Source organism: Capra hircus, chromosome 20, assembly GCF_001704415.2.
Source record: "Capra hircus breed San Clemente chromosome 20, ASM170441v1, whole genome shotgun sequence".
NCBI classification, from domain to species: Eukaryota; Metazoa; Chordata; class Mammalia; order Artiodactyla; family Bovidae; genus Capra; species Capra hircus.
In genome coordinates, this window is record NC_030827.1 from 37,503,682 (window position 1) to 37,647,860 (window position 144,179).

The following is a 144,179-nucleotide window of genomic DNA, read 5'->3' on the forward strand; positions in this document are numbered from 1 at the left end:
GCGACGAAGAGTAGCCCCCGCTCGCCGTAGCTAGAGATAGCCTGTGCTCAGCAGCAAAGACTCACTGCAGCCAAGAAATTGATTAATTGGTTGAAAAATAAATTAGATAATAATTTGAGATTGTTTAGTCTTGCCGCTTTCCTCTTATTGGTAAATTTATGTTTATTATGTTTCAATGATTTCAAACTTCTTTGCAGTCCCCTGAATGCCTGGCTAAAGATAATGGGAAAATTTGTTGTTATGCAGTCGCTAAGTCATGTCTGACTCTTTTTGCAACCCCATTGGCTATAGCCCACCAGGCTTCTCTGTCCATGGGGTTTTCTAGGCAAGAATACTGGAGTGGTTGTCATTTCCTCCTATAGGGGATCTTCCCAGATCGGGGATTAAGCCCGAGTCTCTTGCATTAGCAAGCAGATTCCTTACCACTGAGTCCCAAGAGAAGCCCCTAATGGGAGAATACAAACAGGCAAAGCTTATGGTTTGCTGACCTCTGCTTAGGAACCAAGGGGCTTATCATAAACAGGTGGTCCTGATAGCTAATTTTTTTCCCCTCTTCAAGAGCTATTCTATAGTAACCATTCTAAAATGAAAATTATGCTTTTGGCAGATGTCCTTCAAGATTTATTGCTTCATATCTGGCAACCGCTGCGGCAGGCGAATTCATCTGGTTCCTCCAGGGGCACATTTTGCAGCTAATTCATCCAGGCAGGTTCACTGGGAAGCTGACAGCGTTTCTGAGATGGCTTTTTTTTTTTTTTTTTTAATTTTTGACCTTGCTGAATGATTGCACACACCTGCTTTAAGCATAGTCCATGCCAAGAGCATCAGAGCCTTGATCTGTGATATAGAATGCCACAACCTTCACCTTCATGCTAGCATAGACCCTGGATCTCAGGGGAATTCCTGGCTGTGTCCTTGGTACCCTGCAGATGCTGATTTAACCACTTGCTCATCTGACCTCACAGAGAAGGCAATGGCAATCCACTCCAGTACTCTTGCCTGGAAAATCCCATGGACGGAGGAGCCTGGTAGGCTGCAGTCCATGGGGTCGCGCAGACTCAGACACGACTGAGCGACTTCACATTCACTTTTCACTTTCATGCATTGGAGAAGGAAATGGCAACTCACTCCACTGTTCTTGCCTGGAGAATCCCAGGGATGGCAGAGCCTGGTGGGCTGCTGTCTATGGGGTCACACAGAGTCGGACACGACTGAAGCAACTTAGCAGCAGCAGCAGCATCTGACCTCAAAAACTTCTGGATCTACTTTAAAAATTATTATTATTTTTTGGACCACACAGCATGAGGGATCTTAGTTCCCTGACCAGGGATTGAACTCATACCCCCTGCAGCGGAAGGGCAGATCTCAACCACTGGACCGCCAGGGAAGTCCCATCTGGATCTACTTTTAACCAGCATCTTGGATTATTTACCAGGTCCTTCCTTGACTGAGAACTTGTAATCTGTGCTTCTCTGGGGTCACACTAAATGGGAATGGGGGCGCGGTGTGGTTGCAAAAATGGGAACAAGCTGGATATCTCTGGCTCACTGGCTGTCCCCAGTCCAGACTGGCAGGCTGGTCAGCCTCGGCCTGGCCTACAGTTTCTCTTTGTGATTCCAGTGGCCCCTGCCCTTCCCTCCTCTCTAGGTCTGACCCAGGCTCCTAGGTTGCTGGAAACTTTTCTCTCAAGCTAAATTAGAAGCACAATTATAGGCTCTATATAAGCCATCATGGGCTTTCCTCGGTCTCAACTTTGTATTTTTATTTACATTGTCCCTGCTGCTGATTCTTTATTCTAACCTATATTACATCACAATATTATTGTATGTGTTTTTGTTGAAAAGCTTTTCAATGCCTCCATGAACTAATACAGAACACAAATAAGTATGCAGAATAGTAACCCTGAGGCTTCTGCCCCCAGGAGACTGCTGATGGTGTCAGCTGTGTATCTTTTGTTTCTACATTGAAAGGAGAGAAGGATGGTGCCAGTGTCCCTTGTTCCACTGTGTGGATCATGGGAGGTCTTGAACTTTAGCCAACCAGGCACTTTTTCCAGATATTCCATATAGACAAATGGTCTACAAAACTATAACCCACCAGGATTTTGTCTCAGAACTAAGTAGGAAAAATTATCACCTGGGTCTTTCATTTTTGTAAAACATGCAAACCATCCTCAACCAAAAAAAAAAAAAAAAAAACCACCAAAACACAAAAAACCAAGGATCACCTAAATATAGCGAAGTGAATCTTCTATCTTGGAAAAACACTTTTCATAAATAAAATCATACAGTTTAACTCAGTTGACAGCATCTAATAATCAAATTTAGAAAAAGATCATTTTGGATGGTGCATCTAGGGTAGAAGTTGTCCTCAGGAAAATTTGGAAAACTTGTCTGATTCTTGGTTTCTCCTGGTCTCCTTCCTTTCTCTCCCTCTCCACCTCGTAATGCACATTCCTGTTTCACGTCTCCTCCCTTAGCCTGACACCGAATGGAGTTTCCAGGCGAGCCCCACTGTGGTGCTAATAATAGCGATAGCTGCTATTTATCAAGCCTTTACCACTTGCCAGGCTCTGTGTGAAGCGCCCTGGATACATTACCTCACTCATTCCTCCTGCAGCCCTCCCAGAGGATGGGCATATGTGTGTAATGAGCCCGGACAGACATGGTGCCTAAAGCCCCATTAGATCCTTTGTCAGCCCTCCAAACAACAAAGTTATTGGTATTCTTGACCTTTTCATGCTTGGTTTTAAATACATTGGTGAATATGTTGCTGGTTACAGAAAGGAATGAGCAGCGGGCTATAGGGAATTGGAGTTAGGCTTTGTATGTTTTTTTAATCCTTTTCCTGAGCAGTAATTACTGGTGGTAAATGAAAATACTGGGGACCATTTTTTCATATTGACATTTAACTTCTTGCTTCCATGCAGTAAAAAAACAAAACAAAACAAAACAAAACAAACAAACCAGTAAGAATGATTAAGAGCCTAAGATGTAGGAAAGTGTTAAGGGTTGAATTCAGCCTCTCCTGTCAGGCTCAGGATTAACCAGTATGTTTGAATGCTTTGTCCTGTGAGAACAAAAAGTGCCAGGTCTCCGTGCTGTATATTTTGCAGGCAAGATATTCCAGGCTGTCTCTGGAGGGTCTGACATTTTGAGTAGGAGCAAATGAGTCTGCAGAGGATGGCAGGTCAGTGGAGGCTGAGACTTCTGTTTTTGTTTCCTCCTAGACCTTACACCTCCTAGACCTTACCTTCCTTACTCTCCTGGTGATCCCATCAGAGGACAGTTTTCCAGAGTTCCTCTGCTTCACAGGTAAAGCCCTACAGATTGCTCTTAAAGTCAGGACTTCAGGGACTGGCAAATGTTCCCCAATCAGTCAGCAAGGTTCTCATACGGGGGCACAGAGCCAACATGTTGGGGCACAAGGGCACCGAGGGAGCACAATCTTGCATCAGACGCTGAAACTCTTTCATCACATGCTCTGACAATGAGACTAGAAAACCACAGCTGAACACTGATGCAACAGGATAGAAGGAGCTGGTGGCCCTGGGACTTAACCTACCCTTGCAAAAGGGAAGATGGAAAGAAAAATAAAAGACCAGCTACATTTTCTGTGAGACCGTCCCATTTCCTTTTGGAGGACCTAAGGGAATATAATTGGGAGAAGGCAATGGCAACCCACTCCAGTACTCTTGCCTGGAAAATCCCATGGGAGGAGCTTAGTAGGCCGCAGTCCATGGGGTCGCTAAGAGTCTAACATAACTGAGCGGCTTCACTTTCACTTTTCACTTTCATGCATTGGAGAAGGAAATGGCAACCCACTCCAGTGTTCTTGCCTGGAGAATCCCAGAGATGGGGGAGCCTGGTGGGCTGCCGTCTCTGGGGTCGCACAGAGTCGGACACGACTGAAGCGACTTAGCAGCAGCAGCAGCAAGGGAATATAATTATGTCACTTAGAGGGAAAGAGATGAGGTATGCTAGAGACTCATCAGAATTTTATCATTTCTTAGTTTTATTAACATGAACAACGTGTCTGCAGCAGTTTTGTTCTTGAACTTGTCTTTAACTTGTGAATGAAATCTTTCATTATAAAAACTAAATTACTATAGTGGGCTAAATAATAGCTCCCAAAGATATCAGGTTCTTGTCCTTGAAACCTGTAAATGGTTCCTTATTTCAAAAAATTCTTTGCAGGTGTGATTGAGTTAAAACACTTGAATTGGAAGGATTATCCAGAATTATCCAATAGGCCCTACATAATCACAGTATACTATTTAAAAATTTTTTTTATTTTTATTTTATTTTTTTAAGATTTCTTTGATGTGGACCACTTTTAAAGTCTTTATTGGATTTGTTACCATAGTACTTCAGTTTTACGTTTTGTTCTTTTGGCCACGAGGCATGTAGGACCTTAGCTCCCCTACCTGGGATTTAAACGGTATCCTCTGCATTGGAAGGCAAAGTCTTAACCACTGGACTACCAGGGAAGTCCCCACAGTATAATCCTTTTAAGAGAGAAATAAAAGGAGAAGACATACAAGGAAGAAGCTGCTGCTGCTAAATCGCTTCTGTCACGTCCCACTCTGTGCGATCCCATAGACGTCAGCCCATCAGGCTTCCCTATCCCTGGGATTCTCCAGACAAGAACACTGGAGTGGGTTGCCAGTTCAAGGAGGAAGAGGAGAAGGCAATATGAACGTGGAGGTAGAGATCAGAGGCATATAGTCACAAGCCAAGGAATGCTGGCAGCTCCCTGAAGCTGGAAGAGTCAAGGGACAGAATCTCCCCAGAGCCTCTGCTGACCGCTTGGTATTGGCCCAGTCCACTTGTTATTGGCCCAGTCGTGCTGATTTTGGATATCTCACCTCCAGAACTGTGAGGAAATAAATCTCATTGTTTTGAGCCCTCGTTTGTGGTAATTTGTTACACCTGTCATAGAAAACTGATATAAGTACTTAACTTGAACCTAGCGAATTAAATTCTTAAGTCATGAACATAGGTCTCTCTACTGAAAAATAGGTCAGTACATTATGTGCTTGTAGAGAAGGAGACGTGAAAAATGGGCCGCAAGGTTTGCCTCTTGGAAGGGGAACCAAGAAAATAAGAGTCTAAGCTGAGAGGCAGACTTACTGCTCATTTTATATATTCTGATTGTTCGAATATTTTCAAATGTGCATAATCCTTTAAAAAACACTTTTAACTTTGGGATAGCTTTAAATTTACAGAAAAATTGCAAAGATCATATAGAGAGTTCCCATATACATAAACCCAGTTTCCTCTATGATTAGCATCTTATGAGTATGTTTCATTATTCACAGTTTGTCGCAGTGAACTCATATTGATACATTACTATTAAGTAAAATCCATACCTTGTTCCAATTTCCCTAGTTTTTTACCTATTGTTCTTTTTCTTTGCCAAGATCCCACCTAGAACACCACATTTCATTTAATTGTCATGTCCTGTTGGGTTCCTCTTGGCTGAAACAGTTTCTCAGACTTCTCAGATGACCTTTAGAGGAGTCAATACTGGCTACTAGTCAATAGGATGTTTCAGTTGAGATTTGTCTGATGTTTTGTCATGATTAGACTGGGGCATGTATTTCTTTTTCATTAAAAAAAATATATAAATGTATTTATTTTAATTGGAGGCTAATTACTTTACAATATTGTATTGGTTTTGCCATACATCAACATGAATCCGCCACGGGTGTAGGGGTGTTCCCCAACCTGAACCTCCCTCCCACCTCTCTCCCCATCCCATCCCTCTGGGTCATCCCAGTGCACCAGCCCTGAGCATCCTGTATCCTGCATCGAACCTGGACTGGTAATTCATTTCTTATATGATATTATACATGTTTCAATGCCATTCTCCCAAATCATCCCACCCTTGCCCTCTCCCACAGAGTCCAAAAGACTGTTCTATACATCTGTGTCTCTTGCTGTCTCGCATACAGGGTCATCATTACCATCTTTCTAAATTCCATATATATGTGCTAGTATACTGTATTGGTGTTTTTCTTTCCGGCTTACATCACTCTGTATAATAGGCTCCAGTTTTATCCACCTTTTTCAATTAAAAACTCCTAGGTGGCAAAGTGGTAAAGAATCTGCCTGCCAATGCAGGAGACGCAAGAGATGTGGGTTCGATCCCTGGGTTGGGAAGTTCTCCTGGAGTAGGAAATGGCAACCTGCTCCAATATTCTTGCCTGGAAAATTCCATGGACAGAAGGGGCCTGATGGACTACAGTTCACAGGGCTGCAAAGAGTTGGACATGACTGAGTGACTGAATACACAATAAAAAAAGAAATATATTATTAGCACACTAAAAATATTTATGTAGATTATTGAGAGGATTAAAATAGTGTGTGTGTGTATGTGTGTTAGGTAGGACTGATATTCTATACATATTGAGTATATATACAGGATACTGGTATACTGGTATACTGTATATATCGAAGGGCTTCCCTGATGGTCCAGTGGTAAAGAATCTGTCTGCCAGTGCGGGAGACACAGGAGATGAGGGTCTGATCCCTGGGTCAGACCAGAAGATGCATGCATGCATGCTAGATTTTATATATGTCTATACCTATATATGAAGTAGGATAAAGTGGTAAAGGAGATCTAGGTTACAATCTCAACCCTACCGCTTACTAGTTCTGTGATCTAGGGTGAATAACCTCTCTTTGCCTCAGTTTTGAAATCTGTAAAATGGTGATAATAATATGTGCTTAATAGACTGGTGATGAATATTTTAAAATATATGTAAAACTAAAATGTAGAGATAATAAATTTTCTATTGTTCTTAAGTATAATATTGGAAGGAATTGTGACTAGTGCAAGGAATTGTGACTAGTTTGCTTGTTTTAAGGGTCTGTTCAAATAAAGTGACCAAGTGATTGCTTTAGCTATATTCATAAACATCTCTGCCTTGTGACGAATTATCCATGAAATACTTATTTAGTGTCTGCTGCTGCTGCTGCTAAGTTGCTTCAGTCGTGTCCGACTCTGTGCGACCCCATAGACGGCAGCCCCCCAGGCTCCCCCATCCCTGGGATTCTCTAGGCAAGAATACTGGAGTGGGTTGCCATTTCCTACTCCAATGCATGAAAGTGAAAAGTCAAAGTGAAGTCGCTCAGTTGGGTCTGACTCTTGGCGACCCCATGGACTGCAGCCTACCAGGCTCCTCTGTCCATGGGATTTTCCAGGCAAGAGTACTGGAGTGGGGTGCCATTTAGTGTCTACTAGAGATGAAATTTTGTGCAACACAGAATTATACAAGACACAGTGCTTGGTTACAATCTAACGAGGCAGAACCAAAGTGACCCATGAGTGCAGAAGGAGAAGGGGTATTTGGAAACTGGAGCAGCTTTGTCTTGAAATATAGGTGGCTAGATGGCAACCCACTCCAGCACTCTTGCCTGGAAAAATCCCATGGACGGAGGAGCCTGGTAGGCTGCAGTCCATGAGGTCGCTAAGAGTCAGACACGACTGAGCGACTTCACTTTCACTTTTCACTTTCATGCAACCCACTCCAGTGTTCTTGCCTGGAGAATCCCAGGGACGGAGGAGCCTGGTGAGCTGCCGTCTATAGGGTCGCACAGAGTCGAACACGACTGAAGCGACTTAGCAGCAGCAGCAGAATTTTTGCACTTTATCTTCTCTTGATTATCAGCATATTGGAATAACACTGCAGAAAATTTGAAAGAGTATAGTCAAGTAGAAGAAAAATATCCGAACATAAGTCTATTTTGGCATAGTTCCCTCTAGTGTTTTAAATAGATTTTATATATGTCTCCCGCATTGCGGTAAAGCGTCTGCCCGCAATGCGGAAGACCCGGGTTCGATCCCAGGGTTGGGAAGATCTGGAGAAGGAACAGGCAACCCACTCCAGTACTCTGGCCTGGAGAATCCCACAGACGGAGGAGCCTAGTAGGCTACAGTCCATGGGGTCGCAAAGAGTCAGACACGACTGAGCGACTTCACTTTCCTCTAGTGTTTTTTAACTATGAATTTTAAAAACTACTGAGATCATATAGTAATATAGTATTCGGGTCTTTTTCCCCACCTACTAAGTAATAATCATTCTTTCATGAAATTCAAACTGCTTCTTAAAGCCTCATTTTGAGTAGCTGCATACTGTTTCCTTGTACTAATAGGAAACAGGTCTGGGCATTGTGAAAGAGACAGAACAGTGGCTTAACCAAGATAGAAATGTGTTTCTCTGTTGTGGCAGCTTGAGCTGTCATGAAGCTCTGAGAAGCTGCCAGAGGCACAGGCTCTTTTACTGCATTGCTTTGCCATCTCCAGGTGTGGTCCTGTTCTGCATGGTCCAAGATGTCTCACCACCATGCTTATGTGAAAATAAAAAAGTTGGGGGGGGGGTAAAAGGGGGGAAGGCACACCCCTAATGTCCATCACTTCTGCTCATATTACATTGGCCATATCTAGTCATATGGCCATAATCAGTTGCAAGGAAGGATGGGAATCATAGTATTTATTCTGGGCGGTTATATGCCCAACTAAAATCCAGGGTTTCTACTACTTTAGAAGGGTAAGACAGATACTGAGGCTCAGCTAGCAGTTTCTGCCACACTTTGCTTGGCTGTGTAGTCTTCTGCTAATGTAAACCAGGTATTTTTGCTAGAGATATTTAGTGTCTCCATTTTCTTTTGCTTTAATGATAAATCTTTATATTTTTGCGCTTGTGTGTGTGCTTAGCTGCTCAGTCATGTCCGACTCTTTGCGACCCCATAGACTGCAGCCCACCAGGGGATTCTCTGCCCATGGGAATTCTCCAGACAAGAATACTGGAGCGGGTAGCCTATCCCTTCTCCCGGAGATCTTCCCAACTCAGGGATCAAACCAGGGTCTCCTGCTTTGCAGGCAGATTCTTTACTGTCTGAGCTACCAGGGAACCTCATTGTTTTTTGCTTGCCAAGTTTCAAATGTTTGACATATCAATTCATTTAAAGCCTCGCAATAATCTTATAAATACTATTATCCCTGTTTTAAACTGAAGAGAGTAGAATTAAGGTATTTGTTCAAGGGAACGTAACTAGTTAGTAGAGTGGCCAGATTTGAGCCTAGAATCCAAATTCTGTAACTACCACTGTGCTTCTCATTTTTGCCAAGAACTGATTATTTCCTTAGGAAGATTTCTCGAAGAGGAATTAGTGGGTTAAAGAGTATGGGCATTTTTTTTAGTGGGGGAGGGATGTTGAGCTGAAAAAAAAAAAAGAAAAGGTGGGGATTCTAATTCTCTGACAAGGAATTGAACCTGGGCTCTCAGCAATGAGAGTGTATAAAGTTCTAACCACTGAATGGCCACAGAATTCCCAAAGTGCATGGACATTTTAAAGGCTAGTGATACATTTTCCTCAATTACTTTATAGAAAATTTATACTAAGTGGCCAAAGTCTAAGTCTTCCAAAACTGCTCCAAAATAAATCTTCCTGCCTGGTCGCATATGTCATCCTCTTAGCATCTTCCTGGAACTGGAACTGACCCCATTCTGGAATGGGGAACTGATCCCATTCTCACACTAGGCTTGATTTTCTCTGCACTTTTGCTTCAAATGTGGTAGTGGTGCTTGTAAATGAGCAGTGGTTATTTTACACACATTTATACACCCCCACGGCGTCCAGCCAAATGTGAAGGAGCTCACTGTATGCTTTTCGAGTTAACACGGGAGACACATATTCCTGTGGAAGTAACCCCAGTGCCTGGCCTTTGTAGGTGTTCAAAAATACCTTCTTACATGAAGTTATAGGTTCTTCCTGTGTTGGAACAGATCTTTCCTTGTCCCAGCTAGTATACTTCCATAAGCTACCACCCCACCACAAGTCTTTCTTACACAGCCAAATTTCACTAAACCGCAACAGCACAGCTTTCAGTCTTCCTTCCCCGCCACACCTCAACTTCCTGACATCTAGCTTCAAGTCAGTTTTGTTGTTGTTGTTTAGTTGCTCAGTTGTGTCCAACTCTTTGCAACCTCGTGGGCTATAACTTGCCACTTCACACGTCCATGGGATTTCCTAGGCAAAAATACTGAACTGGGTTGTCATTTCCTTCTCCAGGGGATCTTCCCAACCCAGGGATCTAACTCACGTCTCCTACACAGGAGGAGGTGGATTCTTAACCACTGAGCCACCAGTTTCATCCCAATGTCCCCTCCCAAATGCCCTTTTGAATTTTGCTTTTCTTTCAGGTGGAGAGCCAGTTATTCATAAACTATTCAATACCATTTATTTATAATACTGGAGTGGGTAGCCATCTCCTTTTCCAGGGGATCTTCCCAACCCAGGGATCAAACCCAGGTCTCCTACATTGCAGGCAGATTTTTTTTACCATCTGAACCAGTAGGGAAGCCCTGAAAATGTCTTCTTGAAAGAGAGTTCTTGGAATCCTGATGTCAATAGCAAGAGAAGACAGCATGGTATGTTAAATCCACCACCATATTTCCCTAGGGCTTCCCAGGTGGTGCTACAGTAGATTTCCAGTAAATATTTATTGGATGAATGAATATATCTAATGATCCCTTCTTAATTATAAAATCATGAAATCTCTCATCTAGAAGGATTCCAACAACCCAAAACATGGTACAGGCATAAAATATAAATTGCTTCAGGGAAACAGGCAGACAGTTATCAGTGCTGTCAATGAGGTGGAGAGAGAGATAAGGAGGTGAAGGCAACTTCAATGGTGTCTTGTGTGTTTCCCTGTCATTCATTACAAGGGAATAAATTCATGTTTCATTTTTTAAAAACATAAAATGCAAGCAAAATAATTTAATATATATCTTAAAATAATTTAAAACAGGTAATTATGACTGTAGAGCCTTAAAGGTTTTTCTAGTGTATTTCTAGGATAAAATCTTGATTATTTAAAACTGACAAGAAGAAGGACCAGAGTCTTCTACCGTACAGCACTTGGTGTCATGATATCATGATTACACATCCAACATTAGGCTTACCCTGTATGGCCATTTTATTGTCAGTTCAGTTCAGTTCAGTCACTCAGTTGTGTCTGACTCTCTGCAACCCCATGGACTGCAGCACGCCAGGCCTCCCTGTCCATCACCAGTTCCGAGTTTACCCAAACTCATGTTCATTGAGTCAGTGATACCATCCAATCATCTCATCCTCTGTCATCCCCTTCTCCCACCATCAATCTTTCCCAGCATCAGGGTCTTTTCAAAGGAGTCGGCTCTTTGCATCAGATGGCAAAAGTATTGGAGTTTCAGCTTCAACATCAGTCCTTCCAAAGAACACCCAGGACTGGTCTCCTTTAGGATGGACTGGTAGGATCTCCTTGCAGTCCAAGGGACTCTCAAGAGTCTTCTCCAACACCACAGTTCAAAAGCATCAATTCTTTGGTGCTCAGCTTTCTGTATAGTCCAGCTCCCACATCCATACATGACTACTGGAGAAACTATAACCTTGACTAGATGGACCTTTGTTGGCAAAGTAATGTCTCTGCTTTTTAATATGCTGTCTAGGTTGGTCATAACTTTCATTCCAAGGAGTAAGCGTCTCTTAATTTCATGGTGGCAGTCACCGTCTGCAGTGATTTTGGAGCCCAAGAAAATAAAGTCTGACACTGTTTCCACTGTTTCCCCCTCTATTTCCCATGAAGTGATGGGACCGGATGCCATGATCTTCGTTTTCTGAATGTTGAGCTTTAAGCCAACTTTTTCGCTCTCTCTTTCACTTTCATCAAGAGGCTCTTTAGTTCTTCTTCACTTTATGCCATAACCAGATACATGTTTATTTCAGATTTCTAACACAAACACAAGCGGCTCCCGTTTTTCCTTTCTCCCCACACCCCCCTTTTCTTCTGCAACAAGTGCAAGACTGTGCTAGGAACCATGTGAGATATAAAGAACATATACTTGGCTCCTTCTTTCAAAAACATTGCGTATTGGCTTGGGAGATAAAATAAATGAAAAGGAAACAGATGATCTGTTATAGAAGAGATAACACCACAGGCCTGAAATGTATGTGATTAAGTTCAAAAAGTGTAAACCCATAGGAAATGGTATGAGGTGTCACTGTTGTGCAGATTAAAACAGAGCTGACCATACAGGTGTAAACAAACCATAACCCTGCTTAACTTGTTTCATTCCCTAATTGAGTGATAACTTCAGTACTAGTTTCCACTACTCTCAAATTGTTACTGTATTATTAACTAACAAGTGTTTATCCTTAACATAAGCAGTGAAAATGGAGTCCTACAAAGTGATTTTTGCCAATAGGGTCCCATTTCTGCTAAAAAAAAAAAGTGGTATGCTCAGACTTAAATGAGTCCACACTTCCTGTCACTTGGGAAGATGTCTCTCAGACTGTACCCAATATCACACAGCCAGTAAGAGACAGAGTATGACTTGAACCAAGCAGTCTACCCCCAAAGCTGTAGGCTTAGCCCTCATCTTCCAGAAAGGGAAGGGAAAACATAACCCCAGTTGTGTATTTACCATGAGTTGGGCACTCTGGTTAAACACTTTTTTTACACTATTTCATTTAACCTTCGTGACAATACTTAGGAATAGCTGTTATAATCCACAGTTCTGTAAATGAGGAAGAAGATAGGCTCCGAGAGGTTAGGTTAGGAAAGTTAACTAACATTACATAGCTGGTAAGTAGTAGAGCTGGGATTCAAGTCCAAGTCTTTCTTACTCTAAAGCACGTGCATGTTTTATTATTTCAGGTAATAATGATAAACATCTTTCAAAACATAGTAGTGGAAGACTAATAAAAAAAAACCCCAGTGTTTGGTGATGTTGAGAATCTATACCCTCTGCTAGTCTTGCTCCATACCGGGCTCGTGTTTGTTAGCAAGTTCACTTTGACATTTCTCTCCAATCCCTCCCATCTCCCTCCGGCAGCCTCTCCTACCCTGCGGTCTCCTTTTTCTTTCACCTTTCAGTTCCTGATTGTTCTCATCTTTAATTTCCATTAATAACTGTCTGAATGCCCCCATAGCTCTCTCATGATATGTCCTTTTGGCATAAGAACTTGTATGAAAGTAGTTTTGTAATGTGTCTTTGTTATTTTTGTCCTACCCTGAATATCCTGAGGGCAGGAGCTGCATCTCGTTTATTCATCTCTGTTTCTCTCAGCGTTGGTGCTCACAGAGTAGTCAATCAGCAATTCTTTTATGACTCGACTCCCCCTCTGGTTGCCCACAAACGTCTATTGTAACTCCTCCTGCCCATCCTTGTGTTCCCACCTCTCACTCTCCCACCCGACTCTCAACCTCTCCCAGTTCCCACCCTTCACTCTCAACCTACAGTGTCCTGAGCTCAGAGATAACTCAATAAATAAGGCCTTCTGCCATGATGGCCATGTCCTCCATCTGTGCTGTCCAAGATGGCAGCCACTAGCCACTTGGGCCATTGAGCACCTGCAATGTGGTTCGTGCAGGTGAAGAACTGAAATTTTACATTTCATTTCATTTTAAATAAAATTGACTAAGAATTGACTAAAATGACATTTAAATTAATGTGAAGAAGGCTGAGCGCTGAAAAATTGATGCTTTTGAACTGTGGTGTTGGAGAAGACGCTTGAGAGTCCCTTGGACTGCAAGGAGATCCAACCAGTCCATTCTGAAGGAGATCAGCCCTGGGATTTCTTTGGAAGGAATGATGCTAAAGCTGAAACTCCAGTACTTTGGCCACCTCATGTGAAGAGTTGACTCATTGGAGAAGACTCTGATGCTGGGAGGGATTGGGGGCAGGAGGAGAAGGGGACAACAGAGGATGAGATGGCTGGATGGCATCACTGACTCAATGGACGTGAGTCTGAGTGAACTCCAGGAGTTGGAGATGGACAGGGAGGCCTGGTGTGCTGTGATTCATGGGGTAGCAAAGAGTCGGACACGACTGAGTGACTGAACTGAACTGAACTGAAATAACCACTACCACATTGAATAGTTTCCAAACACGGAACGAACAAGATCCTCAGTTTAAAGCTCAGATTGAAGAACAGGATTTTGCAATAATTCCATGGAAGGGTATTTTGGAAATATAGAAGTGAGAGCTGTACGATTCATTTCTGGACAGGTAGTTGCTCATGGTTATTCTCAAGTTGTCTGGAATGAGTTATCATGCAAACTAAACAAGTCATCTGTGGACTAAACATGTAGACACCATCTATTCTCTATAGGGTGGCAGCTCCATTAAAATAACACTCATGGAACTTTTCCAGTGGCTCAGTGGTAAAGAATCTGCGTGCCAGTGCAAGGAACACAGATCCAATCCCTGTTCTGAGAAGATCCCACATGCCACAGAGCAACTAAGACCCTGCACCACAATGACTATGTCATGTCTCAAAATTTTTTTGAGCCCACGCTCTAGAGCCCATGAGGCACAACTAATAAGCCTGTGTGCCTCAGCTACTGAAACCCACATGCCCTGGAGCCCGCGCTCTGCAACAAGAGACACCCCCTCAATGAGAAGCCTGAGCACCACAACGAAGAGTATCTCCACTCTCTGCAACCAGAGAAAGTCCTTGCAAAGCAACAAAGACCCAGTGCAGCCAAAAACACTACTAATAAAATAATTTTAAAAATAACATTCATATCTGTAGGGTAAAATGGGGAGATGCCAAAGTGGTCTTTTACTGAATGGACTTTGAGATGCTAACTGGAAAAAATTCCTTCTTTCTTCACCCTCTGCATTTCTGTCAAATTTAATTTTCTTGTTTTCTTTTCCTGGAAATCTAGTGACAGTCAAGAATGTATTGCTGGGAGCCAAATGTGTCATTTTATCTTTGGCAGTTGAAGAACTTTGATATTTCTTTCTAGGGGTAATGCATCGCCACTTAGAGAATAGCTAAGTGGAAACACACTCTTGAAAGTAGATTTGTTCTACGAGCTTCCTTCGATTTGTCAAAAAGACAAAAATCTCACCAGCCTCACTTTGTAATCATGCTCTGAAATTACTTGGAATCATCTTTCACCTACTTTTCTTGTCACTGTTACCTAATATGTGTGGCAGGGAAAAAGAAAAGGAACACATTTACAGTTTAATGTTCTGCTTATTACATGTACTGTCAACGCTAATTGTTTTAGGCAAGGTGTCTTATCTTCGATTAAAGTGATCAGTGCCTCTGAGTATAAAAGAAACAGCAGTAGAGTTTCACAACTCTTATTCATAACAGAGTCCTATTAACACTTTCCTGTGCTGACATCAATAACTAAGACACAAACCCTGACTTAAGCTATGATTATCTTCAAAATAGATAAATGGCATGCTCATTAATGAAAATCTTTGAGGTTCCTCTGTGCTCTACCCAGTTAGAAAGAGACACATTAAAAAAAATACAAAACACCTCTCATTTGCAGAGAAGGAAGATGAGACCACCAATCAACTAAGGGTTTTTACTTTCTCAGTTTAACTGGGTATCAGCAATGCTGAATATTCAACATAGCTTTCAAATCTCAAAATCTCAGCACCATTTTCAAAGCACATCAGGCGTCTCATGAAGCTAGCCTTTTGCTCTCGACACAGATCCAACATCTATCGCTTGTATATTTGAGGTTAACAATGGATAATGAGAAAGCAGAAGAGATTTTTATAGTTTTCACAAAATAGGTCAAATAGCAGAAGGCAATGGTACCCCACTCCAGTATTCTTGCCTGGAAAATCCCATGGATGGAGGAGCCTGGAAGACTGCAGTCCATGGGGTCACCAAGAGTCGGACACGACTGAGAGACTTCACTTTCACTTTTCACTTTCATGCATTGGAGAAGAAAATGGCAACCCACTCCAGTGTTCTTGCCTGGAGAATCCCAGGGATGGGGGAGCCTGGTGGGCTGCCGTCCATGGGGTCACACAGAGTTGGACATGACTGAAGCGACTTAGCAGCAGTAGCAGCAGCAGCAGAAGACTACTTCATTCTTGTCCTGGCCACATGAGCAACTTTTTTTTTTTCTGTATTCCTCCTCTCTCTTCACCCTTCATCTCTACGTGGGCAGACCCATCACATCAATGTTATTGCTGGGCAGCTCGAGTTCACAGTCACCCAAGAGGGTCTCAGGGAGAACCTGCCATGCACTAGGCCCTTTCTGGAATGGATCTTCAGTCTTCACATCAACCCTGGGGGCAGGTGATGTTTCCATTTCACAGACAAGACACTGAAGCTTAATCAAGTGATGTGAATGGTCTTTGATCTACCTGATGAAAGGGAATGCAAGCTGGACTCAGAAGTCCTGCTTTCCTATGCTTCTAAAGCACCACACCATGCTGCTTTCCTGTCCAGAATAAAGGTTCACCTCATACGTCTGGAGCCCAGGCCTCGAAGAGCTTCCAAATACCATCTTGTTGGAGAAGCAGAGCCCTGACCTGTGAAATTCCCTGTGGGAGGAAACCTGGCCTGGGCTTGTGTGGTAGGCTGCATTGTGGTCATCCAGTGCTGTTTGGGTCTGATGCCTGGAACCTGTGAGGATGTTCCCTGACACGGTTAAAGGGACTTTATTAACAATCTTTTTAAAAACATTTATTTATTTTCATGTCTGTGCTGGGTCTTTGTTGCTGCGCTTGGGCTTTCTCTAATTGCTGCGAGCAGGGGCGTTTCATTGCAATGACTTCTCTGTTTCAGGGCACGGGCTCTAGGGCCTGAGGTCTTCAGTGGTTGTGGTGCGTGGGCTCAGTAGTTGGGGCACATGGGTTTAGTTGCCTGGCAGTGTGTGGAATCTTCCCAGTCAGGGATCAAACCCATGTCTTCTGTATTCAGGAGAGGGAGGCAGGAGGACCAAAGTTACTAGTAGGAGATGTGACAGTGGAAGGAAGAGGTTGGCGTGATGCAAGGAAGGGGCCATGGGCCAAGGAATGTGGATGATGTCTAAAAACTGGAAAAGGCAAATAAATAGATTCTTGCAGAAAACTCCCAGAAGGAATTCAGCCCAGCCAACATCTTGGTTTGAGACTTCTGATCTCCGGAACTGTTGTTGTTGTTCAGTCACTCATTCGTGTCCAACTCTTTGCGAACCCATGACTGCAGCACGACAATCTTCCCTGTCCTTCACCACCTCCTGCAGCTTGCTCAAACTCATGTCTATTGAGTCAGTGATGCCATCCAACCATCTCATCCTCTGCCATCCTCTTCTCCTCCTGCCTTCAGTCTTTCCCAGCATCAGGGTCTTTTCTAATCAGTCAGCTGTTTGCATCAGGTGGCCAAAGTATTGGAGCTTCAGCTTCAGCATGAATCCTTCCAATGAATATTTAGGACTGATTTCCATTAGGATTGACTGGTTTAATTTCCTAGGAGGCCAAGAGACTCTTAAGAGGCTTCTCCAACACCACAGTTCAAAAGCATCAATTCTTTGGCATTTGCCTTCTTTATGGTCCAACTCTCTCATCCATACATGACTACTGGAAAAAACATAGCTTTGACTAGATGGACCTTTCTGTCTAGATTTGAAATAGTTTTTCTTCCAAGGAGTAAGCATCTTTTAATTTCATGGCTGCAGTCACCATCTGCAGTGATTTTGGAGAAAATCACTGAAAATAAAATCTGTCACTGTTTCCATTGTTTCCCCATCTATTTGCCATGAAGTGATGGGACCAGATACCATGATCTTAGTTTTCTGAAGGTTGAGTTTTAAGCCTGCTTTTTCACTCTCCTTTTTCACCTTCATCAAGAGGCTCTTTAGATCCTCTTCACTTTCTGCCATAAGGGTGGTGTCATCTGCATATTTAAGGTTATTGATATTTCTCCTGGCAATCTTGATTCCAGCTTGTGCTTCATCCAGCCTGGCATTTGGAATTCTAAGAGAATAAAAAGTGCAAAAGCAGAAGTTTACATTGTCTTGCTGCTGCTGCTAAGTCGCTTCAGTCGTGTCCGATTCTGTGCGACCCCATAGACGCCAGCCCATCAGGCTACCCAGTCCCTGGGATTCTCCAGGCAAGAACACTGGAGTGGGTTGCCATTTCCTTCTCCAATGCACAAAAGTAAGAAGTGAAAGTGAAGTCACTCAGTCGTGTCCGACTCTTGGCGACCCCATGGACTGCAGCCTTCCAGGCTCCTCTGTCCATGGGATTTTCCAGGCAAGAGTACTGGAGTGGGGTGCCATTGCCTTCTCCGTTACATTGTCTTAAGCTACTAAATTTGTAAAAATTTGCCATTTCCTATTGTAGCAACAGCAATAAGAAACTAAGGTAGCTTATTAACAAAAAGCAAACAGTCACCCAGGATTGGGTTGGCTGATTGCAGTCCCCATGTATTGGCCCCGGTGATTCCTGACTTTGTTTTTGTTTTTGTACACCACCACAAGAGGGCCTCTTATATCAAGAGTGTCATGAAGTCCTCAATTTTTAAAAAGTTGCTGAAATTGTTTTTGTGTTAAATATATCACGTGGTGAGGGAAAGCCTTTTTCAGGTCGATTGCTCTGCCTTTGAGATCATGGGCTAGTTGGGAGACTGGAACCATGTGAAAGTCTTAAGGAGAAGGGTGGTGAAGACCTAAGTCTTTGGAATGAAACTTGGTTGGAATTCCAACTTCAGTGTTTTTTTGTTAGCTTTGGGACCTCAGCCTAGTTATTTAACCTCAGCTTTCTCATCTGTAGAATAGGGATAATGACAATAACTATCTTATAGGGTTTTAATAGCAATTAGATGAGACAATTGTATAAAATGGGAGGCGACAGGAACTTCCCTGGTGGTTCAATGGTTAAGACTCCATGCTCCCAATGCAGGGGGCCTGGATTTGACCCCTAGTCAGGGAACTAGATCCCCCATGTTGCACCTAAAGAACTCACGCACTTCAGCTAAGACCCGGCACAGCCAAATAAATAAAAATAAACAAATTAAAAAAAATAGAAGGCAATAATAGTTCCTTTTCAGAGGGCTAATGTAACTTGATTTTTTTAACAAAATAATTTTATTTATTTAATTATGTTTGGCGGTGTTGGCTCTTCGTTGTTGCAGGAACTTGTCTCTAGTTGCAGTGAGCAGGGGCTAAACTCTAGTTGCGGTGCTCAGGCTTCTCAATGTGGTGTCTGCTCTTGTTGCAGAGCGCAGGATCTAGGGTTCACGGGCTCAGCAGTTGTGGCTCCCAGACTCTACAGCACAGGCTTAATAGCTGTGACACAGGGGCTTAGCTGATTTGCGGCATGTGGGATCTTCCTGGATCAGGGATCGTACCTGCGTCTCCTGCATCGGCAGGCAAATTCTTTACCACTGAGCCATCAGGGAAGCCTGTGACTTGATTTTAACCATGTACATCTCTTAGAATACTTTTAGATATCTTGTAGATAGTAAGCACTCCCATAAATCTTTGTTACTATTTTAATTGAGTAAAGCAGGCAAGCCATGACGGGAACAAAGTAGGACTCTAGACTTTGAAAGACAACTGGTGAATGCCTTACATAAAATGACAGGAGGAGGAAGAAAACCAGTATTTTCTGAGTGCTCAGTAGGTATCTGGAACTTAATATCAAAGGAAATATTTTGAGGGTTAAATAAAATAAGATACCCCATGCCCAGTGTAGGTTGTTGTTTTCGTATCCTGATAATGCAATGGAGTCTTCCAGAATTTAAGTAGTTTACCCAGGATCCCCTGACATTGGCATGTTCGAAGTCCCTGTCCTCTCCCTCCACCTTGCTGCGTCTAGCTACAAGTAGAATGGAGGTGAGCCCGGAAGGGTGTGAGGACATGAGGAGTCTGCAGGAGGGTTTCCCTGGTGGCTCAGACGATGAAGAATCTGCCTGTGGGAGACCTGGGTTTGATCTCTGGGTTGGGAAGATCCCCTGGAGGAGGGGATGATTATTCACTCCAGTATTCTTGCCTGGAGAATCCCCATGGACAGAGGAGCCTGGCAAGCTACAGTCCATGGGGTCACAAAGACTCAGACACGACTGAGCGACTAAGCACAGAACAGGGTTGGTACCTGGCTCCTGTTCTGGTCCCTGGCACAGAGTAAACCCTATACATACAAACATGCACGCATATATGCATTCACATTTATATTTTTGTATGTAAATGATGAATTCGAAACGGCCCAGACACTGTGATGCCGGCCTCTTGGTGACCACCAGATGTCAGTGCTAACAAGGAGTTCCTCCTCTTTGTTTTGCTTCCAGAGCTGAAGTGTCTTCGTTTGGGAAATCCCATGGACACAGGAGCCTAACGAGCTACAGTCTATGGGGTCGAAAGAGTTGGACACAACTCAGTGACTAAACCACTACCTCCACCGCTGGCAGACACAGCTAAGAGAAATTTAACCTCGTCATGGAGTTCATCTTCTAGTTCATGGGAGCATGGAGGGATTTTGAAAGGTTGGGTTATAAATATATATTTTAGCGGAGCCTAGAACCGAATTTGGAAAATATATATTGGTAGAACACTTAGATCTTTAAGATAAAAGTCTAAATCACTGGACTTTTATTGGTAGCTCAGTGGTAATAAACTCACCTGCTATTGCAGAAGATGTGGGTTTGATCCCTGGGTAGAGATGATCTCCTGGAGAAGGAAATGGCAACCCACCCAGTATTCTTGTGTGGGAAATCCCATGGATAAAGGAGCCTGGCAGGCTACAGTCCATAGGGTAGCAAAAGAGTCTGCAGGGCTTAGTGATTAAGCAACAGCAAAGACAGATCAAATCATCACATCCTAAAAAGTATTTGTATTTGGAAGATGAACTTTCCTTGAGGGTAGGCAATTGTGAAAACCAAAGGCACTCAGACCCTTAAATTCAAGAGGTGAAAAAGTTATTGATTGGTTATTGGTTATTGATCAGCAAAGGCTTGGAACTGTAGATTTAAAATTTTAAATCATGAAATGTAATTTACTCACTATGCAAGCCTATACCTATACATATATAATTGAAATAAAAATTTCCTAAAACAATATTTTACTACACGTTGGGCTCTCTTGTATTTTCTTTTCTATTCTATTCTTTCATTAAAAAATGCTGGTTGGGACCCACCAAAATGATGACCCACAGTTTGAAAAATACTGACCTATAAGATTATGCCTTAGTATGTTTTAGATGAGGTCCTGGATTTTCAATGCTTGGTCAGAGTTAAATTCTAGGGTTAGAGTAGTCTAAGGGGGAAACCCATGCTTCAGGTATAGACCTGGACTCAGATGGAAAATTTGCCTTAAGTTACTTATCCCCTGAACGTCAACTTTCTTGCATGTAAAATGGATATAACAATGCCTCCTCACAGGACTGTTGTGAGGCACCTGGTATATAACAAGACTTTCAACATATGCCTTTCCCTTCTCTACTTGAAGAGGGTCTTCTTTTTTGTCTTATTTAAAAAATTTAAATTATGTTTAATTGATTGATGACTGCTTTACAACATTGGTTTGATTTTTGCCACACATCAACATGAATTAGCCGTAGATGTACAGATCTCCCCTCCCTCTTTCCCACTCCTCTAGGTTGTTATAGAGCCCTGGTTTGAGTTCCCTGAGTCATACAGCAAATTTCCATTGGCTATCTGTCTCACATCTGGCAGAGTGTATATGCTTCCATGCTATTCTCTCCACTCATCTCACCCTCTCCTCCCTCCCTCCACCCTTGTCCTTAAGTCTGTTCTCTATGTCTGTGTTTCCACTGCTGCCCTGCAAACAGATTCATCTATAACATCTTTCTAGATTCCATGTATATTGTATTTGATGGGTTTTATATTATATGTGGCTAGAGAAATTACAGTTTAACTAAACCAGAGCATTTCATGTGGAGGGGCCATTAGATCCTAAAACCAGTGCCTGGAAATCCTTAAAAATAGAATAATCTTGTACGAGTAGTTCAGGCATAATCACGCTCAGAGGCAGAGAGCTGGAATAATGCTTCTTAGAGGTTTGCGGAGAGGAAGACATACCCAGTTTACAGTGACAGTTTCACTGGAATTCCCCTGTCTAACTCTAGTACTAATCACACAAATGTGAAGTGATTGTAAAGTGAAAGTTGCTCAGTCATGTCCGACTCTTTGCCACCCATGGACTGGAGCCCACCAGGCTCTTCTGTCCATGGAATTCTCCAGGCAAGAATACTGGAATGGGTAGCCTTTCCTTTCTCCAGGGCATCTTCCCAACCCAGGGATCAAACCTAGGTCTCCCCCAATGCAGGTGGATTCTTTACCATCTGAGCCACCAAGGAAGCCTAAGAATGCTGGGGTGGGTAGCCTATCACTTCTCCAGGGGATCTTCCTGACCCAGGAATTGACCTGGGGTCTCCTGAATTACAGGCAGACTCTTTACCAACTGAGCTACCAGGGAAGCCCAATCACACAAATACTATTGCTCATTTAATGATTTTTTCCCTGCTAGGATCTGAGCTTGGCTGGTAAACAGTAGGTGCTCAAATTTAATGATTTTTTCCCTGCTAGGATCTGAGCTTGGCTGGTAAACAGTAGGTGCTCAAAATATTGTTGATATTAAGGCAGAATTATGAATGGGCACATGACTATGGGTCAGACATCCCATTTGGAGAATTCTAGCTGAGGAGCCCTGTGACATGCTGAGGGAGAGCTGGGAAAACTGACTTTTTAATTTGCAGGGTAATAAATACTTATTACCAGGGTAATGTGATTTGTTTTATAATTAACTGCCTGGATTTTTTCAGTCTGCAAGAGCCTCTGAATTATGTCACCCGAGGAAGAGACTGATTTCTTAGCACTTCAACTCTTCTGAATCCTTGACATAAGAATCCATGTGAACGTTGGCAGTGTTTTCTTTTTTAAAAATATTTTATTTACTTACGGTGGGCTGCCGTCTCTGGGATCGCACAGAGTCGGACATGACTGAAGCGACTTAGCCGCAGCAGCAGCAAGCTGGGTCTTCGTTGCTGCAAGCGGGCTTTCTCTAGCTGTGGATAGCAGGGGCTTCTCTATTTGCGGGGCATGGGCTTCTCAGTGCAGTGGCTTCTCTTGTTTTGGAGCATGGTCTCTACATACATGGGCTTCAGTAGTTGTGGCTGTCAGCCTCCAGAGCACAGGTCAATAGCTGTGGCTCCTAGGCTTAGTTGCCCCGTGGACCAGGGATCGAACCTGTGTCCCCCGCATTGCAAGGCAGATTCTTAACCACTGGACCACCAGGAAAGCCTGGCAGTATTTTCTTGTGTTGTAACTGTATCTCTGCTCCCCATTAGGTTATAAATTCCTTGCATCTGTTTTGTGACAGTAAAGCCTCTTGTTTTGTGATTACCTGCTCTACATGTACACGATCACTATCCTCACAGCTACCATAGCAAGGCAGATGTTGTTATATCTCCATCTGACAGATGAAGGCACCGAGGCTCAGAGAAGGTGTAAACCTTCCCCAAGTCACACAATTAGCAGACAGCAGAGTCCGGATTCAAACTTACCTCTCTAAAGCCAGAGTTGGGGTACATGATAAATACGTGTTGACCTTGCACAGTTTTGGTGGGAGTGTAAATTGGTTCATCCACTGTGAAAAACAGTGTGAAGTTTTCTCAAAAATTAAGATATAACTACCAAATGAGCTAGCAATTCCACTCTTGGGTATATACTCAAAGGAAACAAAAATACTAATTTGAAAAGATACATGCACCTCAATGTTCATAGCAGCATTATTTACAGTAACCAAGATATAGAAGCAACATGTGTCTATCAATAGATGAATGGATAAAGAAAATGTGGTGTATATATATACATATATATATATATATATACATTTGGATCCTGGACCATGTCAGTGGGGGCAAGCTTCAGAACACAGAGCCAAAGGAATTATTATGAGAGAGATAATGCCTTAGGGGGAATAGAAATGAAAAACTCGTAAGCTGTCTGAGTCCTCAGTCTGAGGGCCAGAGAGAATGAGAGAGAGAGATTATACACAATCAAGGGAGAGCGAAGGATTAAAGAGAAGGAAGGCAGGGAGGTGGAGAAACGCTCTGAGCTCTAGGAACATCCATAGACTCTCTAAGCAGCCCCTGAAGATTCTTGCCTGGATGGGAATGAGCAGAGAAGGATGCTCCTCATGGCTCTAGCAACTTGCTGGAGTTACAGTTGTTACAGTTCAGCCCTCTTTTTGTTGTTTTTCAGTCGCTCAGTCCTGTCCGACTCTTTGAGACTCCATGGACTGCAGCACACCAGGCTTCTTTGTCCTTCACCACCTCCCACAGCTTTGACATGAGTTCTCTTTGGCCTTGCTCAGTTCTAGCTATAGATCATTTTTGGAGACTCATGGAATTTTAGAGTTGGGAAGGACTTTGAAGATTATTTGCTGCCATCCTATGGTAAGATCTCTCTCTTTCTCCCTCTCTCTCTCTCTCGATAAAGCCACCAGGGATACACAGTACGAAAACAAGAAGAATACTAACATTAATGATAAAGTACCTGGAGGTGATAGTGAACATACTTTGCAATCACTGATGCATGGATGCTGACCAGTCAGAAATGACACAGCAGCAAATACCTGGTGTGGCTGGACTAGACATGGATTTTCAGCTGTGCTCAGCTCTAGCACGTGTGTGTGCTGGCCATGAGATACATGTATGCTGTGTGTGCTCAGTCATGTCCGATTCTTTGTGACCCTTCGGAATGTAGCTCTCCAGGCTCCTCTGTCCGTGGGATGCTTCAGGCAAGAATACTGGAGTGGGTTGCCATTTCCTTCTCCAGGGGATCTTCCCAACCCAGGGATTGAACCTGCGTCTCCTGCATTGCAGGCAGTTTCTTTACCTGGTAAGCTAAGCATTGCCTAATTAAATCCCCAGAAAACCACCAGATGAGAAAACATTAAGTTCAGAGAAAAAACATTAGTGTCCCAGGACACATATTGAGTAACTGGAAGTGTCTGATTTGAACTTGAGGCTCCTGACTGTAAGACCCTGACTGCTTAACTACTCTGGGGTAACCTGCATCTCAGAAAGGCATAGCTGGGCCAAGGTGGGAACAAGGGAGCATCTGTTTGGCGTTTGAGACATGTAGGTGAGGGAGTCCTTTCCATGCTACTTAGAGAGAGTTCTTGATTTCATCCAATAATGGCCCCCGAGAGTGTCACTCTAGTTTCTTATTTCCCTTAAGGCAGGAAATGAGTAGAAAATGGTGACCTCTTTCCTATGTCAAAGGTTTCCTGTCCTTTTGGGGAGTGGATTTGAAAAACATGTCCATTATTTTTACTTCAAGCCTCCTCTCCACTTCAAGAGGACTCTTAATCAAGAAAAATGGCTGGGGTTGGTTCAAGCATGACCCTGCAGGGGCTGGGGTCCTTGACAGGGTCTGAGCTCTAAGACTCTTCAGCTTTTTCCCCAGCACATTGTTTGTTGCTGTTTGGTTGCTAAGTCCTGTCTGACTCGTTGTAACCCCATCATCTGTAACTTGCCAGGTTTTCCCAGCATGGATCCATAGTCTTTCCTTCCAGCAAAGGACCCAGGTGACTGGCAACCTGACCCAAGGCAAGTCACAACCTCATGGAGGGGACAACTGGAGGACACTGACGGGGGAGAAACCTATTCCAGACATAAAAGCCTAACGTAGCTTGAATTTTATAAATGAATACATCTTAAAGTGACTTCTTAGTGAAAGTGAAGTCGCTCAGTCATGTCCAACTCTTTGCGACCCTATGGACGCCAGGCTCCTCTGTCCATGGGATTTTCTAGGCAAGAGTACTTGAGTGGGTTGCCATTTCCTTCTCCAGGAGATCTTCCTGACCCAGGGATTGAACCCAGGTCTTCCGTATTGTAGACAGTTGCTTTACTCTCTGAGCCACCAGGGAAGTCCAAAAGGGATTTCTTAGATAGAAGTGAAAATTGTCTTTGAAAAGACACTGGAAAAATCACCTGAATGAAAAAGAACCCCAGTGAAATTTCCCTAATCACTAAAGCCTCATTTTTCTATAATAATAATTGGTATTATAATCATTACATAATATTTTGGCAGGAAAAAGTTGACAAGATTTCCTCTTTTGCTTTTCGGAATATATTTTCTGCCAAGCCTGGCTAAGGACACTTATCTGCCTCAAGAAATTAGGATAATTACCGCAGAAAGAAATCAATGGTATTCGTGTTCTGATTCTCAACATAAGATCTTATTTCGAGGCAACAGACCTGAGAGCAGGCATTGTGAATTGTCTCAGTTTCCTCATGTCCTTCCTTAGCTTATCAAAACCCAGGCCTGGTGAACTAGACAGTCGGGGTTTCACTGGGAGATTGATGGAGGGAGTACAGTGGGTGGCAGAATCCCATCCCTTCCGGTTATGGGGGTAGCTATTAAAAGAGATGCAGCCAGGACAGAAGTACCTTCTTTAAGAAGCTGATGTTACCCAAGCTGAGGAGAACTCCATGGGCAGAGACCTCTGTGCTGGGCTGCCCTGTGCCAGCAGAGGGTATTATGGTATGGTTTGCTCACTCAGACTTCTCTCATGTCCTGTGCAGTGTGGATATCAGGCCGACAGCCAGCAGGTCTGAACAGTAACCTTGTGTATGTGGGAGTGAGTCCCAGGGCTGGAGGAAGAAGGTGGAGAAGAGAAGAGGGAGCAGGAAGTCTAGGGAATGGCACTGAAAGATGCCAAGTTACCACAGAAGACTATTTAGCTGGGCAAGGACTGGGTTTGTCAACCTGAAGGACCAGCAGAGAAGTGAGAGATAAAACAGAGGATCCATGGTGGTTCAGATGGTTAAGAACCCACTTGCAGTGCAGGAGACCTGGGTTCGATCCCTGGGTTGGGAAGATCCCCTGGAGAAGGGCATGGCAACCCACTCAGTATTCTGGCCTGGAGAATTCCATGGACTGTATAGTCCATGGGGTCACAAAGAGATGGACACGACTGAGTGACTTTGACTTCACTTCACTTGTGGGAAAGATCCCAGCTAAGAAGCTGCAGCATGTGGGAGCTAGTTTCCTGCCCAGGGATTGAGCCCAAGCCCCTTGCATTGGGAGCGTGGAGTCTTAGCCACCGGGCCATCGGGGAAGTTCCCATCCTGTTTAAATAGTTCTCCAGTCCCTCTCCAGGCTCTTACACAGCTTTATTATCCCTCACAATGATTACAATTTGAGCCTATGTCTTAACAAAATATCACAGACTGGGTGGCTTAAACAACAGAGATTTCATTTTTTCATAGCCTGAAGGCCGGGAATCCAAGATTAGAGTGTCAGCATGGTCAGGTTCTGGTGAGGCCTCTCCTCCAAGCTTGAAGATAGCAGCCTTCTTGCTGTGTGCTCACATGACCTTTCCTTGGCATATGTGTGTGTGTGTGTGTGTGTGTGTGTGTGTGTGTGTGGAGAGAGAGGGAGAAGATCACAAATTCTGTCAAATTAGATCCCTATACTTGTGGCTTCATTTAACCCTGCTGCTGCTGCTGCTGCTGCTAAGTTGCTTCAGTTGTGTCCAACTCTGTGCGACCTCATAAATGGCAGCCCACCAGGCTCCCCCATCCCTGGGATTCTCCAGGCAAGAACACTGGAGTGGGTTGCCATTTCCTTCTCCAATGCATGAAAGTGAAAAGTGAAAGTGAAGTTGCTCAGTCGTGTCCGACCCTCAGCGACCCCATGGACTGCAGCCTTCCAGGCTCCTCCGTCCATGGGATTTTCCAGGCAAGAGTACTAGAGTGAGGTGCCATTGCCTTCTCTGCATTTAACCTTATTACCTCCTAAAAGCCCTCAGATGCAATCACATTGGAGCTTAGGGCTTCAACCTATTGGAGGGACTAGTATTCAGTCCAAGGCATCCTTATAAGTCCATGTTTATTCGAATGCATTTCCACATTTCTTAGAATTGTCTGTGCATTGCTATTCCTAAATTGCCCATGACTGTGCCTGCACATGGCAGGCACTCAATCAATATCTGTACAGTAAACAGATGAAGGGCAGCATCTTCTCTGTTTATCCTTGTGAGACTGTAAACAAGTTTATGACTCCATTATGACAACACCTCAAACATGTCCCACTGATCAGGCAGGTGCATGTACTAGCTTTTTACCTGTGTTTCCGATAGAATCTTCAACAAGATCCTAGAAAATAGGAATGATTATGACCCTGATAGGGATGAGCCGATTGAGGTATGCTGAAGTGAATTAACTGGCCCAGGGTCACACAGTTAACAGGCAAGGTCGGGATTAGGACCCTGGTCTGTCAATTCCAAAGTCCATTTCTCTTTAGATTCTAGACCAGCAGTTCTCAAACTCTGATGTGCTTCAGAATCGCTTGGAGGACTTGTAAAAACAGACTGCTGGGCTTTTCTGGTTCTGTAGATCCAGGGTGGAATCGGCGAATCTGCATTTCTAGTTAGTTCCCAGGCGATACTGATAGTGCTGGTCCAGGGACCACACTTGGGGAATCCCTGTCAGACATACACTACTTTGGGTTCCCTTTTCTTTCAGACTCCTGAACCATCGTCTGTCTCTCTAGCGTTTGCTCCAGTCTCAGTCACGAGCTTCCAGCAAGCGCCCGGTGTTTCCGCCTCGTCTGGTCTGGAGGGGCCCTCCCGAGAGCCTAGAGAAAGACCTCTGCCACAGGGTGGCAGCAGTATTCCAGGTGCCGAGAGTCTGGCCTGGAGCTGGGGGCAGCTCATTAGCGCACCCGCCCGTGGGTTCCCACAGAGTGTGGGCCTGACTGCCTCTCCGTTTCCCCTTGGCAGGGAGCAGGGCGGCTGGAGGGGGCCTGGCAGAGGGGGAGGTCGCTGGCACAGAGAGAGGCGGTTTTGTTCTCTGGGAGACCCGGGAGGAAGCTGGGTGGTCCCCTCAGAGTGTCGAATTGTGCCCTTGACAAAACCGCCATGCAGCGCGGGGCTGCTGGGAGAGCCGGGCCTGACAAAAGCCTCGGAGGAGACTGGCAGGGATTGCCTGTACCCCGGGTGCACGCAGAGGCCTGGGCCCCTCCGGCCTGGCAGTTTCTCAGGATACTTGTTTCTAGGGGTGATGGGCCTCCGCGAAACCTCCCTCCCAGAGGAGGTTGGTCTGTGGCATCCTCGGGGAGTTCCTTCCTGCTCTGTGGACTCAGATGGAGTCAGGATCCACCTTCCCCTCCTCCAGCATCATCCGTGCGCCTCCTTTTTCTACTAAGCTGGTTTTATTCTAGACACCTTAAGAATCTTCCTAAGTGCCATGAGCTGTGCTGAGAATTTTAGAATTTTCATTTATTTAATTCTCATTATATGTTACAGAGGTCTTATTATACCTGTTGATGATAAGGAAAGCTGAAGCCATGTGTGGTTGACCATAGAGCCCCATTCAACCTCCTCTGGTATACGGAAACCTGAGAGGAAAATTGGTGTGGAGAATCTGGGTTTCATTTAACCTCCACGTGTACAGGTGAGGACTTACAGGGGAGACTGAAGGTTTAGGTAAAGGTACCACAGTTGGCTAAAAACAGGTCAGGGATTTTCCTGATGGTCCAATGGCTAAGGCTTCAAGTTCCCATTGCAGGGGTGGCCCAGGTTTGATCCCTCGTCAGGGAACAAGATTCCATATGCCGCAAATAAGAATTTGCGTACCACAACTAAAGATCCTGCACACCTCGACTAAGACCCAGCACAGCCAAATAAAAAATACATAGAAAAAAGGAAAAAAAGCAAGCCAGGGACTTGAACTCACATTTCCTTGTCCAGGTAACTACTATCACCATGAAGCCAATAGATTATGTTCCAGGGTTAAGCAAGATAGTTCAGGGACCTTGAAGAAACTGCCCAAGAACTTAGGGTTAATAGTGTGGATTCAGCCAGCACATGTACAGGTTTGGATTCAACCATCACTCTGAAGGCAGCCAAAGGCCTTTAAGGTTGAGGAAGCATGAAGGTATTGATACTTTTAGCCTAGATATGTTAGTTTCCTAACACATGTGTAGACGTTCTACTTCTTCAGCTAATGGCTCATCATCAGCTTACATGGAATAATTCTTTATTGAAGCCCTGTAGTGCCAAGGCCATGGAATTTGGTGATAGTTTTCAGACTTGTGCTGTTGACAGAACTTTGAGTGCTAAGTTCTCCCCAGATGGATCGTCAGTTCCTTTGGGGGCTGAGATGACTCTTGGATGGTCTTCTTTATTTTTTCCTGCTATGTCTGCAAGCTCCTGGCTGGCTGCCTTCAGCCTTTTTTTTTTTTTTTTTTTTCTGATCTCCTGAACCTACAGATTTGGAAGGGAAACCCAAAAGTTGTCATCTGACACCATCTTCTGCAAGACCACCGTAAGCTGGCTGTGTGTATGTGATTATTGGGAAAGACTTTATGATTTTTAAGGGGCATATTTTGTGCTCCTTCTGCAGCACCAGTTGGGCCCTGCTTTTTAATATCCTTCAGCCTCGGCTGAAAGAAGGGGCTTTTGTGGGAATGATGCCCAACCACAGAGGCTACAGTTTCCTCAGAAGACTTTGAAAAATGCCTCCTTTCCAACTTTACAATAGCTGGAAAATGACGGTCTTTGGATAGTGCAATATGAAAAGAATATGGGTGCGTTTCTAAAAAAGAGCACCCCAAATGAAAAAAATATGTTCACATTGGAAAACAATATGTGAATGCCAAATTGCTCAGCTCTGTAACAGATTACAGAAAATATCTTATGTTTGGAGTTGGGTAGGGGCAGGGGAGGACAGGAGGAAGGGGTAAGAGAAGGAAAGGGGGAAAAATGAAAAGAGAAGAAAAACAGATGTGAGTCTAAAATATTTCAAGCATGGATAACTGAAACACTATTTAATTTATTTAAGACCATGCAGTGATTTACAAGCACATAATAAGTGATGAAGTCCCCAAAGTAAATAAATAAGAAGAAATGTCCCAGATTTGGGCTGCCTTTCACACATGTTTTTGTCTACAAAGAGAAATTAAAAATTAGGATAATTATTTTAACAATCACACGAACTCTGTCACCTATAATATCATTTCACTGAAGCAAGCATAGTCTTGAATTATTCATTTCACTTGTATGTAGGGTAGCCAAGTTAACAAAAAATACAGGTTGCCCTTATATTTTGGGACACACTTACACCAGATCATTATTTGCTATTTAATACTCAAACTAAAACATTATTTGTTAGTATTCAGATTTATCTGCTCTCTTGTATTTTATCTAACAATCCTACTTGAATGTGTATGTTCAATAAAATGAGACTGTTTCCAAGCTGAAGGTTGGGACACTGGTTTTGCAGGGATAAAGAGGGAAGTTTTGCAGGCATAAAGGAAGATGAGCTGAAAAAAAAAAAAAAATTCCCATGCCACTTTCTGAGTACCTGTTTTGTGCTTAGGAAACATAAGTGATAGGATGTGAAGATAATAATCTAGAACAAGGTGGTACCAAAAAAGGAAGTGGGAGGAGAGAAAGGCAGGTCCAACAGGGAGACTAAACAGAGAATATCCAGAAAGGAAGAGGCTCCTGGGAGAGAGGACTGGAGAAGTAGGATGACCAGAGGGAAAAGGGAAGTGGGGCGGGGCAGAATTTTAAACCCCTTGATGGCTTTCACATATTGATCTTCCCCCTGCATTGCAGACCTTGGAATTTCATATCGAGCTAATTCAAGCGAGTTCTCCAAGAGGAAGTGCAGTTCCTTCCTGCGAAGAGCTCCGGGCTCCCCCCGGTGGCTATTATGGGTATCGCTCCCCCAGACCCTGCTTCATTTATCCCCGAGTTTTTCAATGTCCCGCTTTCTCTCTTAGAACTCGGCCTTCCTCGAACTTAGCTTTCTCGGCTCTTGCTTCTCGGCTTTTTCTGACGGTTTATTCATTCGGAGTCTGCTTTCGGCTTGACGCCTACCAACGGCTCTGGGCCCCGGTACAGGCCACACAGAGCTGGTCATTGTTGCCCCAGTTCTGGGACCACCCGGGTGGGAGAAGGGGCAGCGCGCCGCCGCGGAGGCCGGGTGACTGACAGCAGCCTCGGGTCAAGGGCCTCGCGGGCCACCCGGAAGGAGCGCGCCTGCCCCCTCCACGCCCCGCTTTGCCCCTTCCAGCGCGAAATGAACCCTTCCTTTCAAACCACGCAATTAACAGCAGTAAAATCTCTATTTTCAACACTCTGTATATGAATAAAGACTTACCAAAAAAAGAAAAAGAAGGGATTTTACTGGGAACGTGAGATTTTTCAGCCTAGGAGAGAAAAATCCTGCTTGGAGAGGGGCAGTGGTGTTGAAGGGGTAAATCTGGGAAGCACGAATAGACGCTCAACTTCTCACAGTGCTGGATGGTAAGAAAAAATTGTTAGGAGTGTGTTTACTCATCAGAAACATTAAAAAAAAAAAGTTGTGAATCTGAAAATTTTCCAAAGTTCCATTTGTGAACAGGTCTGTGACACAGAGGGATCTATGCCGGCTTCCCCATCCCCGCCGTAGGCGCACACCGACAGGGCTGCCATGTCCCTCCACCCTAATGGCATCTCCAGGTCTCCCACAGGCCGATGACCAGCTTCAGGCGTGGCTGTGGAGGTTGGGGGCGGAGGCAAAATCCAGCTTGGACTTCGACGGGAAGGAAACTGGTGACTGCAGGAAGAAGCACTTCCTAGGGGGGAATTTTTTGTGGCACTTTCCTGATTGCTTCTTTATCCAGAGAGTCCCATAGATGCGGATTCCCTTAGGGTGGCCAGAGCTGGTTTGATTCCCTCAGGCTGTGGGCATTTCCCCACCCAACCATTCAAATATCATAGATGCCTTGTAAAAAGACTGGTCAAACAGTGATTTGTAAATGTTTCGGTCAAAAGACCCTTTAGAGAAATTGATGGAAATTAAAGATTGCTCCCATGCAGAAAGGCAAATGCCCAGGACTTTTCCTACAATTTCAAGGGCTGTATGAGCTCGCTGGTCTTCACATGGATGATCTAGGACAGTGGTCCCTAACCTCTCAGGAACCAGGGCTAGGGTTTCGCGGAAGACAGCTTTTCCACGGATAGGGTGGTGGTGGTGGGATGGTTTGGGATGATTTAAGCGCGTTGCATTTGCTGTGCACTTTATTTCTAATCTGATGCTGCTGCTGATCTGACAGGAGATACCGTTACTGTGGCCCAGAGGTTGGGGACCCCTGATCTAGGGGTTTTGCGGACCATACTTAAGAGACCCTCCTCTAGGTGGCTGCCACCTGCTAAAGAGGGTTAGATTAGAAGGTCTCCAGACACAACTTTAATCTGGGCATTCCATGGTACTGCCTTTCAGTTCTTTATTAAAAAGCATGACGGAAAAAAAAAAAAAGGCAGTTACTCATAATTCATACTTTATGAATAGAACGGTTCACTGGCACATTGGCTGTTTCTGAAATATCCTTTGAGATCTTATTCAGCTCTTTTCACAAATGGCAGCAGTCATCACATAGATAAATCTACCTAATTTGAAGGTCAGACAGGAAATTACTTTTTTTTGGAAGAACCACTGGTGGCATTGCACTTTTCTAATTAATCCCAACATGGAAATGATTCACTCTATTGCAGAAATCTGAATCTGAAATGAACAAGTAAATGCAGGCTGTTAAAGCAAAACGCTTCCCTCACCTCCTCCTGTTTCCAGCTTCAGTTTTAGGAGTTGGGCAGGAAGAGTATGTCCTTTCTCATTTTCTTCTGTTTGGGTTCCCTAGCTGGGCCTTCCAAGATTTTACCTAGTAAAATCTAAAAAAAGAAAAAAAAGCAAACAAACCAAAAAACTGCAAGGCATCCTTCCCAGCATTATCCTGACCTCACTGAAATACTTCCTTGAATGAAAAGTTTATTTTCCTTCAGGGAGAAGAATAATAACAACATGCAAAGATATCATGTAAAACTAATTTTTTTCTTTATTGAAAATACATCTACAAAGTAACGCTTCTCAGTCCACACTGGGTACAAGTGATATGCAGAGCCTGTGATGGGCTGGCGAGAGGGTCATCTCAGAGGATCTGCTTTCCGTAAGAGATGGTTAGTATTAAAAAAGATCACACTGTGTAACAGAGTTAATTTGACATGATTAATTTTTGCTCTACTGGTGTCAGGACAGCCATGGATAATACATTAAGTTTTGTAGTGTATTTCCCAAATAGAGTCTTGACATTAAACAGTTATTCCACCACAGCCTAATGTTACCTTTTGTACACATGTAATGCTTGTGATCTATAGAAAAATATCTCTAATTGTGTATCAGAGGATGTATGTCTAGATTTCAATCTGTTAGCATAATTAAGTCCATTCTTCACCATTTTCAGTCAGAAACTCAAACACAGTTGGTATTGTCTGACAGCTCCCACTTCACATCTTTGACTGCATATTCCTTACAGGGTAAAAAAAAAAAAAAAAAAATCTCCTCTAAACCTGGTAGCTGCCTTGCCTGAAACTAATGCCCCAAAGTCTTTTTTTTTTCCTCTTGGAACCATGCTGACATGGCTTCATACCGATTCATCTTCTAACATTTCTCTCATGGACACAAATACAATCAAATCAAACACCACTCCAGCTTAAGATTTTTGTTCCAACACAAAGAAATATCTTGTTTTACTCATTCTGAGAACTTTTGATGAGTCAAAAACCTTTTCAAATAAGAGACCACCCACCTGACTCTGGGACCTCTAGTAGAGACAGAGCTCATTCATTTGACTTGTTTAAAATAATATAAGAAGTGACCTTATATTTTAATCTGCAGACTTCCTTAGGGAATGATTTTTGAACTGAAGAGAAAACATTTCAGGTGTTTTTTTTTTTTAAAAAAACACCTTTTCCTTAAAGATGACTTATAATCTTGGTGTTTTAAAATCCTCTGTTTATAATGTCAACCATGCTCCATTCTTTCCTGGCTGGCTCTTTAGTGTTCCAAAGTAAGACGGGTAAGCACCCTTGCTAATTGATAGTCTTACTTTTTATTTTCTAAAAGTCTATGGTCAGTTGAGGAGTGGTGGGAGACATCCTTCCCAGAAGAGTTCCTTAAATTTGGGAAGAAAGAAAGGAATACGTCCCCTCTTGGGAAGAACTAAGCAGAGTTTCATGAACAACTCCACTCCTGGAATGCCTCCAGTCTGGTGACGTGTAACCGACATTTTGGATACAGGACCTCGTAAACCACACCGCCATCCCCCTACTATTTAGAAACGTTCATTCGCAATGAATGTCTGCTTTGAAAGTCCCATGCTCCGTGGAATGATCCTTGCTACAGAACATTCTGAGGGGAACTGGAGATGTTCTTTCATGGTGCCACCTGATGTTTGGACTGGAATCAATCATAAAGGCATCTAAGGAACTTGCTCATTTTATAGATGGGAACACTGAGGCCTAGAGATAAGACTTCATAACTTCCCATGGCCACATGGACATTTCTCTATACATGCCTCCTTACAGCTGTGCTAGGTGTGTATTAATACTGCTACTAATAAAATAAGGACACAAATCATAAGAGAAAGGGGGGAAAAAAACAACCCTCTTAATATCCAACTAATAACCCATTGCTGATCAATTTGTTTTGTTTTGATCCTAAAACTGAATTGTATTCTGAAGGATTTTTCCATTCTGAATGTTGATTTAAAAACCATGATTTCAGCCGAGTATTTGAGTCTTTAAATTATAAGATCTATCACATTTACAGGATTGTATGCCACAGAAACTTGTAAGATCTGATCAGGACTATTTTTGATCTCAGGACCTTATTAGATAAGACTAACACAAAATGACTTAAAAATTTCAAGGGTGGGATGAAAACTATACATTTTGGCCACTGCAGAATCCTCCCTTGATTTTGGATGAATAGGTCCCAATCCTGTCAGGGCAGGGAGGAGAAGGGAGGGAAGGGGCTTACTGGCGAGAATGAGTTGTAATGAGATGGAAACATTGAATAATGGTTTTCAAACACCTGGAGCTCAAGGAAGTATTTCTTTGTGTTAGTCTACATCTTGGTCTCACTGTCCATGGATTTTTCAATTTCGCTTTCCTGGGAAATCAGCTGATATGGTTTCTTCATTTCATTCTCTTCAATCACTGAGTTACCCATTTCGACGTCCCGGTTCTTCAGTTCGTGTCGTGACAAGTGTTCAACAATGCCGGCTCCCAGAGAGTCTCCCAACACGTTGGTGGTGGTGCGAAGGCGGTCCCTGGGGAAGAGCACGGAGGAGTGAAAAGCGAGGCTCCAGTAAACGTCAAGAGGTTTCAGCTCATGTTCTGAACTAGCCAGCTAAGTCACTGGGGGCATCTCTTAAGTTCTGCTTCCCTGTCTCCTTCTATTTAAAATTAATCTCTGGTTCTCTTTCCTTCCTTTTACCAGAAGGTCTCAAATTGAACTCTAGAGACCCCTGGGGGTCCCTAAGGCAAAAACAATTTTCATAATAATGCCAAGATATTATTTGGCCCTTTCTGTCTCACTTTCTCATGAATGTCTACCTAGTGGAGTTTCTAGAATACTACAACATAACACAAAATATAACAAAAGAGATTGAAGGCAGAAGCAGTTAGTCTTGTATTAAACTAGATTTTAAGGAGATTTTCAAAGATGTAAAATGGTGTCATTCTTTTCCCTAAATTTTTGGTTTGGAAGATGGTATTTTTTCAGAAAAACATTATATATGTTAACATGTAATGAATTTATTATTGTAATCTTTAAAAGTATTTAACATTTAAAAAATGCCCAAGTTTTTCTAACATGATGGATATTGATAGATATGACCCATACAGATAAAAAAGTTTTGGGAGTCCTCAAATTTTTAAATGTAAAGGGGTTGAGACTAAAACCTTTGAGAACCACTGGTTTACGCTATAAAAGTCTTCACATCAATCGAGTAGGACTGTGGGGCAGATAGTGGGCCGAATGCTTCCTACGTACCACTGTATTTAATCCTCATTAGCACCACTGAAGACATTCCTGTCTTCATTTTACAGAGGAGGAAACTAGGGTGGCTGGGTAACCTCCCAGGATCATACAGGGGCAGGGCACAAGCGCAGATCCAAGTGACTGTGGATCTCATGCTTCCGTTAATCACCCCCCCTCCCCCACCTTATAGTGCCTTGAGCACACTGAGCTTCTGAGGTCATTGGATCTAGCTCACAGCGTCTATGTAGACTCTAGCATCTACTGCGGACTTCTAGGCTTTCAACCTGGGCATCCTGGGGAGAGATTCTGTAAGTGGAAGGGAAAGAAGAGGAGTGGAACGTGTCGGTCGGAAGGGTGAGGGGAAAAGGGCAGAGGGATGGGCCCTGGAGGTTAGGGTCTAGGGTACTGTTCTTGGAATTTTCCCCAGAGCCAAAAATCAATTCCACTTAATGACGCCAGCTCTCTTTCCATTGTCTTTGGGGACGCCCCGCTCCCTGCGGGGATCAGATGGGAACATCTGCCCTGTATTACGCCATTGGAATGGGAAGCACAAGGAGAAAGTCTGAGCCAGCCTGGGAGGCCCACACTTCTGTCCCGGCCGCCATGGGGACGTGTTGTGCAATTCAGAACTGACTTCGCTGATTTATGTTGACTTTGCAGACAGTGGGTTTCCCAATCCCCAAATGGCTTTATGGAGTGAGAAGTGTAACAGCCAGATGTGCCCTGTGGGCTGATAAGGGGGTGAGTGTGCGTCGAGTCTGGGACTCAGGCTCCGGATAGCTGCCGGGATCAGGCAGGGAGCACAATAATTACAAGCCAAGCTGAGCCTCTTCCTGGAGCCCTTTGGCAGGGGTGCCAGGCTGCCTGGCGTCCTAAGATGACAGAGGGGCCCCCACGACGGCAAGCCGGATGATGCAGTCCGAGTGTACTCACAGGAACCAGTCCACTGCAATGATGAGTGTGATGTCGTCGGTGGGCAGGCCCACAGATGTCAGCACGATGACCATGGTGACCAGGCCTGCCTGAGGAATCCCAGCTGCCCCGATACTGGCAGCCGTGGCTGTGATGCTGTTAGAGGAAGTCCCCAAACAGAAAACCTTTGTTTAAATCTCCCCAAATAGAGAGCAGACCCTATAAAACATGCACAGTGGTGCTGTCTGACTTGCCAAATTAAGGACACACTTTAGAAAAATGTAAATGAGATTGTTAAAAAAAAACCCCACTGAGTTAATAAGCATATTAACTAATACTTATCAAATGCCTATTATGTGCCTCCTGATATGTGAAGCATGGCTTACCTCATTTGCTTCTTGCAACAACCCTTCGAGAGTTGGCCCTACTATTACAGCCTTTTCTAAATAAAGAACCTGTACCTAGATATTGGGTTGGCCAAAAAGTTCTTTTGGCCTTTCCCCTATGATGTTATAGAATACTGCCTCATGTACCTGAAAGTATTCTGTAAGGTCTAAAATACTGTATAGTTACAATAACAACTTATTTCTAATAATTCCTCTATCCAAGCAGAGGATTGTAAGGGATACTGAACTTGTATGGCTACTGTGGTCAGGAAAAAAAAATCAAATTTATGAATTCAAAAGCAAAATGATTTATGAACAAAGTTCTGTAGCACTATCAATATTTTTTACAGAGGTGATGTGAATTTCATTTGTAAGGCACATAACCCGTCTGGAACTCAGTTTGTTAAATATCTATTTGATAGGCTTATGTGACAATGTGAAAATGTTTTATGAGTAGATATAAAGTGGTATTCATAAAGTAATAAGTCTGTGGAAGAGACTGTTCATGGTTCCCTTACATTGTCCCCCTTGTATAGTACCAAGTGTTCTATAGAGTAAGGGACCAGAGCTTGTGTCATCCTGGGTGTTACCCTCATCCGGGTGGCCCTGATCACTAGCTCATCACTTAAAGGCATTCTTAAGGAAATGTCATGTAGAATATTCCTTGTACCTGATTGTAATAATCTGTCCAAAGTTCAGTTCTAAGTTGTTAACTTGAGCAATGAAAATGGCAGCCAAGGCCTCATAGAGGGCGGTCCCATCCATGTTGATGGTGGCCCCTACCGGGAGCACGAATCTGGTAACGCGTTTGTCCACGCCATTGTTCTCTTCCAGGCACTTGAAGGTGATGGGTAGGGTGGCGGAGCTGAGCACAGTAAAACGGGACATGTCAGTTGACCATCCTGACATGTGAAGCATGGCTTACCTCATTTGCTTCTTGCAACGACCCTTAGGGAGTTGGTCCCACTGTTGTGCCTGTCTGTTTTAGTACTTTGGACACAGAGTTCCTTCCTCTCCCATATTCTAAATTAAAGGGAACCAAGTCAGCACTACTATAAATAGGGGAGCAGGATTAGGAACAGTGGGTCCCTTCACTGCATCATTTGACAGCTCTTCTGCTTCTAGGTTCCTCCATGAGGCATCGCTTGTGATTACTCTCCAACTCCCGCAAGAAGAGCCTGTGCCGACGCTCTGCCATCTCAGGTAAATGGCAACTGGACAAGGGAGATGAGAGTGGGCAGGAAAGGATAGTTGATTTCTATCTTTCCCCGAAAAGTGTGTATATATCCAGCCATTCCCTAAATCCCAAATCAGTCTGATTAGCATCAGAGTCAAAAAAGTCAATTCATGCGTCTAGACATTTAAAACCTGGAAAAAAATGTACCCTGCCACTCCAATCTGAAGGTTCTGGTTCAAAGTAAGGTTTGAAATATATTTTCTGATAGGAATAAGCCATGGATATATCTATACCTGGAGGAAGTTCCCAGAGCCGTGATGAGCGCTTGCAGCAACCCTCCGATAAAAACCCAGGGGTTTTTCCGAGTTACCAGGAAGTAGAGGAGGGGTAGGACGATGACGGCATGGATGAGCAAGCCCACGATGACTGTCACTGTGTACATGGCCAGCTGTCCCCCGATCACTCCCATGTCTTCCATCTCAACAATTTTCCCTGCAATCAGGAAGAGTATGCCCAGAGGGGCGTACCTATGTAGAAGCAACACACGCACAGTTGGAAGTCTGATTTCCAACAAACTATTCCACAGAAATTACCAAGTGATAAGAAAAAGTAATTGAGAGTTGGTGTCCAAACTTTTCTGCCCAGGATACTATGAGGGCTTGCAGAAATTATGAACTTCCTTCTTTCCTTTTTTAAAATATACATTTAAATATAAACAGTACTTTAGGCTTTCCTCTCACTCAGAATTTCTTTAGGTCACAGTTTTTTTTTTTTTCTTCTTCTCCAAAGCCAAGAAAAACGGTAGGTTCAGAGGTTTTGTTACTTACCTCTTTTTTCCCCTAAATACCTCAGTCGCTTTGGGAGTCCTCAGATGCCATCCACTCTCCGAGCACTCCCTACCACCTCCTGTTCCCCTGCTAAATACCCTGAACAGTCAGAATCTACTGAACCAATTTCCAGACTTCTGGGCAGGGCAGAGGGGGTAGCATTTTCCTCATCAGAGACTGATTCTCAAGTTAAAGCAAGATGTATACCATGCCATTTCAGTGTTTTAGATTTGCAGTCAACTCTCTTTATCAAGGACCACTTTTATCGGTTTTTCCTATATTACAGCCTTGTTATAATATTACATACATGGTATTTATTTATTTTTTACTTAAATAAATGTACTATAAGAGGAAATTATATGTTATAGTGCAAATGAAAAACTAACACCATTTGTGATGAGTAGAAGCCAATGGTAAAATAAATTCACAGCTATCAAAGTTAACAACATGCATGTATGTACCTCCACAATCAGGTTATAAGTGCTCTAGTTAAGCAATTATTGTCCACAGGCTGCTACTGCTATTTGCAATCCTTCTTCTAGGTCTTGCTCTACATCTGAGCAAGAATTAACATTGGAGACATGAAATGGATTGTATACACCGAATCAAGGCTGTGCTGCCTGGCTTTCAACTCTCTTTGTCCGACACATGCTGTAAACTACAACCCAACTCCTATTAGCATAAACACAGAAGTCGATCACCCTTCAGGAGAAGGGTCTGTTGGGGACTGTGGAGGACTTCTTTCATATTGAAAAATACAATAGTTCTTTTAAAAGCCCTTTAAAAACACAGGCCAGAAAAGTATAAGAGTACCTGTTTTCAGAAATGTAATAACTCAATGTTGAATGTGCAGGCGAAATGTACAGCTAGAAAAGCTACATGTGAGGTTCATTCAGCAGCCTTTGAATAGACTTCTTTCATAAAAGAGGTGAAAGGTAGAGGCATTTTAATAATATGAAGATAAATGTCCACTTTCAGCCCTGCCAAGGTTTCCAAGGAGGGCCCCCAGCATTTCAACGGGGATGCCTGTGGAGACCGCACTCTGATCATCTTTGTGTTTCTGACTTCATATCCATCTTGTACAAACTCCTGAAAAATGGATTCTCTGGGATTCGGTGGCAATAAAACCTAAGGATATTTTTAATCACGTTGGTGAGTGCTTTTCTTAGAAATGGATGCCTTCCTGCCTCAGGTGCCAAGAGGGAGTCTGGATTTAAAATAAAGGATAAAAGGAAAGCAACCCGCACAGGAGGTTTAAACCGATCACTGGGTTCTTCCCTGCTGGGGAGAGTTTACTTTTCCAAGGTCAATGTTCCTCTGTGGATTTAGTCTTTTCCTTTGTTTCCCGCTCTCAGCTTTCTTTGAAGGAAGTTTTGTTACAAATTGTGGCTTGGCTTTCTATAACACTTCCCATGAGTCCCTCACACTAGCTGCAGAAGGGCCATTTACACTTCCTTCTTAGGACTGAAGTGGAGGAGAGGAGAGCTCAGTTTTTCTGATGGTTCAGGGGCCTCGGCCTTTGCTTTTCCCTCCCCTGGGAATGTGATTCTCACCACTTTGTATAGCTAGCTTCTCCTGGTCATTCAGAGCTCAGCAGAAAATGTCATCCATCTTTTCAGAGGCCTTTCTGTCCCAACCAAGGCAAATTTTAAGCCTCCTCCTCAGTTATTTTTTTTTTATCATACCACATGATATTATATAAAATAAAATCTCATGTTTTATTTTATTTTCTCTCCATAGCACTTGTGACTCTAAGCATATGGTTGATTTGTTTAAGAATATAAGATCTGAACAAATTCCTACTGTATAGCTCAGGAAAGTATATGAAATATTTTATAATAAACTATAATGGAAAAGAATAAAAAAAAATGTAAGACCTAGGACATCTTTGTTTTCCTCAGTGCTATATCCATAGTGCCTGGCATTAAATGCTTGGTATACATCACTTCATGGGAAATAGATGGGGAAACAGTTTATTTTTTTGGGCTCCAAAATCACTGCAGATGGTGACTGCAGTCATTAAATTAAAAGACACTTACTCCTTGGAAGAAAAGTTATGACCAACCTAGATAGCATATTCAAAAGCAGGTCCATCTAGTCAAGGCTATGGTTTTTCCAGTGGTCATGTATGGATGTGAGAGTTGGACTGTGAAGGAAGCTGAGCGCAGAAGAATTGATGCTTTTGAACTGTGGTGTTGGAGAAGACTCTTGAGAGTCCCTTGGACTGCAAGGAAATCCAACCAGTCCATTCTAAAGGAGATCAGCCCTGGGTGTTCTTTGGAAGGAATGATGCTGAAGCTGAAACTCTAGTACTTTGGCCACCTCATGTGAAGACTTGACTCATTGGAAAAGACTCTGTTGCTGGGAGGGATTGGGGGCAGGAGGAAAAGGGGACGACAGAGGATGAGATGGCTGGATGGCATCACCAACTCGATGGACGTGAGTTTGAGTGAACTCCGGGAGTTGGTGATGGACAGGGAGGCCTGGTGTGCTGCAACTCACGGGGTCGCAAAGAGTCGGAAACAACTGAGTGATTGAACTGAACTGAACTGATAGAGGAGATAATAAAAAAGTATGTATTGAATGAATAGCTAATTCGTTATAAAGAAGGAATGAGCAATGGGATGCCATCAGTACTGGAATAGAGGAGTTGACATCTTTCAAAACCAAGGAAGCAAACTAATGAAAAGAGGTTCACAGATATGTTCAAGGCTACTGTCAGCCCAGAAAGTCACTGATTTTCTTATGCTTACCCGGATGAAATCTTTGCAATTGGCCATTCTGCCTGGTGGCATCTTCCTCAGAACAGAACACAAGTTGATGGCAATAAGCATCTTCTATAGAGCATACAGAGCAAATGGAAATACATACCACATGATCACTGCTACCAATCTCATGATGGCTTCGTTGAGAGAATCAAAGAACTCTCGCAGGGCCTGGCCCTGCTCCTTCATGTTTCCAATCACAAATCCGAAGCACATGGAGAAGACAACTAGTCCCAGGGCATTGACCCCGTTCACAGACCCTGGGACTGGGACTAACTCTTCTGTGATCCTCGTCAGAGTCTCCATGGCTTCTGAAACATTGTTTATCACGGCGCCCATGAGTGTTTCATTGGGCTGGATGGGCACTTTAAAGCTCCTCTTCTCATAGTTGGTTTTAAACTTAAACAGAAAAGACACAATAGTGATGAAAGATGATTTTTCTTTTCTTCTTTGTACTTTCTGCTCACGTTTTCTGTAATGATATACATTACCCTGAACTGAGAGAACTGTGTTATAGAAAGTATCTATCTATATCTATCATCTATCTAATCTGTGACAAACCTCTACTACTTCCTCAGTACAGTCACACACACACACACACACACACACACTTAAATATACAGCAAATCATAACAGGAAAGAGGTTGAAGATGTTGGAGTAAACATATGCATGTTTCTGAAACCCTAATAAAATGACTATAATAGGCTTTTTAAAAATTAAAAGATCTTCACAACAATCCCTGTATCCTCTATGGGTTCATGTTATGTGCTCACTGGCAAATCACCTAACCTCCCTTTGCTCATATCCCATAGCTGCAAAACAGGGGTCACTGGGCTGACTCCACCTCACAGGGTTGTTGTAATGATCATATTAAACAATATATGAGATCATCTGATAAATTTTAAAACACAGATTTTAATGTTGGCTAATGATACTCACAAATAAAGCTCTTCTGGAACTAGACTTAGTTGGAGATTTTGGTGAATATTATGGATTTTAATATCCCTAAACAACATTCCTCCAGGTATTCCTGATTGTATCATTTCTTAAGAAGAGGTGTTGATTGGTGAGGATGACAACCCACTTCTCAAGTCTACAGAGGAGTTTCTCCTCTTACTCAGGAAATGGTCTTGAGGCTCCCCTAATTGCCCAGTGATTAGGAATCCACCTGCCAATGCAGGGAACATGGGTTCCATCTCTGGTCCAGGAGGATCTCACACGCTGTGGGGCAACTAAGCCAGTGTGCCACAACTACTGAGCCTGTGGGTTGCAACCAGAAAGTAGCTCTTGCTCGCTGCAACTAGAGAAAGCTTGTGAGCAGCAGTGAAGATCCAGGGCAACCATAAATAAATAAATAAATCTTAAAAGAAAAAAGGCGAGATGGTCTTTATACCAAAATTTCTGCATAGATGCCCCAGACAGAAGATGCTGACTGTATTCCTATGGCCATTTGAAACAAACCCATCTCTCTATGATTTTAATAAGAACAGAATTTCTGGCCTTCACGTTGATGGTACTAAAGCACCAGAGAAAGTAATAATCTATGGATGCTGACTGGATCTAGAGTCTAGGGGAAGAAAGCACAGCTGTACATGGAATGCTTGGCCATCACTTTACCAAGAGTATTGGTAAAGTACGGGAGACTTTTTTTGTGCAGTGGGAAACTATCATTTCCAAACAAGGACATGACTAGCTGTCAATACTGTAGACATCCCTAAACAATCAGTGGCATTGCTGGTCATTTTAACAAACTGGCCCCCTTCTGTCTCCTATTGCAGTCAAATCTCTCTTCAACTGGGGTGCTTATGCATTTTAGTGCACCCCAGTTTTAGACTGTCTAGGGTGAATTTTCAATCCCAACTAGCCTTTCCTACACCTCCAACTCTTTCCCCTAAGACAGTTTGTAGCCTACACAGAAATTGCAACCTCACTTGCATTCTGATCTAAGACAAATAGATCTGGGACGATACATTTGCTTCTCCTTCAAAATCATGTAAGTGCTATCCAAAACCAAATATTGAATACAATAAATCTGCGTGAGTCAGCACCTTTCTGGTGTGCTAGAAATCAACGTTTTTGAATTCGTCCTGTGCCAGCTGACTAACTGGAAGAATCAGCCCCATGGTGCTGGGGTTGGCTGGCTGGATTGAAAGGGGATTATTATTTATGGTTACAGTTGTTTTGAATAAAAAGAGTTAGATTTTGCCTTGTCAGCCTTTTCTCTTTAAAGAAAGAATTCTGTTTGAATTTTGCAGTATGTGCAAAATTGACTATTAAAAATGGTCAATACAAATTTTAAAAAGGGAAGAAAAGTGAAGAGTGGAAAACTTGGTCTTCCATGAGGTCAGGGTTTGGTTTTGTTTATTTTACACATCCCAAGTATAAGGGTTAGGGTAAAGTGACACCATCTGGGGAAATGTTTGGAAACTACTATTTAACAACTATAATGTCTAATTGTTTCCCTCTTAATATTTTGGGTAACGAAGCTTTTTTTAAAAATTCAATTGAGGTTAGAATGAGCTTTATTCATTTTATCCCCCAATAGTAAAATGTATTTGTGCGTTCAACACAAAGAGCCAAGGGTTGCTTGGACTTGGTGCTAGAAAGAACTGACGCTCACTACGGCCTCCTGGGAAGTGTCGTATCAGCCTGGATACCGCTTTCCAGGAAGGGGAACAGAATGTAGAAGCAGAAAGATGACAGAATTTGGAATCAGCACAATAGGTTTGAATTCTGGGTCTGGCATTTACTCCTTGTGAAATGAATGCCTGTTACATGACCCCTCTGAATGATCACAGATGAGTTGCCTCATTGATGAAATGAAGACAATGATACCCATCATATTTATGTGAGGAGTAAATATAACATTAGTGCTTAGCACAGAGCAGACATTCAATACATGATGGTGGCAATCCTTTCTGACATGGTTCCTCCTTTAGAATCCATAAGGCCCTTAACAGACTTTTAAAAAACACAACCCACTGACTTTTAAAATCAAACCCAGAAACTTGAATAATCTCCCTAATCTTTGAAGCAAGTTGTAAATATATTTTATACTGGAGTTTGTGTGCTTGGTGAGCTTTTGTGTATGGGATATGGAGGAAGGGAGAAAGTCTCCTGATTAGCCTTCTTAACAATTAACAGAGACTTAATGAGCCATTTGTATGCAAGACATATAGTGTCTGGCAACTAATAAGCCTTCAATACAAGGGAAGACTCCCCCCTCCCCTCCCTACAAGGGAAGACCCCTCCCTCCCCTCCCAATTCCCCAGAAAACTCTAGTGCTTTCCATCTAGTTGGCAAAGGAAGTGTTTCTTATTGCAGGGAAACAGGAAAAAAAAAAAAAAAGTAAATTCAATCAAAAAGACAGCCACGCTCTGTTTGCCAAAGAGGAATTTCAAAGGGGAATTTACGGCTGTAGAGTATTTACCTGTTTAAAGCAAGCTTCCACCAGATTTGGAGGGAACATATTCCTGCAAAGAAAATAATGATCACTTGAAACTTTCCAAATAATAAATTAGTTCCTTAAATACCTGTTCATTGTGTGTAAGGTAAAGATTGCATCCAACTAAGCGGCAAATGGAAAAAGAGAAAGATTTTGGTAGATAGTTTTGAAATGGGACATAGGTCATCCCTAAGTGTGGTCCGTGTAGTTCATATTTTTCAGTTTAAGTCCCGAATTCAACTAATCTGTCCTTTTGTCAGACAAATGAATTTTTTAAATTCAGACATCAAATCTTGCGCCCAGGAAGAACCCAAGTGAAAATGGAAATGCCTTTTAGCATAAGCATTCTGGTTGACTGGGGCGGGTTATTAGGGGTCATTCAATAGGGGTCATTTTAGTATCATGCTGGGTGTTTAGGGACCAAATGTTCTGAATCAAATGTCATGGTCAGACTGTGGAATTTTATTCTCCACAAAGTCCTCCCAAAGAACGCTGGGGGATGAGATAATGACTCTGAATGGTTAGAGCTTCTAGCCCTTTGGTAACCAACAGGGAGATAGATGGTCCACAGAACTTGAAGTTGGGGCCCAGGTGGCAGAATCTGTCACTTCCTCAGACCAGTGTCTGTGCTCATGGTGGGGAAGGAATAAGAGTCAGCACTCTCACTGGGGAGTTTCTAACCAGCTGTGTGACCTTGGGTGACTTGTGGCATCCATGGAGGTCTCAGCTTGCTCATCTGTTAAAGAGGAGATGGGTTTAACTATCACCAGGGCTCCAAGATGGAAGCCTGTGGAGGAGACACGACCTGGGCAGCTGGTCGGAGCCTGAGATTCCAGCAATATATTAAGGTTATAAACTCTTGTCTCTTCTCACTGCCTAGACCATCCTGTTCCTTTGTTCTTCCCATATATGCTCTATGGGTCTGTTTCTATGAACCCTGAGATTAATGTTTAGGAGATTCCAAGATAAATGCTCAAACCAGGTGTATGCGGGAGGACAGGCTAGTCTTGTACTTGTCACTGGGGCAAGGAGGGGCAGAAAAGCATCTAAGAATGACAAGATGCCAGATCTTTAAACAAGGAGTAGAAATTATACACAAAGAGAATATAATAAAATACCCCCAATCCAGACTACCTGAAGGTAAAGTCCCAGAAAAAAATGGTGAAAAGCTTTAATTAACTGTATGAACTAAATAAAATCAGTGTCATCGGGTGCCAACTTGGTATGAACTAAAACAGAATGGCTTATTACCTTCAGATAATTGCCATTAACTCCCTGGAAAAAGCTTTCAAGAGGGGGCTGTATAGTGCTTACACACAGATGCTACAAAATCACTCGTGGTAGGTATTGAGAGGTGCTGCTGAAGAGGTCCTTTGTTGTCCAACTCACTCCTGAACCCACCAGCCATGGACCCATTCCTTGAGATGGCACTGAGTTGCTACGAGGAGCTGCTTTCAAATGGTCAGTGGGGAATCCTAGAGTAGACATCTAGGACTGGCCAGCCAGTCACTCTGCAAATAGGTCCATTGGAAAGTAAGGAGGAAAGAGCTAGGTTTGGGAAGACAGCTTGGATGGGCTGCTGGCTGGACTGTTGAGCAGGTGGGACACCTCGAGGTCTGTGCTAGGGTATCTTCCATTTGTCCTTCTCCATCTACCCGCCATCCTGCTCTGTGCCTGCGAGGCCGCCCCCGTGCCTTCTGGCTTCCTGTTGGGTTTCTCCAGTGGGAGGGGCTGACAGATCACAGAGAGCAGTGGGAGAGAGAAGTAGATGTATAGGTTCTTCCAGCTCTCTCTCTTAGATTGGGCAATAGCTCCCTTCCTCCAAATTAGAGCTCTAGCCCCTGTCCTTGGTGGCCTTTCCCAAGGCTACAGCTTATCCTGAGTTCTAGGAATAGCTCCCTTTCTGACCTCAAAGCAACAGGTGGTAACAAAACAATTTCCTATTGCTGATAGTCCCCGAGTGTTTCACCATCACTTGTAGGTTCCCTTAACCCAGCCCACACCTTTGCACTCCCTGTTCAGTGATCCTTTTGAGCCTGCAACATGCTTCCCTCTAAGACCTGCCCCATGCAAAAGCAAATGTGGATAGAGAGCAGGCAGGGAAGTGCCAGGATCAAATTTAGGCTTACTTCTCAGTTCTGTGTAAAACAGACTATATCATTGGGTCTGTTTCAAGTATTAGATAAAACTAATTTGTAATCAGTATACGGTTTGTATATAAAAACAATGCTAAAGAAGTCATCTTTTATTATTGATTTGCCAAATCCTTTCTTCATAAATAGTACAAAAGGAAAATCTTAGGACAGGTGAGATCAGACGATCTCTAAGGTCCCTTCTGGAAATAAATTGTTGTGTATAATGGATGGTGATACAGATCACAAGTTCCAAATTAGAAGAGTCCAATGAACAGGCTATACTTGGGGAAAAAAATAGCCTTAAACAGTAAGACTTGAGAAAGGCAGGTCGAGAATTATTGAAAGGCATTATGCTAAGTGACATAAGTCAGAAAGAGACAAATACTATATGATTATCACTTATATATGTGGAATCTAAAAAGTACAGCCAACTAGTGAGTATAACAAAAACAGCAAACTCACAGACACAGAGAACTAGTGGTTATCAGCGGGGAGAGGGAAGAGGGAAAGGGCAATATAGGGGTAGAAGAGCAAGCAGTACAAACTGCTAGGTGTAAAATAAGCTACAAGGATATACTGTACAACACAGGGAATAAAGCCAATATTTTATAAGCAAAGTATAACCTGTAAAAAAATTTGAATTTCTATGTTGTACATCTGTAACTTATGTAATTGCACAACACTATACTTCAATAAAAAATCATACACACAAAAGAACTATTGATATTAATATTCCAAGATAAGCTGCACAGTTAAGAGGACTGAGTGCTCAGATCGTGAATTCTAAAAGCAGGGCTCCTAAATCTTTATCTTTTCCTTGCTCTTTTTATCTCTTTCACATGAGATCAGAAAACGGATCCTTACTTCCATTTCTGTTACATGTGATCTTCATTTCAAGCCCAGCAGGACTGGTTCAGTTGGATACCTCTTCTAGGGTTTGATCAGCTGCCCCCGAAAGAGGAGAGGTGGTCAAAATATACTCAAAAGGATGGGCTTGCAAGGACGTACCTGATCAAGTCCAGGAAGGCGTCTGCAGCTGTCACTTGTACAATTTTGCCTTCTCTGTGCATGTTTTCCTTTGTGCCCTTCCCAGGATGGATGATGATAACAATGATTATGCCAATCACCACGGCAATGATGGTCGTAGTCATGTAATAGACTACAGCTCGCATCCCCATCTTTCCTGATGCCTTACTATCTAGGGCCGCCATTCCTAGGGAAGGCAAACAGAAGGAGATTTTCAGGAAATCAGTTCAGGGAATTGTCCAGTGGAAGGTAATGGGAAGAGCATTTCCTTTTTCACTCCCCAACCCTCTCCCACCCGGAAATGGGATTTTATACATGTTATGAGAACTTGGCACCAATTTGAATCAGGGCATTGCAAAAGGTGAAGGGAAAAAGCCATAGAATGGCTAGGCACCAGCTGTGTCAGCTAACACGTGATCACCCATTTTCTGGCGCAAGAGTTGATTTCACATGACTCTCTGATGGTTTGAAGGGGCAATCAAATTCTTTCCTAGGTTGCTACTAGTTGGGGAAGCTATGAGTGTGAATTAGTGAGTATTGTGTGTTTGTGTGTATATGTGTGTGTGTGTATGAAGAGACACCTTAAAAAAGGTTTCTGGCAGGATAATCTAAGCATATCTCAAGTTTTGAGCACTCTGCAGACTCACACAGAGTAACTACCATTAAATTTTTTTATAAGAATTATTATTTTATGTATGCACTTGTAAGTTTTTTTTTTATTTTTAATGTAAAATTTAAGCTATTATTCTATTCACTTACTGAGTTATCCTCAATTTACATTTATAGTAGGCCAAAGTTCTCAAATAGCTTCTCTGTTGTTTCATTTTATCTCATCTCATCAACAGTTTTTAAAAACAGTAATTTTGGTGAGGTTCCTCTCATTTTTGCTCTCTGCCTTCCTCCACCTTGTCCCACAGGCCTGGCATACCTTATCTCATGTGAAACATTCTTCCCCTCTTTTTCAGGACATCTTCAAAGTCTACCTCAGGCAAGGTATGATCCTCTGTGAGAGAGGAGGCATGATGGTGAATGTTTCCCTAACTGTTCTAGCAAATGGAACACATCTCCATGCCTCTTGGGATGGAAAAAAATTGGAACTAACCCAAAACTCTCAAAAGATTAAGTTTTTGTAATCATAATATGGGCTCTTCTGTTTCATTAACCATTTCCTCATTTGTCTTTTTTCTTTCTCACCCCCAAACTCCCTAAAACACTAAGATTCAATTATAGCATCATCTAATCATAATTAATCAAACTATTTTATTAGGCAAAATCATAATTTTATAAATATATTAAAAGTTTACACTGTAGCTCAATGATCAGTATCAGACTCTAACAGTGGTTCAATATGTAGGTAGTGACTCTTTATATCAGTGTATTTAGAGTAAGGTAAAGTATATTGCATAATGTCCATGAATGCCAGATAACTGGCTGGGTTTGCCCCCAAATCTTGATAATGGTAATGAGCTTATATGGGAATTGAAGCCATGATCTCCAATTTATAATTTCACGTGTATTTGAATCAAATCATTCATAATTTTCATAATAAGCATGTAGTACTTGCTATATTTTTATTTTTAACAACAATCTATAAGGCAGATTAAAAAGCAATTAAGTAAATTTCTCAGTTCTTAGTTAATACCAGGTAAAATGAAGTGGGAACTTGAGCCCAGATCTTATGTAACTGAATTTAGTGTACTTTCTGCCCCTGAGAAAACCACCTACAGCTCCCACAAATGAGAAGGCCAATTTTGGTTTTAAGGCAGTGAAATTAGCTTCTTTCATCCTTGCCCTAGGCTTCTTGAAGCCGAGGGTTAATACCCACTTGCGGGGTTGGCGCCACTTCAACACTTTACCATCATTAGAAATGGGCTAATCTGTTCTCAATCCACGTGGTCCCATCCCCCCAGGTTCATCCGCAGGTCTCCTATGGTGTCTCAAAATATCTTGGCTTTCCTCTGCTTGAAATCATTTCTCCCAGAAGGGGCCCACTCTCTTTCCCATCATTGCCTGAGCTCGTCACCACTGAAGCCTGCAATTCTTCGGCGGGCGAGTGGTGTGGGCACAAAAGGCCGGATATCTCTGCTAGGGGTACCAGGCGGCAGTATTCTCTTCCTCCGAGATGCTTTCTTTCCCTCTCGCCTTCTATTCTGTGGTGCTGTTCCGTTCTCACGCCAACTCTTCTCTGCCGCTCCTGCCCACTACTCCCGACCTATAGCTATTCAGAGAGAGCGCTAAGTGGTCAAGGCACAGCACTGGAAACCAACGTGGCAGACAAAGGAGGAGGCTTAAATCTCCCTCCCTCCCACCATGGGGGAGGGCTGGGGACTGTTCCTCCGGAATTCACAGCTACAGGGCCATCAGCTCTAGGAAACAAAGTTTATAGGTGTTTTTTTTTTCTTTTCTAAAATAAAGTTAATTAAAAAAATAAAACCAATGAGTATTTACTCCATACTTTCCAACTGTGAAATAGATGAAGACAAACACTGAAGCATTGTTTTTTTAGCAATGAGCCCAGAAGGAGAATCGATGGTCAAATGAGAGGCCTCACCAACCTCTGCATATTGACCCTGATCCTGTGAAAGAGAATAAAGCAGCAACTGCTAACGTTTTAGAAAAGGCAGGGGTGTGTGTGGGTATCTTTATTAACCACATCTCAGTGGAGATGCTTCTTCTAAAAGGGTCTGGTGTCTCAGGCGGGGCTGCTTGCTGACTTCTGCTCTGGGGACCCCAGTGCCCCATCCCCTCCTCCTTCCAACTCTAACCTCTCCCCTTTTCTCTGAGGAGAGTCTGTCAAACTGAAGGGACCGCTAGAAGCAAAGCCACACACTGTCATCAGGGCAAAGGTAGGATGGGTGTGGGCAATCTGTCACAATACTGGGCTGCAAGAGAACAGCCTTGATGCTGGAGGAGCAAAGGCAATGGAGGAAAGGCTCTGGAAGGCGAAACTCCACACAAGCAGGCTGTCATTCTCCCTGTCTCTCACTCCAACTCTGGGGCATCTCCTTTCTCCAGCCTCCCGAAATTCCAGACAAAGCGCGGCACACAAATGTCAGAGTGTCTGGGCACAAGGGTAAAGCACTAAATCACTTTGTAGAAAAGGGAACTCTGGCAGGAAGTGCTCTAAATGTTTGAGAAGGGGGAAGTCTGCATGGAGCCTCGACATTTTAAAATATATGGAGGAAAAGGGCACTGGGGTGAGGGTGAACGAGGTCGCTTGGGTATGCAGGTACTAGTGGGAGTATGTTATGACAACTATGTGTTCATCTAAATACGTATGTGAGAAACACATTCCAGGGCAAGTAGTAAAGATAATGATCTCAACTGGTCCCTTTTCCTGCATCTGATCTGGGCTTAGCTGAGCCAACCCTATTCAAGATATCCTGACATCTTTATTATGAAAACAATCTGTCATTGGAATTGAGATCCTCTTTGAACCCCAAGAAATAGTATATTGCCTATTAATTACAGCTCTGTCATAGTTCTTCCAATTACAATGACATGTTTGTAAGTTTATATGCTTTGTATATTTTGAGTTAACTTTTGTGCTGATCCACTAAATCACTCACCAAATTCTTCCTCTCACCAGTGGCACATCTAATTTCATGACAACTGTATGTTGCAGATATTGTTGATACCATTTTAAAGGTAAAGAGACAAGAGACCAGAGAAGTTAAGTAACTTGCCCAGTGTTGCACAGCTAGTAAACAGTAATGGCAGGATTTGAACCCATACTCAAAGGGAGTACCCTTTCTACTATATCTCAATCCTTATGCACAAGCTAGGAGTCACCCACATTTCATGCGTTTTTATCCATATTAGCTTTCTCTAACTTTATTGCACTTGAGTTCAATGTTGAAATGAGCCATCCGGCTAGAAGAAAATTGCACACATGGAGGTAACTGTGGAAAAACTCTGACATTCCCCCACCTTGGGGTGAAGTGGACCACACTGGTCACCAGAAGGACTAGCTAGAGCGCAGATCAATCCATTCAAATTCCTCATCATTCCTAGAAAAAGAGCCCAGAACATGTTCTAATGGAGCATTGAGGATCATGGATATTTGCTGACCGTGGGCACATGGATCTTGTCGTCTTTTCTAAAAACAAACCCATCAAATACCAGTCGTCAACAAAGTAATCAAGTCAACTATACTCCAGTAGAAACTGATTTTTAAAAAGTAATTAATCATTCATGTCTGCAAACCTATTATATGTTTACCCATGAGTTAAGCATTTAAAAAAAACTGAACAAGACATTCTCTAGAATGCAAAAGATTTAGACTTTGCTTCAAACACCTGAATATTTTAGGCAGCAGTCACTCTGAAGAGAGAGGAAGAGAGTTTCTTAATGCAAATGGGTCAGTAAGCATTTACCTCTTTATTTATGAAGATAGTGTTTAAGTAATCAGTTTAGCACAACAAAAATGCATGAAATTCACGTTTTGGGGCAAGACGGGGATGGGGAGGGAGTGTTCAATAAATATGTATATGGAACTCTGTAAGTCTATTGTAAATTAGATTTGTTCTGGTATAATATTTGGTATGACTTATTGGATAAATGAAATATGTATTCAGTCAAGTATTAAAGGGTAACATATAAATAATGTCAAGTTCCTAAGGCTTTGCATGGATTTTAGTCTTCCATCTGCTAAAAGCCTGTCTTATACATTAAGGGGTCTCAGTATATTCCTCCAGTGATGCCTGTTTCTGGCTTTGAAATGTGAAATCTAAAGAAGAAGCCTTCTGTTAAGACTGCTCTTTCTACTCACCCTGATGGTGTTTCATTGTTGTTTCAGGGCCACTGGATCAGGCCCAGAAAGAAAGGAAAAGGGAGGGGGTGGCAACTGCTGCCTCAAGAATATTGCTCTATTTTAGTTTTTAGTTTAATTTTAGATATACTCCTTCTCTACCAAGGGTTTCTCAGACACTCATCTAACGAAAGCTGCCTGTTCTCAAGCCTCCTAGAATTTTAAGACGGGCAAACTTATAACAAGGAAATCAAGGATGAGTGGTAGTATATGCCATATTCATTTGAATAAAAGGTAATTTTTTTTCCAATAAGAAAGTTAAACTCTAAAAAATACAATGTACTTCATATTTACAGGCTGAAAAAGGAGCTCTTGTGTCCTAAAGCATCTGCCCATCGCTGGAGCAAGGGCACCCTGGACCCTCAGCACACACAGCAGAAGAAAAAGCTCTGAGGAAAGGTGTGAGGGGGTGGGAGTAAGCATGAAACAAATTGTTTTAAATCTCCTTCTAAAACTATGTGAAGTTTTTTTCCTACCCGAATATTTTCTTCCAGCTTCTTTATAAACTAGATTGGAAAAAAAAAATAAGTTCGATGATTCTAGGGGTTCTAGAACAGAAGGCAAATCTTAGTTAGGTTAGAAATTGTATCATAATTTTGCATCACAATGAATAAGCTGGTTAAAGCCTTAGAATTTAATCGAAGAGTCAATATTTCAAACTACTTAAGGCCAACCTCAGGCATTTTCAGAAGCACATTGTTTTTAAAAAATTGTGGCACAGTGATTAAGATTTCAGGCTCTGAGGTTAGAATACCTGGATACTACTTCTAGCTCTGGGATGCCCTGTGACCTCTGTAAGTCTCAGTTTCCTTATCTGTAGCGTGGGAATGAAGAAAGCTCCCTCTCCCTCCCCCGCTCTTTTATTCTTTGCCATCTTTAACAGGATTCACTCTTACAGATGAGCTTATGTAATTGCTATAGTCCTATCTGTCACACAGTAACAGAACAATGAGCAAATAAATGAAAAACCCAACACAAAGATGGGAATGGAAGAGGAGGTGAGGTCGAATAAGTGCTTAAGATGCCAGTCATGAAATCAATTTAGTAGGTCATGAGCTAGTATCTTTTATCCTATTAATGAAACAGGATAGAATAGAAAACGACAGTGTATCATGTAGGGTAAGAGGGAAATACTGCTTTGTGAAGTTTTTTTCAGCTGCACGTGTGTATGTCTGTGTGCAGCCAGGTCACAGTGTAAAATACATTTGTATGGTATTTGCAGGTTCTGGTTAAAAAAAAAAAAAAGAGTTTGCAAACACTGGTACATACCCACGTTCAGTTGAGAGTAGAGGCTTGAAAAAGGAGCCATGAGCTACGGTCTTCCCACCCTCTCACCTTGCTTCCGTTCCCCTGGGGCTGCCCACCCACTCCACCTAAGACCTCACCCCATCTCTAACGGAGATCAAGGAAATGACGGTGCTGATTGCTGGAATCTGGTCAACTCATCTGAACAGAAATTCTACAGACACTATAATGAAGGGAAAACTTTTAGAAAAGGTATGCTTCATGGAATTTTGAGCCAAGAAGGCTTTTACTTTAATCAGTGATTCTTGGTGAAGAGAGTTAAACCATCTTCCACAAAGAGCTGAGATGATTTTATGGAATTCACAGTCAATTAAATCACAAATATTCTCACAGAGGTTTTCCCCCTGGCCAATATTTCCTTCCTGTTATGGCTGTTCACAGCATCACAAACCTTGGCGTTTCATTCACCTATGACACCACTTAGTTTTATGAGTTTATTTTGCCTGAGAAGGACAAAGATGCTTCCTAACAAATGTATCACTGGCATATCACTTTGTCAGCCAAGTTGATTTTTTAATTCAATTCTTGAGGCTTGTCAACAAAAGTCTTTTTTTGAGCTCTGGTGTTCACTAGTAGAATGCCATGGAAAGGTAAAAAGGGAAACATTCTTTTTTCCAGATTGTTAAATAGGAAATGTAGTGGAACAGACATGATTGTCAGTAGCAGGAAAAGTTATATCATAAGTCACCTTTGATTCTCAGTGTGGTAGGACTGAGCAGACAATCCCTTTTCTCTGGCTATAGTCAGCCTTGAAAATTAACTTTCACAGAAGGGAGCAGAGAGGGGACGTGGAGGCCCAGCTTCAACTTCTGCTACCTCTCATGTCCAAGAGTTTGTGGGTCCTTTTCATTAACCTTGGGGTGGGGAGAATCCTTCTTTTGGGTGGGGTTTTCCAGGTGGCACTAGCGGTAAAGAATCTACCTGCCAGTGTAGGAGATGTAGAGTGGCTTCAATCCCTGGGCTGGGAAGATCCCCTGGAGGAGGAAATGGCACCCCACTGCAGTCTTCTTGCCTGGAGAATCCCACGGACAGAGGAGCCTAGCGGGCTACAACTCATGGGGTCTCGAAGAGTCAGATACATCTGAGTGCCCTCCTTTTGGGTAACCAACTGGTGAGGCCCTCCGAATGGTCAAGCTTTGTCTTCACTGCATTGTGCTGTGCTTAGTCGCTCAGTTGTGTCTGATTCTTTGTGACCCCATGGACTATAGCCCGCCAGGCTCCTCTGTCCATGAGGATTCTCCACGCAAGAGTACTAGAGTGGGTTGCCATGCCCTTCTCCAGGAGATCTTCCCAACCCAGGGGTCAAACCTGGGTCTCCCGCATTGTAGGCAGATTCTTTACCATCTGAGCCACCAGGGAAGCCCTTTTCTGCACTAGTCTTAACCATCAAATACAGCATAACCTAACATCCCAGCCTAACACAGCATATCCCAGCCTAACACAGCCCTGTAACGAATGGTTCCAGTAACTTGGGAACCCATCACATCAACTTCCTCTCTCTCTCAGCGTGGTCTCAGGAAACTCTCAGAGGGCCAGCTCTGAGGTTCACGTCTCACAGGCCACAGCTGCCGGCATGAGGCCCACGGAGAGGTGATTTAGATACCCATTCACCCCACACACTAGCCCATCCTTCGCTCACGGTATTGGAATGTGCCGCACAATATGCTTTTTTGAAGAGAAACCAGGGAGTCATTCATCTTCTTTATGTGTGCTAAGCAGAGCAAGAGGGAGAGGCGAGTGGGACCCGTGATGAGCCGGGGAGTAGTGATTAGTAACAGCTGACAGCCTCAGACCAAGACCCTTTCTTTGGTTACCTCATTGTAGCAGCCGAGCACAAAGGAATGACTGTCTTCTCGCCAAGACTGGGAAACCCAGGACCACAGAAAAGAGCAGCTAAGAGAAAAAGTGAGAGTTGGGCAGTGGGGGCAAGGAGCTGATCAGATCGACTCTGAGTTACACCTGTGGAGTCTGGCTTTGAGAAGAGACCTCTACAAGGTGGAAAGATGCACTCCTGGCGGGGGACCCTCAACCAGACCCTGCCAGAAGCACTGATGTGAATGAGGAAAGCAGGTGACTTCCCTCACAGCAGACAGAGCACGCAGAGAGCAGCAAATTGCTCTTGTTTAATGAGAGGAAGTTCTTTGAGGGCCAGAGCTCCAGCCCCCTCTGCCTTTATTCCCCCAAAGAATGATTTACAACCAACCACCGGATGAGTTGTTGGCCATTTCCATAACAGCCCTCTTTCCCTGGGGTTGCCTAACTCGCCACGGAAAAGACCTTTATGTTCTGGGCATCGTACAACTTTCTTAGGAAGGCGGTGATCGAGACAGTACGTTTTCTAGCTGGCAGGATGCTGAATGGGACTGAGTTCCAGCACGGGGCCAGACTCGTCCCAGGTTAATGAAAGGGCGTCACAAGTTGATGGCAGAACATGTCAGACTCAAGGGGTGCTCTTTCTTCCCAAGGAAGGCCTGTCCCTCACAGGAAAAAAAGAAAAAAAAAAAAAAAAAAAGGAACTGAAAGCCTCAGAGAAACTGAAAGCAAAATATGGACATTAAAACCCAAATCCATCTGGCCTATCCCAGAACAGTTGAAGCAGGAGTGTAACTCCGGGCCTTGAAATGAGGCTGGGAAGCAGCAAAGGGTGCTGGGGCCAAGGACTCATACAGACTGTGTGACCTAAGGTCCACCCTCCCTGCTCCAATTCCTTGCCATCAAGAATCTGGAACCATAACCCAACCTGAAATGAACTGAGGTTGAGTCTGTTGCCCGAAACTAAAATTAAGATCTTTTTAATATTTCTTTATAAGAAAAAAAAAAAGAAAGGAAGAATTGAGAGTAGGATATGTTCACCTGGAAGCATGCTTTCTGCCTGCAGTGCAGGAAACCCGGGTTTGATCCCTGGGTCAGGAAGATCCTGGGGAGAAGGGAATGGCAATCCACTCCAGTATTCTTGCCTGGAAAACTCCATGGACAGAGGAGCCAGGTGGGCTATAGTCCATGGGGTCACAAGGAGTTGGACACGACTGAGCAACTTCCATTCATTCACATGCTCACCTGAACTATTTTCTGAATTAAATTCAGAAGGTAGAGTCTTAGGTACTACAAAAAAGAATGCATTTCTAAAAATGTAAGTCCATGTTTTGCCCAGTTAAGAGAGTTTTCAAAATTAAGTCTTTGGGGATCAAGTTGGGGTTGAGGAGAAGAGAAAGACAGTGGAGATAAGAGAGTTGAGGGAATGACAGAAAAGAAAGACAAGAGAGAAACGGAGACTTAAAAGCCGAGAAGTGTGGGATGGAGAAACAGTTCAGAAGGTGCTTTTATCTCAGTCGGCATATTTCTTGGGCTGTGGCCAAGACCCACCCCCCCGTTTCCAGTTCTGATTAGTTTTCTCAGCATTTAAAAGTTCATCAATTGTTCTTATCTAATCTATAAAGGAATAGTCGCACCCAGGGGGTGGGAGATTGTGCTCCCAACTACCTGACCCAAACAATAAGGCAGTATCACTTCGCAGAGTGAAAAAGACTGTAAACTCTAGAACTGGTTGGTTCACCTCATCTCTGCCTCACAGGTTAAGTCAGAGAACAGTCCTCCTTGGAACAGGAAAAGCTGCATTTTTGCCCCCAGGGCCAACGGTGACAATGGAATTGAATTATTCCTGAAATAGTCCACTAGAAGTGGTGCAACACTTTACAGCTTTTTTCCCTTCTACACAAGGGAGTTGTTTATGCAAATCCTACTTTAGTTTTGTAGCATCAATTTCCTATTTTGATTTTTTTTCAAGGGATAATTTAGGAATTCCCAAAAAATTCTCCAAAGAAAATTATGGGCAGCCCCTGACATCAGACTTCAGTTATCTTAAATAGACTTCAGGGATCTAAGAAGGTTGTCAAAGAAAAGATGTGGAAATGGTGTTTGGTTGATTTGAGACTGATATTGCATGATTGGTAATATTCTTCTTTAACTTAGACTTTAGGAGTGCATGGACACATTTAAGTGAAATCTGGTAACACAAAATGGAAAAGAGAGAATATGAACTTGGGATATTGCTGTTAAAACTGAATATGGCATAAAAAGTTTATAAATAAGATTAAAAAAAGCAGCTACAAAACATCGATTTCAAATGACTATTAAATAATTCAAATAACTAAGACTGTCCCATCATAAATAATGGAAAGAGGCAGTAAGGTAATGAAGTTCTATTAAGGGCAAGTTACTTCTTTTGAAAGTGGCTATGCTAATTGATTTTATAATTAAAAATTTCTCATTTATTCATGTGTCCACTCACCTTTCATTAAGGACCTTCTCAATGATCTAGCCAAAGACATGATCATTAAGACCCTCATGTATTTGGTATTTAGTAACAAGTAAGACTTTAAAATATATTAATGTGAACAAGTAAAATGCATAGAATTATCCAGCAGAGTGATTTGGAATGGAATTGGGAGGAAAACCAGGAAATTTCTTGGTATATATTGGAAGAAAATGAGAGTGGGCTTGGTTTGAATCCTGGTTCCCTCACTTATTAGCCAGTGACTGGTCAGCCTCTCAGGGTCTCAGTAAATGAGAGATAATATAGTATTTAATTCATGGGATTGTTTGGAGGATTAAATAAATTCAGCATGTGATGCCTCAGAACATATATATGGCGCATATCCTAGCCATGATGATGGCACATTTTTTGTTTTATAAAAATATTTTTATGTCTGAACGACTCCTTGGAACACCACTCTAGTTGTGACACACGGCTTAGTTGCCCAGCGTTATGTGGGATCTTAGTTCCCCGACCAGGTAACGAACCTACATCCTCTGCATTAGAAGGCATATTCTTAACCACTGGACCACCAGGGAAGTCCCAGCTTTGATTTTTTTAAAAACTGGTGCATAGAGAGAACTGAAATCTGGTTCTTTATAATTCTTTTCCCCCGGAGATAAATTTTAGCTTCTGGAGGAACACAGAGCAAATCCGGTCCACATTTATCAGAGACCTTTTCTGCACACTAAATACACATCATTTCTCCAACCGATCTCCATATGGCATTGTTTTCAGAGGTTCATGTGTGCATATGTGCTAAGTCCCTTCAGTTGTGTCCAACTCTTTGTGACTCTACAGGCTGTAGACCTCCAGGCTCCTCTGTCTGTGGGGACTCTCCAGGCATGAACACTGGAGTGGGCTGTCCTGCCCTCCTCCAGGGGATCTTCCTGACCCAGGGATCAAACCTGCATCCTCTTACATCTCCTGCATTGACAGATGGGTTCTTTACCACTAGCACCACCCGGGAAGCCCTTTCAGAAGTTCACCAACCTGTAATCCTTCTAAAACTGTCTACCAGTCAGGACCCTCATGCTCTGATCCAAACCTTCATCTCTCAGCTTCATCTTCTGCGAGGGCTACCCTATTCTTCCGGACAGCCTACACTGCTCAGTAGTCCCTAGACATGCCTCGAGTTTTCATGTCTCTGCATCTTTGCTTTTATGGCTTCCTCCGTTCTTGTCCTCATTTCCTGTGGAAATCCTCCCACCAGTCCAGCTCCTGAATTCTCAGAGCACTCTCTTTATTGCTTCTTGGCTTCAGAGTCAAGCTTTGTTTTACAGTCAAGTGTCTACCTGTCAGGCAGTCCATTAACATTTTCAACTCCTTGAGGCTAGAGACTGGCAAGGTCTTCTTCACATCTTTATCCTCTTACCAGTTAGCACATCGCCGGCTCAAAACAGGAGTCCAATAAATGTGTCTGGGATTGGATTCAACACCCTCTTAGTAGCTACTCTGCTTTGTCAAAGGTGCTCCCGAATGTGCTCGGTTCTAAACAAATACTCCCAAGGCAGTGTGACCACTGCAGAGTACAGTGAACTATTCATAATTCTACTGAGGAAGCACACGACTATGTTCATTCTTTTTTAGCCACCACATCCTACTGTTGGTTCCCATTAAGCTTTTAGTCGCATGAACGGCTGCCAAGCTCAGTTGCTCCCTATCCTGCGATTGTGCAATTGCCTTTTGAATCTAAAAGCAGAAGTGTGCATTTATCCCCTGCTCAGCTTCATCTTGTTGGTTTCCATCCAGCATTGCAGCCTATTGAAGTCATTTTGAATCATCCTTAGAGGCATATGTGGTAGAAGCTATTCTTCAGGGGCTTATATCATCTCAAAACACAGTGTAGGTGTCTTCTGGGTCATTAAGTTGTTGATTTAAAAGAATGGAACAAGACAGGGTTTTTTTCATAAATATACTTGAATACTTTTTTATAAGTACACCAGGCTTCCCTGGTGGCTTAGTTGGTAAGGAATCTGCCTGTAATGCAGGAGACCTGGGTTTGATCCCTGGGTCAGGAAGATCCTCTGGAGAAGGAAATTGCAACCCACCCCAGTATTCTTGCCTGGAAAATCCTGTGGACAGAGGAGCCTGGTGAACTACAGTCCATGGGGTTGCAAGAGTAGGCCACAACTTAGAGATTAAACCACCATCACCACCATCAGAGTATGTTACCAGGTATCTTTCCAGGTGGCCATGGAGCTTTAAACACTCCTTAGGAGCTAAACATTCAGTCAGTTTCAAGTACACACCACTGTTTCATTAGGTGCTATTTTATTATCAAAGGTATTACAGAAGACTCTGAAATTTTCAGAATAATCAAAATAAATTGTACCAGGAATTCCACAGCCAAATGTTACTATAGAAAGGGATTATTTTTAAAACAAAAAAAGATTCTTTGTAGCACAAGGAATTCTTATAGGATACTTTGTGAGAATACATTAAGCTTGACTTTGTAACTTTAGGAAATAATTCTCTTTTCCTAAAGGAATCAATAATATTAATCCAAAAAATTATACATTGATAAATGTCTTTCTCTACTAAATGGGAATGTAACATCATGGGGTAGAGATTTAAACAGGATAAGGATTAATACAAACATAAGTTACTCATGTGAGAAAGAAATAGCATAATAATTATTTTAGGCTTTAGAAAAGTTCACTGGGTAATTCATTAGCAAACAATCCCAGATGTTATGCTATGTCAATGACACCGATCATTAAAATGTCCATTATTCAAAAGTGTATGCTTTTAACTCATCTTCACTTTTACTCCTCTACCAATACATAGTAGCTTGTGGTTTTCTAAGTTACCATCCTTCAATTCTAAGTATACGTGATGGTCTGTATTTACTGCTATGCATACAGTGGCTATCACAGTAGGGACCCAAAAGTTATTTCGTTGCACAAATGATGAGTGAAAAAGTGCAAATTTAGCAGGTGAGAATAATTAAGCAAATGTACTCGATCCACAAATCAATGAGTTATTTACGTAAAATCTACTAAACTCGTCACTATAACCAGGCCTGAGATGCAGATGTCCAAAGAGTAGTTCCTATTCTCAAGGAGCTCTTTCTTTGAGTTGACAAGTTCTCAACAAATAATCAAATGATCGACCACATGTGACTTAAAAAGTTAAGTATATACTGCTAAAATGCATTTGTTGCCTTAATGCGGGAAATTTTTGCTCATGTGGAGAAAAGACTTTATTACAGGCAGTAAAATTAAGGCAACAAATGTACTTTACCATTATCAGTCAGTCTTGTACAAATCTAGTGGCCAGAGCCCATAAGAGGTTGCATGGCACCGCAGAGTGCATCTCTGCATGGCATCATTTTTGTGACAAAGAGATCTGAGTTTGAACACAGGTTCAGTCACTTGCTGCCAGGGACACCTTGGGAAGTTTCCTCATTTGAAAATGAGAATAATGACCTTGCACAAGGAATAACAAGTATATGGGTTCAATGCCCAGCATGTCTCTTACACTCAATAACTGCTAGCAATTGTTATGCAGGTCAAATTTCAACAGTCACTGACCAATCAAAGAACAAATCTGCAATCAAGATTATCATTTCACCTCTTTAAAGTAGAAGAGCGTAAACATGATCTGAATGGCAGTACCAATGTTCTCATCCATTTTCAGCTTCAGATGTAAATCACACATTATTTAGCCAATTTTTGAGGAAATACCATGTGCCAGGTTCTGTCCCAGACTAAGCAAACCATGTGGCACTGTCTCTAACTTGCACACATCTTAATGCTATGGAAACTTGATAATCCCAAGGCAGAATCTGCAAACACCCTTTGAAACCACGTCCATTACCAAAAGCCAAAATTAAATACTGAAGACTGGGGCTAGGTCATGGCTAAGGAAAATGAGTCCCAGAAACCAAGAGGCTCTCAATAATGTATGAAATGACACCACTCGATAGTGGTGAGGCTGGGATGGAATGAAAGCTTCACCGTGAAACTTTGCAAAGTAGTTTAAAGCTTTGCATTAGTACACCAACTTGAAGCCAGTTAAAGTGTTAATTGCTCAGTCATGTCTGACTCTTTGCAAGTCCCTGGACTGTAGCCTGCCAGGCTCCTGCGTCCATGGGATTTTCAGACAAGAATACTGGAGTGGATTGCCATTGCCTTCTCCAGGGGATCTTCCTGAACCAGGGATCAAACCGGTATCTCCTGTGTCTCCAGCATTGCAAGCAGATTCTTTACCCACTGAGCCATGGGGAAGCCCCATGAAGCCGGTTAAGTTTAGGACAAAGAAAATTTTCCCAATCCTGGGAGGTCATGAGCTTTTTTGGCAAATGAGTTTTCTTTTTCTAATACAGAATATAAGACGACTTTAATTGTTTGAAAAAAAATTAAAAGTTAGCTTCCCTGGTGGCTTTGACGGTAAAGCATCTGTCTACGACGCGGGAGACCCAGGTTCAATCCCTGGGTCGGGAAGATCTCCTGGAGAAGGAAATGGCAACCCAGTCCAGTATTCCTGCCTGGAAAATCCCATGGTCGGAGGAACCAGGTAGGCTACAGTCCATGGGGTTGCAAAGAGTTGGACACAACCGAACGACTTCAGTTGCACTTTTAATTGTTTACCCTGGGTCATCCCCAGCGGTGTTCTTTTTCAGAAACATCGATGAGCTGCAGTGAGCATGTTTTGAAGTGACGTGAAAGTTGCTCAGTCGTATCTGACTCTTTGCAGTATCTGACTCTGTACAGTCCGTGGAATTCTCCAGGCCAGAATACTGGAGTGGGTAGCCATTCCCTTCTCCAGGGGATCTTCCCAATCCAGGTCTCCATCTTCCCAGCCCAGGGACAGAACCCAGGTCTCCCGCATTGCAGGTGCATTCTTTACCTGCTGAGCCACCAGGGATCCCACAGAGTAGCTGAAAAGAGGTAAAGTGGCACACAACATGATCTGATCTCTGAAACTGGCTACCAATTAGTGACAGCCCAGGAGTGGTCCTGAAGCTGATGCTCCACTACTTTGGCCACCTGATGTGAATAGCTGACTCACTGGAAAAGATCCTGATGCTGGGAAAGATTGAAAGTAAAAGGAGAAGAGGGCGGCAGAGGATGAGATGGTTGGATGGCATCCCCGACCCAATGGACATGAACTTGTGCAAACACTGGGAGATAGTAAGGACAATGAGGCCTGATGTGCTGCTGTCCATGGGGGTCTTGAAAAGTTGGACACTACTTAGTGGCTGAACAAGAATAACAACAACAGTCATGGTCACTGATTTGAGCACCATCAGATGACCTGGGGCCAAGACTTTGGAAATGAATTCTTTCTGAGCAGATGCGAGATCTACAAATGAGGAAGGGCCTTTCACCAGATCCTCTCCAGCAAGGAAGCCAAAGTAGCTTTGCATTTGATGTTCACAGCACTGAAGCAGAGTCCGAGAGTGACAGTAATCACTAACATTAATTCATTGCCTGCAATTCACCAGAGCATGTGCATAGCCACAATCTCAGCTGGGCTCATCTCTGGGTCCCCTGTCATAGGTTGGACAAATATTCCTATCACTACCATTATTTCCCACTCCATTGATTAGCCATGAATACCAAAGCAAATGTTCCCCTTAGCTAGTCAGTATGAAAACTAGTCTGATAATTCCAAAGTCTGTGCTGTTAAGAAACAAACAGGGATTACTGTGGGTACATGCAGCCAGAGGGAGCCTCCTGTTCTTTAATTCTCTACTCTGAACTGCTCAGCTAGCCCCTTTTCAAGTTTTCAGGATTAAACACCTTGTCTCTCCGTAGAGGAAGGACATCCAAAGCCCAGAGTCTCTGTTTAACAGCTCTGTCACTTCCTTCTTCAGCACCTAGCACAGCTGACTGGAGGAACTCAATACCGAATGAATTAACAAGCTCAGCTAGACAATAGCCACTGTGCATGACTCAGGGCACCAAAGCAATGAGGACACGGAAGGGAATGAAGCGTGAAAACGTATGGCAGATGCTGTCAGGACTATTTACTGCACAGCCAGTGAAAGTGCGGAGCCAGACGAGGTTTGACGTGGAAAATAAAGGAAGTGGTACAGCCCGTGCTCCCTGAGAAGTGTCTCAACAGTCTTACTGAGGCCACAACACAAGAAAATGCCTCATGAAGACTTGTGGAATAACTTCCAAGTGAGTAGAGATGTAGAATACTTCAAGTAGGGAGATAAATGTGTAAAGAAAGTGAATGGAGTAACCATCTGCTGGGGATCAGCTTGCAAGATAGGCAAACACGCCCCCTAATCCACCCCTGAGTGTTTGGAAGCATGAGAGTGTTTCTACCAGCTTATCCAACACACTGCGGATTTTCTGTTCATACAAACAGCTTTCCCTAGGCTCCTGGAGGGGCATTAGAAGCCCTTCTGAGGAAGATTCTGAGATTAAAGTTGATTAAGAAGAAAACACAAACATTTTCCTTTTTTCCTGGTGAACCATCCTTGGCTTATTTGAAAGAAATTTATTGAGCACTTATTGTATGCCAGGCTTGGGAAATAAAACCCAGGGCTGGTTTCAATGCTCCCAGCGGCAGGCAGAGCAGTGACGGGGGAGCCACATTCTGGCAGGAGAAGAGAGGAGCACTGGGGAAGGGGAGCGTGGGGACTGTGATAACCTGGAAGCTGGGCTTCTGGCAATGCCTGACTTTGCTGTCGGGACAACTGGAAAAGTACATTTAGAAAGAAGGAGCAATTTTCGTGCCAAATCAGATCTGCCTGTGCATGTTCACCAGATTGGACTCCGAGCACCAAGGATTTAGCAATGATGCCATCAGAACCAATAAATAGGTTAGGAGAGCTCACGGGGGGTTAAGTGTGGAGTCAGAGGTTAGGTATGTCTGTGAGCACATTGAAGGAATAATTCCAATTACAAGACATGAAATAACCCCAAATTTTGAAAACTAGTACCCCTCACCATGCTGCCAAACACCTAGCATCTGTTCAAATCTATTATGAACCATCTCCTTGGGGAGGAACGTGAAAGAATTGCAAGCAGCTGCTGAGAAGTGTGCTAGCGAGGCGTACCGCTTCCATGCAGTAAATTTATGTGTGAACTGACTCATTAAGTAATACCGTTCTGACCACAGACATGCTGCAAAATGGATGAAGAATTCAGTCCCAGGGCACATGTGAGGTCAGTGCCCCAAGGTCATCAAACAATTTAAGAAGCCCATCTTAGAAAATGCATTCTCCACTCATTGCAACTAGAGAAAGCCTATGCGCAGTCACGAAGACCCAGCATAGCCAAATAAACAAATAATTATTTTTTTTTTTTGAAAAAAGAAAATCCATTAGAAAGCAAACTAGCGTCTCACATTTGGTTTATGAAGCTGTAGTGATGTTCTCTAGTGGAAGCATTTCAATTCTCAGCACCTTCACCGTAACCATTTCAAAGCCTGCAATTCATGGTAGCTCAATCAGTGACTCCAATTGGACTTTTTGAGGTTTTAACTTTATATTGTCTACTGGTACCCAAGAATTGCTCTTGGTGAAACTTTCTTCTACTGGCCATTTACCTCCGAGAGTTACTATGGAAGGAGAATAATAAAGTCATGTGACATGGCAGTGTTAGTAACACACAGATGTATTGGGTTACTGTCTTTTTACTAATCATTTTAGGCCAGTTCTTGCTCCCTAGGTAACTCTGGGAATTCTCCGCAGGCGTGCAGAAGACGTGAATCTAGCTCTTTGTGTCTGTAACTGTACACCTGCTATTGATGCAAAGGATGAAAAGAAAAATACCCAATACACATTGTTCTATTTTTAAGCTGTTGTACTCAGTTCCCGAGGAGAGAGTGATGCCCTTCTCCCCTTGAAAGTTACCGAGAGCCAGTTATTCTGCTGTTGTGTCAATTCAGTTTCCAAAAGTTGAAGACAGATGATTTTAAGCACCGAGAGAGAAAGTAGGGGTGTTGGGTGTGTGTGTAGACAGGCACACATACCAGTTGGAGCTGGGGGAGGGGGGGTTGCAAAATAAATCTTTCCTCACATCTGGAAATGCCTATCAGGGAAGCGAACTAGCTGGCAATCAGAAACTCCATGTAATGCTCACTGTTTTAAATGGCACACACTTTCATGTCCTAGGGCAGAATTGCATGCCGCGGCTTTGGAAGGCACTCTACCAAATATTAACTGAAAAAGTGAATCAGTGAATCTTTCCAGGAAAAGCATGTCAAAGCTCTCTTTGCCTGTTTTTTTTTTTTTTTTTTTAAAGCCAACTGCATAAATTGGCAGTACAGTGCAATATTTCTCTAAGTCAGAAGTCCAAATTTTGGCTGTTCTGGTCTGATGCTACTCAAGGACACAGTGGAATAGTTTCATGAGGAGCTGGGTCACCTTGGAATGCTGACCCTTCTTCCCTCTTGTATTAACCTCTGAGAAATGGTATGCAGGGTATAATACCTTTTTTTACATGAAAAATGGAGACTTTCATGTCTTTTTCTAAAATCACTGAAGATTCCCTGGGATCTCAAAAAAAAAAAAAAAAACAAACACAATTGTTGCCAGCCCCCTTCAGGGATGTAGTGTTAAACAAAATGATCTTATGCTTCCCAGAAACTTACAGTTGGCTGGAGGAGGTGGAAAAATGACAGTGGGGCCACTTGATGACACAGGAAGGGTAGGAAAGATTTCTTGGAGGAAATGACATCCAAAGTAAGATCAGAGGTTAAGGAGAGCTTTCAGATAAAGCTTCCAGGCAGACATGGTAGGGGAAAGTCAGTGAGAAATGAGATGGAAAGAGATAAGCAGGAATCATAGAAGACATGCTTACATTCTGACCTTTATTTCAAAAGCAGTGTGGGGAATTATAGCAAGATCATACTGCCTTCATGTAAAAAATCGGGTCAGAAAAGGGCAAGTCTCCATGGGGAGTGTGAGGGAAGGCAGAGAGGCTGGCGATGGTGTTGAAGCTGTAGTTTAGGATTGAGCTGGCGTAGCTTGGACTTGGTGGAGGGGTGTCCACAGTGAGAAGTCCGAGTTAAGGAGGTGGAATCAACAAGTCTGGGCATGGGGGGAGGAGCAGGAGAGGAGGTGAAGTTTCTGATTTATCCCCTACTGTCTACATTTCCTTTGATTTTAAAACAACAGCAAACTTTCAATAGTTTTGTACTCTTTCTATATCTAAAATAGCTGATTTCTCCTCCATGTTTACATTCTTTCACCAGGAATACATTTATTCTACCTGCCCTCACCATCTTCATAATAATGAACCAGCTCTGTAAAACCTTAGTAACTTAAAAGGGACCAGCAGGTCCTTCTCAGGCAGTGAACCAGGCTCAGAATTATGAAGTTTTTACTGTGTCTGTAAGTTTGTTTTGCAGATAATTCTAGTTTGCACACACCTGGGAACACATCCAATAGCTATCTTCCATCTGGAAATAAAAGAAGAATCTTTGCGAGTCTGTAGAATTAACAATCAGGACTTCCCTGATGGTCTAAGAATAAGACTCTGTACTCCCAATTCAGGGGGCCTAGTCTATGGGGTCGCACAGAGTCGGACACGACTGACGTGACTTAGGAGCACGAAGATACTGTGTAACACAACTATGACCCAGTGTGACCAGATAAATAAACGTGACAAAAAAAGAAAAGAAGTAGCAATCACATGTCAGTGGTGGCCTAACTCAAGAGCCTTTGGCCAACTGAGTTTTACCAGTTCCTGAAAGCTGTGGTTACTCAGGTTCTTCAAGTTCTCTTTCCAATACAGACTTCTGGTTGTATCTATCTGTGACTCTCTTGACCAAAAAACTATGGTCTGATGGACAGAGGAAGATGTTAAACAACACCAGGGAGATGTAATCAGCAAAATCCAGAGTATGGAAAACTGATTTTACATGACAAACAATCTGGTCTCTTCAACAAACAAACTGCGAAAGAAAAGAGTGGGAAAGAGAGAGAAAGAGAAAGAACCTGTAGATTACAAGGTTTAAAAGATACGCAAAACAAAACAATCTGGCTTGACTCAAACTAACACACTGTAAAAAGGGAGGGAGAAAAGAAATGGGGATTTTTTTTTTTTGGAAACTGACTGGATGATATTGAGAGATTATTGTTAATTTTTAAACAAATGATAATGAGCATTATAGTTATGTTTCAGTTCAGTTCAGCTCACTTGCTCAGTCACGTCTAACTCTTTGTGACCTCATGGACTACAGCACAAAAGGCTTCCCTGTCCATCACCAACTCCTGGAGCTTGCTCAACTCATGTCCATTGAGTAGGTGATGCCATCCAACCATCTCATCCTCTGTCATCCCCTTCTCCTGCCTTCAATCCTTCCCAGCATCAGGGTCTTTTCCAATGAGGTAGTTATTCACATCAGGTAGCCAAAGTATTGGAGCTTCAGCTTCAGCATCAGTCCTTCCAATGAATAGTCAGGACTGATTTCCTTTAGGAAGGACTGGTTGGATCTGCTCGCAGTCCAAGGGACTCTCAAGAGATTTCTCCAACACCACAGTTCAAAAGCATCAATTCTTTGGCGCTCAGCTTTTCTTTATGGTCCAACTCTCACATCCATACATGTCTACTGGAAAAACCATAGCTTTGACTGCTGCTGTTGCTAGTAAGTCACTTCAGTTTTGTCTGACTCTGTGCGACCCCACAGACCGCAGCCCACCAGGCTCCTCCATCCCTGAGATTCTCCAGGCAAGAATACTGGAGTGGGTTGCCATTTCCTTCTCCTAGCTTTGACTAGACAGACCTTTGTCAGCAAAGTAATGTCTCTGCTTTTTAATATGCTGTCTAGGTTGATCATAGCTTTTCTTCCAAGGAGCAAATGTCTTTTAACTTCATGGTTGCAGTCACCATCTGCAGTGATTTTGGAGGCCAAGAAAAAATCTTTCACTGTTTCCATTGTTTCCCCATCTATTTGCCATGAAGTAATGGTCCCAGAAGCCATGATCTTAGTTTTTTGAATGTTGAGTTTTAAGCCAGCTTTTCAGTTCAGTTCAGTTCAGTTCAGTCGCTCAGTCGTGTCCAACTCTTTGCGACCCTGTGAATTGCAGCATGCCAGGCCTCCCTGTCCATCACCAACTCCCGGACTTCACTCAGATTCACGTCCATCAATCTCCTCTTTGATTTTCATCACGAGGCTCTTTAGTTCCTCTTTGCTTTCTGTCATAAGGGTGGTTTCATCTGCATATCTGAGGTTATTGATATTTCTTCCTGCAATCTTGATTCCAGCTTGCACTTCATTCAGCCTGGCATTTTGAATTTTGTTTGTTTAGGGAATAGTTATGTTTAGGGAAACTAATTTTCCTTTTTTTAGGCATACATGACTCCCACAGAAGCCAGACTTTCCCTCAGACTATAGAAAGTCCCTAGCCTGTATCCAGGAAAGATGATTTTCATTGTCATTCCAGAGCTGGAGGTTAGGGTAGAAACAGTGGAAGAGTTTCTCCAATAGTGAATCTATTTTCCCCGCCTGCCTCTTCACTAAGAGAAAGTGAAAGGGAAGTTGCTCAGTCATGTCCTACTCTTTGCGACCCCATGGATTGCAGCCCACCGAGCTCCTCCATCCATGGGATTTTCCAGGCAAGAGTACTGGGGTGGAGTGCCATCACCTTCTCCGTGAGAGAATACTAACACTCTTCAAAAACTTATCAATGAAGTAGAATTTGAGGCAGGTATTTGCAATCCTTTCTCAACCCTGAGAATGACTTTAACAACCACTATGAAATTAGCTTGAGGTCATCACGGCATGTTGTACAATTTAGTTAAAAACAAAATGATAATATTCAACTATCTTCCAAGTCAGTTAACCTTCAACAAGGAAAGGGGGGATGGTGGCAAATAGTATTCCCAAGGGGAAAAAGAAGTCATGGTTTACTCCTGGCTACTTATCTGTCTCAAGATGATTCACAAATCTTAGAACAGTTGAAGAAAAGGCATAATAGATTATCAGATACTAGAATTTTGCCATGACCTTGAGGTCATGTTACATGGGAATCTGACATTCATGTTCCATGGGAACCACTTTGAATTACTACCAATTTGGTTAAGAGTTCATAATTGCATATCTATAAGACCTATTATGTCTTTTCTTCACTAAGAGATGGATATTCCAAATAAAAACTGTAAGGTGACTGACATTCCCAAACTCGACTTTCACATCTGCCCAGCAATTTAATCCTGACAGCAAAATCGATGTTCCCAAAAGCTTGAGTCAAACTTTAAATGCACTGTAGCAATCCATGGTGAATCATTTATAATTTATTATTTTTGGAAAACACATACTTATTCTCAATAGTGCAGGCATATCACCCTCAACAGTTGGGGAGTGGGGAAAATCAGAGCATGTGTCTTTTAGAGTCCTTTTAAACAATACAAGTGTACAAGGCTCCTTCTGTTCTCCCCATACCAAGAAAACAAAGACTAAGAGATTATATTAGCTATTATTAATTACCAAGAAGAGTGATTTTTCTCTCTCAAGGAAGCTGGGACTGGAAAAATTTCGAGAACCACTGATCTGGACTTCCTTTTTGGGTATTTTTTCAAAGTGAAGTCTACCTTGATCATTCAACACAGTCAAGAATTGTTCTAGAACCAATTTGTTGGAATGAAGTTCCTGCAAGAGATAGGAATGCCTTTCATCTTTACAGACAAATAAATAAGCTGCAGAAAGGCCAGAGCCTTGCTCTTTATGATGCTTTTCTATCTCGATTTTGTCAACCAAGTTAGGACTGTGTTTTTTCTTTGAGAAGCATAGGAATTTAAACCAACTGTCCATTTTTCACAATAGAGAAAATGAAAACCTCAGAGAATCTTTTAGCCATGAGCCAATCAGATAAATGTATTCAGCTAGGATGGACTGTGAATTATTCAACTTTCATAATTCAACATAACAAGGAATATAATAACTATACTGTACAATTAGGGCTGTTCATTATATGTAGCAAAAAAAAAAACCCAAAACAAAAACATGTTATCTAAAAAACAAAAAACAAAAAAACATGTTATCTGTAGTGTTTTCTAAAAAGGCTTCTGTTTTCATATTTTTTCTTCTACTGAAATCTTAATAACTCTTGAACCACAGGTCATTAATGCAGTTAGAGTCCAGAGAGATCAAGTCCTGCACTTCTCTCTATTGAATCTTTTCACAATGTCTGTGGAGAGAAAGAAAACCAGAGAGATTCACTGTGTCTAAAGATCGGTCACCCAGGGCGGCTGCTTCTTTCCAAGCCCCTCGTCTGATGAGGCTGCACCGTCTGGTGAGGCTGCACCGTTTGAAAGTGGACTTTGACTTTGCACTTGGGAAGCTGGGATCAGTAGCTCGGTGTCACAGGAAGGCCAAGAAGTTTATCTACAAGAACCCTGTGACTGTGAACATAGCCCATCAAAGCCATAAATACCTCCCAAGGGCAATCGAAGGTTGTAGGAGCCAAACTCTCAAACGACACAGAGGAGACAGTATGAAGTGTGGTACAGAATGCCTTTGGAACTTGTCCAAAGATCTGATGAACTATGTGGCAAAAACAGTAGATCTGATTTAAGAACAGTGTTCCAACTTACATTAGTCATCAGTTATAAAACAAAAAAATGATTTCTTGACACAAATCTCAAACTTCCTTGAAAAGTCTCCAAGTTAAAATTTTGAAAACTGAGTTTGTTGCTTTGAGTGGTACAGTCCTGACTATAGATAAAATAATCAAACATGTAAACCTTAAAAAATTTCCTTTCAACATTGAGACAGTGAAAACATTAAAAAAAAATTAATAACTGAAAGGTATTTAGCAGAATAAAATACAGTTTCTTGCATGTTTATGTGCTTGGTCCTCAAAAAAAAAAAAAGTCAAATGGCAAATTTAAGGCTGATTAAAGTCTTAATTAAAATTCTAAGTGATCACATAAAAACATGGAGAATGCTCCTTATAAACTCTCAGCACCCCAAACCCATTTTAGCCTCCTCCACATAAAAGTTGGGATAAATTAAAAACAAGGAACAAAAAGCCCAGGAAGTTACTGTGATAAATTGCCATAAAAGAAACTGAGCTCTTTTAAAGTATAATAACTGTTGGAACTGCTGCTACCTTTTCTCAAAAACTGTTTTCAGTTGTAAAAATAAAATAAAATGGATGATTGCAGGCTGGATATTTAAGGAAATAGCCTTTCAGTAAAAATCTGACCAAAATCTGACTTTCTCTAATATTGACAAAAATCTCTTTCCATGGAAGAATCGCAGATTCTATCTTATCTTTGGTGTAAGTAAGCCAGTGAGTAGATTGGCAGGAATAATGTGCCCAAGTAAAACTGATTAAATTCCTTTAATACATTTGATTTCTCTCTCTTTCTCTTTCCTGAGCAAACTTTGGAATCACTTTGAATGCCAAAGGTAATATTCCACTTAACAAAAGATATATTTGAATTTGAGTGTATCTTGATTGAATGTCAAGACCGAATACTTATTTGGAAGGATCAAGTATGCTTTGCTCCAGAGAAATTCATGGCAGCTAATTTTGCCTTTTGTATATTGAAAATAATTAAATTATTTCATTCAAGTCCTTTTAATAAATTGCATTATGACAGGCATGTGACTGAGAATAGAAGTTGGTTAACAGTGAGTGTTAGTTGAGTACTCACAGGACTCACAAAGTATTTTAAGAGGAAAATGGTCAAATTAGAATCTTACTTGGTGCATACAAAAGAAGAACCACATATTTCCAGTGGGGGTAATTAAAGAAAACAAATGAAAACCTAAAACTTAGTTATGCAGAATCATGAAACGTTCTCTGCACCGCCTGTGTGTATGAAGTAAGTAAGCAGAGTTTAACTCCATTGCAACACTCACAAATGTGTAGTTTATAATGATACGGTGTCATAAGGAATCTATATTTTACTAGGATAGACATATTTTGGCTAGTGACCCCAGGGTTGTGGACAGAAATGATTTCAACAAAAAATATCCCAAGTGAACAATTCTACCTCTGACCCTTACACTCCAATAGCCCAATAAACATGGATGGATGTAATATAAAATTTAAATTTAAATTCCCAACCATGCCTTTGTTTCCTTCACGTAGCAAAATTTGTACTCCACCAAGGCAAGAACTTTTGTACCTTTAAAGTGTCAAGAAATCTTTTTCTCTCCCCCCAAAATACCTCTTTGGGCATTATTTGTGAGGATGCTTGAAATAGACATACTGAAATAGAAAGTTTTCAAAGACTTAAGAAGCACTTGGAATATTCTCCTTTAAGAGACCACAAATATGAGACCACAAATTGTTTTCCTTCTAATATCCAAACCCATTTCCCAGCAGGGAGGTTAAATTGTCACTGTCAGTGTGTACACACAGATGCACAATGCTGGGCCAGTGTGGCACCTGTGGGGGAGCTTGGCTGCAAAGCTTAATCAGAAGGGAGACGCACTGTCTGCCTTCATGCAGCTTGCACTTGGAGAGGACACTGGCCCAGAGCCACCAAAAGCAAATCACAGGGCTGCAGAATGAAGCCGACACATACCAGAGTGCAGTTTGTCTAACCACAGAGGGGGCAGACATGACTAAACAATGTCTAACATTTAGATTTCCAAAGAGCTTGGGATATTTTGTTTATTTTTTGAGGGTTTTAATCTCATGGCCCTTGTGTGGATTTCAACACAGAAAGGATAATCTGAAACAGCAAAATAAACAGAGGAAACCAACTGTTAGTGAAACAAAAGCCAGCCCTTGTTATCAAGGATAGTCCATGTAATACTCTATCAGTGTTCTTTAAAATTCCAGACTTCCCTTGGTCAGACCAATAATCCATCCTGTCTCTGGCAGCAGCACCAATGTCGCCCTCTGAGACATCAACTTCAAAAGACCCAACAGACTTTAGTTTTCCCTTAACAATATAGCTTTGTTTCTTTAACGGGTGGTCAGTGGCTTATATTTCACTGACACCAGTCTTTAAGGTTTTCTTTAATAAAACGCAAAAGAATAATTTGTAATTATCCTGCACATTACTTATACATCTATAAGAGTGTATCACCATCAATGCAAGAAATAGCTTGGGCTATAATTCTATTCAGGCATAAAAATGAGCAATAACCAGTACCATAACTAGCTCATCAAACAGAGGTAAAGCTCGTTCCTGGCAATTCAATAAATGAGATGGTAGCTGAATGAAACAATCCCCAAATTATTGAGAATGGTCAGTTGGCAGGCTTCACTTTTGCTTACTGATGGTCGAAAGGCAACAGAAGCCATTCTGCAAAGACACAGCTCAAAATTTGGGTTGGAGGTCTTTTTTTTTTTTTTTTAATATTTCTTTATTTGGCTGAGCCAGGTCTTAGTTGCAGCATGTGGGATCTAGTTCTCTGACCAGGAACCAAACCCTGGTCCTCAGCATTAGGAGCACGGTGTCTTAGCCACTGGACCACCAGGGAAGTCCCTGGATTGGAGGTCTTATGCATGCTTTAAAGGGAAAGATTCCTAAAAGAATGGAACTAAGGGGGTTCTTCTTAAATTCCGCAAGTGCAAACACCTAAGGAAGCAAACCCTTTCCTTCTGAGCTGAAAACAACTGACTTGGAATTATAGCTCATCATGCAAAGAATTAGAATGAATACATAATTCAATAGTATTGTAAAAGATCTGAACAGAACTTTCAGCAATGGGGGGCATTCTGTAAATTAAGATGTACCAGGCCACTGAAGCAGCTCATAAAAACCACTTCATACCAGTGAGATTTGTATCAGCACTCCAGTCTTAGCATCTACATTCCTTGGAGGAATCCAGAGGATCTCTGTCTGGCTTTAGCCTGTCTCTTCCTCCACCCCCACCCTCACCCCCAACCACCTCAGGGAAACCACAGGGGCCGTTGAAGAATGTCTCAGTTTGGAGAGATTTTAACATTCTGGATAACCCAAGCATCTATACTGCGATTTCCAAATGTAAATCCAGGCGCAGGGAGAAAGCTATCTGATTAAAGCAGTTTATGATGTCCTTTGAAAGCTGTGAGTAAAAACTCTAGCTGTGGTAGATTAGATTAATAAGAAACCAAATATTTAGAATATTTAGACAATATTTATAATGTTTCTTTCAAAAGAACATTAACATAGCACATCTTGTATGACTGATTCATTTTTGCTATACAATAGAAACGAACACGACATTATAAAGCAACTATGCTTCAAACAACTAACTTAAAAAATCATATTTTTGGAGTGGAAGGTTACAGGGAGGTTCAAGAGGGAGAGGACATATGTACACCTATGGCTGATTCATGTTTATGTACGGCAGAAACCAATACAATATTGTAAAGCAGTTATCCTCCAATTAAAAATAAAAACCGGAAAAAAATTACATCTACCTTATTTTAAAAAATGTTTGTGTTAAAGATCATATAACATAAAATTTACCACCTTAACTATTTTTAAATGTACAGTTTAGTGGTGTTAAGTATAGTCACATTGCTGTGTCACCTGTCTTATTCTTTTAGTTAAGTTGATTTGTATTCACTATAAAAAAATTAATACAAACAAAAAGTCGTAATTGATGAGTCCACATACATTTTAAAGGATTTCAACAATTATTTTAGTACAACCAAAGATGTAATATTTGAACTTTATCTTTTTTGAAATGGAAAATTCAGTTATAATTCAGAGACTTTTATGACTTCAAAAGTTTTAGCTAAAACATACATCTTTTATAGGTAAAAGTTAAACAACAACAACAAAAACCCCAACAGACCAAAAAAGACATGGTTAGTGTTGGCAAGAATATAGACAAACTGGAACCCCACCATGCAGCTGGTGGGGATGTAAGATGGCACAAATAGCACAGAACAGTCTGGCAGTTCTTCCAAAGTTTTAAGGAGAGTTATCATATGTCCCAGGAGTTCCACTCTGAGGTATATACCCAAGAGAAATGAAAACATAGGCCCAGGAAAGTTTACAGCAGCATTATTCATAAGAGCACCCTGCCTGTAACAGACAAAATCCCCGAAGTCTACCAAGTAATGAATGGATAAATAAAGTATGGGATGTTCAGAAAATATCATTTGACCATAAAGGGGAATGAAACACTAACATGCATAGCAACAAGGATGAACTCTGAAAGAACTAGTAACAAAGGACCATATATCCATTTATATGGAATGTCCAGGATAGATAGATGCATAGAGAAAGGAAATAGTTTGGTGTTTGCTTAGGGCTGGAGAAATGGAGTAACTAGGGGGTGATGGCTAGGGAGTGTGGGTTTTTTTTCAGGGGGTAATAATAATGTTCTAAAATTTTAATGTGATGATGGGTGCACAACCTCATGAATACACTAAAAACCACTGAATTACACACAATAGGGGTAAATTGTATGTGTGTGAGTTACATTTCAGCAAAACTGTTAAAAAAATAAAAACCACTTTGAAATAAAATAAAGCTAAGTCTACCAATACCAAGAAATAATTTTAGGAACGTCATGTAAATAAAAACCTCTCTCTTTCTATTGTAAAATAGGCTTCTATCATTCCAAAGAACAACGGAAAGTAGTGATAGAGGCAAAGTTTGGCAACTAGGATGTTTCTAGCAGTTGAAAGACTGATACACACTGCTACACATCCATCTTCACAGATGGAAAATGTGCTTCTGTGGTGTATACAGCACTTTTCAGGCACTTGACCTCACTTGCTAGTTGTAAATTTAGTGTTCAGATGTTTATTTAATGGGAAATTATATAGTGACGTCAGTCACTTTCCCATAAAACATCTGTTTTCTGCTAAGATCAAATAATGATGCCACATGCCCAATTCAGAGGGGAAAAAAAAATGAATAAAATCAGTAGATCGAATTCTTTTGATTTTTTCACTATAAATTTTTCTTCAGTATTTCTTGCCTCTACTTAGGTGAATGCTAGCAGAAAAAGGAGTTAAAAATTATGCATACCTAAATGATATTACAAACTTTGCAACTGTCAATCATGCTTTCGTTTAATAGCTTATACTATTCGTGGAAATATGCTTATAGTTTTGTTCCTATACTGCATAAGAGTCATATTTTCTTACAGTAAATGTATTCCTACATCATTCAATATGTAAGCATTTTGAATATATCCATGAGAGTGTTATGAGTTTCCAGTTTGTTATTCTTAAATATGTTTAAGAACTACTACATTAATGCCTGGCTTTAAGCCTAAGTATGCCGAAGGAATGCTTTCAGATACGTCATTAAGCATAGGTCCCAAGATAAGACTACCAAATTCTATTCTAAAATAAAAAAAAGAAGGCAAGATTCTAGTATAAAAGTTACAAGATTCTAGTATAGAAGCTATTAATGTTTCTATCTTATTTTTGAAAAAAACCTCTATTTTATATTGGAGTACAGACAATTAATAATGTTGTGATAATTTCAGGTACACAGCAAAACAACTCAGCCATACATATATATGTATTCATTCTTTCCCAAACTCCAAAATACTTAGTGTGTAGGTAAGGTATGCTGATATTAAGGATTTTATGGTATACACCAACTCAGGAAAATTTTGCGATATTCTTTAGGAAAGTTAGTTCTAAAATAATTGAAACTTCAGCTCTTAGCACAAATTCCTTTGAGAACAATGCGTTCAAATGATAGCTTAACAAGAAATAATCTATGTGAGATACCATAAAGTACAGAAAGAAATTCTGGAAAAGTTGTAAATTACAAAGAGTTGAGGCAACAGTCAGACCATAGTACTTTTCAGAGTTGGAAGAGCTTTGGACAAAACACACAAAGTTATGTGTGCACACACATACTTGTATTGTGCTACAATGAAAAATTGTGTCCCCAAATTTCATAGCATCAACATTTTATTGCATTATCTTATACCAGAGATGTATCATGCTCTCAGGAAGCAGATTTTGGTAATTACTGTAAAGCAATGGTAGAGAAGTTTGTACCACAAAAGGAAAGAACTTGGTTGGCAACAATTTTTTAAAGTGACGGACAGCTCTTGGTGTGTGTGTGTGCGGGGGTGGCAGGGTAGGACATTAAGGAAACATGAAACAAGTTAAAATTATCTTAAAATACCATTCCTGTCTTATGTGTTCTTTGCTTTTAGAAACATAACGAAGAATCTGGTATTTGCTTCAAAATAATCCAATGGTGGGAAGGCGTATAGGTGGGGGAGGGGATCTAAGGGTACTATAGACAAGATTTTGGGTATGTATATATTTATATTCTCCCTCAACTGCACTGACAAGTCCTGGTAATATAAATGTCATTTCAACAGGCTGAATCTAGGAAGTCTGCAGTCATCTTGCCACCTTGCTCTTCCTTCTAAAACTCTTTCTAAATGGCTAGCCAAGAGCTTCTTCTGACTTGTTTACTTGCCCCCAGCATCACAGAGCTCAGACTCTGGCCTCCCTTCATCCAGCGCCCTGTGAGAGGAAACCCCCATGGTAATTTAGGGGAAGTTTCTTCCCTCCGAGAAAAACTCAGATGAAAACTCAAGTAATTGTTTAACAAATTAAACACAAAGACAGCAAAACCTATTTCCCCATACATGGGAGTCCAGGAAACGGACATCTGAAAGCAGTATTAACTGAAAATGTAGATGTTGCTGGGCTAGCAAAACAGGTTGCACTCATGGGTAGTAAACTGGCTTCCATCTGGGGTTTTTGTAAAGATCTTCCGTGTAGAAGCTAAAAAGAAGTTTATCTTGCCTAGAGAAACAAATTTGCACAAATACAAGACTCGGGAAGCTAGATTTTACACAGGTTCAAAATTGGCTGGATCATTCCAGCAGATCCATCCTTCAGCAGAAAATATCATCACCCCCAAAAGCCTTCTTTCTGCTTATCATGAAATATCCACTAAACACTGAACAAAGAGAAGAGGTACTATCCCCTGAAGACATACAATCCATGACATTGTCACAGAAAGCCTTATCCAGCTATAGAAACTTTTCTCTTTCTGTCTCTATCTCTGTTTCTTTCTGCTGGCAGATACTCCAGCACCTTTTTACTTGGCTTTATGGGACATGCATAATTTATAACTGAAGGCAGTTTTCCCAGTTACTTTCAAGGTAAGCAGTTTTCTTAGCAGAAATCCATTCAAATCAAAGTTAATAAACTGGTTGTCTGTGTGTGTGTCCTCAAGCACAAATCTCCAGTCAGGATTCATCCTTGCTCTATTGAAAACCATTATCATATCAGCAGACTAAAAGCATCTGTTTTCAGCACCGCCCACAGACCTGCAGTTTCAGAGTGGTTTGAAAGAAATTACCAGATTGGTAACATAAGCCGGGGGGGGGGGGGGGGGGGGGGGGGGGGTGTGGCAGGGGGGGCGGGGGGGGGGCGGGGTTTGGGGATCTTATTTTTCTTAGAGAATCAGTTCAGTTCAGTTCAGTTCAGTCGCTCAGTCGTGTCTGACTCTTTGCGACCCCATGAATTGCAGCATGCCAGGCCTCCCTGTCCGTCACCAACTCCCGGAGTTCACTCAAACTCACTCACGTCCATCGAGTGAGTGATGCCATCCAGCCATCTAATTTAACTTTGAAAGAAGCTTTAAATCTTTTTTTTTTTAAATTTTATTAAAGAAACTTTCAAAAGTGTCTTACAAGCCGGAACTGATCAAAACTGTAGGCTACCTACCTTGAAGCTGCTGAAATTTCACAGAGAAGAATTCCCAAGTCATAGAAGCCTAAACTTTCTAGGAAAGCTTTGAGCCTGGGGCTTATAATTTTTCAAGAACTGTTCGATTTTTTACCACAAAAACTTCTCCACAAACTTCGTTTCTGAGGGGTTAGGTGACCATAGGCTGAACTCCTCTGAGCCAGGGGTCTGTTGCCACTGATGACAGCTGACCCCACCCCAGTCAGTATGAGCAGAGGACTGGGTCTGGTGACTGCCCTGACCTGGTCATGTGACACCTGGAACACTGGGCTCAACTCTGGGAACACAAGGGGACGTGGAAGGCAAACAGGTTGGTGAAGGGCCTAGGAGGACCGGGCACCTGAGAAGAACTGGCAGAAAAATTCGAGGCTGTGCTCAAGCGCTTTCCTGACACTGTCCAAACTGTCATCCTCTATTTCTCCCTGGACCTCACAGGAGACAAGTTCAACTTAAGCTTGGACTATGGATGCACAAAACTCTCAGGCAGCGGCTGCAGGCCGCCTTCCAAGATGCAGGGCAGGGGGCTGCCACTCTGGGTGCTGGACTGCACAGCAAGTCCTCTCCCTGCCGTCCAGCTCAGAGGGACCTAATCTCCTGTGCCCCCCACTGAGAGCCGAGAGGCTCTGCTCCCAGAGGGAGATGCTGTGGCTGAAACCCCGTCAGGCGCCTCTTCCCTCTGTGAGGCCACACATCCCAGGGTTACTTTTGCTGGGAGCTGCCCAGGGCCCAACCTCCAGCTCTTGCAGTGTTTAATGGTGAGCCAAATGTAGGAATAACAACCTAAACAGCTTCTTCTCTGCTAGTAGAGTTGCTTCCTGACTAGGGAGCCCGAAACCTGGGGAGTACAGTTGGCCTCTTTGTCCCTCCCTGGGCTCTTCCTCCCTGGGTCACTGTCCCCATCCATGACACTGCCACTGCAAGTCTCCCACCAGACTCTGAACTCCTTAAGTCAGGGGTTTTGTCTTCCTCATTTAAAAAAAAAAATTTTTTTTTTGGCTGTGCCTTGAAGCATTTGGGATCCTACTTCGGCGACCAGGAATCGAACCTGTACCCCCTGCAGTGGAAGTGAGAGGCTTAGCCACTGGACTGCCAGGGAAGTTCTGTGTCATCCTCATGTCCTAGAAAAGTGTCTGGTACATGAAAAAAAAAATTCAAGTGCTTATTGAATGAAATTATTTGTGATGGAAAGGTAGATATTTTCTGGGACAGCTAGACTTAAATAATTTGGTCTACCTTTTAACAAAACCCAAATCCACTAAAAATAAATAAAGAGTATTTAGTTTCCCAGATTTCCTTTCTACAGGATGCAAAAAAAAAAAAAAAAGCCAGGTGATCTTTTCAGCCCTCAGGTGGGTCTTCCTATTATATCTTACAATCTCTCTGTCTCTGTGGATGTAATTCAGCCTCCCTCCCCATGTTTGTCAACAGATCTAGAGAGAAAATGAAGTGGGGCCAACCTGCTGGCTTTAAATGAACTGGACCAAAGTTGCTTTCTGGGTGGCTTGTTTCTAGGCTGCCAAGCATTGTGTCGAGACAGACTCCACTTGTCCAATTTTTGATTAGCCAGGAAGGCTCCGCTTGTGGCATATAAGCAGCAAGTAGACTGCACACTGGGGCCTCGTTGCTCAGAAAGGACTGGGCAGTTGTATAACCAATGATAATATTTAGAATGATGCAGCCGTAGTAAGGTCATCCCATCCCACATTGCAGGGCAGAAACCAGTCCCTTCCAGTGGAGAGGAAGGAATTCTCCCTGGCTCCCAGTTGCTACTCGATTAACTTCATGGTTTCTTTAATCAACCTTTAATAGGAAAATGATCACTGTGAAGACAACAGACAAATAAAATGTAAGGAATCTGAAGGCTTAGTTACATGCCCCTGAGCTGAAGCGCTCTCTTCTTGTTCTAGAATTTTCACTCATACTGTGTGGACCAGGACAGCTCTTACTGCTGCTATCCTTACCACCAGTAGCTACCAGTAACTGAGCATGTACAACCTAGACAGCACATTAAAAAGCAGAGACATTACTTTGCCAACAAAGGCCCGTCTAGTCAAGGCTATGGCTTTTCCAGTAGACATGTATGGATGTGAGAGTTGGACTATAAAGAAAGCTGAGCACCGAAGAATTGATGCTTTTGAACTGTGGTGTTGGAGAAGACTCTTGAGAGTCCCTTGGACTGCAAGGAGATCCAACCAGTCCATCCTAAAGGAAATCAGTCCTAAATATTCATTGGAAGGACTGATGTTGAAGCTGAAACTCCAATCCTTTGGCCACCTGATGCGAAGAACTGACTCATTTGAAAAGACCCTGATGCTGGGAAAGATTGAAGGTGGGAGGAGAAGGGAACGACAGAGGATGAGGTGGTTGGATGGCATCACTGACTCAATGGACATGGGTTTGGGTGAACTCCAGGAGTTGGTGATGAACAGGGAGGCCTGGCGTGCTGCAGTCCATGGGGTCACAAAGAGTGGGACACAACCGAGCTGAACTGAACTGAACTGTGTGCCAAGCATAAATCCTCAGAACAGATCCATGACACAGACACCATGAATGAACTCAGTTTACAGAGAATGAAAAGAAGGCTCAAGGACACTCCTCCCCACCACAGACAGATATATTTCCTTCTTCAATGAAATGTATGTGTAGGGGAAAAAGGAAAAGAAATCTACACTCCCTTTTCTTGTACATAAGCACCTGGAGTATTTCATCAAGGCCTCAGTGATACCCCTCAGCCACGACAATGTATCACTTAAAATAGTAAATTTTTCTTATGTGTTTTGGCTTTCATTTTTGCAAGACCTTCACAAAACCTTCATATGTCCAAGAACCAAGAATAGTCTAGCTCATTGCTTGCCCTCTTGTGTTAAAAGAAATGACAAAACTTTAGATCGTTCTTCTTGTAGCTGTCTTGTCTTTGACAATAAGGGGCCATATTTTGAGGTTCACCATTCACTGTCTCTACTTCTGTTTTCTCAAGTAAGGGAGCCCTTTGCTGAATGGAGCTTGTTGGCTTCACCTATACTGAAGTCCTATATTTCACTGAATTCACAGGTCTACAGATTTGGAAGATCATTTGTCAAAAGGGATGCTTTCCTCTTCCAGAAAACGGGAGACACAGAAGATTTCTTGCAGGGTAAGAGATTGAGCAGGAATGCACACTCAGAATGAGAAAAGAAAGCACTAGTTTTCTGAAAAGAATCCAAAGTAAGGAGGAGGTGAGGTGCTAGCTATATCTACACAGAGCAACCTGAAATGGAGTTTAACTATTATCTAGTGAATTTAATCAGGGTTAAGTCAGTCAAACCAACTCATGTTTCTGGCATGAAATATCCAGTCTGGCTGTCTATCTTGACCAAATCAATAGAAATTGGTGCCAACTCCCCATTTTATTGTGTGGTATGTTGGCACAGATGTATTCCTTTTGTTCAAAAAAATAGGTACTTGAGTACAAATCTAGCCGTTAGGCTTTCTCCCTGCTTCTCTCTGGCAGGTTCTGGAATGCTAATACATACCAAGGATGTTCGGAAGGATTGAAATTTCAAATTTGAGAAAAGGAGAACATGACTTACAGGGTCTCTAGTGCCACAATTCACCAAGAGGGAAGTTCCAAGTGTGAAAATCTAGCTTAAATTTCTCAGAGTTTCAGTTCAGTTCAGTTCAGTCACTCAGTCGTGTCTGACTCTTTGCGACCCCATGAATTGTAGCATGCCAGGCCTCCCTGTCCATCACCAACTCCCGGAGTTCACTCAGACTTTACATGTGATTAAAAACATACAGAACCAGGCTTCTCTGGTGGCTCACTGGTCAAGAATCTGCCTGCAGGTGCAGGAGTTGCAGGTTGGATCCCTGCTCCGGGAAGATCCCACAGGCCGTGGAGCAACTAAGCTCATGGGCCACAACTATCAACCCAGTGTTCTAGAAACTGCGTACACAACCGCTGAAGCCCGTGCACTCCAGAGCCCGTGAGCCACAGCCACTGAGCCTGAGCTCTAGGGCCCAGGAACTGCAGCTATTGAGCCCACCTGCTGCAACTCTGAGCCCACCTGCTGAAACCACGGAAGCTCATGCACCCTAGAGCCCGTGCTCCACAAGAGAACCCACAACAAGGAGAAACCTGCACACTGCACCCGAGGTTTCTCCACAACTAGAGAAAAGCCGGTGCAGCAACGACCACCCAGCACAGCCTAAAATATATTAATTAACTAATTAAAGAAAAAACAACACACAGAACCTCCTAAAACAAAATGCAGGCAATGCAGTAAGGGTTTCATGCATTCCAAGTTCTGTCTGCACAGACCCTGGGACTGACTTTTGAACTTAAAAAGTGCTGAGTTCTCGCGTTCCCAATGGGGGCCGAAAAGGCCAGCATGGCCAGGACACAACACACTTATAACACAGAAGATGGAGAGATTTTCCAAAAGTTGCTTGTTTAGTGGCGTTCAGTAGCTGATTCCATGTTAAGTTAAGCTTTGACAAGGAACTGCCAACAGTGCAATAAGGCAACATATGAAACTCGGCGATAGGCTGATGCATGCACAAGTCTATCAGTGCGTTCTTATAATTAATAGCACCGACACTGAAACCTGAGTCCCAGTGTTGGTAGCCTAAGTGTTGGACTGAGCCTGCAGATGTGCTTTGTTTGGCTTGCACTGTTTTGTTCTGTTACCTACGTCAATGTTTAAAAATATCTAGCTTCTGTACTTCCCTAGTGACCCAGTGGTTAAGAATGTGCCTGTCCCTGCAAGAGACATGGGTTCAATCCCTGGTCCAGGAAGATCCCACATGCTGTGGAGCAACTAAGCCTGTGTGCCACAGCTCTAGAGCCTGTGCTTTGCAACAAGAGAAGCCATTGCAATGAGAAGCCTGCTCACTTCAAGTAAAGAAAGCCTGTGCAGAGCAGTAAAGACCCAGCACAGCCAAAAATAAATGAATTTAAAAAAAAATCTAGGTTCTTATCAATTTTTGGATTTCTGGATTCTTTTGAAAAATTGGAAGATTTGGCCCTTATTGACACATGGCAACAACTGGATGGAGTTGATAGTTTTCAGGTCATAATCACCTCCTTTCCTTCCTTTGTTTACACTGTTCTGCAGTCGCTTTCTATTTATTATCACACTCATCCCTGCTACTTCTCCCATTGAAGAGAAATATTTCCCTGTATCCATGACTCTATCAAGTAGGAAAACAAGAAGGAACCTGAAAGGAGAGCTTCATATATGAAGATCCCTCACCTGCTTGGTCACTGGAGGCATTTGAGCTTGCTTTTCCATTTTCAAATATTGGGCCCTCACTTTGTCCTCTCCCAACACATTCTCCAGTAATGCTTCCCAACACATTCTCCAGCAATGCTTCCCAACACACACAGAGATCCTCTTGTGTACGTGTAATTTGCAAAAGTCCCCAAAGGGGACCTCCTTATTTACACTGGATTACATGCTGCTTTGGTTTAGAATCACAGCACTTCGAATCATGAAAGAAATTCTTATTGAATCTATCATTCATTCCAATTGATCATAAGTATCTAAATTATCATGTAGCTTAGAAATTATTCCTTTGAGACTAACACCTTGAAAAGATCTTTAGCAAACGTAATTATGTCCCTTGCCTTAACAGTCCTAGAAAAGAACTGAGATTTTTTTAATGGTCCCAAGTGGTGGCATCCCCAACTTGCAATTAAGTTACCTTTTAAGGTTCATTTTATACTGGTTGTTCAAAGTTTAAAATTCCTTTCTCTTTAACACCAGTATCATAAATGTTGATAATTTCTCCAAGGTTTACACACAGTTTCTTTTTAACCAAGCAGAGGGACTGCCTCATAGTGTTGTTGTTTTTCCCCTGAAAAATTACTCAACCAAAGTTCTTATTCCTGCAACAAAGTTGATGTAGTAAGTATGAGAAAACACTAGGGAGTTCTACTTCAAAAGCTTGCTAAAGGGAACTAATATTTTCTCTAGTTGTACTGAACAAGGGCTCTCCTCTTATAAAGGGTAACACAGTGGGGTGTTTTTTTAAAGCACAATTATCAGAAAGCAGAAATCTCTAAATACTGGCCTCACCATTGAAGAGAGAGCATAAAGGAACACAGGACCCTCAGTTTGCATCCAGGAAAACTGCAGGTACTCAATTCAGACTCTAGCCATAGGGTGGTGGGAAGGGACGCTCTGTTCCACTAAACCAAATGGTGGATATGAGTTCTGTCCTCTGAGTGCTTGCTGCAAGAACTTGCTTCCCAGAAAAATGGCAGCAAATGCATAATGAGGACGTGCCCTCACCTCAGTATGAATGTAGCTTCTCTGCTAAGAATCGTGGCCGGCTATGATTAATTACCTCTGGTCAGCAATGGGCCAGACCAATTTCAAAAACAAGTACTCCAAATCATCCTGTCTACATGACTGTTTTATGGGCAACTCATCCTCCAATGGGAGCTTTATGTACATGCAATCACTTGTTTGAAGACCTGGGCGAGTGGAAGCCGGCAGAGATCTGCAAGGCATTGGGAAAAAAAAAAAAGAAACTGACGTAGTTTCTGTTCCAAGTAATGGCCAGCCCTCCAAGGTATGAAGCAGTCAGAATCTTGCCTCAAGACTTTTGAGTTGTTCTATGAAGGTCTTTTTACACAGAGATCTTGAAAGGAGATTATAAACATCCTTGCGAACTCCCTGGGAGGTGAAAAGATGCTGAGAGCCAGCTCACAGAATGATCTGCCTAAGCGTGGACAGTAAGCCAAGGACGGAAAAGAAAACAGGGCTAGTAATACCTGAGGTCTGGGCTTGAGCTACAAACCCAGAAACCATCCTGCTGGGGGTAGTGTCTACGGATATTCCTTCTCCAAGTCAGAGATGTGCTGTGGGGAAAGAGAACAGTGGGCAGGGAGGAACGTACAGAAACATTTTTCTGAAACTTTTAGCTCTGTTCGTGTTCACCAATCACACGTACTCTTAAACCGTTTCCCACGCAGGCGTAAATCGTTATTTCGCGTTCATAGAGAATAAGAATCCTATCCTGCCAAGCTTCCACGCCTCAACAATCCAAGTGTCAACTGACAAAGTGTCTGGATGGGGAAATCTCCCACCCCCTCCCCATTCTCCCACCAGCGTAAAAGGCAACGGGGGTGGGGGACAATGGAGAAGTCATGCGGGTTCACCAGGAAAAGATACAGTGTTGGTGGCAGGAGAGTTGGTGAGTGTGTCGTGGGCATTACCTCTTGATGAGGCTTCCAAGAAGGCTCCCGCTCAAGTCGTGGTGGCTCTGAGAACAAGCATTCTTGCATCAATAGCTAATAGGCTGTCCAACCAGATGTTATCTGGGTGGGATAAGAGGGTGAGAAAACAGACCTGTTGTACGCTGTTGTCAACTACATCGCTGTGGGCAGAGAAGGCTGGTGGTGTAGTGTCTAGCAGGGTGCCTCTTTCGTAGTGAGGCAGACCAGATTACATGGCGGTTCAAATCCGTTTCCTCTTGTGATTGGTAAAATACGAAAGTTATAATCATTCATGCATTACTGAAGCCTCCTTTCCATCATTTTGAAGGGACTTTTATTTTCTAGAACAGAGCATGCATCCAGCAGAAACCTAAAGCGTTTGTTTTTCTAAGCGATCTTTGGCAATAAGCACACATGAAAAAAACAAAACAAAACTGCATAGGGTACCTGTGACAAGACTGGAGATGATGAGTGGTAACACCAGCATCTGTAGCATCCTCATCAGTAGCTCCCCAGGAAAAGAGAAGTACTTGACTTCCCGGTAGCTCATTCTGTATGGTCGGAGGGTAAATCCAAGGATTGTACCTGAAGGAAAAAGAAAAACAAGGAAGAAAAGTTGAGTCTTTCTTCAAAGTGTAACAAGCCTAGAAAACTATGCAAGAATTTGGCTGGTGATCATGCCTGTCTAACAAGAATCGATTTATTTAAGCAGCAAATATTTGTGCTGCTTTGCTGCAAGGGGTGTTGCCTGCCTTTTCAACCATAATCTCAAAGGGTCTGGCAGAATTCAGGGCTTCAAATAGAAGTTAGAGAAAAAAATGTTCCTGGTCTTAGCCAATGAAAAATTTCTGTCTACCTTGCAACCAATTTTGACATGGCCCAGGACAAAGTTATAAAGACTGGGGCATATCTAGGAAACAAAGGATGTTCCCATACACAAGGCAATACAGGAGGAAAAGGCTTATTATATTCACGTTCCTTTGTAACAACAGATGTTAGAACCGCTGGCATAACCATTTATAAAGGGTAGTGTAATTTTATTTTTTACAATTAAAAAAAAAAACTCCTCTTGCTCACACTGTGAATCCAGTTTCATCATCCCCCTATCTACACCCCACACTTTCTGTCTACGTGGTCCTGATATTGCCTTGGCAACTATCCTGGACTTGCTAGTTGCTGGCCAGAGAGGATTTCAAAATTACCACTTTTTCCAAAAATCTTCCCTGAAAAACTTAGGGGATAATAGGAGAGAGAGAAAGCAATTTTCCCCTTAATTTGACTCTGCTCCTGGAACTTTAAAAAATATCAAAATGAAGTACTCTGTGGTGCTCTGGTGGTTAAGAATCTGTCTGCCAATGCAGGGGACATGGTTCAATCCCTGGTCCAGGAAGATTCCACATGCTGAGGGGCCCCTAAGCCTGTATACCACACCTACTGAGCCCACACTTTAAGGTCCATGAGATCATCTACTGAAGCCCGCACACCCAAGAGCCTGTGCTCTGCAATGAGAAGCATGCACTCTGCAACCAGAGTGTAACCCCTGCTTGCCACAACTAGAGAAAGTCAAGCGAAGCAATGAAGACCCAGCAGAGCCAAAAATAAATAGAATTTTAAAATATTTAATAATTTATATGCAAATCAAATTATGCATGATACCATTGGAAATGTTTAGAAATTAACAAATGTAGCAAATAAATTCACTCCCTCTCCCCTTTCGCTAATTAACTTTCCAGACTCCACCTCAGTTCAGTTTAGTTCAGTCACTCAATCGTGTCTAACTTCGAGACCCCATAGACCACGGCACGCCAGGCCTCCCTGTCCACCACCAACTCCCGGAGTTCACCCAAACCCATGTCCATTGAGTCAGTGATGCCATCCAACCATATCACCCTCTGTCGTCCTGTTCTGCCCCCGCCTTCAATCTTTCCCAGCATCAGGGTCTTTTCAAATGAGTCAGCTCTTCGCATCAGGTGGCCAAAGGATTGGAGTTTCAGCTTCAACATCAGTCCTTCCAATGAACACCCAAGACTGATCTCCTCTAGGATGGACTGGTTGGATCTCCTTGCAGTCCAAGGGACTTTAAGAGTCTTCGCCAACACCACAGTTCAAAGGCATCAATTCGTCGGCACTCAGCTTTCTTTATAGTCCAACGTTCACATCCATACATGACTACTGCAAAAGCCATAGCCTTGACTAGACAGACCTTTGTTGGCAAAGTAATGTTTCTGCTTTTTAATATGCTGTCTAGGTTGGTCATAGCTTTTTTTCCAAGGAGCAAGCATCTTTCAATTTCATGGCTGTAGTTACCACCTGCAGTGATTTTGGAGCCCCCCAAAATAAAGTCTGACACTGTTTCCACTGTTGCCCCATATATTTGCCATGAAGTGATGGGACCAGATGCCATGATCTTAGTTTTCTGAATGCTGAGTTTTAAGCCTGTTTTTTCACTTTCCTCTTTCACTTTCATCAAGAGGCTTTTTAGTTCCTCTTCACTTTCTGCCATAAGGGTGGTGTCATCTGCATATCTGAGGTGATTGATATTTCTCCCAGCAATCTTGATTTCAGCTTGTGCTTCTTCCAGCCCAGTGTTTCTCATGATGTACTCTGCATAGAAGTTAAATAAGCAGGGTGACAACATACAGCCTTGACATGCTCATTTTCCTGTTTGGAACCAGTCTGTTGTTCCATGTCCAGTTCTAACTGTTGCTTCCTGACTTGCATACAGATTTCTCAAGAGGCAGGTTAGGTGGTCTGGTATTCCCATCTCTTTCAGAATTTTTCACAGTTCATTGTGCTCCACACAGTCAAAGGCTTTGGCATAGTCAATAAAGTAGAAATAGATGTATTTCTGGAACTCTCTTGCTTTTTTGATGATGTTGGCAATTTGATCTCTGGTTCCTCTGCCTTTTCTAAAACCAGCTTGAACATCTGGAAGTTCATGGTTCACGTATTGCTAAAGCCTGGTTTGGAGAATTTTGAGCATGACTTTACTAGCGTGTGAGATGAGTGCAATTCTCCAGTCCTGTGGCCACTGCTGAGTTTTCCATATTTGCTGGCATATTGAGTGCAGCACTTTCACAGCATCATCTCTCAGGATTTGAAATAGTTCAGCTGGGATTCCATCACCTCCACTAGCTTTGTTCATAGTGATGCTTCCTAAGGCCCACTTGACTTTGCATTGCAGGATGTGTGGCTCTAGGTGAGTGATCACACCATGGTGATTATCTGGATTGTGAAGGTCTTTTTTGTACAGTTCTTCTGTGTATTCTTGCCACCTCTTCTTAATATCTTCTGCTTCTGTTAGGTCCATGCCATTTCTGTCCTTTATCGAGCCCATCTTTGCATGAAATGTTCCCTTGGTATCTCTAATTTTCTTGAAGAGACCTCTAGTCTTTCTAGTTTTCCTCTATTTCTTTGCACTGATCACTGAGGAAGGCTTTCTTATCTCTCCTTGCTATTCTTTGGAACTCTACATTCAAACGGGTATATCTTTCCTTCTCTCCTTTGCTTTTCGCTTCTCTTCTTTTCACAGCTTTTGTAAGGCCTCGTCAGACAGCCATTTTGCTTTTTTGCAATTCTTTTTCTTGGGCATGGTCTTGATCTCTGTCTCCTGTACAATGTTACGAACCTCCGTCCATAGTTCATCAGGCACTCTGTCTATCAGATCTAGTCCCATAAATCTATTTCTCACTTCCACTGTACAATCGTAAGGGATTTGATTTAGGTCATACCTGAATGGTCTAGTGGTTTTCCCTACTTTCTTCAAGTCTGAATTTGACAATAGGGAGTTCATGATCTGAGCCACAGTCAACTCCTGGTCTTGTTTTTGCTGACTGTATAGAGCTTTTCCATCTTTGGCTGCAAAGAATATAATCAATCTGATTTTGGTGTTGGCTATCTGGTGATGTCCATGTGTAGAGTCTTCTCTTCTGTTGTCGGAAGAGGGTGTTTGCTAACCCTTGTCCCCTGAAATGTGCTTATTTCATTATTATAAATATTTTAAAAAATTTTGCCCTGTTATTACTAAAACATGTGAGTTATAGAGAAGTACTGAGTAGTCTAGAGGCTAAAGGTTGGGGAAGTGAATACTGTGTAGACACAAGTTTTTCCAAAGGAAGCAATCTTTCCTTTAAGGAAACTGAGCCATCCTAACTTCTTATAAAATGAGACACAAAGTTCATTTCAGTTGTTACTGTAACTTCCAATTTCAATTCTCGGATTCCAGCAGCAATGAAGTATCCATCTGATTATATACTGTGATATCCCAATCATGAGCTGAATCTATGATATCTCAATTATGAGCTGAATCTATGTTTACTAGAAAATCCAGCTGACCCAGTTTTCAAGACATTCAGAAAAATATTCATTGCTTTCCCTCAGTATAACAGTAACATGTTTGATATAGAAAAGTTGATTGGGAAAAGGTAGAAAAGTCCAGGCAAAACCCTGCCTTTATTTGCTTTGCCATTTAAACAGCAAATAGCTGATGCTTATTGAGGTCTTACTATTTGCTAAACATTGCTGTTAAGTGCTTACCTGTATTTAGTCACTAAGTAGTATCCAACTCTTTTGAGACCCCACAGACTGAGCTTGCCAGGTTCCTCTGTCCATGGGGTTTTCCAGGCAAGGATACCGGAGTCGGTTGCCATTTCCTTCTCCTTCCTTTCCTGGCCTGTATTAGTATATTTAATCCTCAGAAAAATTCCCAGGAATTATGTACTAATTTACCACCAATTTACTCACAGAGAAATTTAATCACAGTGAACTTAAAACATGTCCAATTTCAATAGCTCTTCCATATCAAAGTTAAACAGTCACTGAAGTGGCAGAGCTGGGAGTTAAGCCCAGGCAGTTTGGACTCAGATCTCCTGTTCCTGACTACATTTCATTCTCCTGCCTCTTCAGTAGGGCAGACAACCACTGTTAGTGCTTCTGTGAGTTTCCTCCCAGAATGTTCCCATACAGAGTGAAATATATTGAAATCATGAAGACAATACTTTTCTATATACGGTTACTATTAAACAACAGTTTTAAGCCTCATGATAACAGATCTAATGATTGTATCAAAATGTACCTAATTTTTTTTGTTGTTGTCACTTTGTTGTTTCACATTTTTTACTTTATGAAAAACTCCATTATGAATATATGAAGGCTGGTTTTTATCTAGGAATATTTTGCTTAGCATGGTTCAGGGAAAGGGAACCTGTGCGTTAAAGAATTTGGCTACCAGGTGGGAAGAGGAGAGATTGAGGTGAGAGAGATTAAGATGTATAAACTTCCAGTTACAAAATAAATGAGTCATGGGTATGAAATGTACAGTGTAGGGTAATATAGTCAATAATTATATAATATCTTTAGTAGAATGACAAATAGTAACTAGGCTTACCATGAGGATCATTTTTAAATGTATGAAAATACCTAGATAGCATATTGAAAAGCAGAGACATTACTTTGCCAACAAAGGTCCGTCTAGTCAAGGCTATGGTTTTTCCAGTGGTCATGTAGGGATGTGAGAGTTGGACTGTGAAGAAAGCTGAGTGCCAAAGAACTGATGCTTTTGAACTGTGGTGTTGGAGAAGACTCTTGAGAGTCCCTTGGACTGCAAGGAGATCCAACCAGTCCATTCTGAAGGAGATCAGCCCTGGGTGTTCTTTGGAAGGAATGATGCTAAAGCTGAAACTCCAGTACTTTGGCCACCTCATGCGAAGAGTTGACTCACTGGAAAAGACTCTGATGCTGGGAGGGATTGGGGGCAGGAGGAGAAGGGGACGACCGAGGATGAGATGGCTGGATGGCATCACTGACTTGATGGACGTGAGTCTGAGTGAACTCCAGGAGTTGGTGATGGACTGAGAGGCCTGGCGTGCTGCGATTCATGGGGTCGCAAAGAGTTGGACACGACTGAGCGACTGAACTGAACTGATGTTGTACACCAGGAACTAACATAGTGTTGTAGGTCAATCTCACTTCAAAAACAAACTTATGGAAAATGAGATCAGAACTGTGGTTACATGAGGCAGGGTGTGGGCGGAAGGAGAATTAGAGGAAGGTGGTCAAAAGCTACAAACTTCCAGTCATGAGATAAAGAAATACTAGGGATGTAATGGACAACATGATAAATTAACACTGCTGTACTTATAAACAAAAACTGTTAAAAGGGTAAATTTTGAGTTACCACAAGGAAAAAAAATTTTCTATTTCTTCAATTTTTGTATCTGGAAGATAATGGATGTTCACCAAACTTATTGTGATAATAATTTCATGATGGAAGGAGATCAAACCAGTCAAAGGGAATCAGTCCTGAATATTCATTGGAAGGACTGATGCTGAAGCTGAAGCTCCACTGCTGGGGCCACCTGATGTGAAGAGCCAACTTACTAGAAAAGACCCTGATGCTGGGAAAGACTGAGGGCAGGAGGAGAGGGGGACGACAGAGGATGAGATGGTTGGAAGGCATCACCGACTCAATGGATTTGAGTTTGAGCAAACTTTGCCAGATTATGAAGGACAGGGAAGCCTGGTATGCTGCAGTCCATGGGGTTGCAAAGAGTCAGACACGACTGAGTGCCTGAACAACAATAAGTCAAATTATTATCTTGTACATCTTTGTGGGGGTTATGGGGCTGAGCTGTGTAGCTTGTGAAATCTTTGTTTCCTGACCAGAGATTGAATCCTGTCTCTCAGCAGTGAAAGCTCAGAGTCTTAACCATTGGGTCACCAGGGAATTCCCACACTGTATATATTAAACTTATATGGTGCTGTATGTCAATTATATCTCAATAAAACTGGAAGCAAATAAAGCGTATGACTACCTCAATTCATGCTATCAATCTGCTTCCTCAATGGATTAGCTCAGCAGTTTAATTCATTAGTGAATTGAGATAGCTTATTTCCTATACCTCTAGGAACAGAGAGCATTATAAAAAATTGTTTAAAAGAAGCAGAATTTTTGAATGAGGGGAGAAAATAGTATGCATGTTTGTTTTCTTTTGAATTTACTTAATATTTAGTGATCTTGACCATTCCTTCAATTGTATTTTCATCAAGCATTTATTACATTTTGATAGTTTAAGAGTTTATGTATGTGTGTGTATATTTGGTATATATTCTTTATGTAATAGAGATAAATTACTCTCTGCCTATATTTAAAATGGCATTTGCTATAACTGCTTTCCTAATTTACTTACCACATATTATTACTTAAAATATATAGGTATTCTGTATATCTGTATATAAAAAAGATGTCTACACATCTTTTTTATTAGATGATCTCTTCAAGAGTTATAAACTTTAATTTCCTTCCCAAGTTTGAGAAATCTTTAATATATTTTTCCTTTTCTGATAGTTCACTTGATTTTAAAATATTGAACCTTTAATCTTCCTGGAACTTGGTTTGGGGTAAAGGATTTGACTTCAATTTTCATTGTGCATTATTTGATACAGCAGTATTAATAGCAGATAGGAATTATAAAAAGCTCTGTTTATCTCTGGTTCTTTCCTACTTGTTCATATAAAGGTTGTTACTAATTTAAATGCTTTATCTTATAAGCATGTAAATAAATAAATATTTAAAATTTTTACCTTACTTCCAAATCAAATTTACCCTGGTATTGATTATGTTTTGTGACTTTTGTTAAAATGCATTTAAACACCGGTCGGTCATTCAATTGTAACAAAAAATATGCACAGTAAACATGAGAAACTCGCTTTGGTCTTCTGGAATTTGACCATACCAAGCTGGCAGGAATTTTAGATATCCTTCAAGCAACAATTTAAGAAAGCTTGGCTTTACAAGTTCATTTCTAAATTTGTGTATTTACTCATGTATTGATACAATAATATTGCCAAAGGTAGGTAGGATCCTGCCTAGTTCAGAAAATTTAAATTATAATAAAAAAAATTGGCAAGATAGCTTCTCTACTTATGATATAGGTTCTGAGAACAAGAGACAAGCTAGTGTAGATGAAAGAAGGGATTATTCTTTCTAAATATCAGGTACATTTGATCCTACTCCCCAGAGCCCAACCATTGCCAACACCGACTCTATTCCACTCTCAATAACCAGTTCAGCTGTATCCAGTCTCTTTCTTTCTGAGTGCTCCATGTACCTTCTCTTCCATTTAGCCTGCCTAAAGACAGTTCTCTAATGCACCTCACCTCTGGGTCTTCAAGCATCTCTAAATCGTAAAAGCAACTGAGTACTAAGCGCTGATCTGCTGAAGATGCTGCGGAGGTACCCAGCACATCTTGGAACCTTCCACAGAGCCTCTGACTTGCTGAAGGTCCTGCAGTATGGCTATTAGTATCAAGTCACTTTTAAAAATGGTTACACCAAGTCCTTTTTTATGGAATGATTTAACTAAACTTAAATAGAATTTATTCATTAAAGTAGCCTGCCTTTTCCTTCCAGGCCAGACATTTTAATCCTTGGAAACCATCAGTACACAAAGGTAGGAAAGACATGAAAAGAAAACATGCTTCAGATTCTCTCGCTTAATGATAGTCTTGAGCACGTGCAGGATGCCACGTTCTCACAAGCACAGATACCATGGAGGCCACGACTAGCACCACCTATATCTCAGATGAAGACCCAGTCATCGACAAGGTCGGTAAACTGCCAAAACCACAAACCTGTGTAGGTAGATCACCTTATGAGTGGTCAAGTTCTTCAAGGTCAGCTGAGTGGCTGAGCTGGACTTCACACCCAACTCCAGGGCCCAGATCATCACCCACTACGCTGTACTCAGGGCCTCTCAATAATCATGTCACTGGTGGGTTTGGGGGAGAATGGATACATGTATTTGTATGGCTGAGTCCTTTCGCTGTTCACCTGAAACTATCACAACATTGTTAATTGGTGATACCCCAATACAAAATGTTTTCGGTGTTAAAAAAAATAGTCATGACACTACTTTAAAGAGCAATATTTTATCTACCTTTTCATTCTATTTTGAATTAGGTTAACTAGGTTAAATATGGAGCTTAAGTTGAGGACAGATTTCATTGAATTAATGAAGTTAATATTTAGCTGTTTTCAATGCATTTGTTACATGAAGAAACAAAAGACATTTTTTTCTTCAGCTTTCTGCTGGGACAGGCAGTTAGAGGTAAAGCCAGAGTGGTGAGGTCAGCCAGCGATCAACATCAAAATCAAGAGGAAATGGTCTGCACGCAAAGATGGCTTTTGGTGGGTAAGCAATTCAGGTTTCTGATTACAGAAATGAAGCCTTTTCTGAAACATGTTCTCACAGCCTGATGCATAGATGTCTCAGCATCCTCTCCACTCTGTCCTTCTGACCTGTTAGCGGGAGAGGGATGGGGGAGCCTGCTTCCCTTTGGTAAAGCAACTCAATGCCTCTGCAGAGCTGGGTTCCATTAGTGGGTACTTAAGTACATTGATCTATATTCCCAGAATTAATAAAGACCTTTATGGCCACCAGATCTTCAGTGCAAACGAACAGACCCTTTATTATTGATTACTCTGCGGAAATAACAATAAAAACCAGAAGAACTTCTTAACAGGACTGGTCAGAGCCAAAGCAAAGTTTGCAAAGTTGGCATCTTGGTGCCATTATGTAATACATAGATGTCATGAGCAATATCAAGATCACTCATTCTTAGCCAGTAGGCTTACAGCACTCCTGTTTTGGTATTTTAACAAGATTTCTAGAATCTAAGAAATACATTAACAAAGATGTTTACAGGGATGAAAACTAACTGTAGATAGTTAATTGCTATGAACAAAGATGCATTTTCAAAAATATTCAATTCTTTCTCTTAATGTGTAAAGCACAAGAAGGGAGTCCTTCAGGGGCTCACTGTTCTCCCTAGGAAGTCTATATAACAAATACTTCTTTGGAAGATTAAATATCACTTCACTTTCTAAACTAAGACGCTATATGCACCCGGGTACATCAGAAAGAACACATTCTTAGCTCGGTTTTGAAGGCCAAACACACACGAGTAAAAGCTGAAGACCTGTTTTAAGAATTTGGTCCATATATAACCTGAAAAAATTACTGAAAACATTAAGAAGTCAGAATATATTTAAAAGTAAAAGAATGAGGCACAGTCAGAAGTAAACTAGATCAAGTCACCCAATTTAAGTTTTGGTGGATGCTGGAGTTTGAAACAAAAGTTTTACTAAGATTCCTGCCCTATCTCCAAACTCTGTTTAGAGAGTTGGTAGAAAGCCTTCTAGAATTATTACTTACAATGCAAAATTCTCAGAAAGAGATGATGCCCCTTAAAAGCTCAGATGTCAAGAGAATTTAAAGGTGACAGTGGCATTGATCTTGAGAGGAGGACCTCACATTCTGAGGCCAGCTGAAAGAAAACTACCAAAAGCCCACCCAAGATAAGCCAACTAGCTCTTTAAGCATTTACACTGCAAAGCAGTCAAAGTGCATTCAAACTCCTGCCAAGAAAAGGCTTGGCCTGTAGGTCTTTAGCCAGAAAGACCATGCTGTCTGTAAGATGATTCAAGGATGTAGCAGTAACAACGAAAGTTGATAGTGCACCAATGGTTTTATGTACAAAATGCTACTATTTCCCAGCTATGGTCTTTTCATTTTTGTAGCAAAAACAAAACAAAACAAAACAAAACCCAAACACACAAACAAACAAAAAGTTAGCACTACTTTGCCTCAAGTTTACAACAATCTAAACAGTGTCAGACTTTATCTTTTTGGGCTCCAAAATCACTGCAGATGATGACTGCAACCATGAAATTAAAAGACACTTACTCCTTGGAAGGAAAGTTATGACCAACCTAGATGGCATATTCAAAAGCAGAGACATTACTTTGCCAACAAAGGTCTGTCTAGTCAAGGCTATGGTTTTTCCAGAGGTCATGTATGGATGTGAGAGTTGGACTCTGAAGAAAGCTGAGCACCAAAGAATTGATGCTTTTGAACTGTGGTGTTGGAGAAGACTCTTGAGAGTCCCTTGGACTGCAAGGAGATCTAACCAGTCCATTCTAAAGGAGATTAGCCCTGGGTGTTCTTTGGAAGGACTGATGCTAAAGCTGAAACTCCAGTACTTTGGCCACCTCATGCGAAGAGTTAACTCATTGGAAAAGACTCTGATGCTGGTAAGAATTGGGGGCAGGAGGAGAAGGGGACGACCGAGGATGAGATGGCTGGATGGCATCATCGACTCGATGGCCGTGAGTCTGAGTGAACTCCAGGAGTTGGTGATGGACAGGGAGGCCTGGCGTGCTGCGATTCATGGGGTCACAAAGAGTCGGACACGACTGAGTGACTGAACTGAACTGAACTGAACTGAAAGTGTGATCTGGGCTTCCAGGGTGGCTCAGCGGTTAAGAATCCACTTGCCAATGCAGGAGACTCAGGAGATGCAGGTTTGATCCCTGGGTTGGGAAGACCCCCTCAAGAAGGAAAAAGCAACCTACTCCAGTATTCTTGTCTGGGAAATCCCATGGACAGAGGACACTGGCGGGCTACAGTCCATGAGGTCAAAAAAGACTCAGGCATAACGTAGCAACTAAACAGCAACAACGTGTGATATAATAAAATCACAAGAGTGGCATCCATCACCTTTGCCATATTCTATTGGCTAAAAGCGAGATCAGTTTCCCCACACCAACAAGCAAGCTTCACAGGGTGATTAATGGTTTGTCTGACCTGTAAAGTCTCTAGGCCTGGCCTCCAGCTGCTGTTGAACTATTTCCTCAACGGAGGAATGACTTAGCTCCACAGTGAATCTGATTCCTTACTGTGCTGTGTGAACACAGGAGCCTGCCCTTAGAGACATCTCCTGTCTGCCAAACCGTGGTTTCTCTCATGATTTGGGAAACTGGTTCTTGGTTTCCTTCTAGATTCACAAACTAGGCATGATAGCTCTCAATCCCTAATACTCTGACAAGGCAGGTTGTTTTTATTTTTTTTGAGTGTGAAAAACAGCAGGTGTGATGCAATAGCAAGATCATGGACTGAAAGTCAGATGCTGTTAGTAAATTATGCAAGTAAACACTTCAATGATTGAATCATCATAGCAGACATACAGGACTTAGAATCACCATTGTATAGATGGGGAGACTGAACCCTAGAAAGAATAAGCTGTCTGCCCAGGATTACATGGCCAGTAAGAGATGTTGGCAAAATGGGGTTATAGGCTTGGATCTTCCTATTTCCACAGTTCCTACCTTCAAGTCACATAATCTCTGTGCTCTTCTTGCCCTCTTCATTAATCTCCCATTCAAAAATGGGAGAACTAGATCAGAAAGCCAGTATCTAAGATCTTAAAGTGTAATATTCTCAGCTATATGTCCTGAGCATTAGCTTAGCTTCTTTATGAATTCATCTGGTTTCTTCTAATGAATACTAAAGTCCTTGATAATGCACATGAAACTTGTAGTAAGTCATAAAATGCTTTATCAATTTGGCCATTACGGCTATTATGGTAGGTACGCAACAGGTTGAGAGACTGAATAAAAGCTTCTGTTTTGGAAATTTGTTAGACTGTGGCCAATCCATTTGGAGATGTTAAAGGCCGGTCTTATGTCAGCTTGAGGAAGCTGCTGGACATAAAGCATCATTAACTCACTTTTATAAAGACTCCAAGGCAATACTGGAGAGTTTACCTGCTGGGGGTGGGGGGATTGGGGGTCTGCAGCTCCCTGGCCTTTTGTTTCAGCCCAAACTTGCAGGCATTTCCTGGTGAGAAGCTGCCCTGTGTTGAGTCAACCTTTCGACCCTCCCCCACTCCTCAGTTCCCACATCCTTCAGAGATTTGGGCCCTGACTTGGCTCATTGTTTTGTCCTTTGGTATTTCCTGTTGCTGGAGGTGGGAAATACCTGTTCCAGCCTTGTTCCACCAATGGTGCCCAGATAACCAGCCGTGGGTGACGGTCGCCAGGCAGGGTACAGACGCAGACTCAAATCCACATGGCGTGCAGCCCTGGGACCCAAGCGAATTCCAAGAACCCTGGAGTTCTGAAAAACCTGGTGTTTTCTCCTTCTTTTTTAAGACAGAGACTAATATTTATTTATCACTAGATGATCCGTTTGTGTCACAGTTCCTGACACATAGTAGGGCTCAATAAATATTAACAAAATGGCATAGTGAGCACAGAATGTCCCAAGGAGAGCAGAGTGGCTTTCAATGCGGTGTGATTTTCTTCTTCAAATTGCAGTAACACAGGCTATGCAAAATGATAATGTAATTTATAAATAATTCTATAGATCTCGTAAATGTCCAATCCATTGTCCTTTTAAAAAAAAGTCTTTTATTTTAGAAATAGGAACTATAATCACCAGAATCTGTTGCCTTTATTTCTGGTTTAAATATATATTTTATAACTATATATACTATATTTTATAGCTACATAACTATATACATATATGCTTCCCTGGTGGCTCGGATGGTAAAGAATCTGCCTGCAATGTGTGAGACCTGGGTTCAATCCCTGGGTTGGGAAGATCCCCTGGAGGAGGGCATGGCAACCCACTTCAGTATTCTTGCCTGGAGAATCCCCATGGACAGAAGAGCCTGGCAGGTTACAGGCCAAAGGGTCACAAAAAGTTGGACATGACTGAGTGACTAAAGCACAGCACATGTACGTATATAGTTGTGAGCAGAAACTGAAAATAAAATATATTTAAAATTTTCCAAGTTCCTCCTATGCCTTTGCTATGCGTCACATGCTCGCCAAGCCACATAAACTGCAAAGTCCACTCATCTTTACCTGTGGCAGCAGTTCCACTGGGAAAACTTTCAGATCTCACAATTTGAAAGAGTAAATGCCAACAACCTCTATGAGGTGTAAGTTATCCATATTTATCAAAATCACAAATGCGTATATCCTTAGTCTCATTAATTTCACTGTAAAGCATGTATTCTATAGACATACTTTACTAAGGTAAAATAACTTTCATCCAAGATAATTCATTATACCATTTGAAAAATGATTTAGAAGAGCTGGAAACAACCTTTACATTGGGGGTTGTTTAAATAAATTATAATTTGCCCATACAATGCAGCCCTGAAAGAATGGAGGCTCTTTATGTACGAGTAAGGAATGACATCCAAATAATGTTGCAAAGTGAAAACAAGCAAAGCATGAAGTGGGCTATATAAACTATGCTACTATTTGGAAAAGACCAAAAAAAAATCAATATGAATTTATTTTTATGCTCATAAAATCACTCTACATACACTGAGGAAACTGATAACAAAGCAAATCTGATCCCTGGGGGAGGGTTTTGGTGGCCGTGACACCTTCATTTCACTTCTGTTCTTTTTGATTTGGGGCAGTGTGATTTATTTCATACATTAAATAACAAAATACACACACAAAAATGGTCCACAACTACAAAAAGGAATCTGATGTAATTCTATTTTACATATTTTCTGCTTGATGCCCAGATCTTCTAAAAGGTCATTCTGGGTCTGGGTCGGCTTGTCCTCAATCTATTTTAATAATGAATTTACTTAACTTGGGTCATGGAGAGAGGAGACACTAGTTGTGCTCAGACTTATAGTTGAGTGGATCACTTTTTGACCAAAGGCTCTTTTTCTGGAGACAAGGAAGTGACCCTGAAAAAACTTTGAACTCAGTCATCTGAGGCTCATGTGCCGATTCACTCAATTAGCTGGAGTTACAAGTACCCCAGAACTGAAGACTCAGAGACTCAACAACTCAGCAAAGGTATATGCTCTTTCCTCATCCACCATGTTGTGTAAAGCATCCCAATGCCAGAAATTACAAAGCCCTGGCAAGTTTACTGAATCTCAACTTTAGCACGGGACTACTTCATTTGCCTTAAAAAAGCAAATCTAAGACAAAAGTAAAAATATAAGAGAAAAAATATCAAAACCAACTAGGGTCATAGGCATCTCTTCAAAGACATAATTTCTTTCTTTCTTTGTCTTCACATTCATCAACACGATGAAGACAGCAACAAACACATGGATCTCTGGGGTTTTGCCTTTCTTGCTTTAAAGATGGAATTTCCAATGATGCAATGGATCTAAACGCAGAGGCCATCATCTCAGGGTGAGAAGGGCAGTAATTGTCCATCTCTACCTTCATTAGGGACAAATGAGCTTCGTCTTACAAGATTCTGAATAGAAAGTCTGTCATTAATAGCCCGTTGTTTTCTCTCTGTGTGGCCTGGAATCATTGCTGGAGAACTGGAGAAGTCTCTTTGGGGCCAAGAAGAATGAAGCTGTCCTCTCAGGAGACAGGGACTCAGTCTTGAAATTCAAAATTCAAGTGTGCCTTTCATCTCACTGCTCCTAAATTTACCTTCAACTCTTTGATAAGCTACACAGGGGAAACCTTGCCTTAATTCAGCCAGGGTATAACTTTCTTTATCTACTTTTGGGGGTTTTATTTTTTTCTTTTTTCTTTCAAAACAACTTGAGCACATTTTTGATTGGGCCTAGTGATGGGAATATTCTTGGTCTAGGGAATCTGCTCTGGGCTGCTTTGATTGCACTGAAGCTTGATATAAAACTCATAATTTGTATCCTCAGTCAGTACAATGGCAATACTTTGTGTGCTGGAGTGCTCTCTGTGTTTCCACATCTCACAGCAATGATACAGCTCACCTCGCTGCCAGATCAAATACCTGATGAATGATGGCACCCCAGTGTTCCATAAATATCAAGAACTCTAACACCTGGAATGTACAGCTTGGGAAAGACGGGGCTTAAATTCCAGTTGCCTCTTCCAAATAGTGTAGGCTCTTCACAACCTTGTTTACTCTACAGCAAAAACAGACACCCGAAATTTTCATCCTCGGACCTATGATAGGTTAGCAGAAGACGGAAGGTTGGAAGTGACTCCTGAAGAGGTATGCCTCACGTGTGTCCCCGAACATTGCCTAGGAAACACTGGCCATTACCCAGAGTCAGGAACTTGACAGCCAAGAATGCAAAGCAAGCGAAGGCAGCTGCTTGTTAGTTTAGAGAGACTGGCTCAAATGGGTTGGGAGATCATGAGTTCAGGAAAAAGGTCCTTGCAATGATACAGAGTCATGGGCTGCAAACACTCTTATATCTTATTTCATATATAGCTTTAGAGGAAGGCAAATTAGACTTTAAATGATAGAATTGTGGAGCTGGCAGCAGACATTAGTCCAGATGTATTTTGCTGATGGTGGTGCTAGGGGTAAAGAACCCACCTGCCAATGCAGGAGATGTAAGAAACGCAGGTTCAATCCCTGGGTGGGGAAGATCCACTGGAGAAGGGCACGGTAACCCACTCCAGTATTCTTGCCTGGAGAATCTCTATGGATAGAGGAACCTGGCAGGCTACAGTTCAAAGGGTCATAAAGAATTGGACATGACTGAAATAACTTAGCATGTATGCATGGTGAGAATTTGTGAGGACCAGAGATTTGTTTTAAATCATAAAGGGAGGACTTCCCTGGTGGTTCAGTGGTTAAGAATCCTTCTGCCAATGAAGGGGACATGGGTTCGATCCCTGGTCTGGGAGAAGTCCACATGCCACAGAGCAACCAAACCTGTGGGCCCCAGCTACTGAGCCCACAAGGTCTAAAGTCCATGCTCCCCAACAGGAGGAGCCATTGCAATGAGATGCCTGCACACTGCCACTAGAGAGTGGCCACAGGAAACGATGAAGACCGGGCACAGCCGAAAATAGAATAAATAAAGGTGTTAAAAAATCATAAGGGGAGCTGATGGCAGAGCAGGGTCTGTAAGCAGGACCTTTAGATTCTTAGCACTTTCCTGGCTGTGTTCCAGACCTTCCCCGATACTAATCAGAAGAGGGGATGAACTGGCCATGGACTTACATTGCTGTAGAGGGCAAACAGAAAGCGCTCTGTAAAGTGACACAGAAAAATGGAAGGTAGTATTATTATTGCAGGTAATTGTTCTGAACATATCTACTTATTTGACAGCCTACTTTTAACAGGTTTGAAATCGCCTGCTCTGATTGCCTTATCTGATTTAACAGAAAGAAGATAGAACCTAGAGATAATCTTAGAACAACATTAAGTCTTACCCCTACTTCAAAACAACTTCTACCAGCTCTGTTAGAAACCAGCAACATTTTCTCCAAGTTTCCAGAACTCTTCATCTTTCCTGACCCCACTCCAATGGGGGCAGTGGGGGGGTGGGGGTGACAGTCAGTGAATAGTCGACACCAAAAATGGGCTTCCTTGGTGGCTCAGTGGTAAAGAATCTCCCAGCCAATGAAGAAGACATGGTTTGATCCTTGGGTCAAGAAAATCCCTTGGAGGAGACGGCAACCCACTCCAGTACTTTTGCCTGGGAGATCCCATGGACTGAGGAGCTGGACGGGCTACAATCCATGGGGGTGCAAAAGAGTCGGACATGATTTAGTGACTAAACAACAAGGAAGACACCAAAATGCTGGAGAAAAGGAGAAATCAGGGAGGCGATGGACTCTCTGATGGGTCCCCAAGTGCTAGGAACAAAAATGAGCTATTGAGTATGTTACAGCATTTATTGAAACCACTTTTCCAGCAACTTTCCATTTTCCTGAGAGGGGCCTCGGCTGTCACGTACTCCCCGCATTGAGCAAGCTGTGTAGTGATAACGGTTGCCTGGAGATTGCTTTCTGCTTTGACCCAAGAGGCCAGGTAGATAAGGAACAGATAAGGATGGTGTCACTTACTCTGAGGCTTTCATCTCTGCTCTCAGAGCCCTTAACAACTATTAGGTCTCTTCCTACAACTCTCTTGGCTCTTTTCTCTAGCCAAGGAAACAGAAGCCACTTCCAGACCTAAACCAGGTGACTGACTTCTCTGCTTCCAGCTCCCAGGCCTCCCTCATTCCTGGGTCTCTGTCCTCTGACCAAGTAGCATCATCAAACCTGTGCATATTTCCACTTGATGCCATAGCAAAGATGGGAAGCAAAGGCAAAGCGTGGACAGTTCCTACAGACACTCTGTCTGCCAAGCATTTAAGGAAGTGATTTAAGGTTACAAGGTTGTAAATGGCAGAACTGGGATATAAATCTTGGCAGAGAGGTGTTATAATTATTCCATTTTACACGCAAGGAAACAGAGGCTCAGTTCCAGAAGTGGGACATAGCCCTAAGTGTCTGACTCCAGAATCCATAGCTCTGATCCACTCCCCTCTCCAGTCCTGGACTCTGTCCCCACGACAGGGGGCAGCTCCCTGGAATACTTGCAGAGAAGGTGGGCTATGGGGAGGGCCAGGATCAAGTCAGCTAATGCAAGTCACTTATTTGCTATTGCTGTCCCTGACAATTTTTCTATAGTTCTGCTCCCTGGGGGAGAAGATAAAGCAGATAAAAAAGAAAAAAAAATTCAGACTCTAATCCCTAATATTCAATCCCTGCGTCATTTCTCTAGAGCAGGGCATTGTGGTTCTAGCTCCGAAAGCCTAACCCTTCCAGTTCAGCCCTCTGCCCGGGGAGCCTCCGTTGTGTGACCACAAACAGCTGGGCTTTGGTAACACCAGGAGAGGGCCTGCCTTGGGAGCCACCCTCCCTGAAGCTTCCGGAAGCTCTCTCTCTTCTTCTCTTTTCCAGGAAGTGTTAAAGGAAACAGAAATCCATCCACCATTCTTTGGATTCCTGTTGTTCAACCGGAGAGGAGATGCCCTTCTCTTAGTAAGGTGGAAGGTGTCAGCAGGGGGGCCACTAACTCAAATAGTTGGCTACTTTGGTCCCAAGACCTGTCACTTCAATGCAGCAGCTGATAGTTCACCTCATCGATGAACCTGTTGAGCTAAACTGACTCAGCTGGATATTGTGTTACATGTCCGAGGCTCAGAATAACACTACAGTATTTCTGGGAGATTACTGCTTCTAGTCATAAAGAAGGGCCCTAGAGTTACTACTGCTCTCAGAATAGACTCACCTACAGAGTAGCTTATGTTGTAGAATAACCTGACTCACTGATCATTATTCATTTACCTTCAAAGAAAGAGCCTGTCTTCACTGGGCCTGGAGATGGTAAGGCTACCATCCAAATCTCTGTGAGCCTGTTGCACTGTATCTCCCCTGCAGTGGCAGCCTGCATCTCAAACTCAGTATGTCCAAAACTCAGCTTATTATTTCCCCCATCTTCTTCCTGTATTCCACCATGACAGGTGGCACCATTACCACTCAGGCACCCAAACCAGAAATCGGACGATTCACCTGCAGGCCACTTTCTCTGTCAACTTACATGTAATCAACCACCAGGACTCAGGAGTGACCCTTGTTCAATCTCTCCTTTCCACGCCTCGTGCTGATGTGTCAGTGCACATCCTTAGGTAACTGTTGTAATAAAACAAGAATGAACATGTCCTGAGAGCAGAGATGAGCACCCAGAACACTGTGGTGGGTAAGAATATGAACCTGGAGACAGAAGAGTGGGTTTGAAACATGGTCAAAATGCATCAACCATGGTCAAAATGCATCAACTGTGCATCAACTGTGGCTGACCTTCAGTTTCCTCATCTATAAAATGAGAATAAAAATCCCTCCCTCCCTGGCTTACTCTAGCACTGCTTGGCACCATGTAAGTGCTCACAATATATATTATACATATAATGATAGATGAGGAAACTGAAACTTGAGAGTAGCTAAACACCTTATTTAGGTTCACACAGTGATTAAGTACAGCAGGCATATGAACCCAGATCTATCCTTCATCAAAAGCCGCAGTTTAAAAAAAAAATTATTCCACGTGGCACATCTAGGGCTCCGAATGTGGTTGTTAATAATACAGTAGAATCTCTAAAGTACCAACACAGGAAGACCTCATATATGATACAGCACTGTATATACAATATGATCTCATTTTAAAGAATGCTACAAACTCCTCTAATACAGTATCTGAACCCTGTATATCACTTTGTCATCTCACGTTTCATCCATCTCTTCTACTGAATGACTAGAGGGCAGAGACGCCTCATCTCAAAGCACAGGGCCAGATATACACTATCCAATATTTGTGAAATCACTGAATAACACTGAATCTTTTAAAAAAAATTAACATATTTATTCAGCAAATAATAGATCACAGTGGGTAATGTGTGAATGTGGTATAAAGTATTTATTAGCATCACACCATAGCCAACTGAGCTAATCAGCCCTTAAAACATTTAAACTAATCAAAAACTTATTTAGGATAAAGTAACATTCCTTCCATCCTACTCCCCACCTATCCAAATTCTACCCCAAGAGGCAGTCATGGTGGCTCATTTCTTGCACGTCCTTTCAGAGATATTATTGAACTGCACTCAATTTTAGTGCAATTGAAATTTACTGCCAAAGAGTGTCAGGGAATGGTGGGAAATGTAATATACACATTCAGTCAGCAGGTTTTCTTTTTTAAAAAGTCACCAATTTCTCTCAAAGTCACATAAAGAATAGTCTAAACATTAACGTTGTGTGTGTGTGTATGTGTGTGTCTGTGTCTGTCTGTCTGTCTTAAGACCAACAGCAAAAAATAGGTGCTGTATTTGTGAACTTCCTCAGGTAAAACCACCATCTAATTCTCTGCAACTCTACTTAAAGATTCCCTCCCCCTGAAGTTGATCTTAAGACCTATTTCTTCATAATTCTTTGGCCTGAGATTTCACTTTATTGTCTCTTCATTCCCTGTACATGAAATGAGTAACACTCTGTGATTTGACCATGACAAAGGATTTTCCTTTCTTTCAGGGAGATGTCTGAGGTCACTCTAACACAACTGACCACAGCTGAAAATGAGAAAAGGCTTCCTGGAGAAAGAAGGACAGTAACCACTTTTCTGAGTATGGCTTTTGTCAGACAGCTGTCTGCAATAGCCCGGGAAGACACTTCATCTAATGCTCTCATGATGAACTATCCTAAAGACATCTAGCACTTGGCGCTGCCTTCTCTTAGGTTGCTAACCTGCTCCTGTTACATGGGCTTTGCAACTTGGCACGTTCAGACTTTTGATATCACTTAGAAATGACATCAAATTGTTCATGTAGTTCTATGCCTATGTTTGTAGAAGAATTGCTATGGAAATATTAATATTTACAATTCTCTACTTTTTTGAGCTATGAATTTACATGTCTCTACTCTTCCTCTCTTTTTCTAGTTTCTATTTCCACACACTAAATGAACATTTACTTTACTTCAAAAAGGCAAAATAGATTGGAATAAAAAATTCACCCCAATATGTAGGTTTTTCCACTCTTTCTTAGCAAAAGCAACCAAGACCTAAGAATTTGAAAACTAAGTAATAGCTATAGTTCTTTTGTCTCATTTCATCTTTGGGGAAAGAAACTATTTTCTTCTTTCTTCCTAGCAACTTCCCAGTCTTTTCTCATGCTGCAGCAAATAAATTTGAGTAGACATGCACAGACATGTCCTTTTCCTAATATTTCTTTAAAGTTGATGTAGACATGCACCAGTGACAAGCTAAATTCATGTTTTCACTCTATGGAAGAGGCACCAAGAGATAACCGAAGCTTGTTCCTTCTTTCCTAAATCTGTTTGCTACTAAATTGAGATTCCAAGTCTTTGGTGTAGACTCAGTGGTCTCTCTGACTTTCAATGAGCTCTTTTTATTTGTTTCTTTGTTAGTGGCTTCTTCTCCTTACTTCTACCTCCTCAGTTTCCATTAGTAAAGCCAACACCGAGGGCAACCTGCCAAGCTATCTACCCCAGCTCAGCCAACTCATCACAAATCTCACAAATTGTAGGAATGCCTCATTGGGCTAGGAAATGATCCCAGAACTCAAAGAGAAAATGGACTTTTAAGTCTGGGATTATCTTCCTTCTATTAGAGATTTTATTTCTTTTTAGTCACTTAAGAACTTCCTTCTCCATCAATCGGCTTTCCACGCTCAGGTTTTTATCACTTTTTATTTCTCTATTCTTTAAATGAAACACTTCTGTCATAGAAATTGAACTCTTGTGTTTAGAACACCATTTTGAATCAGTGTTTCTACATCTTTTCCAAACATATACCAGTATCACTAAGCTCTATTATTATATGGATAGGGTTACAAAATAAATGGGTTAAATTAATGATAGGGATGCAGCTTAATCATTTGTAGGAGAATTATATGTTTTCTGCTGAATTTAACTGAGTAAATCATACAGCAAAATTACAAGGCTATGTGAATGCATCTAGCATTGCTCGGTAATTGGCTTCTACCAAGACACGCCAGCATTTTTCTTCCTGGCAACTCTCATAAGATATAAACTAGTCAGGAGAGCAGAGAGGCAAGATGGCAGAGTAGTTAAGAGAAATCACCTCTGGCTCTAGACAGCCTGAGTTTCCCTTCCAGCTCTAACATTTATTAGTTGTGTGATGTTGGCCAAGTTGCTTGATCTCTCCATGCTCAGTCTCCTCAACTATAAAATGAAGATCAGAGTCATTATACACAGTCTTCACAGGTTTGTTTAAAGATTAAATGATCTAAGCAAAACACCTAGAAAGTAGCTAGCATAGTGCTATATAAATGTTCCCTGTTAGTATTATGCAGCTATTAGTTGGCTTGACAATGACTGTAATTCATTGAAAATAATGTATTTTACATCAACCGCCAAGACAGTGACACAGCACTGAAATACCTCTTCCAGGAAGGTACTCAAACCTGGCAACCTAAAGAAAGCCATTACTTCTCCCAGTCAGTCAAGACGTTTTCCCTTGGAACATCTCTAGTATTAATTGAATGCTCATTAATCAACAACAGTTACTAAAAGGAGCCAATGATACTGAAATGGAATGTATCTAAAGTCTTGTGACAAACTACTCTTCTGCTATATTCATATTTGTTTGTGATCTAAGAATCCCATTTTGGGGGATAAAGTTACAATTATATTTACCTGTTACAGAATTTCTTAGTTGTTTTGTCATTGCCTCTTATATTTGATGGAGATTTTAGCAAACTTCAAGTTAGAGATTGAAACCTCTTCTGGTGGCAGATTTAAGCTTTGTTTTTTGTTGTTGTTGTTTTTTAACAGCATGGCATTGGCTTATCTGTTTACTAGCCTAAGGACGTTTATATTGGTTCAGCCAAAAATCCCAAGTATGGAGTTTCTTCAACTACATTTTATAGGAAGATTAATGCTACCCATAGGTAATGAACTGTAATTTCAGATAACAATAAATCAAGCAAAACAATAATGTTTCATTTATACAGATTGATGTCAACAATGTTAAATTAGTACAAGGCTAAAATGTTTCAAAAGAGTTATAGCCATTTATGTCAGGCACTTAGAGGCAATGAACGAATGAGAGATCTGTGTTAACATTTTCCAAAATTTACCTTTCCCAGTCACTGGATGAGAGAGAGTGCAAACAAAAAAAGATTCTAAGTCTAAGAGTTGATACTCAGCTTCAAGTCAGTATCAGTTAGAATATAATTACTATCAGGGACCTGTGTCTCAATTTGGGTATACTAATTGTGTAAATTAGTTTTAAATGAAAGTTACATTGTATAATGATCACATTTTGGCTAGATCTACTGTGCTTGCTTGTTTTTATTGTTATTTGACCGCTCAGGCCTAATGATTAAATTATCCTCTCTTATTCTTACATGAGATGGAAAAACATTTGATGTATTTCCCTTCTCCACACAATCAATTGATTTGCATAATGCCTAAGGGTGCTTCTTCAGATTCCCACATGTTTATCAAAGTTCCAAACGTGCCAACAGACTGTCATGTAAAGGAGAAAAAAAAAGAATCTTCCAATTCAGAGGAAAGCCTGGGCGGTCCTTTTGAATACCTACAATCAGTTCATCTGATAATTTTCCCAGGCAGTCAGATGCCCCAGAGAAACAAGATCCAGTTGTTGTTGTTTTTTTTTTTTGGGGAAGGGGGTTTTATTATCAAATGACTTACCCACAACGACTGCAGTGACCGTGAGCAGCACAAATGCATTCCGAAATAGGTAACTTTTAACGTCCTCCTTTGTGATGTTCTGCACTTTCTTCTTGGCCAAGAGTGTGCGTTTACGGACCCCTTGCTGGAATCTCTCCATCCTGCCTCCCAACCTGGCCTCTTCTCCATTGCTTTTTGTCATATTTTACTTCTCTAGAGTGTCTCTGCTTTGAGCTTCAGTGTCACGAAATCAGCCCCAGAAAGCCAGTCCTCTTTGGTGTTAAAGAACACAACTAGACAGGAGAGAAAGAGACAAGAGTTACAGCCTCCAGGGGTGAAAAATCAGGGCTGCCTCACACCAGGGGAAGCTGGCAAACTGCATGATTTCACTAGGAGTCAAGGGCTGGAAAGCGGCAATGCCAGACCTCAGGACTCGAATGTGGATATCTTACTGAACCATGTGTGAGACATGTGCATAAATCCAGAATATATGAGCAGGAACTTGTGTTACATTTTTAAAAATTTGTCCTTCCCTCTCCAGTGAAGCTATAAAAGGGCTCATCAGAGCTGGGTGTGACGGAACAACACCTACCCCAACCCGATCCCCTGGAACCTAGCTGGGCGCCTTACACAGGATTCACCCTCAATAAATGTCCAACTGAATTAAATGCACAGGAAACGCTCAATAACTATGCTGAATGGCTTATGTTGTATACACAGCAAAGGCATAACTAGCTCAATAAAATGAATTAAGATGTGATTTCAGTCAGAGGGTTCTGTTATATATAATAAAGTAACTATTTTCTTCATTAAGAAAAAAGTCACGATAACATCCAATAGTAAATATGCTTATGAAAAGAACGCAAGTACCCACAGGCCCTGAGAAAGAATGACTCTTTTTAGCTTTTTTCACGAAATGAGCAAAGTGGGCTGGGCACATTTATAAATGATCTGAAATCATAATTCATTTACATTTCTGTCACAAGTAGAAGTACAAAGTAGCATTTATCTTTGTGGCAAACATGCTGAAGTCTTCTAAGGAAACTATCACCCACTTCTCTGTATTTTAAAATTTAGGATTTCTACAACAGATGAAGAGATGAGTCCAATTTTCATTCCAAACATTACAGTTAGTGTGGTTTCCAGTTTCTTTAAAGTGCTCCTAGGTTATTCAAATATATCTAAGTAAATCTCCCCTTGGTCGAAATAAGCTCTTTTGAAAGATCAAGAAATTCCTCCAGCTGTTTTACAAGATTTCTAATCCATAACCTTTCCCACAATAAATCCAAGTAAAAAGCAGTGGTGCCTGTGGACGTGTGTATCTGGCGAACAGCCAGCGTGTGCGTCCGTGGGGGAAGTAACTAGAAAGCGAGGGACTCCTCGGAAGCTTTTGGCAAATTCAAGTGCGGGGCGGGTGGGGGAAACAACCCTAACAGCTTTGACTTTTAAATAAAACTGCAGGTTGGGGTCAGTGGTAATAAGACGTACAGGTCGTTCAAGACTTCATAGCAGATAAAACGTTCAGGGAGAAGTAAAGCTGAGGAGACGCGAGAGACCAGATTTTTTTCCCCTCTACTGATCTCTCATTCCCTTTACCAGTCACTTTTAAACAGACCAGCTCAGCCTTGATTCTTTTCTAGCGCCGGAACCACAATCTGCCCCCAATCCACCCTGAATGACTCAACTCCAAATTAAGAGAGGACGCGGCGTAAATAGACACCACACGCTCCTTGCATTAAATCACTAACATGGACTTTATCTACCAAAATGGCTAGCTTTTACTCTCGCTACTCCTCTGCCTGGGAAACAAAATACAGGGGCAGAGAAATGGAATGAGAAATTAAGCCCAGCAGGAATACAGGACGTCAGACTTACCTTTTTCGTATTTTGTAACGGGTAGAAGATACCCCAGGCAATGACAAGGTGAATTCCCAGCAGGTACGGCAGAGCAACAGAACGCAGTGAGCGAGGCGTGCATGTGCTCTGAAACTGCAAATTACTATCAGGGCAACTTAAGAAAAGGGGCGGAGTCTGTGCCCGGGAAAGGGGGAGTGGGGAAAAATGAAAACACCACAGGGAAGGAGGGGAGAAACCCGAGGTTTCTGGAATATTGATTAATCTTGGCGCACCAGAAGCCTGCTTGTTGGCTTTGTTTTGCTCCTTAGACCACTTTGCCGCTTTGTCAGTCCACTTTCATTAGAAATGCAAAACCGGGACCAGGAAGAATTGAAGAAAAAAGCGCACACACACTCAGAAAGCTTGAAGTCTTGATTAGAACGTTTCAAAGAAGAGATTTCTGGAGCTAAATTTAATTATCTCACATTGTTGCTGGTTTCCTCCCCTTAAGGAAACACGAGTGTGCTCTTTTGCCTGGTTGTACACTATTATGAAAGAGTCCCTCTTCTTAGAATTGGGGAAATAACTGACATTTCTTGGGAAGACGCAGAAGGCAATCAAATATGGATTAAAAAAAGTGCTATAATGCTCTAAACTTGACTAAACTTACTCAAAACACAAGATGAGACATGCCTCTATTTTAGCAGTTAAACCTCTATTATAACACATCTAATTTAGCTCAAATTGTCTGATGGCAAAGATTTAAAAAGGTAAGAAACACAAAGAGACCAAGATCTTTGCTAGACTACTAAAGTAAAAAGCATTTTAAGACCAAGAGTATAAATGCACACTTGAAGTTTCGTAATTTCAAAAGATAAGTTTGCTGTGCAGACAGATGCCTCAATTTTAAAGGATGTTAAATGTCCTCTACACCCCCACCTGCCCCATCGTTTTTTAAGAATTAGAAAATTCTCAAGGAATTGAGACTGTAACTTGCACTTCTAGTCCACCTTTCTTAAGAAAGAAAATAGATCGTGAAAATAGATTTTTAAAAATTAAAAAAAAAATTTGAGCCTGACTCAACTCCAAAACTTAGAATTTGTTTAGCAAGAAGAAAAATGTTTAATAGAAACAAAACTCATACCAAAAATTACAGCCAGAGTTCTGTATTCCTGTTTATTAAATCTCATATTCCCCATACAAAATCCACTTAATTCTTACGTCTGTTTTCCAACAAGAAAGTATGTCTTTTTCTCTCATTAGCAAATCCAGGGAGATTCTGAAGGTATGTCTCCTGCCAAGTCTCAACTGTTGCATGTTTATACTTTTTTGAACATCTCCTGGTTGGAAAGCAATGGTGAATCATGTAAATGCTAAAAGTATAAATTAGCAGCAATTACAACAACTTTTAAAATTGCATCATTCTAAGGGTTTATTGAAAATATATGCTCTTGGCAGTCCCAACCCCCAGCAGTCTTTCTCTTTCTTTTATCTCCTAGATCACTTAGCATCTGTATCACATAGTTTAACATTTAATTACAAGTCTCCTACCACTCTTTTCTTTTAAAAAATCCTGGTAAAAATTCTGGCTTCTCGACTAAATTGTAAGTTCTTTGAGAGCAAGAATGGGTTTTATACCTGATACACAGTAAATATTAAATGTAACTCCTATGAATAAGTGACATAATAACACTTGGCAACAAACAAAATCGCTTTTTATGTTGGCACTTCTGGCCTAGGCGCCATTTCTCAATGCCTTGACTACATTTTAAAGCATTTATTTACTACGCTAAGTCCTCTGTGAGCCATGGATTTAAGACTAACTTGTCCACATTTCTTGTGGAAATGTCTTGTATTTCAGAGAACTTAAAAGAGAAATCTTTATATAATTTTAAATGGAATTTCAAGCCAAGTGGCATTTCCATCTTTTATTTCTGGTTGTTTTGGAGTAGGGGACAAGAAAAGGGATTAGAAAACCATACTTCGGTTAGTATAGAGATGAGAAGGCTCTAGTGCCCTCTCTTTATGCCTTTTTTTAAAATCCCCAAATCTTAGTTAAAAATCATTTCATTATTTTAGTTAGCACAGACATTATAGGAGTCTGGTGAACCCCAGAGAAGGGAAGTAATTCACCAGTGAAAGTTTTGTTGGCTATAATAAAAACCTAATGAGAAAATGACATGCAAAGAGTCTCAGTTCAGAGTTCATCTGAATTACAAGGGTGTAGTCTGGGGGAAATATTAGGAAGTACTACCTTTAAGTACCACTTTCTCTTTTGGAAAGCTATAGCAATAATGCCCTCGGGACAACTTGGGTTTACTCAACACATATTTCTTCCTTTTCCTGTATTTTATAAATAAGACCCTTGAGCCTTCAAACATTTTTTCCTTCATAGAAATACTAAATAAACCAAACAGCAAGAAATTATGAACAAGTCTCTATATGTATTTTATTTAATGCTACTGTGGGTAGGAGATACAGGACCAGGAAATCATATTAATTTTTCTATTCCAGAGTTTAAAAAAAAAAGATATGGCAAATGCTATTTCTTTTGAAAACTTTCAAGAATTTTCTTTGAACATGCTATTATAAAGTATGTTGTAGGTGAATTCATTGAGGTGGTGGGAGGTGAGGGGAAATGTCACAATAACAAGAAACAACCAAATCCAACCTATCCTTGAATGTCCATTAGTTTGAAGTATGACGTATTAGTAAGTTTTGTAACATAGTACAGAACCATCAAATTTCAGCATTCAAGATAAGGGAATTCTGGAATTTGAGGAAGAATGTGATTAGAAACCCTTTTAACTTTTGTTGAATAGTTTTCACTTTAATTTGTAATTTCATGGGAGATTTTGTCCATTCTTGTTCAAATAGTTTACATTTTAGGATTACCATAAGGAATGTCAATTTTCCTTCTACAATTTGGGAATTGTAGAATATTAGGACAATGAAGGGGACTTATTTAACTCCAGTGAAAGTACTAGAGGTAGCAGGCATAAAAATAGTGCTTATGGTAGCTGGTCTCTCATTTTATCTTAATTTTTTTTTTCCTTTTGAGCCCAAATGTAAAAAGCAAAACAACAAAAAGTTGGTGGTGAATTCTGGTTAGGTTTTTAACAGATTGGGTTTATCTTGAACCTATGTGAAGCCTGAAAGTCCCGATTTTAGCGGGCAGCGAGGCTTCCCTGGTGGCTCAGAAGGTGAAGAATCTGCCTGCAATACAGGAGACTCGAGTTTGATCCCTGGGTCAGGAAGATCCCCTGGAGAAAGGAAAGATTATGCACTGCAGTATTCTTACTGGGAGAATTCCAGGGACAGAGGAGCCTGGTGGGAAAGTGTCCATAGGGTTGCAAAGAGTTGAACAACTATAAGTAACCTTTATCATAGTCACTCATTCAACAAACCTTGAACAAGTGCTGTGCTCCAAAAACCAGCCCCTTTTCTCTAGGAGGCCACAAACACATCTGTAATCATTATTCAATGGGCAGTGGGAGCGGCCCACAGAAAGTTATGGGAACCCTGTCCTGCAGCCTTATTTTCCAGGTCTTCCTCTGAGACTCAAAGACTCTTAGAGAAGCTATGCCTAGCTCAACATTATTCTTATTGTGTGTGTGCTGTGTTAAGTTGGTTCAGTGGTGTCCGGCTCTTTGCGATCCTATGGACTGTAGCCCGACAGTCTCCTCTGTCCACGGGATTCTCCAGGCAAGAATACTGGAGTGGGTTGCCATGCCCTTCTCCAGGGTAACTTACAGAGGAGCCAGAACACTAGGTTAAAAGACCTTGAACTCTGCTCCTAAGCAAGAGGGAGCCACAGGATTTAATCATTGGAGTGATTTTAGGTTTAGATTGATGCAAAACTTTTAAGGGAACAAGATTTGAGTAAGGAAGCCAAGGAGACAGAGGAGCCTTTACAAACTGGAATGATTCACACTCACATTTAAAGATGAAAAAAGATTACACTGAACAGTACAGACAACCTCAAGGTATGGAGGTTTAACAGCCAGGCTGGAATTAAACTGAGACCACCTCTCCTAGAGGTAATTCCTTTCCAGATCTCTGGGCCCATCCACTTCACTCCTTTTAGTTCAATTCAGTTCAGTTCAGTCGCTCAGTCGTGTCCGACTCTTTGCGACCCCATGAATCGCAGCACGCCAGCCCTCCCTGTTCACCACCATCTCCCAGAGTTCACTCAGACTCACGTCCATCGAGTCCGTGATGCCATCCAGCCATCTCATCCTCTGTCATCCCCTTCTCCTCCTTCCCCCAATCCCTCCCAGCATCAGAGTCTTTTCCAATGAGTCAACTCTTCTCATGAGGTGGCCAAAGTACTGGAGTTTCAGCTTTAGCTCCTTTTAGTTACCAGTGGATTTCTCTAGAACATTCTAATGTTTTGACCCCTGAAGAAGTTTAAGAAGCAAGGGCAGACGTCTAGGGAATTCCACTATAAGAGAAAAAGAACAACAGGACTCCCCCTCAATAAATCTAGAGGTGGCAAGAAATTATACCAACCATTTTATCCCAAGTTAGCTAAGAAGAGTTGGACACAATGATGGTTTACAGAAATGTAACACATTCTCTTCATCCTAAAACTAAAGAGGGTCTGCTTTTTAATGAAGATTTCACAAGCCTTATTGCTATTAATTATGACTCATATTGTGAAATGGCTCCCTTCCCAGTTGTTCGAAGTGAGCCAAACCTCCACAGGACCAGAATCTTGGTGTAATTGGGAAAGATCGGGTAGGTCAGTGGGAATTAAAGCCTTTCCGCAGAGTGTTAGCAATGATAGTCCACATTTTTACAGGGCTTTATAGTTTTATAAACACTTTTACACACATTATCTAATTTGATCTTTGAGATGGTGCTTTGTGGAACATTCTATCATTACTGGCCCTGTATATCCAGATGTTGACATGGAGTTTCATAGGGATTTAGCAATTTGCCCAGGATTACAGTCAGTGACAAGAGCTCTTAACAGTTCTCGGAAGTTTGGTTTCTCATCTTTTTCCAAAAGAAGTCCTCAGTAGCTTTCATTAAGACAAAGAGAAAAGAAAGTAAAGAACATTAAAAGGAATGTCCACCATCTGTTGTTTCTTCTGGAAAGTCAACCCCAAACTTCTGCTCTTCCTTCTCTTCCTCCTCAAATCTTGATAGGGTTGACTGCCCCTTCTATGTGCTCCCAAGATTCCTGGGGTTTAAATTTCCAGAGTGATTGCCACCCTGTTCTGTAATTCTCTCTTTCTAGACTGCAAGCTCTTTGAGAGCAGAGTCTGTCTTTACAGCTACTGCACACCCAGTCACTAATACAGAAGGTTGCTTGGTTAAGAAGTTATTACATGAATAAATGGACACAGCACAGCCACAAATATGAAAAATTATATCAATCCATCTCCGGTGCTAAAACTTGAAGAAAGGATCTCAGAAAACATCAAACTTTAAAAGGAGAAGAAGGAATTCCCTGGCAGTCCGGTGGTTAGAACTCTACCCTCCATCACAGGGGTCCGGTGACATGGCCAAAAAAATAAAAAATAAATCCAAGTGGAGCTGCTCTAATGGAATGGATAGGAGATGGATGTCAGAACCTATTTCAGTGTCCCCCTCCTCTCTCCCTCAGGGGAGCCCCTCATCAATCCACAGATTTGAGGCATCATCTTTGAGAAGAAGGATGAATGAGGAAGTCAAGTCAGCTTGTGCCAGGACTCCTTAGGGCCAGCTCCAGGTTTAGAATTTAGATGCCCCATTCCTGCTCCCATCATATTTTTAATCACTAAACCACCAATTCCTCCCCTTCCAAATTTGCATGTCATCTGTAAAATGAGATTGGTGGTGGTTTACTCACTAAGTCATGTCCAAATCTTACGACCCCATGGACTTTAGCCTGCCAGGCTCCTCTGCCCATGGGTTTTCCCAGGCAAGAGTACTGGAGGAGGTTGAATTCCCTTCTCCAGGGGATCTTCCCAACCCAGGGGTCGAACCCTCATCTCCAGCATTGCAGGCAGATTCTTTACAGAATGAGCCACCAGGGAAGCCCAAAATGAGGTTAGACTACGTTACTTTGCTCAAGTCGCTTTCCCTTTCAACGTTCTATGACTCTAAATCTTGTCATGCCAGTAATAGGCTTGCCCCATTCACTTCGGTCTATTTAGTTAAGGACACAAATTTTTATATGCACTCAGTGATTACTGGCTTCTCATTAGATTTCTCTGCCACAAATTAAACACAAACATATAAACAGTCACCAAAGGAAGCTTATTGGAGGGCATGGGTTCTATGAAGCACAGCAATGACATGAATCTTTTATAAGTGTTTGCAAGTATAGAATCATAATTACAGCAATCAAGACAGATACACATTTTTCGTAAGGAAAAAAAGTAATTATAATTTAAAAGCACACAGCTCAAAGTTGCCATCACAAAAACGACTATTATAGCAACTATTTCGCATTTGGACATTTTTTTGGCAGGAGGTCTGGGCATTGTTTATTGTGAGTCAGAAACAGGCACTGAGAAAATATGCAAATTTTTTAAGCAAGAGAAAATGCAGCTTTGAGTTGAGAAAACAGGGTGAATGGTGGAAACTGTCTGGGTCTTGCACACAAATCAATCTTAGCGGCTGAAATAATTTTTGGTCATTGGATGCTGTGAGAGTAATTTGGGGTAAGGTCAGAATAAAGTTATTTCATGCTTTAAAATGCACACTGCGCTGTGCTCAGGAGTTGAAGTCCATCTTCTGCTAATGTCAGGTCTATAGGCTGATTCTAAAGTGAAAGACCAAAGAAGGAACCTTTAGAATGCTACCAATCCCATTTTCCTGGGCTGGGCAGGGGGATTGCTGTGGCCTGGTGAGGTAGTTCACCTTGGGTCACAGAAGTGGCAAAACCAAGCCTCCCCCCTCATCCTGCTCTTTTCTCACATAGGACCACACCTGCCAAAATGAAATGACATTCTCCAGGATGACCTGTTCACTCCTGTCGATAGACCTCAGTTATAAAACAATATTTCTATCACTGTTGCATGAGTTCCAGTAAGTTCTTCAAAAATCTCTAATACTGGGACTTCCCTGGTGGTCCAGTGGCTAAGGCTTCCTACTCCCAATGCAGGGGGCCCAGGTTCAATCCCTGGTGGGGGAATTAGATCCCACATGCTGTAACTAAGAGTTGGCATGTTGCAAATAAATATCTTGTATGCTGCAACTGAGAAGATCCTGCATGCCACAACTAAGACCCAGGACAGCCTAAAGAAATAAATATTTTTAAAAAAATCTCTTAATATCAACAGGTAAAACATGGGGAGATAATTTAGTCTTGGAGAAACATACACTGAGGCTGGGGTCAGGTTGTGGAAGCTTGGGCAAATCCTGGGACTAAACTAAAGGTAAAACAGAAACTAGGTTTCAGACTTTTTTTAACCTGATAAAGTTAATTCATGTATGCGCCCACATCACACATTAAAACCCAAGTCAGCCCTCACTGTCAAGGAAACCTAACATACCAACTCCAAATCTCCAACTCAGCTTTAGCTAGCTTGTGTGCTAAGTCACTGCAGTGGTGTCCAACTCTTTGCAAACCTATGGACCATAGCCTGCCAGGCTCCTTTGTCCACGGGATTCTCCCAGGCAAGATTACTCGAGTGGGTTGCCATGTCCTTCTCCAGGGGATCTTCCCGACCCAAGGATTGAACCCAAACCTCTTACATCTCCTGCGTTGGCAGGCAGGTTCTTTACCACTAGCACCACCTGCAAAGCCTTAGCTTACCTTCCCAGAAAATAGGATCTACCAGCCTTATAAGGCCTTCAGGCCAATGGGCCCTATTTCAGCGAGGCCTCTTCTAAAGCTCTACAAATTAACTTTTGCCCAAAATCCCCTGGGAAGGATGCTCCACTGCTTATGATGGACTGTGTTTCCCTAGTCCTTGGATTGTTTTCACTTGAATAAAGGACATCAAAGTTATTTCTAAATTGTATTATTTTTGTCATTTGATAAACACTTTGTTATCAGCTTCCTCGGTTTGATTCCTGGGTCAGGAAGATAACCTGGAAAAGGCAATGGGAACCCACTCCAGTATTCTTGCCTGGGAAATCCCATGGACAGAGGAGCCTGGCTGACTGCAGTCCATGGGGTCGTAAAGGGTAGGACAGGACGGAGTGACTTTCACTCACTTGTTCAAATAAAATCTCATGATGGAACAAACAGTAATATCACACATCAGGGATAAGCCTAATGTGCAGGTGGGATGCCCAGAGCCTCTGGATTTGCCCTCCCTCTGGCATCCCCTCCCTTCTCCCACCACTAGCAAGTGAACCTGAGGGTTCCCAGGGCAAGATATGGAAGTGACTGTATCAGGTAACTCAAAGTACTCAAATTCTAAGAAAAGCACTCTAATAGGATAGAATAACTTCATAGCAAAAGACAAAAGCCTTAAATTCTAAGGACCCCAGATTTTTTGTTTGTTTGTTTTTTGTTTTTTTAGGACCCCAGATTTTTAGTGATGCTTCAATTAATAAATCTTACAGAGGTATGGCTTGTTGTAGTAAATTCAGCCATAGGTAAGATGTCTGGGAGTATGTTTTGCAGATCTCAGGCCTAGGCCTGTGGTCAGGGGATGGGAGGGGATGGTGGGTGGTGATAAGACAGACTGGACTGAGCAATGGGTCATAATTTTTATGGCCATGTAACCTTGGTAAGCCCCAGGATAGATGAAGCAAATGCCAAATTAATGGTTTGCCCAAAGTCAACGAAGTGAACATCAAAGTCAGCACCTGAACCTGGTGTTCACACTCCCACCAAACATTTTCAGAGAAACATACAGTAAAGCCTAATATGGGTTTGACTCACTTATGAGGGAGGTATTTTCAGATCCCATGTTAGAAAGCTATACTGTCCAATATGGTTGCCACCAACCACAAGTTGCTATGGAGTGCTTTAATGTGGCTAGCACAAATCGAGATAAGCTGTAAGTGTGAAAGTGAAAAGGGTTAGTCGCTAATCGTTTCTGACTCTTCACAGCCCCATGGACTGTATAGCCTACCAGGCTCCTCCATCCATGGGATTTTCCAGGCAAGAATACTGGAGTGTGCTGCCATTTCTTTCTCCAGGGTATCTTCCCTACCCTGGGATCAAACTTGTGTCTCCCACATTGTGGGCAGACTCTTTACCATTTGAACCACTGGGTAAGTGTGAGTATATATTAATTTTGAAAATTTAATCCAAAAAATGTTGAGTATGCCATCAATAGTTATTCATATTAATTACATGTTTGTAATGATAATAATTTAGATATTGGGTTAAGTTGTTGTTTAGTCACTAAGTTGTGTCTGACTCTTTGTGACCCTATGGACTGCAGCACATCAGGCTTCCCTGTCCCTCACTATCTTCCAGTTTGCTCAAACCCATATCCACTGAGTTGGTGATACCATCAAACCGTCTCATTCTCTGCCAACCCCTTCTCCTCCTATCCTCATTCTTTCCCAGCATTAGTGTCTTTTCCAGTGAGTCGACTTTTTACATCAGGTGGCCAAAGTATTAGAGCTTCAGCTTCAGCATCAGTCCTTCAAATGAAAATTCAGGGTTGATTTCCTTTAGCATTGACTGGTTTGATCTCCTTGCAGTCCAAGGGACTCTGAAGAGTCTCCTCCAGTACCACAATTCAAAAACATCAATTATTTGGCATTTGGCCTTCTTTGTGGTCCAACTCTCATATCTGTACATGACTGCTGGAAAAACTGTAGCCTTGACTATACAGACCTTTGTTGGCAAAGTGACATCTCTGCTTTTTAGCATGCTGTCTAGGTTTGTCATAGCTTTTTTTCCAGGGAGCATGCGTCTTTTAATTTCATGGCTGTAGTCATCATCTGCAGTGATTTTAGAGCCCAGGAAAATAAAATCTGCCTCTGCTTCCATTTTTCCCCCTATTTATTTTCCATGAAGTGATGGAACTGGATGCCGTGGTCTTTGTTTTTTGATTGTTGAGTTTTAAGTCAACTTTTTCACTCTCCTCTTTCACCATCATCTAGTTAAAGAAAATATATTAAAAATATGTTTAAGAATTTCACCTGTTTCTTTTAGCTTATTTTCATGTAGCTAATAGAAAACTTAAAATTACATATGTGACTTGCATTGTCTTTCTATTGGACAGCACTGTTATAAAGTGATTACTCTTTATAGAGGTGTTCTTAGACTTGGCAGCACTAGCAAGCTCTCCAGTCCATTTTCTCTCAATTTATTTAAATAGATTAGCATGTGTTGAAACTATTTTGGTCTCTGCACAGAGGTTTAATGCTATGGTAATAGTAATAATAATAAAACAGCTACCATTTATTAAATCTTTTCTGTGTGCCAGGCCCTGTGCCAAGTGCTTTACATTTGCCTCATTTACTTGTCACAACAACCCTATTGTTACTAAATTTTATTATTCCCACTTTCCCAATGAAGGAATTGAGGTTCTGAGAGAATGAGCACCCAGCCAAGATCACAAGCTGGTTAAGTGGTTGGACTGAGATTCTACCGCAGCCACTTGCTTTCAAAGCTCAGGCCTTTGAGTGCCACACAATTTTGCTTTGAGAAAGAACACTCCTGATGAAAATACTGCCTTCTGAATTCTACAAATTCCCACAGGTCTGAAGACACTGAAGGGAAGTCCGAATACACAGAGAAGGACAAAATGGTTGCAGTCCTCAAGGATCTTGCCATATCGTACGGAGGACATATGCACAGTGAGAAAGATGACTATATAAGGCCTGATGAGATTGAAAAATTAAACTCTCTAGACACACAGGAGAGATTAATTCCAGTTTTTTGGGGCAGGGGGGCGGAAATGGCAGGTTGCATGGAAGAGGCAATATTTCAGAAGGAACTCTACAGATGAAATTTTTTTAATACAGTTAGGAAGATCCCCTGGAGAAGGGAATGGCAACCCACTCCAGTATTCTTGCCTGGAAAATGGACAGAGGAGCTTGGTGGGCTATGGTCAATGGGGTTGCAAACAGTGGGACAGGACTGAGGGCCTAACACACACACACACACACACACACACACACACACACACACACACACACACACACATAGGAATAGCTCGGGAGAATCTTTCAGGTGGCAAAACCAAAGAGCAAAGATACTGCATGGACTCCAGAGAAGCTATTAAAATATGGCACAAGTGAAAGACAAGACAGAAGAGGTCGAGTATACCATTTTATTTTTAATATATTTTTGACTGTGCCGGGTCTTAGTTGTGGCATGCAGGATTTAGTTCTCTGGCCAGGGATGGAACCTGGGTCCCCTGCATTAGGAGAGCAAATTCTTAGCCGCTGGACCACTAGGGAGGTCATACTGCATTTAGATAAGTAGATAGTAAGAAGGTAGAAAGACCTTGGATACTTTGTTTTATTCTTTTTTTTTTTTAAACTGAAGTATAGTTGATTTACAATATTGTGTTAGTTTCAGGTGTATAGCAAAGTGATTTGGTTATATATATATATGTACATGTCTATATACATATATTCATTAAATTTTTGTTGTTGTTGTTAGAGGTTACTATAAGATATCTGTGGAGCCTTATACCAAAGTCGTAGGTGTGGAACCCTGTACCATAGGATAAAAATCTCTGGAACTGATCAAGCTCCATAGCAATTGTTGCCATGAGCTTCCGGATCTAAACCAACCAGTTCCGTGACCCTATATTATGTAAAATACCCACCCAACTATCCACCCTATAGCATCCTAACCAATCACCTAATGCCACCATTCCAGTAGGAATTTTCTGTCTCGAGGCTATAAAAATTGGCTGCAAGCCTGGGAGAGCGTTCAGCTCACCCTTGAGCCACCCTGCTATTCTAACAGCATCTCTCACTCTAGTAAACTTTAGTCTCTTCTCATTCTGCCTCATGTCTCAAAATTCTTTTCCAACTCTCACACAGACTGTGACAATATTGACTATAGTTCTCTGTGCTATGTAAATGTAAATGTGTGAGTCACTTAGTCGTGTCTGCCTCTTTGTGACCCCATGGACTGTAGCCTGCCAGGCTCCTCTGTCCATGGAATTATCCAGGCAAGAATAGTGGAGTGCGTTGCCATTTTCTTCTCTAGGGGATCTTCCTGATGCAGGGATCAAATCCAGGTCTCCTACGTTGCAGGCAGATTTTTTACCATCTGAGCTACTGGGGAAGTCCTGGTGCTGTACATAAAAATAAATCCTTGTATTTTATTTATTTTATATACGGTAGCATATATCTGTTAATCCCAAACTCATTTATCCCTTGTCCACCTTTGCTTTCTTGACAAGCATTTCTTGGGTTGAAAAAAAGTCTTTTCAAAATCAAAGATAGCTTTGTATTAATGCAATTTGTAAAACCCTCAAGTCTTTTTCTATAACCAGGCCAATCACACAATAGCACCAACTACCACAAAATCAGACCCTAAAACCTTCAGAGAACCACCCATCTTCAAGAATCAAAAGGAACCCTGTATCCAAATGTAACAAAGATGCCACAGAAGTGATCTCCTGGTGGCCCACATTCTTTCATATTCCAGGATCTTTATCAGTAGAAACAAAATGCCTTCTCACCTATGCCCTGCCTCAGTTCCACCCCAACACATCAGTTCAGTTCAGTTTAGTTCAGTCCCTCAGTTGTGTCCGACTCTTTGCAACTCCATGAATCACAGCACAACATGCCTCCCTGTCCATCACCAACTCCCGGAGTTTATCCAAACTCCTGTCCATTGAGTCGGCGATGCCATCTAGCCATCTCATCCTCTGCCGTCCCCTTCTCCTCCTGCCCAAAATCCCTCCCAGCATCAGAGTCTTTTCCAATGAGTCAACTCTTCACATGAGGTGGCCAAAGTATTGGAGCTTCAGCTTCAGCATCAGTCCTTCCAATGAACACCCAGGACTGATCTCCTTTAGGATGGACTGGTTGGATCTCCTTGCAGTCCAAGGGACTCTCAAGAGTCTTCTCCAACACCACAGTGCAAAAGCATCAATTCTTTGGCACTCAGCTTTCTTCGCAGTCCAACTCGCACATCCATACACATCCACTGGAAAAACCATACCCTTGACTAGATGGACCTTTGTTGGCAAAGTAATGTCTCTACTTTTCAATATGCTATCTAGGTTGGTCAAAACTTTCCTCCCAAGGAGTCAGCGTCTTTTAATTTCATGGCTGCAGTCACCATCTGCAGTGATTTTGGAGCCCCCAAAAATAAAGTCTGACACTGTTTCCACTGTTGCCCCATATATTTGCCATGAAGTGATGGGACCAGATGCCATGATCTTTGTTTTCTGAATATTGAGCTTTAAGCAAACTTTTTCATTCTCCTCTTTCACTTTCATCGAGAGGCTCTTTAGCTCCTCTTCACTTTCTGCCATAAGGGTGGTGTCATCTGCATATCTGAGGTGATTGATATTTCTCCCAGCAATCTTGATTCCAGCTTGTGCTTCTTCCAGCCCAGCATTTCACATGATGTACTCTGCATATAAGTTAAATAAGCAGGGTGACAATATACAGCCTTGACATACTCCTTTTCCTATTTGGAACCAGTCTGTTGTTCCATGTCCAGTTCTAACTGTTGCTTCCTGACCTGCATATATATTTCCCAAGAGGCAGGTCAGGTGGTCTGGTATTCCCATCTCTTTCAGAATTTTCCACAGTTTATTGTGATCCACACAGTCAAAGGCTTTGGCATAGTGAATAAAGCAGAAATAGATGTTTTTCTGGAACTCTTTTGTTTTTTCGATGATCCAGTGGATGTTGGCAATTTGATCTCTGGTTCCCCTGCCTTTTCTAAAACCAGCTTGAACATCTGAAGTTCACGGTTCATGTATTGCTGAAGCCTGGCTTGGAGAATTTTGAGCATTACTTTACTAGCATGTGAGATGAGTGTAGTTGTGCGGTAGTTTGAGCAGGCTTTGGCATTGCCTTTCTTTGGGATTGGAATAAAAACTGACCTTTTCCAGTCCTGTGGCCACTGCTGAGTTTTCCAAATTTGCTGGCATATTGAGTGCAGCACTTTCACAGCATCATCTTTCCATAGGCCTCCCTGGTGGTTCAGGCTGTAAAGATTCTGCCTGCAATGCAGAGACCCCCGGTTCAATCCCTGGGTTGGTCCCCTGGAGAAGGGAATGGCTGCCCACTCCAGTATTCTTGCCTGGAGAACTCCATGGACAGAGAATTCTGGTGGGCTATAGTCCATGAGGTCGCAGAAGTTGGACCCCAAAACATACTCAGGTCGAAATCCTGGTTTCTTTCGTCTCCATTACAGGAAGGACTGTTTGGGGGCCAGTAGATCCACAGAAGGATACTAATTGCCAACATTGAAGGGGCAGACAGAGAAGACTAGAAAAAGTAGCTTTTACCAGCATGTAGAAGGCAGTGAATAATTTTATTAGATAATCTGTTGGAATCCCTCTTGGATGTCTGTTAAGTTTTCAAATGTAATTTTTAAGACAGAACTCACTGCCCACTTCCTTGACAGGGAAGATGGAGTTTCCCCTCCCACTGCTTAAATCTTTTTTTCACCAAATTCAGTGTGACTCAAAATTGCCTGTCCAACTTTCAAAATCTTCCAGGACCTTGGAGCCACCAGATGAGGCCTACTGTTATGAAACAGTTAAGTGATTAAAATGTAGTCCCAATCTAATTTCAGCCCAGGGTTTGTCTCTAGGTTAAAGTGTGTGGTGGTGAATTTAGGGAAAGGAGTGTTGCTGAAGGGTTAATTTATCTCGGGTTAAAATGGAAAGAGTGACAGACTTTATTTTCTTGGGCTCCAAAATCACAGCGGACGGTGACTGCAGTCATGAAATTAAAAGACACTTGCTGCTTGGAAAAAAAGTTATGACAAACCTACATAGCATATTAAAAAGCAGAGACATTGCTTTGTTGACAAAGGTTCATATAGTCAAAGTTGTGATTTTTCCAGTAGTCAAGTATGGATGTGAGAGTTGGACCATAAAGAAGGCTGAGAGACAAAGAATTGATGCTTTTGAACTGTGTTGCTGGAGAAGACTCTCCAGAGTCCCTTGGACAGCAAGGAGCTCAAACCTGTCAATCCTAAAGGAAATCAATCCTGAGTATTTATTGGAAGGACTGATGCTGAAGCTCCAATACTTTGGCCACCTTATGTGAAGAGCTGACTTATTATAAAGACACTGATGCTGGGAAAGATGGAAGGCGGGAGGAGAAGGGGACGGCAGAGGATGAGATGATTGTATCACCAACTCAGTGGACATGAGTTTGAGCAAACTCTGGGAGACAAAGGACAGGAAGCCTGACGTGCTGCAGTTCATGGGATTTCAAAGAGTCAGACCTGACTGAGTGACTGAAGAACGACAACAAACCACCTTTTGCACCAGCCTTTCGCTACAAATAACAGTACCATCACCAGGACCAAGCAAATCCCACTCCTAGAACATGGTCAATGTATATACGTCAATCCTGAAGCTATGCCTCTGCCATTCTTTTTACCAACTTGGAATATCTGGCTTTCTCAACTTCTTATCACAGAGAATTTATTGCTTCTTTGCTGGCTTTTTAAAACTGTTTTCTTGGGTCTTCTGGATAAGATTATTGTTGTTGTTGTTCAGTGGCTCAGTGGTGTTCAGCTGTTTGTGACCCCATGGGCTGCAGCACACCAGGCTTCCCTGTCCTTCCCTATCTCCCAGGGTTTGCTCAGACTCATGTCTGTTGCTTCAGTGATGCCATCAACCATCTTATTCTCTGTTGTCCCCTTCTCTTCTTGCCCGCAATCTTTCCCAGCATCACGGTGTTTTCCAACAGACTGTAACTTGGTATTAAGAAATTTTATTCTGCTGAGGAAAACTCTCACTCTTAAGAACTGTATCATCCATCATGCTTGCTGTGCTGTTCACCTCACAATAAGTTCTCTTTTTTATAACCAATTATATCTTCATACCATCAGATTTAAATATATGCGTGGAATTAACTAAAAAAAAAAAAGATGTGATTAGGGTGAGAAAAAGGAAAAGAACAAACAAGACAAGAGAGTGGACAAGGGCACAGACAATCTTCAAAAGGGTAGAAACTGGCTATGCTGGAAGCTGGGGTTTTGATTCTCATTAGGAAGTCATTGTGCATCAGAGGAAGACTCCTCTCTGACATTTTTCCTAAAACGTTGATGTGACTCATTCAGTTTCCTCAGCTCCACCAGTAGATTTCTGGTAGATCTCCACCACTGTAGATTTCTCTGTCTTATTCTAGAACCCCTTCAATCCTATGGAAAGCTTAAACTTGCTAACATGTTTACATTAATTTTTCCCCTCTGAAATTTTTGAGGATTAAGTCTTCAAAATGCATTTTCTTTACCAAAAAAAGTAAAAATTATAAAGGAAAATGTAAGTGTTGCCCTTCTATACTCCTTTGCATCCCCAAACCTTGCTCCATCCACATCCAATAGTTTATTTACTTTTTTAAAAAATAGAAGCATAGTTGATTTACACGTTGTGCTATTTTTGCTGTACAGCAAGGTGATTTAGCTATATATACATACATATTCTTAAAAATTTTTTTTGCTTTATGACTTACCACAGGATATTGAATGAATTTCCTGTGCTATACTGTGGGACCTTGTTGTTTGTCCTTTCTTTATCTATTAGTTTGCATCTGCTAACCCCAAACTTCAAGTTTATTTACTCTTTATGCAACACATTTCTGTTGAGTCCCTACTCCATGTGTGGCACTGTTTAGGTGCTGTGGATAGAGTGGTGAAGAAAGGAAAGGAGGTCTGGATGCTCCTGGAGTTTACATTCTAGCAGGAGGTAGAGCCTCAACAAAGAAACGCGCACAGCTTCAGGAAGGGGCTCTGGATCTCACTGAGAGAGATGGGAAGCCACTGTAGGGCTTAGCTTAGCACAGAGGGGTGAAGTAGTCTTCTTAAAAATCAACTCTAGGACTTTCTTAGTGGTCCAGTGGTTAGGACTCTGTACTTCCACTGTAGGAGACCTGTGTTCCATCCTTGGATAGGGAACTAAGATCCTGGTACAGACCAAAAAAATCGAACTCTGGCTGCTGCATGGAGAATGGTTAATAGGGTGAGAGACTGCTAGAAAAGCCTCAAGGAAAGATGATGGTAGCTTGGATTAAGGTGACTAACCAGAGAGATGATGAGCAGTGGATGTCTTTTGAAAGAAAAACTCTCAGTCTTTGATGATGTTTGAATGAAAGGTATGAAGGTTAAGAGGGTAGTGAAGGATGGAATTAAAGTTTTTGACTTCAGTAACTGCATAAATAGAGTTTAACTGAAATGAGTGGAAAGCTGAAGGTTTCAGTTAGGTGTAGGGAATGGAAGAGCTTTTTTGGATTCTCTCAGATCTCCAAATGCAGATGGCCGGGTGGCAATGGCATTCAGGAGAGATGGAAAGCCGGCATTCCATATTTGTTACACACACAGAATTAAGAGCTCCAGCTCTGCATGGGCATGCCAAGGGAGTGCATGGGTGTGCGTGGAGACAGAGCAGAAAGATTCATAACAAATGGAATAACTAAAAATTAAATAGTTCAGTTTATTTTGCTTAACATTATACATGCTAGTACACTGAACACTATTACAAACGCTGAAGTTATATCTAGTGGACTCTCTATTATTCTGCTTCAAACTGTTAGCCAAATTTTTCATAAGCATGTATTGGCTCAAAAAGGATGACACCAAGGTTTTTGGCCTGAGAAACTGGAAGACTGTGGTTGTAATTTACCAATTTGGGGAGAGCGGGAACAGACTTGTGTGCAGTGTGGGAAGGACAGGAAATCAAAAGGTAATCAAATGGAGATGTTGAATAGGCTGTTAGATATAAGAGAAGGAATTCAGGGGCGAGGTCTGGTTGGAGATTAGATCTGCTGTTATCAAATTCTAGATAGTGTTTAAAGCTAGGGCACAGTTTGATACTAACAACTTGGGTTTTGTCTCCACAGGGTGTGAGTTTGTAGCTAGAGATAGCTAATCAAGAATTGATAATCAAGGAATGGGCTGGGGGCTCTCCAATACCCAGAGATGGAAAAGATATGGAGGAATGGGAAGAGAGCCCTCATGGTAAGGGAAGAAAAAGCAGAAGTATGGTTTAATATGCCAAATTATTTTAAACAAGTACTTAAAATACCAGTTAGTCACAGATTCTTTTGAAATTTAATGCAAGCGTAGAATTTGTTGTTTGGTCGAGAAGTCGTGTCCAACTCTTTTGCGACCCCATGGACTGTAGCTTGCCAGGCTCCTCTGTCCACGGAATTTCCCATGCGGAAATACTGGAGTGGGTTGCCACTCCCTTCTCCAGGGGATCTTCTTGACCCAGAGATTGAATCAGAGTCTCCTGCATTGCAAGCAGATTTTTTACCACTGAGCCACCTGGTCTTATTTACATGGCCTCTGTATTTAATTCTAAATCTCCCCAGGATTGTATATACTTGCCTGCTTAGAAAATAAATATGTCATCCAAAGGATTTGAGAGTTGCTTTCTCAAAGGGATATTTTGGAATTATGTTTCCAGCTAGACATTCCTGGCTAATCAGTGTGGCACGTTGACCACAGATTTTGGCTAGGTGTGATATGGGAAGCAGCAGACAGCAGGGCCTGGCTTCTCAACTCCTGACTGCCATGCTGTGAGACGCTGTTTAAGTCTCTGTCATGATTTTGAAGGGTGGAGAGTGGGATGAGGTTGGACTATTTAAGCAACCAGAGGGGATCCACAACACTTGATTAGACTTTGCCTTTCTTTATATTGTGAGGTTGTGTCAAGATCTTCCCGTGGAATTCTGAACCTGGGGTTGGAGGAGCTGTCCAAAGGGTCTTCTATGCATAAAACCTAAGTGTCCATGAACTTGGATGTGAAAAGTATTACAGTTTTTCTTTCAATCCTTTCATTAACTTTTTTGGGAGGGGGCTGCACTAGGTCTTTGGAGAAGGCAATGGCAACCCATTCCAGTACTCTTGCCTGGAAAATCCCATGGGCAGGGGAGCCTGGTAGGCTGCAGTCCGTGAGGTCACGAAGAGTCAGACATGACTGAGCAACTTCACTTTCACGCATTGGAGAAGGAAATGGCAAACCACTCCAGTGTTCTTGCCTGGAGAATCCCAGGGACTGGGGAGCCTGGTGGGCTGCTGTTTATGGGGTCACACAGAGTCGGATATGACTGAAGTGACTTAGCAGCAGCAGCAGCAACCCACTCCAGTACTCTTGCCTGGAAAATCCCATGGACGGAGGAGACTGGTAGGCTGCGGTCCATGGGGTCGTGAAGAGTCGGACACGGCTGAGCAACTTCACTTTCACTTTCCACTTTCACGCATTGGAGAAGGAAATGGCAAACCACTCCAGTGTTCTTGCCTGGAGAATCCTAGGGACAGGGGAGCCTGGTGGGCTGCCGTCTATGGGGTCGCACAGAGTCGGACGCGACTGAAGCAACTTAGCAGCAGCAGCAGCAGCAGCACTGGGTCTTAGTTGCCCCGCAACGTTGTGGGATCTTAGTTCCCTGGCCAAGACCGAACCTGGGCCCCCTGTATTGGAATGTGAATTCTTAACCACTGGAACACCAGGGAAGTCCTACTTTCAGTAACTTTTAATTGAAATTCAGCAATTCTTTCACTTAAGAATGTAGGCAACAAGCCATATTAACATTAGCAGTACCTGGACTTTGTCACTGACATAGATAGCATTATATCACCTTACAGTTGTTTCAGATAGCTCAACAGTACTTCAAAACTGCAGTAATTATTAGATTGGACACTGTATCTTTCTTATTGTGTTAGTAGAGAAGCGTATATACATATAATTGAATTTCAAAATAATTGGTTCCCTTTGTAATCTTTTGCATTACGCTTATGTATTTTTTATTTAATCCTGAGAAGGGACTTCATAAGATTGCCAGAGGAATAATGGTACAGAAAGGCGGAGAACTTCTGCTGTCTCTGAATTTGTGTCCTGAACTCTTACGGTATACTTCCCGCTTCTTGGCACAATGCTACTCCTAAAGACAGAGTGATGATATTTTATGGGACATCTTGAGGCTTTGGTCAACAGCATTATCATTATTTATGGTGTCTTTTCTCATCTGAGGCTTGAAATTTTAAGCAGCAAGTTTGCTATTGTTACTTTTATTTCATGGCTTCTGGTTTTAAATATTTCTTTAAAAGACTTTACCCATTCTAAAGTTATAAAAGTACTGTAATCTCCAAGATTTTCTTCCAGTGTTTTAATAGGGGTTTTGCTTTGTTTCTCATCTCAGTCAGTTGAGTTGCTCAGTTGTGTCCAATTCTTTGCGACCCCACAGACTGCAGCACACCAGGCTTCCCTGTCCATCACCAACTCTCAGAGCTTGCTCAAACCCATGTCCATCGAGTTGGTGATGCCATACAACCATCCCATCCTCTGTTGACCCCTTCTCCTCCTGCCTTCAATCTTTCCCAACATCAGGATCTTTTCCAAGGAGTCAGTTCTCCGCCTCAGGCGGAGCTTCAGCTTCAACATCAGTCCTTCCAAAGAATATTCAGGACTGATTTCCTTTAGGATTGACTGGTTGGATCTCCTTGCAGTCCAAGGGACTCTCAAGAGTCTTCTCCAACACCACAGTTCCAAAGCATCAATTCTTCAGCGTTCAACTTTCTTTGTGGTCCAACTTTCTTTGTGGTCCAACTCTCACATCCATACTGGATGTGACTACTGGAAAAGCCAAAGCTTTGACTAGATGGACCTTTGTTGGCAAAGTAATGTCTCTGCTTTTTAATATGCTGTCTAGGTTGTTCATTACTTTTCTTCCAAGGAGCAAGAGTCTTTTAATTTCATGGCTGCAGTCACCATCTGCAGTGATTTTGGAGCCTAAAAAAATAAAGTCTCTCACTGTTTTAATTGTTTCCCCATCTGACTGCCATAAAGTGATAGGGTTGGATGACATGATCTTCATTTTTTGAATGTTGAGTTTTAAGCCAATTTTTTCACTCTCCTTTTTCACTTTCATCAAGAGGCTCTTTAGTTCTTCTTCACTTTCTGCCATTCGGGTGGTGTCATCTGCATATCTGAGGTTATTGATATTTCTCCTAGCAATCTCGATTCCAGCTTATGGTTCATCTAGCCTGGCATTTCACATGATATACTCTGTATAGAAGTTAAGTAAGCAGGGTGACAATATACAGTCTTGACATACTCCTTTCCCAATTTGGAACCAGTCCATTGTTCCACGTCTGGTTCTAACTGTTGCTTCTTGACCTGCATACAGGTTTCTCAGGAGGCAGGTACGGTGGTCTGGTATTCCCATCTCTTTCAGAATTTTCCACAGTTTGTTGTGATTCACATAGTCAAAGGCTATGGCATACTCAATAAGGCAGAAGTAGGTGTTTTTCTGGAATTCTCTTGCTTTTTCGATGATCCAACAGATGTTGGCAATTTGGTCTCTGGTCTTTCTGCTTTTTCTAAACCCAGCTTGAACATCTGGAAGTTCTCGGTTCACATGCTGTTGAAGCCTTGCTTGGAGAATTTTGAGCATGGCTTTGCTAGTGTGTGAAATGAGTGCAGTTATGCAGTAGTTTGAACATTCTTTGGCATTGCCTTTCTTTGGGATTGGAATGAAAACTGACCTTTTCCAGTCCTGTGGCCACTGCTGAGTTTTCCAAATTTACTGGCATATTAAGTGCATCATTTTTCAAGATTTGAAATAGTTCAGCTGGAATTCTATCACCACCAGTACTTTTGTTCATAGTGATGCTTCCTAAGGTCTACTTGACTTCCCACTCCAGGATGTCTGGCTCTAGGTGAGTGATCACACCATCGTGGTTATCTGGGTCATGAAGATCTCTTTTGTATAGTTCTTTGTATTCTTGCCACCTTTTCTTAATATGATCTGCTTCTGTTAGGTCCATACCATTTCTGTCCTTTATTGTGCCCATCTTTGAATGAAATGTTCCCTTGGTACCTCTAATTTTCTTGAAGAGATCTCTAGTCTTTCCCATTCTATTGCATACTTCTGTTTCTTTGCACTGATTGCTTAAGAAGGCTTTCTTATCTCTCCCCCTTTTTTTTTTTTTTGGATCTCTGCATTCAGATGGGTATATTTTCCTTTTTCTCCTTTGCCTTCCTATATTCTTCTTTTCTCAGCTATTTGTAAGTCCTCCTCAAACAACCATTTTGCCTTTTTGCATTTCTTTTTCTTCAGTGAACAAAGCAAACACAAATCCTTTCATTCATAGACCTTACCTTCTAATGAGGTTGATCATAGTTTATTCAACCAACTTCCTAATAATGAATGTTTAGTTTTCAATCTTTTGCTATTACAAACAATGCTCTAATAAATACTTTATACATATCATTTGACATATATAAATATATTGATAGAATACAATTCTAGAAGAGAAATTTCTGGGTCAAAAGGTATGTACATTTCTAACTGATATGATCAAATTATTCTTGGTGGAGGATTAATCAATTTATACTTCCAAGGATAATGTATTAATAGTGCTGGCTTCTCCACACATTGTTCTATGTAGGTTTTTTTTTTTTAATTTTGTCCATTTAATAGGCAAAAAATGATAAATCATTGTAGAGTTATTTACATATTTCTTCTAATGAATGATACTGGGATTTTTCTCATGCTTAAGAGCCATTTCTATTTCATATCCTTTCCCTGTTTATCTATTGATATCTATTTATCTTTTCCTGCTTACATAGAATAGACATATTTTTAGGAAATGTTGGTCTTTTTTTCTCTGATTTAAGTTTCTAATATTTTGACCAGTTTGTCATTTATCTTTTGATTATTGATGGGTTTTGCTGTACATAAATTTTGAATTTTAGGCAATTGAAATGATCAGTCTTTCTTTTTGTGATTTCTGAGAAGTTTTATGGTACTTAAGATTATGAAAGGACTCTGTGATTTCTGCCTGAATTTTTGTTATTTAATTTGTTGAGTTTAAATATTTAATATACCTGGAATTATCTTGGCATAAAGTAAGGGCTCATTTTTTTTCCCCAGACAATGCTCCAACACAATTTATTGGGTACTTTTTCTTTTCTCTATTGATATTAAATGTCATGGTTGTGACTACATTTCCACATATGTTTATGCCTATGTCTTCCTTGGGGGCTCAGTTGGTAAACAATCTGTCTGCAGTGCAGGAGATGCAGGAGAGGCAGCTTCAGTCCCTGGGTTGGGAAGCTCCCCTGGAGAAGGGGAGTGGCTACCCACTCCAGTATTCTTGCCTGGAGATTTCCATGGACAGAGGAGCCTGGCGGGCTGTGGTCCATGGGATCACAAGCAGTCAGACACCACTGAGCGATTAACGCTTACGTTCCTACTCTGATCCATTGATCTGTCTGCAGCTTTGGTGTGTCAATACTACAGGTTTAATTATTGTATCATCGGACTATCAAGACATTCTTTCACTATTTTTGTTTTTCACAATTGTCCTAGCTATTCTTGCTTGCTTATTTTCCTACATGGACTTTAAAACCAGCTTATGCATTCCAATATTTCTTCATTTTTGCTGACATTTCCCAGGAAATATAGCACATCTTTTCTCTGTCCAGGTTATGAACACAGTGAGAAAAAAGGTAAAGAGGCAGGCATACGGGAAATAAACAGACACCCTTCATTAGAGACTACAACTGAGTTGACAGTGTACCTATAAATGTACCTCCAAATGGCCCTATGAACTGATTCCAGGATTAGGCGGATGTGCTCCTGAGCCGCAGGCAACCTTGGTTTGGGGACGGTCTCCTGAGGTGGGAGTTGTCCAGATAAGACTCTCAGCAGCTTGATTCCATGATCCTTGTGGCCCACCAAAAACGTAGGAATGGAGCCAAAAAGGTCTACTTTGTTCTACCCTAATTTGCCAGAGAAGAAGGAGGAGTGAGTGAGAAGTAAAAAGAGGCCTTGAAAATGAATCCTCCACAAGAAAGAAAACTGAGTCTTTCCCTTCTAACACTTTGATGTTGGATGGAGTAAATTATTATTCCACTTTTTAAGGTGAGGTAGAGAGTACACAGAGACGTGAAGAGACACAGAAACATCCATTTTCTGCTTCAGTTCACTCCATATGCAAAGCCTTGGTGGCCTGAAACAGATACCCTCATTTAATCCCCTACATTAATTCTTAAAAATTTGTGTATGTATTTATTTGTGTGTGTCAGGTCTTAGTTGAGGCATGCAGGATCTTCACGGCCTCACACGGGATCTTTCCTTGTGGTGTAAAAACTCTAGTTGTGGCTCACAGGCTCCAGAGCACGTGGTCTCTGTAGTTGCAGCGAGGACTCTTTGTTGCTCCCCGGACATGTGGGATCTTAGTTCCCGAACCAGTGATAGAATCTGGGTCCCCTGCATTATAAGGCAGATTCTTAACCACTGGACTACTAGGGAAGTCCCTCTTCTATGTTAATTATGTTGGTATTTTCCCTCACCCCAATGTAAACTTAACAGAAATCATAAAAATGAATTTCCTCATTGGTTTTTATTTTTCCTCATTGACATGATTTATAGATAATACAGTCTCACAGGCAAATAATCCTCAATCCAACCTTGCATTGCCTCCATTTGAAATTTGGACATTGAGCTCAACTTTTTTTCAGTTTCAGGAGAGCATCATCTATCTTTCTTGGCACTATCACATAGCTTGTTTCTGTCTGACTCTTATCTCAAATTAATTAACTCTGAAGTGATGCCAACTTCCACGCGTGGTTCCCTCTATGTCGTGTGTTTTTCCTATCCTTGATGGTATCTGTGGAATTATTTCTGTGGACCCTAAAACAAGTATTCTTGCCTGGAGAAATCCATGGACAGTGGAGCCTAGCAGGCTATAGTCCATGGGGTCGCAAAGAGTTGGACATGACTGAGCAACTATATAGCAGGTATAGCTAAAACGGAAGCAGAAATACCCCCCAAATCATCTCTGACTTTCCGAAGTTGAAGCTGCCTTACACTCACCCCACTCCCTGGGATCTGGTTGCTCTAAAACTGATCACACACGATGCATTAAGCATGCCTCTTCAGTGACCACTTAGCTCTTCCTAATGCACATGCTCCTCTAGGTGATGGGTCAATCTTAGCCCTCCGGCCCCTGCACCCCACCCCTGAGACACTGACTCTATGCAATTCCACGGTAGGGACATTATATCTAAACATATGTTCTGAAACAATATACTGCTTACTTTTAATCAGATATGTTAACATGATAGGTTCCCATAAGAAAAGAAAGAATAATCTTAAATGTGTATCATTACTGGAATCAAAAGAGAAGAATGAATTTACTTGAGAATGTACTGATGAAAAAGGATTCAGCTTTATTATGTAATCTCCTAAAGAACTAATAAAAGTCATCATTACTACAAGCTTTTAGGGTGTTTCTCTCTGTATGTGGAGTGGAGGTTTTTTGTTGTTGTTGTTGTTGCTAATTCATTCTCTGTCTTAGTCCTACTGAGTTCAAGCACACTCCATCAGAGAGCTTGTTAATGTTCATCACAGCATCTGTGTTGTATTTTGGGAGGTCCATGGAACTTAATTAGAAAGAAAGTTGGCTTTAATTTCTTCTTTTAGTCCCCCCACTTGAACAAATAAAGACTGGCTGTTTGAAGACCCATTTGAAAAAATCGTTTTCAGTTTCCTCTTGATTTGTGTTTATTGCTAAAAGTTTTCCCAGGGGAGGGCTGAAGGCAATGCTAGAACAGTTCAGGCGTTCTCTTCTATTCCTTTTCTATCGCAGAGCTCCAGATAACAGCCCTGAAGAAGGGAACACATTCAGCCCTCACAGCAGGATGTCAGTGCTTTATAATAACCTCTCTCACAGCCCCAAGCTCTCAGCACTAGTCGCTTTGTACTAGTACCCTTGACACCACACAAAGGAGACTTTGAACGTCCTTGGACCCCACATCCCTGCTGAGACCCCAGGATGCAGGATACTGCCCAGCAGTCTTCAAAAAGCCCCCTAATTTTATTTTTGTTTCTGATTTCTAGGTTGGAGTCTTCTGCTTGAACAAGGGGAAGAACAGCTGTGTAAATAAACACAGATGAGTACAACTGGCTGTGTGCTTTCCCCAACTGCCTACTCCACTTACATAGGCTCTCTGCTGATTGCAGGTAAGAGGCATAAGGACATGGACCCAAAGTACAGCACTATATGTTATTCTTCAGAGAGAAGATTGTCTGGTATTAGCAACTGGGAGAGTTTTCTGTATAAAACAGGAATGCAGGGCTGCTGGCTAAGCAGAAGCAGTTAACTATATCATCTGATTGTAGTTAGGAACTTCCAGAAAGCCTGCTTTCCTAAAACCAATTGATATTTATTCAACAAACATTTATTGAGTATCTACGACATGAGAAGCATGTTTCTAAGTGTTTATGGGGACTCTTGGCAAACCTCAGTGAGGTCTGTCTATGCCTTTAAGGCTGTGCATCAGAGCAAAAGGATAAGCAATGATTAAAGGTATCATTTCTGAAAGCAACTGTCCTAGGCTTGAGTTCTAACTCCATTATCTACTAGCTGTGTGGCCCCAGGCATGTTGCAAACCCCTTCTGAGCTTCAGTTTCCTCATCTCTAACATTATTTTCCCACGATATTATTGTGAAGGTTAAATGATGCGATGTACAGTGTCTGCTACTTGATAAACTCTCAATATAGAGATTAGCTATCATAGTAGGTAGGATATGGATTAAGCTACAATGACAAGGAGACTCCGAAATTCAGTAGTACAGAATAATAGAAATGGATTTTCTCTTTTTGAAGCTAAGAGGTTTGGGACTATAAAAATATCTCTGCCATTTTCAAAATATAGTTTCATCTCTAAGGCAAATATGGTGGCTCCAGCCCTTGTTTCATCCTTGCGAGCAAGAAAGGGAAAAGGCTAGGGGAGGGCATGCTTATTCCTTTTAAGGGAATAAACTGGAAGTGGCACATTCTGTTTCTGATTACATGCCATGTGCCAGAACTCAGTCCTATGATTGCGTCAAGCTGCATTAAAAGAGTGCTTAATTGTAGTGTCTGGCTGGCCACGTGCTCAGCAAAAACTCATGGCTTCCGCTGTGTGAAATGGTTGGCCATGAACCGTCTCCGCCATAGCTATCACTCTTACCTAGCCATAGGATCAATGACAATTGTGTTGCGTGAGCCTCAGGAGATCACAGGATAGATGGGGTAAGAAAAAACATTTTCAGTGGAGGGAGAGCTTGAGGGCATCAAAGAGGGGGCATGATCAGCATACTGAGAAGTTCAGATTATTGGGAGCATAGCACGTAATAGCAGCACTATGTGGGAAGAAAAGCCAGACCAAATGTTAGCAGCAGACTATGAAGGGTCTGAGACAATTGGCTGGTACCTTTCAGGCAGTGAATGAAGAGATAGTACAGCTTTCTTTCTTTCTTTCTTTCTTTCTTTTTAGCAGGAGAGGGGGAAAATAGAGGATGTGGTTTGAGAACACATACCTGACAGCGTTGAATAGGCAAGGATATGAATGGTCAATTGGGTAAGTCATTTCAGTAAGTCAGTGATGAGATTCTGAGGGCCTGAACTGGGCCAAGGTGACAGCGGGATTTGTCAGATGGAATCAGATTTGGGAGGCACCTTCTGGAATAGAATCAAAACTATAGATAACTGATTTGAGTATGGATATGGGGAAAATAGGTCAAGAATGACTCAGATTTTTCGGCCTTGGTTTTTGTCAAGAAGATAATACTATTAGCAAGGACACAGAAGCAGGGAAGAGGAGAGAAAGAAAGGAGAAAGCTTGGTGCCATCTTTGTAACTGAATTTAATTTTTGGGGGTAATTGTTTGATGTCTGCTGTAGACATTAGAGCATGTGTAAACTTAGTTATAGCTGTATAACAAACTGTCTCGAACATTGTGGCTTAAAATGAAAACTTATGTACCATTGTTCTTCATGGTCCCAAAGGTTGACTGGGCTCAGCTAGGTGATTATCTCTCAAGATCTCTCATTCAGTTATAGTCAGACAAGGTCTGAAGTTAGAATCACTTGAAAACTCACATCTGGTGGTTGACAGTGGCTATCATCTGAGACTATTGGCCAGAACACCTGTATGTGACTGTGACCTCTCCACATGGCCTCAGTTTTTCACAGCATAGTGACTGGTTTTCAAGAACACACATCCTAGAGAAAAGCAAGGAGAAATTGTACAATATTTCTGCTAAGGGCAGAGTCACACAGTGACATTTCCACTGCATTCAATCCATTAGAAGTGAATCAGTAAGGCCAGCCTGTGCTAAGGGCTTGATGGGAGGACTGTTGAATTTGTGGACGTGTTTTAGGTTATCATATCTGTGAGGACAGGGGCCCAACCTGAACCATGATATTTTAGGGGAAAAGTCACATATTGGGTAGTCAATGAAAGTTTGTTGAACAAGTGAATGAAGAGAAAAATCAATGGTTCAGGGCCATAGAGGATCCAGGTTAAGAACTGTAAATATTGGCTCTTACTGTAATCATGTACAGATGTGAGAGTTGGACCATAAAGAAGGCTGAGCGCCAAAGAATTGATGCTTTTGAACTGTGGTGTTGGAGAAGATTCCTGAGAGTTCCTTGGACTGCAAGGAGATCCAACCAGTCAATCTTAAAGGAAATCAACCCTGAATATTCATTAGAAGGATTGATGCTGAAGCTGAAGCTCCAATAGTTTGGCCACCTGATGTGAAGAGCTGACTCATTGGAAAAGACCCTGTTGCTGGGGAAGACTGAAGGCAAAAGGAGAAGAGGGTGGGCAGAGGATGAGATGGTTAGATAGCATCACCGAGTCAATGGACATGAATTTGAGCAAACTCTGGGAGCTAGTGGAGGACAGGGAAGCCTAGTGTGCTGCAGTTCATGGGGTCACAAAGAGTTGGACATGGCTTAGCAACTGAACAACAACTGTTTAGTACTAGCTATCCACCTATGTAGCCATCACTTCTACATGAGAAACTTGATTTTTAGCAGCTGCCACTAATACCACTGGGAGCATAAGAAGATCACAATTACTATTTATTGGGCCACTGGCTCCTGAATACGGCAAAATAGATCTGAGATATGTTAAAAATAAAATGAATCATATTTTAAAATTTATGAATTTATTTGAGCAAAAGTTGGTTCAATCAGTCAACACCCAATCTAATAGATAGAAAGGAGTGCCAATTAGCTGTACAAAAGAATTCTACAGGCAAAAGGGAATTGGAAGAAGTTATTAATATAGGAAGCAAAAAACAGGTTGGTTGGTTATTGCAAAGTTACTTCCCTTTAGAGGATTATAGGAGTCTGTGAGCCAGATTCCCCAACTGGTGGTGGATCGGGTGATTTCTGGTTGACTGGTATGATATTCCATTTTTGGAAGAGCTTAGATTATAATTATCTCAGTTTGGTGACGTGTGTGTGTGTGTGTGTGTGTGTGTGTGTGTGTGTATGCTAAGTTGTTTCAGTCATGTCCCACTCTTTGTGACCCTATGGACAGTAGCTCACCAGGCTCCTCTGCCCATGGGATTCTCCAGGCAAGAATATTGGAGTGGGCTGCCATGCCCTCCTCCAGGGGATCTTCCAGACTCAGGGATGGAACCCTTGTCTCTTATGTCTCCTGCATTGGCAGGTGGGTTCACTAGCACCACCTGGGTAGCTAATGCTTCAGTATTTTATCTTATTTGGAAATGATCTAGATAGTCAATGAATATCCATCATTTAATTTATCTCACTCTAAGGTTTCAAGTTACCCGAAGATTTTGGAAACTATTTTCAAGTAGAGTTATGAAAGGGAGCAGGACCCTGTGGGGCTCTCCCAGGTATATTTTCTAGGTCCCCAGTTCTCATTTGTAGCAAAAAGGTTTCAGCCTCCTAGACCTTCCTGAATATTAAAGGACAGATTCAACAGTAGTTAATCAGGGGAATAAGGAAATGCAGGAACCAAGGAGGACCAGTCAAGAAATAATACTGCAGGAAATTCCCTGGCAGTTCAGTGGTTACGACTCTGCTTTCACTGTTCAGGACCTGGGTTCAACCCCTGGTTGGGGAACTAAGATCCCATAAGCTGAGTGGCATGGCAAAAAAAAAAAAAAATTACTACAGTGGTAGGGCAAGGTCCTGGTTCTTTCTCAAGGGATATATATATACATATATAACAGT

The 144,179-nt window shown here is 41.9% G+C and overlaps 1 protein-coding gene across 2 annotated transcripts; it reads right to left on the minus strand.

Annotated features, from left to right (window-relative positions):
- On the minus strand, positions 33,628-114,285 carry SLC1A3 (solute carrier family 1 member 3). 2 transcript variants are annotated; one of them, XM_005694788.3, is made up of 10 exons: positions 114,156-114,285; positions 112,302-112,573; positions 88,946-89,083; positions 49,294-49,498; positions 46,136-46,178; positions 42,811-43,103; positions 39,406-39,639; positions 38,606-38,800; positions 37,571-37,705; positions 34,212-35,924 (listed from the first exon to the last, which is right to left on the minus strand). In XM_005694788.3, exons 2-10 carry the CDS (start codon positions 112,480-112,482, stop codon positions 35,720-35,722), a joined length of 1,629 nt encoding a protein of 542 aa, XP_005694845.2. In that variant the 5' UTR covers positions 112,483-112,573; positions 114,156-114,285; the 3' UTR covers positions 34,212-35,719. The 2 variants fall into 2 exon arrangements, with proteins under 2 accessions (XP_017921189.1, XP_005694845.2); XM_018065700.1 differs by lacking the exons at positions 88,946-89,083; positions 112,302-112,573; positions 114,156-114,285 and adding an exon at positions 88,499-88,585 and having other exon boundaries at positions 33,628-35,924.

Bases quoted from the DNA above. Each gene is read 5' to 3' on its own strand.
- SLC1A3 (XM_005694788.3), bottom strand. From the start codon at position 112,482: ATGACAAAAAGCAATGGAGAAGAGGCCAGGTTGGGAGGCAGGATGGAG. The intron at 46,179-49,293 runs GTACGTCCTTGC...TTTTCTTTGCAG, and splicing joins GCCTTCCTGGACTTGATCAG to GAATATGTTCCCTCCAAATC. The intron at 35,925-37,570 runs GTGAGTACACTC...GCTCTTCCCCAG, and splicing joins ATTGCAGTGGACTGGTTCCT to GGACCGCCTTCGCACCACCA.